This window comes from Arachis hypogaea, chromosome 3 (genome assembly GCF_003086295.3).
Source record: "Arachis hypogaea cultivar Tifrunner chromosome 3, arahy.Tifrunner.gnm2.J5K5, whole genome shotgun sequence".
In the NCBI taxonomy this organism is placed as follows: Eukaryota; Viridiplantae; Streptophyta; class Magnoliopsida; order Fabales; family Fabaceae; genus Arachis; species Arachis hypogaea.
In genome coordinates this window covers 138,802,723-138,946,163 of record NC_092038.1, presented here as the reverse complement: position 1 = coordinate 138,946,163, position 143,441 = coordinate 138,802,723, and the positions used below count along the sequence as shown (strand labels likewise).

Genomic DNA, 143,441 nt, shown 5'->3' with positions numbered 1-143,441 from the left:
TGAAGAAAGAGACCTTGCAAATAAAAAACATTTTCGTGTTAAAGAAACGCAACCCGCAAAATCGGAAACATGACAATTAAAGGACCAAATTTAGTAGAAATATAATTATGTGGAATCAGGAATCTTTGAACATTCAAAATAGTCAGCATGCAAGGGACATTTCCCTTTGTCCATTTCGAAGCATAATCCTAAAACATCAAGTAAAAATGAAAACATAATACAGATGATTTAAGGGAAAAAAGTTGTTTCATTGGACACTGAAGTTTTCTTGGTCGCAGTTAAAACAAGCTTCGTAGGCCCAGTTCAGAGTCTACAAGTTGTTAATGAGGCCATCATGTTGAGTTATTTTTGGTGTACTTATTGTTCGCACGCCTTCTTTCCTAAAGAGAATTTCACCTGCCTGGTCATAGCCACAAGTCATAACTGCCAATGAAGTGATGTACACTACTCTAAATAGCACAATCAGAAGTTATGCACATGCTTGAACACATTAAAAATTGAAAAGCAATGATTCCTCATACCTAAATAGCGCAATTGTTAGCCAATGCCCCTATGAGAAGAGGACCAGCAAATGGAAGTACCCATGTTGCAATAATCAAGATTCGAAAAAGCCAACCAGACAATGCAAACCAGGTGAAGAAAGTTGTCTGAAAGGGGGAACTGAGCAGTAAGATCAAAGTCGAGAAACTGAACTAAAGAATCACATGTATACTTGATGAGTTGGTGCACAATTAAGCATGATGCAAGGGGTTTTTTCTTCCTTTTTGTAAAATAAAAATAATAACTAAAGCTTACATATCTTCAAAGTAAGATCAGTGAATAGCCCCACTGTGCCCTTTGGAGAAAGTAAAGTTAATTAGATTCACAGGTTATAGCAGCATTAATGGAGAAAATGTTTACAATGAATTCTATGGGAGTCAATTTTTGGAACCTAATGTATGGTTTAATGCTCAAGTTAAATCTCGCATTTCACATGGTCTTTGTAAATAAATCTACATGAAACATTCCTAACTAGCATCTTAAACCAGAAATAAAGGATTCCACAACCTTAAACCATTAACTATACCATATTACAACACTTCATTACTACCGTACGAAGCATTCTCATCATATACCTAAAATATAAGCAATACAACATTATTAGTACTAGCTAATATGCAGCCATTAAAACTTTGTCATAACTCATTGGTAAAAATACTTACGAGTGAATCATCTTCAATGTTCACGTGATCATCCAAGTCATTATCAAATGTTTCAGTTCCACGGCCTTCTAACTACACAATGCCTCAACGAACATGATAAGTTGTTCGATTGTGGCCCTCCATGCCACATTGTCCACATCGATATTTTCTTTTATTGGACTGTGCAGCACTCCCTTTTGTCCTACATTTTCTTGGGTCCCTTGGCATGCTTGTCCCAGATCATTAGTTGCAAACCCAGCTCCAAAAGTATTCACTTTCACATCATCTCTTACACTATCTACATCATTAACCAACTCTTTTTGTGCAGCATCTTCCTCCTTAAATTGTTTCAACAAATTCATAGCCATTTTTCGTGTAAAGATAAATCTCTCAATATCTTGGCAACCAAAGTTAGCTAGTTACCTAAACCAATCCATCAAACAACCGTATTGACTTAGCATCAAAGAATCCCAATGAAATCTGAATGCATTTTGCAAACCTACTTTGGTAGTCTTGGTCCACCGAGGTAAGACTAATGACCTTGGCAGCTCATCTATATCTTCATGCACCAAGACGCAAACTATGTGTTCACAAGGTATGTCAAATGATTCCATTCTCATACATGAACAATTTGTAAATCATGTTGCTTGTATGCGAAGTTTGTATTCGTAGGTTTTGATGAATGACAAACCAACAAACGACATGAAAGACAAACCAACAAACAACTTGAATGAACAAGCATGTTGAAAGATCAACCAACATTCAACATTGAGGAATGAAGAGTTGAAAGCAACACAACAACAACAAGAAACTCAAGTCCACAACATTTGAAGACAAGTATAGTGTCTTAGGACTTAGGTAACTTCTTGTTAAGAACCAATTGCTAAAATCTCTCAACACACACTCACAAAATGTTTTGATGCACATCTTGCAATTCGATGCTAGCCAAATGGTTTAAAAACTTGTTTTCAAAGGTATAAAAGCATAGGAATTGACTCCAACAAGTTTGAGATCAATCCTAAGTATTTTGAAGTGATTTTAAGCCATTCTTTAAGGTTTGCATCGATGCACACTCATCTTGCATCGATGCAAAGCATGCAACGACTTTTTGCATCGATGCAAAGATGTTTGCATCGATGCAACCTAGCTGAAAATTCAAATTTCAGCTTCAAAGACACATTTGCATCGATGCAAAGTGTTATGCATCGATGCAAATGATTCAAAAACATAAAAAACGGCTAGTTTTATCAAAACGGCTTCATCCCATTAACTCCCAAACGTTTCTAAGGTTTGGGGAGTCTATAAATAGATGGATTGAAGCCTTATTTCATACAAGTGAGTATTTGCAAACTATCTTGTTCATATTCTTTCATTCTACACATTTTTAAGGTGTTATAATACACAATTTGAGAGAGCAATATCAATTGGTTCAATAGTGCTAAACTTGTAATCATACACTCTTCTAGAGAGTACTCATTTCATCTCAACAATTCTTTGAGAATTGTTTTCTTGTAACACTTTGTAAATTGGAGTGTGATCTCCAAGGTTGAGTCAAGAGTTATAAACACTATAGTCGGTGAGGATACCAAAGAAGTATACTAAGTACTCAAGGAAAATCTTAGAGAAGGAGTCTCTAAGTGGAGTGGGTTAGTATACGAGTGGTGATCATATACCGTGAGGTGTTAGAAACTAAGGACTCGGATTGTAAAAGGTTTTGCGCGAGCACCTTGAAGCTTGGCAATAGTGGAACTTCTCAATAGCGATTGAGAAAGAAAGTGGACGTAGGACAAGGATTGTGCCGAACCACTCTAAATAGCGTTTGCATCTCTCCAAACTCATCTCTTCTATATTATTGTCTTTTACCTTTGAGCAAATAAATTGTGATTGAAAAGTAGCTTCGTAAGTACTTAAGAAATAGCTTAAGTCCGATTGGTGAAAAGCTTGATCAATTTATTTGAGTTGGTGTCTATTGGAAAGTAAAAGCTCCTTATAAATGCTTAGCAATTGAGTTAAGCTCTTGGAAAAATACTAGTACAATAACACTTTTGTATATTGTCTTTAACTTTCGCAAAAAGATTCATTGTTGTTGCAATACTCAATTCACCCCCCCTCTTGAGTAATTGTGCATAGGTTCTACAAGTGGCATCAGAGCTTAACCCTTTGAAAGACTTAACCGTTTAAGGGAAAAGATCATGGCAAGCACAAGCTTTAACAACAACAACACTAGTGAAGGTAACTCAACCGCTAGACCTCCTCTTTTTAGCGGAACAAATTACTCTTATTGGAAAAATAAGATGAGAATTTGGATCCGTTCTCAAGATGTGAGAATTTGGAAAGTGATTGAGAATGGAAATCACATTCCAACAAAGACAACAAGCGCTAAAGAAGGAGAAGTCTCCGTCTTAAAGCAAGTACCGAAAGGAGAAAGTGAATATAATGACGATGATTGGAAGAAAGTGGCAATGAATGATAAAGCCATCAACTTCATTCATTGTGCACTTAACGAGCATGATTATATGAAGATCTCTACATGTGAAACCGCTAAATAGATTTGGGATAAACTCCAAATCACTTACGAAGGAACCGACCACGTTAAAGAATCAAAGGTATTTATGTTGGTTCATGAATGGGAAAATTTTAAAATGAAAGATGAAGAGAGCATTGAAGAAGCTCTTGAAAGACTCTCCAAGATCTTCAACAACCTAAGCATGCTTGGCACAAAATACAATGATAAACAAATTGTGACCAAGGTGCTTACAAGCCTTACACCAAAATGGAACTCCAAAGTAAACGCCATTGTGGAAGGAAGGCTCTATGATCAACTTACATTTGATCAACTACGAGGTAATCTTCTCACCTATGAGATGACTATGCTAAATAGACAAAAAGGTGAAGAAAGCAAGAAGAAAAGTCTCGCCCTTAAAACAACATCACTACAAGAAGAGAGTGATGATAATGAAGAAGAAGGAGATGAAGAATTTGCACTCTTATTAAAAAGATTCAATAAGTTTGCAATGAAGAAAAACTTCAAGAGCAAAACAAAGGTACCAAAATGCTATGAGTGTGGAGAAGTTGGACACATTAAACCCAATTGTCCAAAACTTCAAAAGGAGGACAAAAACAAGAAATTTAAGAAGAAGGAGAAAGCATACATATCATGGGAGAACGAGGATGAATCCGACTCCGATGACGACGAGGTTGCAAATCTTTGCTTAATGGCAAGCGAAGAAAAGGTTAGTAATGACAACTCCACTTCTTTTAATTTACAAGATGAATATGATGCCTTACTTGAGGTGTACACAAAACTTACCCAAGATTATTCTCTCCTAAAGAAAAAGAATATGGATCTTTTAAAACAAAATGAGATGTTGAAAAATGAGAATATCAACCTTGGAAAAGATAAGTGTAGCACAAGTAGTGATCCATACAAATCTTGTAAAATGCATGAAAATGAAATTACAAATCTTAAGAACACTTTAGCTAAGTTCAATGAATCTTCAAAGAACTTAGATAAAATGTTGAAAAATCAAAAGCATGTTCATAATAAGGAAGGTTTAGGTTTTGAAAAAGGAAAATTTAAAAATACTAAAACTCCTATTAGGCAACCGCAAGCCCAAAAGGCAAGCATGCCTAAAAGGAATGAAGCCTTTAAACATCCTCCTCAACATGCTTCATTTAGAAATTATAATCACAATGCATATAGATCAAAAGATGTTGCATTTAGGAAACAACCTAGGCAACCATTTAGAAACATGCATAGGATGCATAATCCAAATGTCATATGTCATTATTGCAATAAAGTAGGTCATATAGCACCCGTATGCTTTACAAGAATTAAACATATAAACTTTCGTAGTCAAGATACGAGATGGGCACCTTATGGGCATTATGCTCATACTAACCATCAAGGACCCAAATTCACTTGGGTACCTAAATCCCAATTTTAATTGTTTTGTAGGTACGTGTTGGAGCTAAGGATACAAATTGGTATGTTGATAGTGGATGCTCCAAACACATGACCGGCGATGAATCAAAGTTCACCGCAATTGAGCCTACAAACGGAGGAAACGTGATCTATGGAGACAACAACACCGGCAAAGTAATCGGCGTTGGAAAAGTTGGTAAACATTCTTCTACCTCCATAGATAATGTTATACTTGTCAAAGGTCTCAAACATAATCTCATTAGTGTTAGCCAACTTTGTGACAAAGGAAACTTAGTCACCTTTGATTCAAAATGTTGTTTGATAAAAAGGCAAGACACTAATGAAATTGTGCTAATTGGACACCGTGTTGACAATGTATACATGATTAATCTAGATGAAGTTTCCTCAAATGATGTGAAATGCCTTGTTAGTAAAAATGATGAAACTTGGTTATGGCATCGTAGAGTAGCTCATGCTAACATGGACCATCTTAGCAAGTTGGTCTCTAAAGAGTTAGTAATTGGCTTACCAAAGCTACGTTTTGAAAAAGACGTCCTTTGCGACGCATGTCAAAAGGGAAAACAAGTAAAGGCCTCTTTTAAATCCAAAAATATTGTTTCAACAACAAGGCCATTACAACTTTTGCACATGGATTTATTTGGTCCTTCTAGGACTATGAGCTTTGGTGGCAATTACTATGCTTTAGTTATTGTTGATGATTACTCTCGATTTACATGGACCTTGTTCCTAGCAAACAAGAGTGATGCATTTCGAGCATTCAAAAGATTAGCCAAAGTTATTCAAAATGAAAAGAATTTGCATATATCATCTATTAGAAGTGATCATGGTGGAGAATTTGAAAACAATCTTTTTGAAACTTTTTGTGAAGAAAATGGCATTGAGCATAATTTTTCCTCTCCTAGAACACCACAACAAAATGGTGTAGTTGAAAGGAAAAATCGTCATTTAGAAGAAATGGCGAGAACTATGCTCAATGAGGCTAATATTCCTAAGTACTTTTGGGCGGATGCGGTTAGTACCGCGTGTTATGTTATGAATAGGATTATCATTCGACCTATTCTTAAGAAAACACCGTACGAATTGTACAAAGGAAGAAAGCCAAATATTTCCCACCTTCACGTCTTTGGTTGTAAATGCTTTATTCTAAATAATGGAAAAGATAACTTAGGCAAATTTGATGCTAAGGCTGATGAAGGAATCTTCTTAGGCTACTCTTTAACTAGCAAAGCTTTTAGAGTATATAATAAACGCATCATGACTATGGAAGAAAGTATTCATGTCGCTTTTGATGAAACTAACCGTTGTTATGCTAGAAAAGATTTTTATGAAAATGTAGAAAACTTTGATTCACTAAATTTGAATGGTGAAGACAAAGAAAAAGATTTAAATAAAGCCTCTACAACAAAGGATAATGTTCAAGTTGAAGAAATTGCACCATCACAAGCACAAATAAATGCACTTCCAAAGGACTGGCGTACTTCAAAGGATCATCCTCTAGACAACGTCATTGGTAATGTTTCGAAAGGGGTAACAACTCGATCCTCTTTTAGAAATTTATTTACATATAGTGCTTTTGTTTCTCAAATTGAACCATCTACCATTGAGTCCGCAATTGATGATGAACATTGGGTTATGGCAATGCAAGAGGAGCTTAACCAATTCAAACGAAATGACGTTTGGGAATTGGTGCCTAAACCAAGTAATCAAACAATTGTCGGAACAAAATGGGTTTTTAGAAATAAACTCGATGAAAATGGTACAATTGTTAGAAACAAAGCTAGATTAGTAGCTAAAGGTTATAATCAAGAGGAAGGCATTGATTATGACGAAACTTATGCTCCCGTAGCTAGATTAGAAGCTATTAGGATGTTACTTGCTTTTGCATCCTCTTATAACTTCAAACTTTATCAAATGGATGTTAAGAGTGCCTTTCTTAATGGTTTCATTCAAGAAGAAGTATATGTTGAACAACCTCCCGGTTTTGAGGATTATGAAAATCCTAATCATGTTTTTAAACTCAAGAAAGCTCTTTATGGTCTTAAACAAGCTCCAAGAGCTTGGTATGAACGTTTGAGCAAGTTTTTAATAGAAAAGGGTTTTAGAAGAGGGAAGGTTGATACAACTTTATTTATCATGATTGAAAACAAAAATATCCTTTTGGTACAAGTTTACGTCGATGACATAATATTTGGTTCAACTAACGAATCACTTTGCAAGTTTTTCTCAAACCTCATGCAAAGTGAATTTGAAATGTCCATGATGGGCGAACTCAACTTCTTCCTTGGTCTTCAAATCAAACAAGGGAAAGAAGGAACTTTCGTTAGCCAAACCAAATATTGCAAGGAATTGCTCAAAAGATTTGGAATGGACAATACTAAGGCAATGGACACACCAATGAGCACTACTTGCTACCTTGACAAAGATGAACAAGCCATTGTTTTGTAGGTTTATGAGTTGATGAATGAGTGATTAATCTTGAGGTAGATTGAAGTATTTGAAGATTATAAACAATGGAGGATCAACAAATTGAAGATTTTTTTTACATCAAGTCACTTTTTATTGCTTTATGTTTATTTGATTATATGAATTGTTAAACTAACTCCTAGTAAGCTAAGGATTTCTATTATGGTTTAAATACTTTGATATTTCCTTCATAATTTTGTTTAATGATTAATGCTTGTATGCTTATTTGGTGAATAACTCAAAATAGGCTTGGTACCCCTATTTTAAGTTAATGTGCATGTCTTGATATATTTCACTTCTTTAGGGGGAATTATGCATGCTTGTTATATATAAAAAGAGGAAATCAAATTCTTTTTGAAAGGGGGAATATCTCATCCTTGAGATTAATAGAGATATTGAACTTAAAAAAAATTCATTGTTTTATGCATGCTTCTATGACACATTTCAAACTCCTTTCTTTTTGATAATGTCAAAAGGGGGAAGAGAAGTTTGAGGATATTTGAAATTTTGAACTTTTGAAAAAGAAAAAGTTTGAGGATTTGAAAAGAAGGAATAAGTTTGCGAAACAATGATTTCAAAAAGACTTCCGCTAAGCAAAAACTTTTGATATCTAAATCGTTTTCTTTGATAAACGCCCTTTAAGGGAACAAATGCACATATTTAGGGGGAACTCCTGCAAAATTTTTTTGTGTGAAGTCTTCTCCAAAGCTTTCTATAAAACAAAGTGCATTATTGTTGCTTTCAAAATCATTTATAAATGCATATCCTCAAAATTGGTTTGTCATTATCAAAAAGGGGGAAATTGTAAATCATGTTGCTTGTATGCGAAGTTTGTATTCGTAGGTTTTGATGAATGACAAACCAACAAACGACATGAAAGACAAACCAACAAACAACTTGAATGAACAAGCATGTTGAAAGATCAACCAACATTCAACATTGAGGAATGAAGAGTTGAAAGCAACACAACAACAACAAGAAACTCAAGTCCACAACATTTGAAGACAAGTATAGTGTCTTAGGACTTAGGTAACTTCTTGTTAAGAACCAATTGCTAAAATCTCTCAACACACACTCACAAAATGTTTTGATGCACATCTTGCAATTCGATGCTAGCCAAATGGTTTAAAAACTTGTTTTCAAAGGTATAAAAGCATAGGAATTGACTCCAACAAATTTGAGATCAATCCTAAGTATTTTGAAGTGATTTTAAGCCATTCTTTAAGGTTTGCATCGATGCACACTCATCTTGCATCGATGCAAAGCATGCAACGACTTTTTGCATCGATGCAAAGATGTTTGCATCGATGCAACCTAGCTGAAAATTCAAATTTCAGCTTCAAAGACACATTTGCATCGATGCAAAGTGTTATGCATCGATGCAAATGATTCAAAAACATAAAAAATGGCTAGTTTTATCAAAACGGCTTCATCCCATTAACTCCCAAACGTTTCTAAGGTTTGGGGAGTCTATAAATAGATGGATTGAAGCCTTATTTCATACAAGTGAGTATTTGCAAACTATCTTGTTCATATTCTTTCATTCTACACATTTTTAAGGTGTTATAATACACAATTTGAGAGAGCAATATCAATTGGTTCAATAGTGCTAAACTTGTAATCATACACTCTTCTAGAGAGTACTCATTTCATCTCAACAATTCTTTGAGAATTGTTTTCTTGTAACACTTTGTAAATTGGAGTGTGATCTCCAAGGTTGAGTCAAGAGTTATAAACACTATAGTCGGTGAGGATACCAAAGAAGTATACTAAGTACTCAAGGCAAATCTTAGAGAAGGAGTCTCTAAGTGGAGTGGGTTAGTATACGAGTGGTGATCATATACCGTGAGGTGTTAGAAACTAAGGACTCGGATTGTAAAAGGTTTTGCGCGAGCACCTTGAAGCTTGGCAATAGTGGAACTTCTCAATAGCGATTGAGAAAGAAAGTGGACGTAGGACAAGGATTGTGCCGAACCACTCTAAATAGCGTTTGCATCTCTCCAAACTCATCTCTTCTATATTATTGTCTTTTACCTTTGAGCAAATAAATTGTGATTGAAAAGTAGCTTCGTAAGTACTTAAGAAATAGCTTAAGTCCGATTGGTGAAAAGCTTGATCAATTTATTTGAGTTGGTGTCTATTGGAAAGTAAAAGCTCCTTATAAATGCTTAGCAATTGAGTTAAGCTCTTGGAAAAATACTAGTACAATAACACTTTTGTATATTGTCTTTAACTTTCGCAAAAAGATTCATTGTTGTTGCAATACTCAATTCACCCCCCCTCTTGAGTAATTGTGCATAGGTTCTACACAATTGAATGCCATCTCAATGTCAAAAAAGAATACACGTCACATCTCATTTGGCGTTCGGTCCAAACCGACAGAGTAAATCACATAAGAGCCAATTTACCTCATATTTATTACCTTCATTGATGCAGCTCGTACAAGGATTGGTTGGAACATATAAAATATTGATAGGGTGTAAACATTGGCAGCACTCCTCTCTAACTGTTGAAAACACGTTTGCATACTGGGTCTTCCATTCACAGATGCGAGGTCAGCCTGGACCTCTTTCTACCGAATATGGTCGACACATCGATTAAAGTGTTGAATGAACTCAACCAGATTGTACCTTGAATTGACATACTTTGCAATGATTGAGTTTAATCCCTCGCATTGAGAAGTAGTCCGAAAATCAGCAAAAAACTTCCCTCTTATATGTGCAGTTGACCATGAATGTCTCTTCTTATACATATCTAGGACCCAACTCTTGTTTTCGACACAAAATTCCTCAATCATTTCAAACCACTTTTGACAAAATACATCAATTTCATAGTCGCCTAGCATACACTTTTTAAACATGGAGGTAAACTGGGGCTTGCCAATATTACTTGTTGCATTGCAAATCAGATGCCATGCACATAATCTATGATGTGCATTAGGAAACTCTTTCTCAATGACGAACTTCATTGATAGATCACCATCCGTGATAACCGAAACAGGTGCTTTCCCATTCATTGCCACCTTCAATTGTTGTAGCAACCACCTACATGTGTCTTTTTTCTCGTTGTAAATTAAAGCAGCAGCAAAAATAATTGTTTGATTGTGATGATTGACACCAAAAAATACCACCAATGGACACATATTTATTCCTCTTATAGGTAGCATCAAAAGCCAGCACATCATCAAATAATGAGTAATCTGCCCTACTGAGACTATCGCACCAAAATAAATTGCGCAAAGTACCATCAGCATCCACGTGATGATTAAAATAGAGAGAAGGGTCATTTGTTGCTTGATCTTCTAGATACTTCAAATCTGCATACGCATCACTAGGTAACTGGTGCCTCTGCTTTGCTATTTTATTGTATATGTCCCTTTGTATGAAAAAGAGATACCCGTAGCCACGTGCCCAATTTGCTAATGCTCGATATATCTGCCCAACACTAATCTCACCCTTTTCCATGTTAATCATGTGGCAAATATCAGCCTCAGACATGAATCTATGCCCATGAAGCAATCCAATCAACCGAGGATCTAGAAGCGAATGACTGTGTTCATCAGAAAAATAAGAAATAAACCAACGACCACTAGGTGCATCTAGACGAATCTCCATCATTGCACTGCAGCCACACCTTGTCTCTGGTGTAGGTTTTTTCTTAAAATTTCCAATGCCATTATTATTTTGTGGTTTAAATCCTTCACGATGACATACAAAATTCTTCAACTTAAGTACGTCCGCACGACTCTTTCTAGTCCTGTTCTTCCGAGCACTAAAGCCTCTTGTCCTTACATATCTATTGTAGAACTCAAACGCAATGTTGACATCAGAAAAGTGAAAATGACATATATCTTCGTCCCTAATGTTCCAAAATTCAATCATCCCAATGTCTTCGAGTGAGTCAATGTTATACCCTTCATCGAAGCCATGATAATCGAACATTGGTTCCACATTTGTGTCATCCTCATCCATATAATCCTCGTTAACTTCATCATGTTTTTCTTCCTCCTGCTCATACTGATCATATGGTATATGCTCACTATTAACCCCTTCATGAGAAAATTTCTGACCCATTACTTTTTGAACACAAATACACAATTCAAAATAAAACTTAAGTTTGTACATAAATTGCCAAAAGTGATAAGAACAAATATTTTTAAAATAGAGACCAAATTCCTTATATATCATGCATATATTTATGCCAATTTGCCAATTTGAGCGATCAACATTAATACAAATTGGAACATTAATACAAATTTGAGCGATCAACATTTGAGCGATCATGCACATATTTATGCCAAATTCCTTATTGAAACTCTAAAACCAATGATCAACATTAATACAAATTGAGAATGCTTGTTGCATCAAAGTAGCGATAAAATAACTCATTTTTGTGTATTCACTTGAAACTCATCATAGCATAACATGTGGCTCCCACTACTCACTTCAAATTCATTCCCTCAACACATCGAATCATAGGATGGACTGTGATCCCATTTTAACTAGCCACCCACTATATCATCCTGTGATGATGGGGTGATGAGTCCCAAGCACATAAAAAAAGTACTGCACAAATATGTCTCTTCTCTATAGTTGGGGACTATTATGCTAGAGGCTTACACTTTCATGAATTAAAGTTCAGAGTTTGATAACTTATAATTACTTATCTGAAGTGAGGTCACGTAAGGAGTGGTCAACAGAAGCCTAATCATCCAAGAAAGAAGAAAGCAGTGGTAGAGCTTCGTAAACACAAACCCAAATCAACTAATATTAATTCTAAGATCAGATAACTGAAATACATAGCACAACCATGCTAATATAAACTTGAACTCAAGAAAGCAGAACTAAAAAGCAGGTTTATTTTGTCGTTTCTCAAACTCGTTAATCTAAATAATAATAATAATAATAATAATAATAATAATAATAATAATAATAATCCACATTTGCCAATTTGAGCAAATTATGCAAAACTAAAAAGCAGGTTTATTTTGTCGTTTCTCAAACTCGTTAATCTAAATAGTGGATAAGAAAAAGGGGATAATTAAAGAAATCATTCAAATGGTGACAACCAATAATAATAGTAATCATAATTTTAGCTTTATGGAGTTATGATTAGTTAGTTACTTGGATACAAATGCCGATTACACAGTCAATTCGGTAAATTTTCTGTTTCAGCTGCCAATTAAAAGAAAAAAAAAGAAAATAAAATAAAAAAAATCAAGAGTTGCTTAAACCAAATAAGAATTAGATTTCAAAACAAATGAAGAAAAGATAACATAAACATAGGATTGAGAGAAAAATCTGACAACGGACGACATTTAAAACAATTTCCATTGATGCAGCGGAACAAATAATAATTCAAAAAGTAGCCAGGCATAAGATATGGTCATAACTCTCAATCTTTAGTAGTAATTTAAACAACTAAGCACACTGCAAAGTCCATAATGATTTAGCATACTAGTAAAACATGTCTTCAAAAATGTAAAATTTCATTATTAAATCTTTTCTATGAGCTCACTGTCAATATTAAAATTTTCACAAATCTAAACCATTGTTTAAGTGCTCATCATATTTTTAAATCAGTTTCTCTCAGCGTGGTCTCACTACTCACTAGGTCTAAGATGGTATCAGCAATTCCCATCTAAATGAAGCAAAGGCAAACAAATCAACCAGATAAATATCATGTCCAGCATATGGCAGCAGCATCACTAAGACGGACGCAACAACAATTGATTACTTCATTCCAGAAACAATTAACTAAAATTACAAACAAATGAATAAAAGGGTAAAGGTTTCATATGGCCAAGCAATTAATTACTTCACTTCAACCATGTATTAAGATGCAGAATGAAAATATAATATATATCAACTGAGACCTCACAAACCCCAATGAATATAAAAAACTGTTAAGTTATAATGCTTGTCACAGTCCATTTTACGGTTGATAACAAGAAAGCACAAACAAAAAACTGTTAAGTTCTAGATATTACATTTTACCACTAATAATGGCTCTAATCTCATTCTTTCTGTTCTGTTTCCTGATCAAACAATTCAAAACAATTCAATGGCTTGCCCTTTGAATAGCCACATTCCCTTCTGGGGTGACAGTGATGGTCTGGGGTACTGCAGAAGCCAACTCACTTGGTAGATTCCTGATCAAACAATTCAAAATAACAGCTTTAACATACACATGTCTTACGAAGTCAATAAAATTTCAGATACATTGGGATTCCATTTGTACACGCGGGAATTATAGGATGTGTTTACTCATACAATATGAATATGAATGGAAAACTTAAAAAAAAAAAGGTGCAGACTTGAGAAATTCAGCATCTTACTCTTCTCCATCAGGTTTATTTATCAAGCGTAAGAAATCAGTAAATCAAATCAATGCATTAAACCAGAAAGTTAACATTCAGAAATTTAAACTATAAACGTCACAACTTTATGCTAATAGATTCAATATTGTGACTCCGAGTGCTTCCTAAGTATTAAGATTATCAATTCTACTCAGATGAGGAAGTCATTAAGAGAAGGGAAGACTTAAAAAGTGGTGAGAGAGGCATAAATCAATGGTCTCACCCGTACCAAGAGAATCAATCAGATATCTATTTCACCCGGAAGCGTGTTGAGGCGGCGGCGGCGGCGGCAGCGTGTAGCGCGGCGGGATCGGCAGCGTGTAGCGCGGCGGGATCGGCAGCGTGTTGCGCGGCGGCGGCGGCAGCAGGTTGCGCGGCGGCGGAAGCAGGTTGCGGCGTTGTCTGAGGCGTGTTGCAGCGGCAATGATAAGCGAACGAGAGATACAGCAGAAGAAGAGGATGAGAGGATGGCATTGATTGAAAGAGGAGACAAAACCCTAGCAGACCAAATACTTCTCTTCTCAGAATCTGAAATTTAAAGAAAAATAAAAAAATATAAAAAGCAAAAATTAGATAGATTAATATCTAATTATCAATTTTTCCCTATGATGCACGGACACTGACACGGACACGGGACACGACACGACACGGGACACGCCGACACGCAAATTTTAAAATCTTACATGACACGGGGATACGCATATATATAAAATATAAAGTATTTTTTAGATAAATTGTAATGATATTTTGATATTTTATTGATATTAAAATATAAATTAAAATTTTTAATTATTTTTAATGTCATATTTTAATTATATCAAGTATTTAAAATATTTTTTGTTTTAATAAATAATAATATATATTATATCTAAATTTATTTTAAGAATATATGTTAAGAATAAAATTGGACACGCAGACACGTGATGGTATTTAGGTGTATTCAGGCGTGTCCGGAGAAGAATTTTTTATTTTTTATTAAGACACGGTTGGACACAGCAGACACGCGTGTCGGACGAGTGTCGGTGAGTGTCGTGTCTGAAATGTGTCCGACACGTGGACACGATAACTCAGCGAAGTGTCCGTGTTTCATAGATTTTTCCAAAGAAAAAAAAATAAAATATATTTTATAATTATTTTGATGATGGTTAATTATACTCCTTAATAAAAGTAGGAGTAAGGAATCCATAGCCTCAATTTATATATGATTGATTATTTAGGACAGGCGTGCTACTAATTTTTATTTAGGATATCTGCCTAAAATTTAATTTTTAATTAATTTATTGATGTAAATTACCTTAAGATATATATTTAAAATATATAAACCATCATCACATATATATCCTGATATGCATAAAACATATTTCGTAATTAAGTGCGGCGTCCCGCTACCCTTTCCTCCTACCTCACGAATTATTTTTTTTTTAAAATATAATATAATATAACAGTATTTTTTTTAGGGTGTATTAAAGCTAATATTGCATGATTAAATGAAAACTTTGGAGTGCATCTGTATCCGTTTATTTCAAGCTGAAACCTTAAGGTAAAAATAGTAGGCGTATAAGAAGCTGTAGTATCTGAAAAAGATCACATAAAATTTCAATATTAATGAACTACTCATGAACATATACATACAGCTTACATGTATAATAAGCTTACTCTGCAGCTTCACCAAAATTGTTAGCAAATGACCATTGCAGTTTCCTAAAACAAAGTACTGCAGCACTCGCAAGTCAATGGATACTGCTATTTACAAATATGTTAGTATGTTACAACCTTTGTTGGCAACTACCTTACCTATTTACATCTTAGGAAGTCATACTTCATTAATCATTACCCAACAATTTCCATGCAATTAGCGAGCAAAGGGCAAAGGCAACACCTTAAGCAACAAGCAACCCCGACCACTCACCACAACACAAGTTGCCAACAAAGATGCAACAAAGAACCAATTCCGTCGGCGCATGGAGTCTGGATGTATTTGTAAGCAGAATGATGGCTATTTCCATTGCCTTTCAGCTTCTTTGAATTCAGCATAAGGTCGAACATTTATATCTGAAACTCTGGATAATAAATGCAAGCTCCCTGATGGTGAAATGACCTCCCTTCAGTCCTTGACCGTGGAATTATAAGTTTATAACCAAACCAACTGAGGACTGTGAGGTCCAACTCCAACAGCCATCTCCAATGCTATTAACCAGTCAAGACCTGACGTACGTATCACGGCAGGGATCAACTGTACAGAAAAGGAAGGATGAATTTGACCTCCTTACTGTCAACTATAAGCTCTTAAAGGTTTTAATATGTGGCGACGCAGTGGAATAGGAAGAAAGAAATGGTCTCCTTAGAAATGGATGTTCCAATAACTGAGCTGCAGTTGGCCGTTTACTTGGGTTAACTTGTAAGCACTCAAGGATAAAATCCCTGGCATCCTTCGACAATGTTTCAGGAATAGGCGGAGGTTCTCCTCTCCCAATTCGAAATAATGCTTGCATCTATCATTAATAAACAAATAAAGAAAATAAAATATTGATATAAGAAAAAATATATACTTAAAAACAAAAGAAAATACTGAGAAATGTTACATACTCCTTCCAAATCAGAGTAAGGAGGTTTCCTTATCAACATCTCCAAGACTGTACAACCTAAGCTCCATATATCAGCTGCTAGTCCATACCCATCATTTTTCAAGTTAACAACCTATAATGGAACAACTCAAGGTCAAACTCACTAACTCACAAAAAGCTCATATAGTACAATATAACTCATTCATCAGTTTATCCAAACATCTTCATTCTCCAATAAATTACAAATGAGCGGCAAACTACTTTTCTAAGATTTTTAATTTGAAACAAGAAAATCCATCCAAGAAGATGGTTTGTCCAGTCACCAGGAGAATAGCTTATCGAAACATCAACTTAATGTTTGTAGAGAAATGCTGAACACACAGGATATATACAATACAATATAAACTAGATAGCCATATCTCATTCTAGTTTATCCCTTTGAAGGATATTATTCCAACCAAATGACACAAGAACAAAGACAAACCTCTGGGGCCATCCAGTATGGGGATCCTTTGCTTGATTTAACATCATTAAATTTAGTTGCCTGCAAAGAAAAAGACCAAATCATTATAATTTAAGCAGCAGCATTTGGAATTCGCATCAGGGCAACAGCAAACAGGGAAACTCAGTATTATATTGTTGAAGAAGGTTACCTTTGCCAACCCAAAATCCGCAAGCTTGACTGACCCGCTTACATCAACCAGGATATTGGCACACTTGATATCCCTATAAAATTTAATATTAAAAGAAAAGAGATGCAATTAGTTGCAGACTGATGAAAAAGCGGCTTCTATCGTAGTTGTCGCATCAAATAGTACAACACAAAATACATCACATACATTTATACTCTGAAAAGTTGATCATGATAGAGGACACACTTAAGAAGCTAAAAAGAGGAAGTATAGTCATACGACTTAAAATGCCTTAGTCATACAGCTAGAAAGATATCCTCATAAGTCATATCCATTATCATCCAGCTTCTACCATGTAGAAAAATCTAGTTCAATGCACAAATGCACAATCACTCATAACCCGTACATTCTAACGTCACTAAACCATGAAGTCTTGTAACATAACTATGCCAGAAAATTCCATCACCCAAATATGACTGCTGTTATCATAGGCATAGTCAATAAACCGAATCACAAAAGGACAATCACTCATGATACCTGTGAACCACATTTTGATTGTGAAGATATTTCAAGCCATGCAAAATCTGCCTTGTGTATGCAGAAACGTGAGAATCATTTAAGCTATACTTCTGATAGAGACTTAACAATGACCCTTTAGGCACAAGTTCAAGGAAGATATAAAGTGAACTTTGGTCCTGGAGAAGACAAAATATAAGGCAATTAATTACTGCAGTCAATTAGTATTAAAATAGAAATGAAGGGAATAAATTAAGGCTTCCTTTAGGAGCATACTTGTGATTCTACCAAAAAGAAACAATTCAAATTTGCAATGCAGTTATTTTGGTTGCGTATTCAATTCCTAAAAGTGAAGTTGGTCTTCCTATAATATCATATTCTGGGAGCATATAAGAAACTGGTCTATTGCCACCTAGATCTTGCATACCTCTTGAGTGCCAAAATATCGAACTATATTCTCGTGTTGAAACCGACTCAAAAGAGATATTTCCTGAGACAAAGAGCACAAATAATTAATGGTGTCATTATCATATAAGATGGAATTGACAAATGAACATTGAACAATAAGTAATAAGCTCTAACAACAAGGCTAAAGAGTTCCTACCTGCCGAAGTTGGAATACGCTCTGTTTACCCTGGTTACTACCTTCATCCAGCAAAGATGCCTCCTTCACCGCAAAAAAGAATCCATCACTGCAAGAAAAGAAAATGTGCATGTGACTTAAGAAACAAGGAAACCACTTTGCAAATCAAAGCTCACTAATACTTTAGAGAGTTTAACGTTAGCAAATTTTCCCTCTTTTCATCATTAATACCTCTTAACTGTCCTTAATGCTAATTTCCCCTTTATTTATCAAAGTAAATCTCACATAAACATGGAAACACCACCAACTTAAATAATGTCCTTAAGTGTAACGACAAACAGATAACCAGGGTTTTCCCCAAACTACAAGTCAGCTCGAACAACAAACACAATCTCTTAATAGGTCAGGTTATAGAGCATGTGTAATGAATAGGCATGTTCGCAACTCTACTCATTAAAGTAACTAACCAACCAACTAACCAAATGAATAAATAAAAGTAATTAAATGAGGAAAAAGGAAACACTCACTCTGTAAAACCTTCATAGACGGTTCCAAACGACCCCTTTCCCAAAACGTCACCTTTTTGCCACGACGAGAAAGTTCGGTTAAACCACTCAATTAAGGAACCATCAACCGCGCCAGAACCAGAAGAAGAACAAGCTCTTTCCCCGCCAATATCACTATCATCATCATGGGATGTAGTAAAGGAACCTGAATCCGTAAAAAGCATGCTTCTTTCCCCATTTCTCACCCTACCAACAACGCCGATTTCACCAGAAGACGAAGGCGAATCACCAACAACTCCAATACCAACAAAATTATCTTGGAGACCAAAGGACCTCTTTAATTCCCAATTCGAACCAACCGCATCAACAACAATTGGCCTCAAGAGCGGAGGCCTGGCACCCTTGATCCCTCCCCCGCCAGCCCCATCTCCATTTTTACCACCCAAAACCTTCACATCTGAAGAAACACCAAACTTGGAGCCTCCCACTTCAACGGGTCTCGAAAAGTTGTCATTTTTAAGCTGGGAATCCGAATCAAGAAAAACCCCAGATTTCACTTCAGCTGAATTTCGATCCTCCTTGGGCTCAGCGGCAGCATTAGAAGTATGAGAAGCAAAGCGAACCTTCCTGGCTTCCCAATCTGCAGTTGGGATGGAAAAATCTTCGGGGCCAGAAAGGCCCAGGCTTTGGAAGATTAGGTCGAAATCGCCGTCGGTGACCCTAAAGCTAGTTTGGTGGTGGAGAGAAGAGGAAGAGGAGGAGGAAGAAGGTGGCGAATGAGGATTTGCGGGTGGATTGTAATTGATGTTCTTTCTGGCGTTGAGGCGCTCTAGCCTGGGCTTCCTGTTGCTGCTGGTCTTGCTTCTGATCTTCCAGATGGACTCCATTGATGATGGCGATTGCTCGAGGTTTTCTGTGCTTCTCTGAAGCTCCCTTATTTCTCTCTCTCTCTCTCTAGTGAGAGAGTGTTTCCCTCTGCACAGTTGGCTTCTGCGAAAGTACAGAGGAATGTGCTTGGCTGTTTCTCTTTGTTTTCCTTCTAATATTATTCTTTCATTAATTACTTCATTTAATTTCCTACTAATTTCTTAGCCAATGAGATTTTTTTGTTTTAACTATATTTCATTTGTTTTGTTTTGTTTAAATATAAATTTTATCTATTTTATTTACTATTATATAATATTTATATATTTAAAATTAATACATTTAAAAATTAATTATTTTAATTAATTATTTATACAATTAAAATTCTTCTTTTTATTTAAATTAATGGATTGCTAAGGAGGCCATTTTTATTTATCAATTCAACTTTTTTTTAGAAAAAGTTATAAACAAAGAAAAATAAAAAAGTTGTTAAATATAAACGTGAAAAAGATATAGTGAAAAAATAAAATAAAAGCTTTTTTATTTTCCAAAAATATTTTGATAAATTTATTGAGGTTTTTATGGTTTTATTATTTCTTATATTAGTTGTCTTCTGTAATCTTCATTCATCGCATTGATTGGTTGGTTTCGTCAGTATATTTATTAAAAAAGATTCCTTAAATAAGTGCAAGTCTTACCATTAGAATGAGATCATTTTATTGTAGCGAACACTTTTTCATTATTAATTTTGGAAAGTTATTTAATTGTTCAAGTAATTAATTTATTCGTTGAAACAAATATCATGATTTTAAATTTGGCTTTATTAATATAATAATTATTAATAATTTTTTAAAATAAAATTTAAATTTAAATGATAAATTAATTATCAAAAATTACCGTAAAAAAATGTAAAATATTAAATTAATTTCTTAGGTTTGGACTAATCCTGTTTTGGTTCATAAAAGTTAAAGTATTTTATTTGAAAAAAAAAATTCATTTAATTTCAATGTAGTCTCAACGTGATGTTAAAGTTAAATAAATAACGGAATGTCTTGGTACAAAAACAAGGTCAATAATGACTGTGTTTGTTTTTGATAACAGGACAAGACAAGACACTGAAAACAAGACATAATGGACAGAGATACAAAATTCTGTGTTCTTGTATTTTATTTGGTGATAAATTAGAACAAATTATAAAAATTTAATTTATTCTCATTTTTATTCATTCAAAAAAGTTGAGAAGAAAAATATAATTATAAAAATTAAAAAGAATAATAAAAGAAAAAATAAAAAATAAGTTGTGTCTCATATTAGTGTCTGTGTGTCCTTCTTATTAGGATGGATACAAAATCTACTAATTTAGTATCTCTGGACACAATATTTTTATTTATGTCTCATCTGTTAAACACGATTTTGTATCTCTGTGTTTCTTAAACAAATGCAGCATTGGAGAATAAGTACAAGTTTTAGAAGTACAAAATCAACAGTAAATACATCAATACATTTATTTATCATTCTTCTTATAATTTAAATAAATATTTTTTATAAAACTAAAGAAAATAATAAATAAGTATATTGATGTATTCGCTTTGTATTTATTTTTTAGATTATCAATTTTATTTTTGTATTACTGTTATATAGGATATTCTGTTAATTATTTTAATTTTGACCAAACTAAATAATTTTTTAAAAATTTAAATAAAATGTTTTAAACTTTAAAGATTAAAACAGAATTATGTCTAAATATATATAACTAATTTAATAGTTTGTTCATAAAAAAAATAATAATAATTAGGGTAATGGGGTTCACTCGTTTTGTAATTTACCTGTTGGATGGATTAGGAAGTGGAAAGATAAGGAGAAAGGAGATACCGCCACCCGGCATCAGGTTGGTAGGGCACAGCCACCAGGTAGCCATGATTATTATTTAATTTACTAATCCTGTGCTTTTGGACATCAACCATTCACTTACTACCTTATTCAGTGTAATTGTGTTTATATTTTCTACTACTTTTCCAAAGCAATAAAGCTTCTTTTTTTTTGTTGCGTGTAAAAGTGTAACGAAATTATTTTAGTATACTATTAAAAGTATTAATAGAATTATTAGTAATACCTAATTATTACATATATTATCTAGTATTCAAATTCTTTTAGATAAAAATAATAATGTCAGAAAAATTTCACTCTATAGTTGAGCTCACTCGGCCCCGCTAACAAAAGAAAATAAGTATGAGTGATGTTACTGGTTTCGAGGAATACAAATAACTTCTGATTTTTTTTTAGATTTGGCGAACATCTGGAATAACTAGTGAATTACAATTTTATTGTATCGCAATTGGTGCATTAGTATTTACAGTCTTAATATTTTTTGCTGGTTGGTTTCATTATCACAAAATTGCTCTAAAATTGGCATGGTTCCAATATGTAGAATCTATGTTGAATCACCATTTGGCAGGATTACTAGGACTTGGATCTCTTTTTTGGGCCGGGCATCAAGTACATGTATCTTTACCAATTAACTAATTTTTAAATGCTGGAGTAGATCCAAAGGAAATTCCACTTCCTCGTGAATTTATCTTGAGTCGGGATGATCATTTTTTCACAATGGCTCAAGTATTGAAGAAGAATATTATTTAATATAATTTGACAATCTTTTATCACATACGCTTATAAATAGAGGTTTTTGCCTCAAAGAAAGACACACAACAACAACTGAATATTATTCTCTCTCCCTTTATACACATAGCAATAATAAAAGCAAATGCTATTATCTCTCTCTTTACTTTTCATACTTCTTTCTATCTTTATATATATATTTATGTAATTCTATCTTTCTTTACTTTTTATACTCCTTTCTATATATATATATACATTACAACATATAATATTATTATATATCTATAAATTATTATTAAGCTAATTATTTTAATACTAGAGTCTTCTATTTATACATCTTTATCTTATATATATCTCTCATTTTACAACACGTTATCAGCACGAGACTCTGATCAAATTTTTAGGAAGACTCAGGTAACAAATTTTTCATTATGTCGAAACTCTCTCATCTTGAATTCAATGCTCTTGATATATCTGGAAACAATTATTTATCATGGATATTAGATGCTGAAATCCATCTTGATTCAATGGATCTTGGAGATACCATTAAGGCTGAAAATAATGCATCCCAGAAGGATAAAGCTAAAGCCATGATTTTTCTTCGTCGTCATCTTGACGAAGGATTGAAAAATGAATATCTTACATTAAAAGATCCTGCAGATCTTTGGAAAGACCTTGAAGAAAGGTATAATCATAAGAAAACGGTGATACTTCCTCAAGCCCGATATGAATGGACGCATTTGCGTTTACAAGATTTTAAATCTATAAATGAATATAATTCTGCAATGTTTCGAATCACCTCACGAATGAAATTGTGTGGGAAAAAAATAACTGATCATGATATGTTGGAGAAAACTTTCTCAACCTTCCATGCCTCGAATGTGCTCCTGCAGCAGCAGTATCGAGAGAAAGGGTTTAAAAAATATTATGAGTTAATTTCTTGCCTTCTTGTTGCTGAACGCAACAATGAGTTGTTATTGAAAAATCATGAAGCGCGCCCAACTGGCGCTGCCCCATTTCCTGAAGTAAATGTGGCAAATTATCCCAGAAGAGGTAAATGGCAAGGTTTTAATAATAAGAAAAATTATGGAAGGAAAAAGAATTATATTCAAAAGAGAGGATCTCACCAGAAGTGGGATAGAGAAAGGAATATCGGGCAGAATAAATCAACAGAGGATAAGTGTTTCCGTTGTGGTGGAAAGGGCCATTGGTCACGTACCTGTTGTACCCCAAGGCACCTAGTCAATCTTTACCAGGCATCTTTGAAAAAGGACGACAAAGGAAAGGAAACAAATTTTGTCTCAAATGATGCTGAGAACTCCACCACTCATTATGATGTATCTGATTTCTTTGAGGATCCTGAAGGAAATATTGGTCATTTGATCAATGATGGAATAGTTTAATATGTGGGACTGTGAAGTATATATGTAAATAAATAATGTAAAGAACTTATTGTTAAGTTTTATTTTCTATGTATTTAAGTTTCAAATGTGATGTACATAAATAATGAAATATTAATGTTTATAAATTTTGAAATTATTAAATGTGTCAAATTTTAAAAAAAAATTTAGTATATGACATTATTTTATGTACAGTGTTTCTTAGAAAAATAATTCTGATCAAGTATTCAATTTAACTGTGCATACTACTCATTTTATTATTATTTGTTTTTGAAGAGAATGGCAAGGATATGTAATGAAGATGTATGCCTTGCGGATAGTGCAAGCTCGCACACTATTCTCAAAAGTGATATATATTTTACCCATCTTGTGCCAAAAGAGGAATATGTTAATACTATTATTGGCTCAGGCAATGTGATAGAAGGCTCCGGAAGAGCTATAATTTTGTTTCCTGGAGGAACAAAATTTATAATAAATAATGCACTGTTGTCTACCAAGTCTCGAAGAAACTTGTTGAGCTTTAAAGATATTCGCCGAAATGGATATCATATTAAGACTATGAATGAGAAAAATCATGAGTACTTATGTATCACAACTCATGATTCAAATAAGAAAGTTATATTAGAAAAATTACCCTCACTTTCATCTGGGTTGTATTATACCAAGATTAGTGCAATTGAATCACATGCCATTGTAAACCAGAAGTTTACTAGCCCAAATGAATTCATAACTTGGCATGATAGATTGGGTCATCCGGGAACAACCATGATGAGGAGAATTATTGAAAACGCTCATGGACATTCACTAAAGAACCAGAAGATTCTTAAAACTAGTGAATTTTGTTGTGCTGCATGTTCTCAAGGAAAGTTAATTTTAAGGCCATCACGAGTAAAGATTGGATTTGAGTCCCCTGAATTCCTAGAAAGGATTCAAGGTGATATATGTGGACCTATTCATCTACCATGTGGATCTTTTAGATATTTTATGGTCCTGATAGACGCATCTTCGAGATGGTCACATGTGTGCTTATTATCTTTTCGCAACCTGGCGTTTGCGAGATTATTGGCTCAAATTATTCGATTAAAAGCACAATTTCCAGAAAATCCAATCAAAGCAATTCGTCTTGATAATGCTGGTGAATTTACTTCCCAAGCTTTTGATGCTTATTGAATGGCTAAGGAATAAGTGTTGAACATCCAGTAACTTATGTTCACACACAAAATGGGTTAGCAGAATCACTTATTAAACGCCTCCAATTAATTACTAGACCCTTGCTTATGAGAACAAATCTCCCAACCTCGGTTTGGGGGCATGCTATTTTACATGCCGCAGCACTTATTCGTTTGAGGACAACGAGTTACCATAAGTTCTCTCCTATGCAATTAGCTTTTGGCCAGCAGCCAAATGTCTCCCATTTAAGAATATTTGGGTGTGCGATATATGTTCCCATTGCACCACCTAATCGCACCAAAATGGGACCCCAAAGAAAATTGGGGATATATGTTGGATATGATTCTCCCTCTATAGTGAGGTATCTTGAGATACAAACTGGTGATGTGTTTAAAGCCCGGTTTGCGGATTGTCATTTTGATGAATCAAAATTTCCAACATTAGGGGGAGAGAATAAGCTTCCTGAAAAGGAACTTAATTGGAATGCATCATCGTTGATGCATTTAGATCCTCGATCAGGGTAATGTGAACTGGAAGTTCAAAAGATTATAAATTTGCAAAGAATAGCAAATGAATTGTCTGATACATTTTCCGATACAAAGAGGATAACTAAATCTTATATACTAGTGAAAAATGCCCCAATTCGAATTGATGTCCCAGTAGGACAAGTAGCCACTGAAGCAAATTCACGCCAGAAGCGTGGCAGGCCTGTCGGTTTCAAAGACAAAAATCTTCGAAAGAGAAAAGAGGTAAATAATATTCCTGTTGAAAAAGACATAGTAGAGACACCTGCAGTTGTCCAAAATTCTGATATAACGCCAGAAGACGTTCAGGTACCTGAAAATTGTGAAAATGACGAGATCTCGATAAATTATGTCTTTACAGGAGCGAAATGGAACCGAAATAAGACAATTGTCAATGAAATATTTGCATATAACGTGGCATTAGATATCATGCATGAAAGTAAGGATCTTGAGCCAAGATCAGTCGAAGAATGTCGACAAATGAATGATTGACCAAAATGGAAAGAAGCCATAAAGGCTGAATTAGACTCACTAGCAAAACGTGAAGTCTTTGGACCTGTAGTCCGTACACCTGAAGATGTAAAACCTGTTGGATATAAGTGGGTATTTGTGAGAAAACGAAATGAGAAAAATGAAGTTGTGCGCTACAAAGCCCGACTTGTGGCACAAGGTTTTTCACAAAGGCCCGGTATAGATTATGAAGAAACGTATTCCCCCGTAGTGGATGCGATAACATTACGTTATTTGGTCAGTTTATCTGCATATCATAAACTGCATATGCATTTAATGGATGTGGTAACAACCTATTTGTACGGCTCATTAGATCGGGATATCTATATGAAAGTCCCTGAAGGACTAAAGATATCTAAACCATCCAATGAATATTCGCAAGGGTTATACTCAGTCAAATTGCAAAGATCTTTATATGGTTTAAAGCAATCTGGACGAATGTGGTATAATCGTCTTACTGAGTATCTGGCCAAAAACGGATTTAAGAATGATGATATCTGCCCATGTGTTTTCATAAAGAAAACTACATCTGGGTTCATTATAATTGCTGTGTACGTTGATGATTTAAATATCATTGGGACTCTTGAAGAGATTCCAACAATTATAAAAACTCTAAAAGAAGAGTTTGAGATGAAAGATCTTGGAAAGACTAAATTTTGTCTCGGCCTGCAGATCGAGCATATAAAAGGTGGGATCTTTATTCATCAAACAATATACACAGAAAAGATCTTGAAAAGATTTTATATGGATAAGTCACATCCATTAAGTACCCCAATGATCGTAAGATCTTTGGATGTGAAAAAGGATTCATTCCGTCCTAAAGAAGAAAATGAAGATATCCTTTGTCATGAAGTACCATATCTTAGTGCCATTGAAGCACTAATGTATCTTGCTAATAATACGCGACCTGACATATCATTCGCGGTGAATTTACTAGCAAGGTATAGTTCCTCTCCAACCAGAAGACATTGGAGTGGAATCAAACAAATTTTTCGATATCTTCATGGAACGGTTGATATGGGATTGTTTTATCCCTATGGATCCAAGTCACAACTAGTTGGCTATGCAGATGCCGGATACCTGTCTGATCCACATAAAGGGAGATCTCAAACAGGATACCTATTCACATATGGTGGTACAGCTATATCATGGAGGTCCACAAAACAGACGATAGCAGCAACCTCCTCTAATCATGCTGAAATACTGACGCGATTCATGAAGCTAGTCGCGAGTGTTTTTGGCTGAGGAGTCTGATTCAATATATTCTGTCGTCATGTGGACTAATTGATCATAAGATAGCTCCAACTGTCCTGTTTGAAGATAATACAACATGCATTGCTCAACTTAAGGGTGGATACATCAAAGGTGATAGAACAAAGCATATTTCTCCCAAATTCTTCTTCACTCATGACCTTCAAAATCAAGGGACAATTGATGTCCAACAGATCCGTTCAAGTGACAATCTGGCAGATTTATTCACAAAGTCACTCCCAAAATCCTCCTTTGAAAGATTGGTACATGAGATTGGGATGCGCCGATTTCGAGACATCAACTGATGTCGACAAGAGGGGGAGACTGTACTCTTTTTCCCTTGGTCATGTTTTTTTTCCCATTGGGTTTTTCTTGACAAGGTTTTTAATGAGGCACTCCCATCACTAAAGGATATTGTATTCTTTTTCCTTCACTAAGGTTTTTTCCCACTGAGTTTTTTTTAAGTAAGGTTTTAACGAGGCAATAATCCTAAATGGTCATCCAAAGGGAGTGTTACGATAAGGAAGCCTAGGTAGATGACCATTTCCCCACAATGGCTCAAGTATTGAAGAAGAATATTATTTAATGTAATTTGACAATCTTCCATCATATACGCTTATAAATAGAGGCTTTTGCCTCAGAGAAAGACATACAACAACAACTGAATATTATCTCTCTCCCTGTATACACATAGTAATAATAAAAGTAAATGCTATTATCTCTCTCTTTACTTTTCATACTCCTTTCTATCTTTATATATATATTTATGCAATTCTCTCTCTCTTTACTTTTTATACTCCTTTCTATCTTTGTATATATATATACATTACAACATATAATATTATTATATATCTATAAATTATTATTGAGCTAATTATTTTAATACTAGAATCTTCTATTTATACATCTTTATCTTATATATATCTCTCATTTTACAACAAGTGATTTGTTTTGAATAATATCTTATAATCGGTCAATTAATGTTAAGAATCTAAATCACCAAGGTCCAACAAAAGAATCACAATTGTCAAACCACAGTTGAAAACATGCTGATGGTTCTTTTTTTCTCTGCATATTTTACGTATTCTTAATTAATTTGTTATGTACTGAAAGTGCCTTTTATCAACATTTTTAGCTGATTTTTTTCCATTCGGAAAATTTCATTCACATGTATTCGTTGTTGGTTTCTGCGTATATGTATTACACTTTCTTACGATATTTGAGTTGTAGCATTATATTAATATTTTTAGTAAAAAAGTTTGCTAATATTGACTTAAATATTGACCGATGCTAAGTAAAACTATTAGTTACTTAACCCTGTATTTGTTTATCGGTATAATACAGAAATATAAAATTGTATTTAATATATGAGATATAAATAAAAATATTATATTTAAAATTAATATATTTTATATTTATTTTAATAAAACGATATAAAATATTAATAAAATATATAATTTATTTTTTTATTTTTTTATTTTTTATTATTATATTTTTTTTAAATTTTTTAAATAAAAAATAAAATAAATTAAAATTTTATAATTTATTTTAATTTATCATTAAACAAAATATAAAAATACTAATTTTTATATTTTTATCATTTATATTTTATTTTCATTATCTTATCTTCTAGTTTAAGGAGCAAATGTAGTTTAAGAGTATATTTGGTTTGTAATTTTATTTTTGTTTCTAAAAATAAAAACAAAAGCCAAAGTTTGTTTTTTGGGTTTTGGATTGGGCCGGATAAGCCGACCCGATTCAGAAGGATCCAACAGGAGCCGACAGAACCCAACACATTTGAATCGACAATGTCTCCCACCTAAAACAATTCAACCTGTAATTACCCCCTTTTCCAGAGATGAAGAACGACATCGCTGATGGATGAGCTACTAACCAAGGTCGCCGGCGTTGATGGCTACTAATGCTGCCGTTTAGTTTCCGCCGCCTCTGATGCTCGCTCCTCTTCCCGCGGCGTTGCCGGCTGCAATGAGGCACTGTGGTTGAGGCTGGGCCCATTTTAGCCATTCCTTTTTTTGAGGCTGGGCCCAAACTTGATATTTATCTGTGCTAGACCCAACTAACAAATTAGGCTGTGCCCTGTGTTGATTTATCTTTCTATATTTTATTTTTTTGGTTTTAATAGCATAAATCGGTGAACTAGAAGTCTAAAACCTATGAAGTTTTTGGCTTCTCACACACACACATTTTGTACATGACATTTATTGATAATCGTTCGATACATATACCTAAAATAAATAAATATTTTAAATGTTTGATATAATTAAAATAAAATATTAAAAATAATTAAAAAATAATTTATATTTTAATATTAATAAAATATCAAATATTATTACGATTTATTTAAAAAATATTTTATATTTTATATGTATGCATGTTTCATGTCTTATAAAATTTTAAAATTTGTGTGTCGACATATCTCGTGTCTTGTCATGTCATGTTCTCTCTATATCAGTGTCTATGTATCATAGTTTAAAATTGAATTCATCCAAACATCCGAATCAGATAATAATGAATTTAAATCTTTTTTAAATAAAAAATAAAAAATATTTTTTATTAATATTAGTTAATATTTTAAATTAATATTTTAGTTTTATTATTATTAAAATTTTAAATTTTAAATTTTAAATTTAGTTAATATTATATTTGTTAGATATTGTGTATAAAAATATTTTTATTAACTCAATGTTAATTTAAAATAATAAAATTTATTAATTATATTAGATTTTTTTTACTTAAATTAATCTATTCATATTCAGAAATCAGAATAGACTTCCTCCCCATCAAAACACTTAATTTAATTGATAACATAACAACTTCACGCTAATACAGCAATACACTGTACCCGATTATTAGCTAGGCTTCCGGTTCCCCAAAAGCGACAAGTGAATTTCGAAATTCTTACATTGGGATCGGAGAGTATTAAATACTACTCTTTTTTAAGGCTTCGTCCATGTGATCTTTGATGTGGATGTGGTGGTTTTGCATCAATAATTAAAATGCCATCAGAATCTTCCAAGGGGATTAATTAGGGACGGAACAATATATTAATACCACCTATACATTTTTTATAGCTAGCTAGAAGCTGATTGACAGTTTGACACACATCAGAAGCCCTCCATAATAATGATATATCATCACAACTATTTTTTAGGGTAGAAATTATGTCAAATCATTAGAACTTTTACACTATGTTTAGTTTAAGGGAAAATAAGAGGAAAGAAAAATGGTGAAAGAAAAAGAGTGAAAATTTTTATTTTTTTTTGTTTGGATACAAAAGAAAATGGGAAGGAAAGAAAATTTTGGTGTGGTCCCATAAAAAAAATTTTCCATTCACTAAAAGCAAGAAAACTAGAAGAAAAATGTTATTTTTGATGTATTTATAATATTACCCCTAATTCTATTATTATTAATAATTATTAATATAAATTTAATTTTAATAGTTTTAATACATTATTATAATAAATATTTACATTTAAACATTATATATGTATTAGATAAATAATTTATAAGATTATAATATTTTATAATATTTATAAAATGCAATAAAGCATAAATAAATAAAAATATTTATAGTTTATTTTATTATAAGGATATTAATGTAATTTTATACCATTATGATTTTCTTTCTTCTCGCTTTTCTTCTCATCCAAACAAAAAAAAAATTTAATCACAAAAAAAAAAAACAAAAGAAATTTTTCTCTCTATTTTCTTTTCATTCATTTTCTCTTCATCCAAACAACACACAAATAACTCTACTTTTCTTTCTATTTTCTTTCCTCTTATTTTCTTTCCTTCTATTTTCTTTCCTATATCCAAACAAAGCCTTAGATACTATCAGTAATAATCGAAGGACGTTGTTAGGTAAATAATTATTTTTATAAATAATATAATAAATAAATTTTAAAATTAGTCTATAAAATAAAAATATATTATATTTTTAAATTATTCATCTCAATTTTAATATAAAGATAACTATCTGTATATCTAATAAATTAAATATCTAATTTATTTATTATTTATATTATTTAGTATTTTTATTGTCTATTTATACTTTTTTTTATAAAATAATATATAATAACAGTTTTCTTTTGTGTCCTAAACAGAAACAAAATCTTCAAGACAGTAAAAGGACAGTTAGCTAATTACAGCAGAATTACAAAGTAAAATTCTATTCAACTCGTATTTGACTGGAGCCAAATTAAAGGAAATAGTCCTTCATCCTCTTCGCTCCTTGTTTGGCCAACAAATTAATAGCGTGGTTTGCTTCTCTACACACTAAGACAAAGTGAATTTTTCAATCTCGGCTTGGCAAATTCTTAATCTTGAACAGAATATTTTGGTCATCCAACATGTGAGAGATAAAAATATTTGATAGAACAATAAAAATATCAAGAGAATATGTCTCACAAATAACTCTTTTATAACCAGTTTTCTAACATTAAAGCATCCCAAACTGCATAGTAGAACTATAATAACAATATATAGACTATCAGGATAAGGAATCAGAACAGCCAAGCACTCATTCACCAACATCATTTCTAAAAATACACCCAAAATCAGTCCATTGACTATCATGATAGATACTCGTATCGCAATTTAATTTGATTATACCAGCAGGAGGAGGTTCCCAAGTCGATTTACGGACAGAAGAGCGCAATAGAGATTGTCTACTCTTATTTCAAATTAGTTCATTGGCCAAATTCTTTGATAAAACAACAGTCTTTTTCTCTGATTCCTTAAACTGAACTCCTAACTAAGTATTTTATCAATAAAGTACTACTAATTGTGTCAAGAATTATATTAAGGACATGAAGATGAAGCCTCAATGGCTTTCGTTTTTATTATTCTTATACATTTGCCCGTTTTTATTATAAAAATTTCGACATTTATTTATTGAGAAATGCTAGGGTCAGTAATTTTTGTGATTTGTAGCCATCAAATAGTCATTAATGATAGTTTTAATGGTGTGAGATTGATTTGAAATTTCATCCAATAACTCACTTTTTTTTACTGTTTAAATACTGGCCAGAATTTAACAAAGTTGCTTGCCCCTAGACTTTTCTTTATTTATTTTTTAATTAATATCAGTTAACTTTGTCGTTTTCTTATTGATTGTTTACCCAAAAATTAATTTCTAAGTTGTGTTATGAAACCACTCATCCCAAAAGCTTAAGCTAATGGGAGAAGGCAACATTAATGGTTATATCTCTAACAAGTTGAACCCGTAGCTTTTAAGTTTTAAATCATATAAGAAGTTTCTATAAATTTTTTAAATTTAGATTGAAGAACCTCTCAACATCTCTTAACATATATGATATTGTCTTATATGTTCAATTTTAATAATTTAGTATCTTTTAAACGAAACGAATGCAGTAAAAAATACATATAATTATTTTTTTTTAGCTTAAATATAGTAGTGAATAATTATATTATTATATTTGCGGCTTGACATGTGAGAAAGTAATACAATTTATTTAAGTTATTGTTGTATTATTTAATTTATAGATTTTTACCAAAAGAAAAAGTGTCTAAAAATGACATGTTAAACTTGTATGAGTATTACTGTTTATATACCATACATATATAGCTTATGGTACCACGAGCATTTCCTTACACTATATATATTACATACATGTTTTACCATAAATAGACGAGTTAATTAGCTACACTGGTCAACTTGTTATACATCTACCGATCTACGTTATGATCGAAGTTTATAAGAAAAAAATGCAAATTTAGATCTATATGTACACTCTATATATGGTTGGTTCTGCATATAGTTGGAAATATGTCATAAAAATATAATTAAATGGAAGGCCGGGATGAGCAGGAAGCTAAAGCTGCGTTCAAATATATTTAAAAAGTGCACAATTAATGTGAACTCCACACTTGCATTAATGTAGCAGTGCAATTAGATCATGTCCATGCATGCTTAACTTTATTTTCTGCGGTGAACCCAGTTTCACCCTTAAGTTAATTTTTTGAAAAAAATAATGCAAAGAAATCGATAAAACTGACTTATATTCCTTAAATTTCAATTTGATTCCACGAGTTGATGTGTAAATTGTCTGATAAAAAATTATCAGAAATAAAGAAATTATATTTGCACCATATTTTATAAATATCCCTGTTATACATTTTTTTTATAAGTTAAATGATATATTTTTTTTGTCTTTTCTTAATTACTTCTTATTAATTATTTTTAATACAAAAATAAAAATATATATTAGTTGTAGAAACTAAGTGCTTCAGTTGTAGCGGTATTACAGTCCACACAGCAACGTTTGCTCGCACCAGTCAACAAAATAATCAAGGAAAACTTAGAAGAAAAACAAAGACTATAGTATTTATATTCCGAATGCATACTTAATGTATGCTTTAAAATATGCATAATACACATAATCATTTATCTAACTTTTAGGTCTGTAAAACCATGATTAAAGTAGATAGATATTACAAAACTGAACGAGTATATAAATACCTTTACCAAACCGAATAACTCTCATTTTTATTGATTGAATACATGCATGTATATATAAAATACTAATATAATGCTTAAGCCTTAAGAAGTTACTACATATATAGAATATATATAGCTAGTGTATATATATGGTTCAGTTTTTGACTCCAAAGAAAGAAAGAGTGGAAAATGAATGAAGTAAGCTTATGGATTAGCATCTTTAGAGAGAGAATTATGATTATTATCTAAGATCCAGTTGTTGGCAGTAGTCCTGCTGCTGCTGCTGCTATTAGCGGCAAAAGAAGTGGCTCCAATAGCATGATCTTTATTATTGTTATTGATGAATGATGTTATGGCCGCCGCAACAGCAACCCTAAACTTAGGATCTGACGCAATGGCCGACACCTTCACCATGTCATCTACTACTGCCTTGCTTTCTTCGCCATGCTCCATTATTATCCCTCTACTAGCAGCCGCCTTCTGATGATGAAAGCTACCTGCACCGCCATTATGATTATTGTTTTGCATCCAAGACATACCGGGAAAACGTAGTGATGATGATGCCTCATTGGCGATCAGGTCCAGAACAACTCCTTTATTATTAGGGTTTGGGTTTAGTAGTAATGGCTGGTGGTGGTTAACGTTGAAGCTGCCATGATCTGAGAAAGTGCTTGAGTCCAGCAACATGAAGGAAGCTGCGGCCGAAGAAGCCATGGCAGTTGCACCCACCGGAAGTGGATGGTTGTGCGTTCCTTCGTATGTTGTGATTAGTATTGACATGTCATCTATGCATCTCTGTACCTATATATACATCAAATCAAATAAGGTAGATTCACGTGCAGTTGTTTGATAAGGTGGAAACAATCCACTTCACGTAAAATTGATAGTTAAGAACTGTTAGGTAATTTGACTGATTTGATTAAATTTTCATCTAACAATTCTCAAGTATCAACTTCTATCACCTAAATATGACTGTACTTGAATTTCCAACATGGGATAATTTAACATATTTCTCTAACTCTAATTTTGTTTATACGAAATGTGAAGTAACAGTACCTGTTTCCTAACGGGGCAGCCAGGGGCTACAGTGCAACGATAGTAAGCTCGTGGACATGGATTTCCTTTAGCAATCTTCTGTCCGTATTTTCTCCATTGGCACCCATCATTCATCTAAATCCATCAATAATTCAAGATAATTAAGCATATATATGAAATTAAATGATGCATAGTTTTGGATATACTCACGTTGGCTGCCTCGCATCTTGCTCTAACCGAAACCCTAGCTTTTCTGTTAGGAGGCGACGCAGCGTGGAACGCATGATGTTGTGTCCGCTGCAATTTCGTAGCCGCTGACGATGATGCAAAATTTGCAGGTTGCGTCTTTTTCTCCTCCTCTTCTTCCTCTTCTTCTTCCTCTTCTTCTTCTTGCTTTTGATCTTCCTCGTCATCAATTTCCTTTTCCTTTTTTCTTGTGCTTGTCTCCAACCTTAGCGATAAGCCTAATTCACTCTCGCTTATTAAACTGTCACCGCAATCGGTGTTTGCAAGGGATGAGGCTTTTTCAATTTTGTTGTTAAACTTAAACATCTCATCTTGATAATGATGAATTCTCCGCGGCCCTTCTTCATCATTGAGCTTCCTTATCGTTGCATTCTCTTCTCGATGATGATGATCGTGAAGTGAGAGAGAAATTTCATGATCCTAACCACATGATGTACATTAATTAGACATATTATACAAATTAAATAAATTAGGGATCGTCAATTATTATTACCTTGCTTTTATCTTTATTATTGTTGTTTTCTTGGATGATTGAAAATTTGAGTTGCAGATCATAGTAGTCTTTCATAGTTTGTTCCACCACTTTCCTCAGCACTTTGTTTTCCTCTTTCATGCTCTCCATCTCCATTTGTAACACACTCAACTGATACATGATGCAAATTAAATTTTTCAAGCAACAATAATAAAAAGTTATATGTAGATATATCAGATTTGCGATTCATGAACTTACACTAATTAAATACTATGAAAGAGCATAGAAATAATTATAATTAACTTTAGTAATTGGCATTAATGAAAAAAGCTAGTGTGTATATATGTTAATAATTACTTAATTACCTCTCTTGCTTTTGTGTTATCCTGCGAAGGTAATTCATCTTCAATTTCGCCAGCTGCGGCTTCAGGAACCTCTTCTTTGTTAATATTAAGTGCCTTTATTTCTTCCTTCTTCTTGTTCTTGAGATCCTCTTTGACTGTTGCTACTACCTTTGGTGGTGTTGCTTCTCCGTCTTTATTATTTTCATGATGATCTATCTTCAAAGAGAGATCAATATCCATCATGTTTTGGGGTTCTTTTCCTTTGGAAGACATGGTTGAGCATAATACTGATGATTTGATTTCAAGAATCTCTTTCTTTAATTTCCTTTGTCTGCTCTTAGCTTCTCATAATATAAATGCTTCTTTTGAGGCACCAAAGTCAATTCCCTCCTCCCCAAGACTTTTCTTATCTTAGACACACAAGGACGCATCTAAGTTTTGACTTTATTTGGCTTCTTAATTAAGTCCCCCATTAAATTAATTAATTAATCACTATTTAAAACTATACTATACTACTACTACTGCTGGATTTGATAATTAGAGCTTTAATCTTCTATCTCCAGCACCCCAAGTCAAATATTCATTCTATTTGATAATTCATTACCCTTCATGTAATTAAGAGACACATCAAGGTTTTAATATATATATATATATGAGCCACAATGCATCAGATCTTTTAAGATTATTATTATTAGCAGAAATTAACATGGAGTAACTCTTTTTTATTATCCTTTTGGAGTACGTAATTAAGCTATCTAATAACAAGTTGTTTAATTATAGATGTAATCATATACTTTGCCCCCACACAGTAATAGCAATAATAATAATAAGAAGAAGAATAATGCAGAGTCTTTATGATAGGGGTGCACATGTGCCTAGGGTTGATTAATTTCCATATAATACATACATATCTGCATGCTTCTCATTTGCTCTCTCTCTCTCTCTCTATGACTCACATGAGCAATATGTTAGGAAATTAATTTAATTTCTTAATTTATTTATGAATAATATATATATTAACGAGAAAAAGTCTAGAGGCCAGTATTTTTATTAAAATTTGGTCGACACTTAACTAGTAAAATAAAAAATTTGAGTAATTCTATATCATTGGATATAATCTCACACCATTAAAAATATTAATAATAGCTAATCGATGGCTATTATAAATCACAAAACTTGTTGGCTCCTAGCACTCCTCGTATATTAATTATAATTATAAATTATGTTATTTTAAATTAAATGACTTATATAACGATAATTTCATTAATTATTATAAATGTTAAATTGAATAAGTCATAATTACTTTTGATTTGAAATTAAACGAAAACAAAACTAAATATTATCTTTATGGACTTTAGATACTATTTTTATTTGGATTTTAGAGAATTTAATGGATATTATGTTCAAATATAAATAGTAATTTTAGGTTAAAATTGTCTCAATAACTCTTTTTTCACCAGAAAAATTATAATTCAGCCGTTCTATTTCGAAGATTTTAATTAAAAAAATTGAGACAATTCTTTTATTAATTTTTAATTTCTAATTTTTATGAGTAAAAGTATATTTTTACTTTAAATATATAATTTTTAAAAATTTAATACGGATGATTTATGATTACAAAACAATTTAATTATTCCAATTTTCAACACAATATTATCATTTCACCGTGGAAAATAAGAAAGGAGGGAGCACCCGTACTATATATATCCGTGCCTGATGCTAATGGAGAAAAATTAGTGAATGAAGATTCATCTTAGTATTTTTGTAAGGTGGCTACTCCAATGAAGATTTAATGATTATCATCATGTGAAGATACATCATTTTGACCATTGGATGATAGATTGTAGGGCTTGATTTGATTTGAAGTAAAAGTGTTACTTTTATTTAAAATGTTGCTAAATAAATAAGTTACACTTTTTGAACAAGGATCATCATGAGAAGATGTTTTTGCCATCTTCATGGGAGTAGTTGCCTTTTTGTAATGAGCGGAAATTAATTAATGTATAGGATGAAGAAAATTTTCCAATGCTTAACATTGCAGTTGATTATAAATATTATGGGGTAATATATATTAATGTGACATCATGTATTACAAAGGAATATGAAGCCCATACGAAATCCCATATATACCTCTCCTTGCATTGGGATCAGATCTTGAATTTTTCAACTGGAAGACCACAATGGCCCATACATTTTTCAACTCCTACATTTTATATATAATTTAGTTAACACTAGCAATTTTATATATTATACTCTCTTGTTTGTTTGTTAAAACAACCCCCTTCCCCCAAACGTGCGTTTTAGTTCAAGAGTAACGCTTATATGCTCAACAAATATATTATTTTTTGTCGGTTTTTTATCAACAGTAATTTACACATATATTTATAAAAATTTTATATATAAAAAATATATAATTTACACTTATATTTATTACAATTTACGCATATAAATTAATACAATTTATATTTATATTTTAAAAAATTTATACACATAAATTAATAAAATTTATTTATTATAAATAATTTAATATTTATGTTAATCAAATCATGATAAAAAAATACTAAACATTAATGACTTTCAAAAATTTTTCTTAATTTAATACTATATAAAATGAACTTTAAGGAGGAAAGCATATAGTTTTGGAATAATCCAATAAACATGACACTACTGCTTTTATTTTTTGTTTCACAAATTTTCTTAGTTTAGAGAATTATATTCCAATAAATTAAGTTCTCTCAAGCTCTATTGGCTCCAAGTAATTATTGTGGACCTTCTTTTTAAAGAAAATGTTACTTTGAAGTACGAATACATGATTAAAGTTAAATGAGCCGAGCTAGGTAGAGGAGTAGTGATTGTAATTCTAAAATCTAAAACATAGCTCAGTAACAGTATAGAGCTATATATATGAATACATGGTATAATTATTTTAATATACTATTAGAGTTGAATAGATTTGATCCAGTTAAAAAAGTTTATTCCATGTGTGAGATCAAAGATATAATTAGTTTTCAATATATGAAACATCTAATACAATGGTAGTGTTCGGTAAGTCCATATGCATATTCTAATGACCTTGTATTGGGACCATAATGGGCTATAGTGGCCTCATCTCAAACTTTAACATTAGATAGAAAAAGAAAAAAGAAAACCACCATTATGGGGACCGCAATTATAGGTGGATCACCAATATATCAGCAATTATTGTATATATTTTGATTTAATTCTCTTGTTTATCTTTTCGGTTTTTCAATAAATTATTGCAAGTATAAGTAAAATTTAAATCTTTGATATTTATTTAAACAAATTAATAAACTAAGATCAATTAAAGTTGGTTCTTCTCTTGTTATTTTGATTCAGCATTTCAATGAAAATTTTAGCTTCTCCTATTGGTTCAAAAACGTTGGCCAATGCATAATCCATTTCAGATTCAACATTGACATGATTATACTATTATATATTACTAATTGAAAATAGTATTCGTAAATTAAAATCATTACTAATATATTTATATATAAATATATGTATAATTTAATTTATTTTTAATATATATTTATATTTTAATATATATTTTATATTAATAATTAATTTTATTAGTTATTTTTGATATACACATAACATAATTAACTATTAATTTTATAATTAAAATATAGTACATATCACTTTTTTTATTATAATTGAAATCAAAACTTTTTTTTTTAAATTTAAAATTTTTCTCCTCCTCTCTTTTACTTTTTTTTATCTCTCATTTCTTTATTCATTCTACCTTTTTATATAGCATTATTAATAACTAATTATAAATTTGATAATTAAAATATAGAACATAATATTTTTAAATTATAATTAAAATTAAATTAAAATTAAAATTTAAATATAACTATATTATATTATTAATTTAGCAAACAAAATATATCACATGACATTCTTTGATTAAAATTGAGATGAAATATTTTCTTTCAAAATTAATAAACTTTTTCCATCCTTTTATCTACACTCTATATATAATTTATAATATATATTTTATATTACTAATTTGACAAACTAAAATATTTAGTGAGATATTCTTTCATTATAATTAAAATAAAATCTTTTTCTTTTAAAAATTAACAAATTTTTTCTCTCTTTTTTTATTTTTCTCTCATTTTTTTCTCTCATTATTTATCTGTCTCTTTACATTTTTATTCTACCAAAACTAAAACTAATAAAATAATATAATTAACAATATCTCATAATATTATTCACATAAAAATATATTATTATTATTCTATGCATATTTTTTAGTTTTCTTATTTAATTTAAATTTTTACTACTTATTTTTTTAATCTATATTTTTACTTTTTTTTTCTTTCAAATATTTATTACATATAATTTAAAAAAATACTAATGTTATAATTAATAATCAGAATCAAGATTTAATTGTTTCAAAAAAATAATTTTGAGTTAATTTTATAACTATCAATATAATTTTTTTAGAATAATTACTCAAATCAGTCTCCAAGGATTTTAAAAGTGAACATTTTAGTCCCTAAAAAAAATTAATACACAGATCAATCTCTAGATTTATTCCGACAGATAAATCAATTTCCAGTCTATTTTCGGCAGAGTAATTATCCAAATCGGTCTCTACTAAGAATTTTAAAAGCAGATATTTTAGTCCTCAAGAAAAACTAATACCCAGATTAATCCCCAATGTTTTTCTCTGTCAGATATAATAGTCTCCCTTTTATTTTACTTTTACTATATGTCAATCTTTATTATTAGAGAAAATTATACTCCCCTCTTCTGAGAGATGCTAAAATGACACTCTCCTACATACCCTCTATTTATAAATGTACATTTTTCTCTCTTATAACTCTTAAAAACTTCTTCTTTAATCCATTTTAATTTTTTTGTGTTAACTAATGTTAACTTTATTCATTTTTTAATAAAAATTAATTATTTTTTACGAAAATACCCGTTAGCAAAAATTTTATTTTTTTTGTTATTAAATTTTACTTACCAAAATATCCTTTAATAAATTAGTTTTTTCTAAGATACCCTTCAATAATTTTTTAATTATTAAAGTGTGATTTTACCAAAATTTTTGTTAACAATTATTTTTATATTTTACTATTAATTTTTTGATATTAATATATATTACTTTTACATACAAATTAATAATTAAAGAATTATTGAAGGATATCTTAGAAAAAATAATTTAATTATTAAATTTTTTAAAAATATTTTGGTAAAAATATAATTTAATTAATAAAAAAATAATTTATTAAAGGATATTTTGGTAAGTAAAATTTAATAACAAAAAAATAAAATTTTTGCTAAAGGATATTTTTATAAAAAATTAATTATTTTTTCTTGAAAAATAAATAAAATTAACATTAGTTAACACAAAAAAATTAAAATGGATTAAAGAAGAGGTTTTTCAAAAAGTTATAAAAAAAGAAAATATATATTTTATATATAAAAAAAAAGAGTGTCATTTTAACATATTTTTAAAAAAGAGAGTATAATTTTTTCTAATGTATAATATCATGAAAAGTCAACATAGTTTCAATAAATTTATTTTCCCGTAATAATATTAGCATGGATAAAAACACTAATTATTCACTTATTTTAATTATTTGCCAGATTCTTGACCAAGCCTCATACGTTGAATTTTTTCCCTAAATGATCAGAAGATTGGATTCTCGATATGATTCCGTCGAGAGATAGAATACGGCAATATGCATGCTATATATATTGATCGTGTTCAAACATCAGTTCATGTATCACGAGTTAGCAAAGAGACAACAAAGACAACTATTTATAGTAGTGTCTTATCATTTTTTTTTTTTATATATTTCATAAACAGAAGTATGAAGAAAACTTTTGATTATTTTTAGTGTATGTAATTGATTTTTTATTAAAGTTAAGAGAAAAGGACAAATAAGTCCCTGATCTTTTGCCCTGCAGACATTTTCGTTCCTGACCATTGAAAAATACTTTTAAGTCCTCGATCTTTACAAAACTTGGACGGATCAGTCCCTGACTGAGGCATTTGGACGGAGGGACTGATCCGTCCAAATTTTGTGAAGGTCAGAGGCTTAAAAGTATTTTTCAATAGTCAAGGATAAAAATGTCTGCGAGACAAAAAGTCAGGACCTATTTATCCTTTTCTCTAAAGTTAATTTTGTAAATATAAGAGTTGAGATCACGATTTAGACCCTAAAAGCTCTATCCTCGCTCCTAGGATATGCCACATTATGAGATTTGCGAGTGATCCCTCCTCCCCCCTTCCTTTTTCCTCCAACAAAGAAAAAAAGGTGTTTAGATCCTCAATACTCGGGAGTCAAATAAATTTTAAAAAAAAAGTCTAGACTATAAACTATAAACTATAAAGTAAATATACTATTGAATTTGGATTCCTTCATCATTTTAAACCATGTCATTTTTTTAAATAAGAAAAAGAAAAGGATGAGATAGAAAATACTTTTTCTTTTAAATTGTAGACGATGTTGCGTACAATACTTAATAATTTAAAGATATATGTTTTTTGAGATTTAATTGATATTATATCTCACTTAATTGCTTATATTTGGTAAATATGAAACTAAATATTTGAACACAGACTAACTAGTTAGGTATTTCCTTTTTTTTTGTGAATCACTAATAAGTGTCTATGTAAGAGGTTTATAATGATATCCTATATATGCAATATATCATTGCCTAGTTAAGTTAATCTTGCAATATAATTAATCTTGATGCAAAAAAAAAAAGTCTAGGCCAAACAATTTTATTAAATTTTAATCAATATATAACTAACAAAAAAAATAAATAATTTCATATCATTAGATAAAATCTCACACTATTACTGATCCTAGCATTTCTCACAAAAAAAATATAAGAAATGGCTGCGGCGCCGGTTGCTGCTCTAATTAATTAAAATTAATAAATTATACTATTGGAAGGATGTCTTATAAGTCCACGCATGCACAAGCTTTCTGAGTTGTGCTGAAGGATTTTAAATGCCTTATATGTATACACACAAAATAAAAATAATAATAAACGCTTTACGCTCTCGATGGACACTCTTCATTAAATTCGTGGCAGTGGCTCATGAATTGTTTAGGGTTAGCTTCTTCATTACTTCTTTTAAAAGATTAATTATTGAATTTACACTTTCGTCGTTGGCATATAGATTGGATTTCTCCACTCCCAAACTCTTCATCTGGTTTACTTTTTTTTTTTTATTCAAAGATAGAAGATTCGAATCTCACAATTTTTTAATTGGATATAAAAAAATTATGCCATTTAAATTATAATTAATTGGCTTCATCTGATTTACTTACATTCATGCATAAATATAAATCATATTAGTATAATTTAATATTCGTACTTCCAACTTAGTGTAGTATAATATATTTAAATATTTAAATATATTGTGCTTTAATTTTATATATAGCAAGGTTGCGAAAATCAGACCGGTCAATAAACTGGTAAGATTATTGGTTCAATAATTCATTAGTCCGACCAGAATTAAACCGATTTAATAAAATATTAAATAAAATTATTAAAAAAATCTAAAAATAATTTTAAATATATAAATTCAATAATTTCTAACTTAATAAAATTTAAAATTTCACATAATAAATTATCCATAACTTAATATTAGAGGTTCACAAACAATAACTTCAAACATCAAAGTTTATTATTAGAGATTTACAAACAATTTCATAATTTTCTGCCTTATTTTTTTTTGTTTTCCTCCAAAAGCCTTTTGAATTGAAGTTCAACAACTTCAGTTACTTTGTTACAAACTTTAATTTGTCCAGGAATTTTCGCAAGATGATATTTCATTCTATATATCCCCCCTCCATTGTAAGTATTCAAGCAGAAAGTACATGTATATTGAGCCTTGTTATTTTTGTCATACTTCACTGTAAAATATTGCCAAGCTAGATCAGATTTATCTCTGGATGAACCAGTTTGAGAATCTTGAACAGCATTATCTTGTGGCTGTGGGTTACTTTGTGATTGTTCCATATGTAACAATCAGAAAATCAAAGACCAGAAAATAATTTCAGAAAACTATGTAATCCAGATAAACATGAAGCAGCAACCAAAATCATGAAGCAGCAACCAAAATCATGTAATCCAGCATGAACAAATAAATAATTCAGCAACCAAAATCATGAAACAGCAACTCATTTCATCATGAACAAATCATGAACAGATACCAAATCATGAACAGTAACTCAAACAGAATTTTTCTGATGACCTCATCATGAATCCAGATACCAAAACATGAACACATATAACAAATCATGAACAAAAAAATTATAAAATCAAGCACAGATAACAAATCATGAACAAATCGCAAGCTAATAAATCATAAAATCAAGCACAGAAAATCAGAAGGCAGCGAGGTGGAAAGAGGAAGCGACGATTAAACAGGAGGCGAGGTGGAAGGCGCAAACGAATAAGAATAGAGTATTACCGGCGGCGAATAACGGCGACGAAGGAGGAGGTATTTTTTTATTTTTGTCTTATGGTATTTTTTTTTTTATTCATCAAAGATCAAATTTTTTACCTTTTAAATATAAAATTCTGATAGCATGTCATAAAATCACTTATTTTAACAACTTAAATTAATAAAAAAAATAAAATTAATGATTATATCTCGACCAATAATGTATTGTATGCGCAGTGGTTAGGTACCATCCGATAATACAAGGGCAAACTCAACTACAATTGAGCTTTACCTCCTTTTAATCAGATTGCAAGCATCTCAAGAAAAGATAAGTTAGGCATATATCACAATCAAGAAACCAGGGTCATCCTCCAATAAGTTTCTTTCGGCGTTCAATACCAGCTTCACATACCCAAACTATTCCCTTGGCAAATCGAGTATTCTGAGATATAAAAACTTAGTGGGGATATATAAGTGCCTCCTTAGCTTCCTCTATGTTCAGTAAGGGTGAGCATCGGTAGCGGGTACTCGATTACCTGTCTAAATTCGAACCGAACCAATTAAATTGATTCTGGAATTAACGGGTAATCGAGTCCAATTCGAACTAAACCAATGACCTTTGTTAGTAATTGATTCGGGTATCGATTCTGGGGGTGCAGAACTCGAACCAACCTGTAAACCCGATCATATATTAATTAAATAAAAAAATAAAAATATATATGATTTTTAGTGGCTTTTAGTGAGATTATTCACTATTAATATATTTGGATCTTAATGAATTTAATTTTTAATATATTTGGTGTTTAACATGTTTAGATTATTTATATTGATGTTACATGTTTATTGTACTTGTTGAATTTTTAAGATAAAATTTATTTTTTTTATGAATTTCAAAGTCATTGGGTACTCAATTACCCGAACCGAACCAATCCGTTCTTAATCGGTTTGGTTTGGTTCGAGTACATACACAAAACAATACAAATCCAAACCAAACCGAACCAATTACATTTTAATCGGTTCGATTCTAATTTCACCTTGAATCCGAACCAAACTGACCTGTGCTCACCCCTAATGTCTAGGTCTACTTCTGATTTCACCTATCTCACAAAATAATTATATTTTAGTTTTTTTATAATATAAAATAAGAAAGTTTAGGGGACATTAATCATTAAAAAAAATGAGTAATCTTATACTATTAAATATCATCTCACACCATTAAAAATATTGATGATAACTAATTAATGACTACATATCACAAATTCTGTTGACCCTAGCATTCTCGTAAAAAATTACAAACATTAAAACTTTAATGTATGGAAAAAGTTAAAATAACCGTTATTTTGAAACCAATCACTTACACAATATTTTATTATATTGATATTAATTACTGCATTAATTTTGAATATATACGTTTAATTGAATTCCCCTGCCGGGGTGAGGGAAACCTTGTTTATTGGTATTATTCGAATTCCCCCTTGGTTATTTTTATATTGGATTAGTCTCTCATCTCTCAGGCTTAAAATATAGTTAAAAAAAAAATTAGATAAATTAACCTATTATTATATTCATGCATAATAATAGTGGTATTGTATTATAAAATTAAATAATGTGCATAAGTTTGCATGTGTATACATGCAATGCAAGTTTGTTTGCCCCTTATATAGTGCCATAGCAAACCCCACTCCCTCTTCTCTCTCTTCATCGCAGATAAGATTCAACTTCCAACGATGAATGAAAGATGTCGTTGAATTTGATGGGGAATTTCCAATCTGAAGTTGAAGACCGTACCTTCAGCTAGTTCCTTCTTGATTTGCTTGTAGATATATTCTTGTGCTTGATTCTTGAACTTTCTTAATTTGTGTGTATATGATAACGAAAAATAATAATGAATAATACCAGAGTATACGCCGGTAATATTAAAAAGCTATATTGTTTTCACTTTTACAATGCTTTTCAAATATCACCAAAATTATATATTCACTATATCTGCTACATACTATATAATAATAGCCAAACATGGACCTTATAAATATTTATTGCCATCTTACATAATTTTTCTTATTCTATGTACCGCTGAACATATTATTAATGAGTGCCGTGTCAGAGTTTTAATTATGGGCATTATCTCAAAGTCTCATATATCTAAGAATGAAAGTAAGAAAAGACTGAGAGTGAAAAATAATGTTGATCTTAATATAGAAAACAGTATATATCTTAGTATCCTACTACCATAACACCTCACACACGGATCTAAGAGCAGCTTTTAGGGGGTGGATATGGATCGGGTTTGGTTCAGATTCAAAGTAAAATTAGAATCGAATCGATCAAAATGTAATTGATTCGCTTTGATTCGAATTTGTATTTTTTTGTGTATGTAGCCGAACTAAACCAAACTGATTAAAAACGGATTGGTTTAGTTCGGATAATTGGATACCCGATAACTTTGAAATTCATAAAAAAAAATAAATTTTATCTTAAAAATTCAACAAGTACAATAAAAATATAACATCAATATAAATAATCTAAACATGTTAAACATTAAATACATTAAAAATTCAACTCATTAAAATCTAAACATATTAATAGTGAATAATCTCACTAAAAGCCACTAAAAATCATATATATTTTTTTATTTATTTATTTATTTAATATATGATCGGGTTCATGGATTGGTTTGGGTTCCGCACTCCGAATCGATACCGAACTAATTACTAACAAAGGCCATTAATTTGGTTCGAATTAGACCCAATTACTCGTTGACTCCAGAACCAATTTAATTGATTTAGTTCGAATTCGAACAGATAATTAAATACCCGCTATCCGTACTCACGCCTAGCGGCTTTCATTATTCTAAGATATTTGTGAAACATAGACGACATTAAAACTAATGAAATATCAAATATGTCACTTCCGGATAAAAAGTTTTGTTTCGTTCAATTCATGTTGTCACCCATATTATTAATGTGCCATGATTAAATGAAATACAGTAAAAATTATTATTATTTTAAAATACTCAAAAAAACTCCACCCTACCTCGTCTTATTTTCTTGAGAAAAATTAACATTTCAATTTTTCCAGTAATTTTAAATTTGGCAAAATAATGAAATATCGTGTATATAGACATGGCGACACGTAATATGTACGAGGCAAACATTATTCAGGTAAATTCAAATAAAATGATACGACATTCAAACAGAGTCATACATTGAAACAAAGAGATCAGGAAATATAGTTTATGAATGGTTGAAGAGATAAAAGGTTGACTAGATATTTTCCTCGTTTAAGTTGACATGTAATTGTTATTTCATTTGGCTGTGGATATACACTTGACACGTTTTGATGTTCAATAGTCAATAGTCAATGCATGAATGCATGATATATATACATTGTATCGGGTACCATCAATTACTTTCATATCATGGTTGATTTAAATATATAATCAATTAATAAATATATTCTTTATTTTACTAATAAAATATAATTAAATCAAGTTTAACATAGAAAGGTATGCTTAGTTTTGTTATAAGATCCAATCTTAAGTAAAAACCTAGCAAATCTTATAATAAATAAATATTATATAATAACATTTTAAAAATATCAATATTATAATTAAGAGTTAATGCACAACTTGGTCTTTAAAATTTAAATCATGCATCAATTAAATTCTTAACTTTTGTAAATGATCAACTACGTCTCTTAATTTGAGACACGTAAATTCACGTTCGTTCTTGAATGAACTATCGTGTTAATGGTGTTGATATGCATTGTTAAGTGCCAACTTGAAATTACAGTTGTACGCTAATGTGGACGAAAGTTGAATCTGGCTCAAATTGGTTCTCAAATTTATTTTCTAATATCCAAATTAGTCTATCTTAAATAAAATCCTAACCCTCCTTCATCTTTAATTTTCATCGTCATTTCTCTTTTGTTCTCTGTCCTCTTTTCTCCCATTCATCTTTTGAATGTCTCCCACCATCAACGACTTCCGCGTAAAAAAACACAAAGAAACCTTTTACTTATAAATGATATGTTTCTTTATGCATTTAGAATTGGTGAATAATTTGGGAATAATTGCGAAATCTGGGACGAAGAAATTCATGGAGACGCTGCAAGTCAGTGCTAATGTCAGCATGATTGAGCAGTTCAGTGTTGGATTTTACTCTACGTACTTGATTACCAAAAAAGTGATTGTGACAACCAAGCATAACGATGATGAGCAGTACATTTGGTAATCATAGGCTGGTGAATTATTTACTGTGACCAGTGCTACCAGGTGGGAGCAATTCGGAAGAGGAACCAAATGATCTCTTTTTCGCAAAGATCAGATAAAAAACAACATATTTATTTGTGTATAAATTTATTTAAAAACACAATGAGGTATGTACATCAATTTGAATAATTGTGCATGCTTAGTTTTTAGACTTTAAGAAAAACTTTTATAATATTTTAGGTAATTTTTTTAATTGAAAGTTGATTTAATTTGAGCTTGTAATAGAAGATTGTTGGAAGATTGAATTGGCATAATAGGACTTCATAGTAGTTGAAACTCTTTGCAAAAAAGGCCAAGATCAAGAGTATTGGCTTTGTTAACAAGGCTTATCTAAGAAAGAAAATTGTTGTTTTTCAAAACTGAATTGATTCAATTTCAAAATATCACACTATACAATGGAGCACCCACACACACACGCACACACGCACACACGCATCACTAGAGCAGAGGAGTGCTGCTGGGGTGTGAAACAGATCAGAAATCACAAATGTTGTAAAATAGAACTAACAGCCATCACAACCACCAGTAACTAACTAACTGACTATACAAAACTAACTTCTATGTGCATGCCTACTCTCAACACCCCCTCAAACTTAGGGAGGGATGAATCCATATCCTAAGTTTGTCCTTGAATCTGGTGAACAGGGTAACTGAGAGAGGTTTGGTTAATAAGTCTGTCACTTGGTTAAGAGCTGAGATATGCACCACATAAAACTGTTTAGAGTTAACCAAGTCCCTGATAAAGTGCAAATCCATCTCCAAGTACTTGCACCTGCTGTGCAGAACAGGATTGGCAGCAAGTAAACAGGTGCTATGATTGTCACAGTAGATTGTTGGAGATATTTGTTATGGGACTTCTAGTTCTCCCAATAGCTGCCGGATGCTCATGATCTCCGTTTGAGCTGATGCTATTGCCCTATATTCTGCTTCGGTGGTAGATCGGCTAACCTTTGACTGCTTGCCACTCTTTCAAGTTATCAAGATGCAGTAACCAGTAGTCGACCTTCGATCATCCAAGTCCGAAGCCCGGTCCGAATATGCAAATTAAATGAGAGAATGCGATAGTCAGTGCATTTGGAAAAAACTAACCCTTATTGAAGTGTACTTTGGAGATATCGAAGTATCCTCTTTATCGCCTTCCAATGTTGAATGGTTGGTGAATGCATAAATTGCGAGACTTTATTCATGGCAAATGCTAGATCTAGTCTTGTGATCGTGAGATATTGTAAGGCTCCTACTATGGACCTGTATCTCTTAGGGTCTTTAAAAGGGTCTGAGTCACCTTTACTCAGTTTCAAAGAAGTCATCATAAGTGTAGGCATCGGATTTGAATTTGTCATTCTAGCACGATATAACAAGTCCTTTGCATATTGTGTTTGAGTAAGCATCAACTTCTGGTCAGGTAAATAGTGTGCTTCAGGACCTAAAAAGAAATGAAACAAACCAAGATCCTTCAAAGAAAAGATACAATTCAATTGCTTAATTAGGCTGTCTATTGCAACAGAGTTGGATCCGGTGACAATAATATCATCTACATATATCAACATATAAGTGACATCAGAATTCGTTTTTCTGATGAACAATGCCACATCAGAAGTGGTATTCTGAAATTCAAGAGTTCTTAAAGTAGAGGCAAGAGTATGATACCAAGTCCTTAGGACTTATTTAAGACCATATATGGCTTTGTGCAGTTTACAGACTTTGAGAGGCTGCCTCTCATTATATCCAACTGGCTGCTGCATATAGACAATTTCTGATAATGCCCTGTTTAAAAATGCATTATCAAAATCAAACTGCCTTAGGCACCAATTATTTGTGAGTGCAATAGTGATAATGATTTGTACTGACACTAGCCTCACTATAGGGCTGAAAATTTCTTCAAAGTCAATCGCTTCCACTTGATAAAAATCTTTTGCAACTAATCTTGCCTTATACCTAAGAATTTTACCATCTGCATTCCTTTTAATGGCATATACCCATTTGCACCCAACAATAGTTGCATTAGGTGGGGGATCAACCAGGGACCATGTCCCACATTTTGCTAGAGCCGCATACTCATTGTCCATAGCCTACTTCCAATGAGGACAAGTGAGAGCCTGATTGGTATTTTTCGGTAATTGGTTGATTAGATCAGTAGTGTCAGCAACGGCCACCAGGTTTCTAGGCTTAACAATACCAGATTTTAGTCTAGTGGTCATAGGGTGAATATTGGAAGAAAGGGATGGAGCGGTGGTGGCAAGGGTGTATTGGTTGCAGCAGGTTGACCTAGGGTAGAGGAGCATGAACTATCATCTTGAGCTGATGTAGATTTAGTGGTTGTTATGGGAGAGGAAATAGTGGTATGTGTATGAAAATTTGGTGGACTATCAATGTATGATAAGTGTTTATTTTCTGAAGAAGTTGGCTGGTAGAGGCAGAAGTGGAATCAGGGTGACTAATCAAAGGTATGACTCCAGCCGGTGCATGATTAGTGGAGGGAGGTGGGGACAGTGCAGAGGGCCTGGAACTTTCCATTTCTAAAAAGGAAAAATAAGTTCATCAAAAAGTACATTTCTAGAGATAAAAATCTTGCCCTCCTGATTAAGACATTTATAGCCTTTATGATTTGAATCATAACCTAAGAATACTCACATTTCTGATTTATTGAACTTCCTTTTATTGTATGGTCGTAGTAAGGGATAACAAGCACAACCAAATATCCTTAGAGACATATAATCTGGTGGCTTGTGAAAGAGAGCTTCATAAGGGCTTCAAAAATTGAGTTTTGCTATAGATAATCTATTTATAAGAAAGCATGCAGTGGTAAAGGCAGCATCCCAGTATTCTAAGGGCATGGATGCAGTAGCTAAAAGGGATAAGCCAGTTTCAGTTATATGTCTATACTTCCTCTCTACACTCCCTTGTTGTTGGTGAGTGTAGGGGCATGATAGACGATGTGAAATACCATGCTCATGAAGAAATGATGTAAAGGATTTTGACAAAAACTCCATGCCATGATCACTTTGAATACTTTTTGATTTCATGTTGGTTTGGTTCTCCATGAGTGTTTTGTAATTTTGCAAAGCAATAAGTACCTATGATTTGTTAACAAGAAGAGAAATAGATGAGAATTTTGTACAAGCATCAACAAAACATATATGATATCTAAAACCAGATTTTGAAACAAAAAGAGCTGCCCCCAAATGTTAATGTAAACCAGTTCCAGGGGATAATTATAAATAGAATCAGAATCTTTAAAAGGTAATTGATGCATTTTTGTCATAGTGCAAAATTCACAGACTTGGTAGGATAAATCAGATTTGGAGAAAGAAAAATTGCATTGGGACATGACTTTTTTAACAGTTCCTAGATTGCTATGGCCAAATCTCTTGTGCCATAGTTTAGTAGGTAAAATAGGCCTAAATTGAGTATTGAGGACAGTAGGAATGTTATTGTAGTGCTGATTTCTAGATATCTCTATTGTATTGGTGGAATTACCATGAACTGAATGTGTGGTAGCAGTAGAATTTAGAGTACAACTTTTAATAACAGATGCATATTTATGAGAACAGTCATGTACTGTAGCATTAGAGACAATAGTATTAAGAGCACTAGGAAAGGAGTCATGCTTGTCACACACAGAATCAGACTTATTATTAGGAGAGTGAGTAAAATTGAGGAAAGAATTAGTGTCATTCTTATTCATCTTGATATCTTTATTGAGATCATTACAAGTTTGATTTTTACACACAGCAACAGAATTGAAAGGAGTAACAGATTGTTTTGAAACATCTGAATTAGCTAAGCCTTGTGAATTATTAGCAGGAAATGTAATCATTCTATTTCTAGGGACAACTAATTGATCAAAGCAATATATGCCTCCTTTAGCCATTCCTTGAAAGAGATGATCCCGAGTAACCTGATCACGAATTACACAAAAGTTAGGCTAGAATTCAAAGAATATATTACTGTCTTTTGAAATTAAGAAACACTTAATAAATTCTGAGAAATATTAGGAACATGTAGCAGGGTATTTAACTTAAAGCATATATTACGACATTTATCATATAGAAGAGATGAGCCATGGTGCAAAATGGGAATCCCATGGCCATTACCAATAAAGACTTGTTCTGGACAGTTTATAGTATCTGATGATTTGAGAAGGCTGGCATGGTCAGCAGTAAGATAATGGCTAGCTCCTGAATCAAGGTACCATGCCGTATTTGGAAGAGCTGAATTGGTAGAAAAACAAGCTCTAGGTTGGTGAAATGATGAGGAGGGTGGTGGTGGGAAAGAATTGCTATAAGGAACTTGGGTTGGAGGTGGTGTATTAGTTTGTGCAGAAGTAGGTAAATTCTGGTATTGAGGGGTGGAGGGTACAGAGTTGTTCGAATTCTGGAATTGAGGATCATATCTAAAGAAGCAATTCTGCACCATATGGCTAAGTTTGCCACATAATTGGCACTGTGGTCGCTGATTACCAAATCTTGCACCACGGCCAAAGCGACCTCTACGCCCTTTTCTTCCATCGGTCCCTCTGTTAAAATTGTACCAAGAAGTTGAAGGAGTTTGGGCTAAATTGGCCAGAACAATTCCCTGGTCAGGTTTCTTGTATCTTTCAAGTAAATCCTCATAGCCAAGTAAAAAAGACTCAGCTTCTTAAACTGTAAAGTTTGACATTCTTGACATTACAGATGTAACATATTCATGATATTCCTCTGTAAGGCCATCTAAGATAGCCTGTATATGATCATCCTCGGTAAGAGGATATCCAATGGCCAAAAGAGAATCCACCAGTTTTCGAATGATAGCCAAATATTCAGTCACACTCCCAGTTTTCTTGACAGATCGATGTTGTGTCTTGAGGCTTTGAATTCGGGTTCTTGATGATGTAGTGAAATAAGAATGAATTACATTCCATACCTGATAAAATTGTTTGCAGTTTACCACCTTATGTTTGAATGTTACTGACATAGAAGCCAGAATCCAGTTCATGAGAGCTTTATCATTCTGCCTCCATTCTTTAAATTTGCTTGATTCTTTCTTGGTTGAGGGAGTAGCTGGTGGTTTTGCAGGTGTGGCTTGTTTTGTTGAATCCAAAGCTGCCTTTTCTTCAACAGAATCTTGTGAGTTGAATTCAGGAGGAATGTTTGAAGGATCCAGATGATCTTCAAGTTCAAGGATTTCAAGGGTAAGAAGAACAACTTACTGTCATGTTGAAAAGTTATTTTCTTCTAGCTTGTCCTGAATTGGAACTAGGACATTTTTGACAGTAAAGGTTGAATTCGAGAGAAGAAATGCCATGGATCTTCACAACCTTGCTCTTGATACCATGTTGGAGGATTGAATTGGCACAATAGGACTTCACAGTAGTTGTAACTCTTTGCAAGAAAGGTCAAAATCGAGAGTATTGGCTTTTTGTTATCAGCGCTTATTTAAGAAAGAAAATTGTTGTTTTTCAGAACTGAATTGATTCAATTTCAAAATATCACACTATACAATGGAGCAGCTATAAGCTCACTAGAGCACAGGAGTGCTGCTGGAGTGTCAAACAGAATTATCAGAAATCACAGGTATTACAAAATAGAACTAACAACCATCACAACCACCAGTAACTAACTAACTGACTATACAAAACTAACTTCTATGTGCATGCCTACTCTCAACAAAGATAATGACTAAGTAATTGATATTACTTTTGGTTTTAACAGTCAAAGTACTTGGAGGAGAGAAGAATTAAGGATCTGTAAAGAAGCACTCAAAATTAATTCGGTATTCTATTTATCTTTAGATTGAGAAGATCATTGAAAAAGAGACCGGTGACAATGAAGATGATAAACCAAAGAAGAAGGAGGAAGGTGATGATGTTGAGAAAGTTGATGAAGAAAAAGAAAAGGACTCAAAGAAGATGAAGATCAATGAGGTTTCTTATACAACAGATAAATAAAAGATGAACAGGAGAAGAAAAAGACAAAGAACAGAAGAGAAGAGATGTTGAAAATTAAGGACAAAAGAAGGTTAGGGTTTTCTAATTTAAGATGGACTAATTTGAATATTAGAAAATAAATTTGGGGACCAATTTGAGTACATTAGCATACAACTGGAATGTCAAGTAGTTGGCACTTAACAGTACACATGAGTCTCATTAAGGTGGCAGTTTACTTAGAGATATGGGTGTTCATGAATCGGATCCAATCCGCATATCCGCGGTGTTTATCTGAATTCGATCTGAAAATTGCGGATATGGATCTGATCCGCAAGGCTATCGGATCGGATTGCAGATTTTGTGTGGGTATTTGCATATCCGATCTCCATATCCGCGTATTTGCAAAAATAAAGAAATAAATAAGTAAATATTCTTTTTATGTTTTATTTCAACTAATATTTATCATATATCTTGAATTATTTTAATTTATTATTTAAGAAAAGTATGTTTAATATTTTTTTTAGAGTAAACATATTTAAAAGATTAGAAAAATGAATTCTATTGATATTTTTTAATAAAAATAAGCTTTTAAAAATATTTTTGGGTTTTGCGGATATATCCGATATCCGATCCCTAAATGTGCGGATCAAATCGGATCGGATTCAAGCTTTAAAATTGCGGATATTAGATCTGATCCAATAATTTTAGTGTGGATCAAATCGAAATTTTGGCCATATCCGATCCGCGTTCACCCCTACTTAGAGACGAAATAGATTCACGTTTCTCAATTTAAAAAACATTGTTGGTCATTTACAAAAGTCAAAAATTTAATTGATCCACAATTAAATTTTGGAAACCAAATTAAGCATTTACTCTTATAATTAATAATAATAATGTGTATTCCAAAAGTATCTATCAATGTTGAAATATAAAAAATATATTAAATATACATAAAATAGTATATGTATTTATATTTAAATATATAATAACTGATTTAAAAATTAATTTTTTTTATTATACATAATATTTTTAGAAAATTAAATAGCTAAATATCGGCTTATAATTTCATAACAAAGTAATTAATTTTTCATTAAAAAAAAAAACAAAAAGCAGAATTGGTTATTTTTTTTAATTTTTCTTTAGACGAAACGTGAATTCAAATTATCTAAAATCAATGAAAAAGAAACGTTCAAAATTAAAAAAAAATCTAAAATTATAATAAAATGAAGATCCAAAACCTAATAAAAAAAATATCCAAAATCATTTAGAAAAAAATTCAAACTTATTAAAACAACACATACAAAAATATTAGAAAAAAACTTTCGGAAACTAAGAAAAGAAATTAAACATCCAAAATTATTAAAAAAATATGCAAAACCTAAACAAAGGAACCATCCAAAATATAAGAAAAAAAAACATTTAAAAGATATAAAAAATAGGGCAAAAAACAGAAATAAGCTAAGGGAGAAAATAATTTACGTGAATAAGCCAAAATGAAAATTGTTTCATGAATCTACCAACGCACGTTTATATGTAGTTCGAATCAGCTTGGTTCGAATTCTATTTCTACATAATTCGAATCAGCTTAGTTCGAATTATACACAAACACATGCGCACACATAATTCGAACCAGCTTGGTTCGAATTACACACAGTAATTCATGGTATAATTCGAATTATGCTGTTAAAAAATTAATAATTTATTAAAAAAATTTATTAAAAAATTTATTAAAAAAATTAATAATTTAAAAATTAAAAAAATATATTTTTATTTCATACGTTAAAAAAAAGCTAACAAAATATTTAATTACGAGACTTCTTTAAAATATTAATGAGCTATCAATTCGAATTCCATACAATACTTTTCTGTCTATTTTTAATAGTTCATGAATATTTTTTAATAAATTTTTTTAATAAATTTTTTTAAATTATACTACAAAAAATATTTTATCCTATGCAAAACAATTTAAAAAAAATGGCTTAAAAAATGTTAGGAGTACTATAAAAATTTGTAATGTTATAATAACTTAGGTAAATACATGCATGTACTCAAATTTTAAATAAAATATTCTACATAATCAATAATAATTTAGAAATGAAAGAAAATATTTTATTCCATACAAAATAATTAAAAAATATATTTTATTTTATACAAAATAATTTTAAAAAATGGCTTAAAAGATGTTATGAGTACTATAAAAGTTTGTAATATTCTAGTGATTTAGGTAAATACATGATAAAAATATTTTTTCTTTAATTTCTAAATTATTAGTGACTATGTGGAGTATTTCTTTAATGTCCTAAGTCATTAGGACATTACAAATTTTTATAGTACTTCTAACATCTTTTAAGCCATTTTTTAAATTATTTTGTATAGAATAAAATATTTTTTTGTGGTATAATTTAAATAAATTTATTAAAAAATATTCATGAGCTATCAAGAATGGGCAGAAGAGTATTATATAGAATTCGAATTGCTCACCATATAATTTGAATCAGAGTAATTCGAACTTCCCTATGCGTAATTCGAATCATGTAATATCTCACCATATAATTTAAATAATTTTATTAAAAAATTATCATGAATATTTTTTAATAAATTTATTTAAATTATACCATAAAAAAATATTTTATTCTATGCAAAATAATTTAAAAAATGGCTTAAAAGATGTTAGAAGTACTATAAAAATTTGTAATGTTCTAATGACTTAAGACATTAAAGAAATACTCCACGTAGTCACTAATAATTTAGAAATTAAAGAAAAAATATTTTTATCATATATTTACCTAAATCACTAGAATATTACAAACTTTTATAGTACTCATAACATCTTTTAAGCCATTTTTTAAAATTATTTTGTATAGAATAAAATATATTTTTTTAATTATTTTGTATGGAATAAAATATTTTCTTTCATTTCTAAATTATTATTGACTATGTAGATTATTTTATTTAAAATCTGAGTACATGCATGTATTTACCTAAGTTATTATAACATTACAAATTTTTATAGTACTCCTAACATTTTTTTAAGTCATTTTTTTAAATTGTTTTGCATAGGATAAAATATTTTTTGTAGTATAATTTAAAAAAATTTATTAAAAAATATTCATGAACTATTAAAAATGGACAGAAAAGTATTGAATGGAATTCGAATTGATAGCTCATTAATATTTTAAAGAAGTCTCGTAATTAAATATTTTGTTAGCTTTTTTTTAACGTATGAAATAAAATATATATTTTTTTAATTTTTAAATTATTAATTTTTTTAATAAATTTTTTAATAATTTTTTTTAATAAATTATTAATTTTTTAACAGCATCATTCGAATTATACCATGAATTATTGTGTGTAATTCGAACCAAGCTGGTTCAAATTAGTGTGTGCGTGTGTTTGTGTGTAATTCGAACCAAGCTGGTTCGAATTATGTAGAAATGGAATTCGAACCAAGCTGATTCGAACTACATATAAACGTGCATTGGTAGATTCATGAAGCAATTTTCGTTTTGCCTTATTCATGTAAATTATTTTTTTCCTTGGCTTATTTTTGTTTTCTACCTTAAAAAAACACATCCAAAATTTAAAAAAAATATATATACAAAACCTAGGAAGACTGTGTGTGGCGGCTGGTGTGCAGGTTATGGGCAGCGCAGTGAAAACAACGCACAATGGACTGGTGCGCAATGCTACGACAGGCGCGACATGCAGCGGACGGTGATAAAAAGAGAAAAAAATAATATTTAATAAATTTTAAATATTTTACTTTTATTTTATACTTTTTTTTTTCTTATAAAAACAAGTTAGACAATTTAAGCACAATAATAAAAGATACCATAAAATACACCATTTTACAATAATTGCTCAAGTAATTATTTGGTTTTATGTAAATTTTGTTTCTCCCTTCTGCAGTTGGGCTTGTTTAATCAACTGTTTCTGGTCCAAGCATATATATATTCTACAATAGTTGCTCAAGTAATTATTTGGTTTTATGTAATTTTTTTTCTCCCTTTTGCAGTTGGGCTTGTTTAATCAACTGTTTCTGGTCCAAGTCTATTCATATTCTAAAGAAAGCAAAACTGAACTATTCTGGAAAAGCAAAGAAAAAAGAACACACACTGAATGCTTACTTGTACCCCTCAATCTCAAAACCAGCCAACACCCCCCCCCCCCCCCTTTTTTTTTCTCTGTCGAAATTCTATATTAAAAATCCATAAAAATGCTACAGATCTTTCAAATTTGATATGTCTAGTTAATGGACCGTTTCTTTTCATAATCAAATAGAAAACCCTCAACATTCAAATCCTATTATGGCAAGCAAAACTTTTGGTCTAATGGGTCCATGTATGCCTTGTAACTAATACACCCGTAGTAGATAAAATCCTTAAGTATTGTGTGTGTGAATGTGGTGTGGGTGAATTTGTAATGTCTAAAATTAAGGAAACCTAATTAACTTAATTGGACTCAAGAGAAAGCCATCCAAATTTTGGTTCAGGATAATCTCACTTGTGATAAAAAGAAAAATAGCAAACATGATTCCTTAATCTAATGTATCAAATTCATTCATTCATAACTGGGCCTATTTTTAGGAAGAAAAGAAAAGGGAGATCTTGTACACTCATACTGAGTTCCAAATTTGAATAATTATTGGGACTTTATGAACCAATATGTAAGTAGAATCCAATTGAGTGAGTAATGTAATAACTAATAAGCATCCACTCTTTAGTGTTGAAAAATATTGGTATTATGTATACTATGTTTCTGCATTGCTTTCCTTGATACTGTATACTACACTTCTTGCTACATGCAGACTTTTGCGATTGTTTCACTGGTTATTAACAAAGGATCAGTGCTGCCTTGTAATTTGTGTTTGTATGTATTAATGTATGTAACCTATTCTTTATCTTTCATATAATACTCCAAAACCAACTCTATCAACCCACCTACTAAGGAAACAGAGTAAGTGAACTTCAATTGTCCCCCTGTCACTTTCATATTCCAAATCCTGGAATCATGCTCTAAATACTAAATGTATGTTTCATACTCAGCAAGATGATCTACAACCTTATGGAGCACCACCACTCAAGTGCCAATGGAATCCGGCTTTGACCCGCTCCTCAGAGAAATATTTGATGACGGTTGCAATTTCAAATACTGCAAGAGGAAACAATTTAATGGAGTGGTCATATGGATCAATTATCCAAAATATATATCAACTTCAAACAAAATAAAGCTAGAGCAAAATCAGCAGTTCCAAATGGATATTAACCTTCTCATAGAAGTCTTGTATCTCATCCTCAGTGAGGCCTTCATCCTCTCCAGCACTTTCCTCCCACCCTAGTGATCGTAAGAATGCAATCTCTTCATCTGGATGGAGAACTGGGTTGGTGCTATGCTGCTGTTCTCCATTGCTTGAAAATTTCAATGGTTTACTGGCAGCAGCAGCAGCAGCAGCAGCATTTTCAGTAATTACAGAGCTGCTCTCAGCCAAAGAGTTCACAGAAGAAGTGGCAGTGCTTTTGCCAACTTCAGACTTCTCCAAGGCACATGAAATTCCATTAGGGCAAACATCGGAACAAGAGTTTTTTGAGGAACTCTTCTTTGACAGATTCTTAAAGAAATCACTCCTGCTCTGGGTCTGAAAAGTTGGCCTCTTCTCTATTGTCATCCACGCAGAAGGGATTGAACTATCACCAGAACTGTTATAGGGATAAGAGATAGAAGTCGAAGCAGTTGCTCCAGTTGGGCAGATTACTCTACTGGAACTCAAGTTGTCCTTTGCAACCGAAGAGAAACCATTCAACTCTTGTGAAGTGCTGACATTACGGGAATTACTGGAAACAGTCTTCTGCACATCAGAGTTTCCAAAAGCACTCTGTGAAGAATGACTGGGCAAACGTGAATATGAGAAGGGATACTGCTGCTGCCCTGTCTTGACCTTAGATTTCTCTGAAGGGCTAGCTACCTACACGACAGAAAATTACAAATAACCAAACAAATTCCGAGGTAACTAACATATCATTATTGTTATAATATATTAACTGCTAGTTATTATAGCTAATTTTTTACCATGAAACTACTTATCCCAATAGCTTAAGCTAATAGGCAGAGGACACAAATGTTTCTATCTTATATGTTGAGCCTTGAATCATGCATTAGGGATTCAGCTAGTTTGAACTTTTGGTCATGTGCAGCACAGAGAAACAAAAATAAAATTCAAGAAAATTTGAAGGGATTGGATTAAGCACCCTAATTGAAGCACATGGTACTAAATGAACAAACTATTGGCAGGCCTACTTAGAAAAAAGGATAGTTTTTTTTATAAAAAATAATTATAAACAGTTTTTTAATTAGAATATTGATAACTTCGTATTATGGAAAACAAGTATATAGCAAAAGTCAATTCACGAGCAAAAATAAAATCAATCAAAAGTGAAAATTAGGTAAAATTAAAAAGAAATTTAGAGGAGAATACAATTTAAATGTGAGATGTTACTAATTTAGTGGATTATCATGAATTATGATGATTGATGCGTGAAATTATCCCGAGCATATAAAACAGTTAAGGTTTAGAAATAAGGAATTAATATAACTAAAGAGGGAAAATTTTTCATAACATCACATTGAGAAAGAAAGAACCACCCTTACCAAGGACCTTGGCGACAAGGGCATCATGGGTATTAATAGCCTAGATTGTTTAAGGGCCAACTCTTCAGGCTTTTGCATACCAATAGACAACTGTATTGCAAAACATACCACATGAGCACAGAAAACATTTAACAAAACACACGGCATACATCAGAAACACAGTACACAGTCAAACTCACTTGTGGAAGTGTCTCAGAATGAGATGGACCCTGAGCCAATGTCTCAGCCATGCTGAGGCTCATTGTGCCTGGAGCAATTGAAGTTGTTTTTGCAAGATCAGTGTGCTGACGCATCATTAAAGCCATGCTACTGCTTCCAACAGTCATTCGAACCTCATCTGATGTCGAGCTAAGGTCATTGCTGATAATCTCTGAAGAAGTGCTGGTTGGTGGAGTGCAATTACTTGAGCTAGAAGATAACACTCTTCCATCAGAACTACTGTGTTTGTCTTCTGCTCCAAGTAAAGGAAACTCCTCTTCAAACACAGATTTATCCTTTATGCCAATAACACCAGTAACCATATCATTACTCTCTGCATGGTTTCCTTGTGGATTGCTTCTGTCACCTGAAGTTCTACGGGAGCGAGTCTCTCTCCATTTCCCAGACCCAGAGTTCATAGACTGTGATCGTAACAACAAATCCTTCTCAAACCTATTGGACAATATACTATCCACACTGTCAGAATGGTTACGGTTATACTTGCGACGAAACAGCTTGTCCTTGTCAAAGACGTCATCAAAATCTTTCTCCCATTCTCTATCAGGCCAGCCTCTTACAGAACTATAGGACCTTGTGATGCCAGAACCTTTTCTAGTCCCTTCATAGCCATCATAGGTAATATGATCTGTAAAAAGGAGGATAGTTGACGTTATCAGAGATATTCATATTGCATAGTTGTTTATTCACATCACAGTATATATTGCACAACATTTTTTTTTTGTTCCCAGGCCTTGCATTCAGTGAATAAAAACATCATTTATGATAAATCGATGCACAGCATTCGCTTTGTGGGTAAATAGCATCACACTTTGAAATGGCATTAGATGGTATGTATTGTAGAAAAAGAAATAAATGTGCCAGAGACCAAAACTAATACTGAACAAAATGAGAGTGCAGTAAAGTTCCTTCCTAACCCTCAACAACTAACATGGTCCTGGAGAATGGACCTAATAGTCAATTAGACTTAAAGCTACTTAGCTACTTCTTATCCCATGCTATTTCTTTTCCTTTTAATCAAACTAACAAAAAAGATGGACTCGCAAAATTACCAGAGCTTGGAGGTGATGTGAGTTGGCTACCAGCCACCCTACTTCTTTTCAACCATTGTGGCACTAGTGAATGCTCATTTCCTTCCATTCCTCATATCAAATACATTAATCCAATCCTTATGTAGGAATAGAATTAATCGTAAATGAAGGATCCACTACCGCATTAATTTCAATGTATGTTAGAACCATTGCTCAAAAACTACCCTAATTGTCCAAGTATTCACAAAAATGAAAGTCTTCTCATACAGATTCTGAAATTCCCAATTTTTAGGTCACAAACTGAAGCTCAGCAAAATGAAAGCAAAACCTATTAACTCTGAAAACTGAAGTGCTTGGCACATGAAGCAATTGCTTTTATCAAAAAGGCAAACAAAAAAAGTTTATAAGGGCTAATGGAAATTTCTGGATTCAGATATAGATAATGCATATATACCAGGACAATAATCACTTAATCAGAAATCCAGTGTCTGGTTTTATTGGTCAGAAAAACTGAACCTATTCATTTAAACATGCAAACAAGCAATCGAGATGAAAGAAACCGTCTTAGAATGCGAAGCACAGCAAAAGGAGCAGCAAAGAGTCAAAGACTAGTCAACCATTCACAACTAGGAAGCACAAAGAAAACCAAGCACCAGCGAGTTCCTCAATTTGAGAAATTAGAGCAAAGAAGAAACAGGGGGTACATTTAAAAGAGCTTAATTTCACATGGTACAGTGTAAAAGGGATTTCTGTGCCTCCTAGTTTTCAGTTTTCAAACACAGAAAGCGATGAAAACAAAAAGAAGAAGAACGATTGCGTCGAAGAGGAGAAGTTGTTTGGTTGTGGGCCAACTTTGAACTTGAAAACGTTCTTCGCTTGCGGTTCAAGTATTTGCTTGCCTTGGTTAATTTAGGCCATTAAGAAATAATAATAATAATTGACTAAATCATATTAGTGTCAAATCAGAAGTTTCGAGTGACTAACATATTGTTTGGATTGTGGAAATTTGAAGGGGAAAAAAATGGGAGCAGAGAAAATAGGTGGAAAAGTAAGTTTTTTGTTGTTTGAATGAGAAGAGAAAATAAAAAGGAAAGAAAAAATTAATGTGGGATCTATTAAATTATTTTTTTTCCACAAATGAGATGAAAATGAAAAAAAATGTGGCAAATATGAATAAAATTATATATTTACTCTTTATTATTAATAAATTATAATTTACATATAATATAGATAAGGATATTAATATAATTTTATACTATTATAATTTTTTTTCTTCTCATTTTTCTTTTCATCCAAACAAAAGAAAATTTTTTTTCTATTTTCTTTCTATTTATTTTCTCTTCATCCAAACAACATGCAAATAATTCTAATTTTTCATTTTCTTTCCTATTCCCAAACAAAGGCTAAGGAAATAATAATACCACAAGTTTAATCAGAATAAAAACCATTTTAATCTTGTAGGAAGTGAATTAAATTGTTAAAAACGTTGACAAAAATAAAATATCAACGACAAATAAATTTCAATGGCCAAAAAATTTAAAAAATAAAAAAAATTAATTTGATATATATTTTTAAAAAGAATTTTAGATTTGGTTTAAACAATTTTTAATATATATATATATATATATATATATATATATATATTTGCATTTTTTAAGAATGGCAATTTCATGGAAGCAATTTTATTTTGAATATTTTTGTCAATGGCGGAAAATTTGTTTAAAAAATATAAAAATAGATCTATAATTGAATGTTATTATAATCCTTTCATGTATTCTTTAAATAATTGTCTAAATATTATTACAAATATTTGGATGAGATGTATAAATCATTTATCAATACAAAATTTATTTATTGTTTGCATAAAAAAGATATTTTTTCACTTTTTTAAATATTTTAAAAAATTATTTGTCATTTGTATTTTTTAAATTATCTTTTGTTAGTTTTCTAATTTTTTCGGTAATATTTTAATAATTTATTCTAATTATTGTTGATTGACAAAATGGAATTTTTTTAAAATAAATAATTTAAATATTTTATTTACGGATATAAGTAATTTGTAGCATATTTACTAATTTTTATTTCACTTACATATTTGGTTTACAATGTAAACGAGATATATATAATTTGAAAAAATACACATATTTGGTTTACCGTGTAAACGAAATATGTGTATTTGTAAATATAAAAATATAATTTTTAAAAATAATAAAAAATATTAATAATTTAATTTGGATCTATTTAAAAAATAAAAGTCGATATATTTTATTAGTATTTAGGTTGACTTTAATTAATTTATATCTCATTTATATTTTAAATTTTTAACTTTGTTTGTTTGCACTGGACTCTTAAAAATAGAATGTTTCAAAATAATAAAAAAGATGTACAATTTTAAATAATAGGAAAGATGGACATTTTTAGAATAATATGTGAGATAAACGGTTTTAACTACTAATTAGCGGGCGCCTTGATGTATCACCTAATTTAAAATTATTAACAAAAATAATTAACGAAATGTAGGAGTACAAGAATAAAGTCGATAATCTACAAAACAAGTATAAGCTCTAAAGGCGCAAAATCAACCGTGGTATATTTATTTATTATTCTCTTTAGTTATATAGAAAATATTTCCTTTAAATTGTAAGAAAAATGATAAATAAATGTATTGATGCATTCCGTCATTCACGGTTGATTTTGTGCTTTCAGAGCTTGTATTTGTTCTTCGACTTTGTTCTTGTATGGTAGGACTACATTGAAATTAAATGAAACCTCTTTTTAGATTCAAATAAGATCTTAAGGACCAAAATAAGCCCAAACGTAGAGGACCAATTTAATACTTTACTCTAATTTAAATGCGTTAGTTTCTAAAAAATAATGTACTAATTTTTAAATGGACTGTTTCAAATTACGCCGCCTATCCTTTGTCCATCTTCTCTATTATCTGAAAGTTCTATTTTTAAGAATTCACTACAAACAAACAAAATTATTAATTTAAAATTTAAAATATAAATAAAATATAAATTAATTAAAATTGATCTAAATAGTAACAAAATATATCAAGTTTTATTTTTTAAAATTATATTTTTATATTTACAAATACACATATCTCATTTGCACTATAAATGAAATATGTGTATTTTTTTTTCAAATTTCATATATCTTGTTTACAGTGTAAATGATATATAAGCAATATTAATTCGTTTACACGGTAAACAAAATAGAACTTTTTATTTTTAATATTGGAGTGATAGTTGTGTTTTTTTTTTAAATGTGGAATCGTTTAATTACAGAAGCAGAAATTAGACCGTCAAATTTATTAGATGTACAGAAATCGGACCGTCCGATTTGTGTTAAAAAAAATTAAAAAATTTGGAGTACAGAAATCGGACCCTCCGATTTGTGTACTTTCCACAATTTTAAAAAACATAAAAAATTACAATATTAAAATATATCACGACTTCTACTTCCATAACAACAAAAATTAGCCAAAAAAATATGTAAATAAAATAAAAATAGATAAATATACTACAAATTACCTATATCTATAAATAAAATATTTAAATTATTTATTAAAAAAATCCTTGACAAAATATATATATTTTACTACTATTCTCTTTTTTTTTCTTTTCTTTTTTTTTTCTTTCCTTTTCGTTCCGAAAGTATATTTTACTAATTTATATTTAATATGTTTAAATAAAATTTTGAGTTAACATTATTTTAGTGTCTAAAAAATTCAAGTACTTACAAAAAGTTACTAAATAATAAAATAATTTATAAATAATTTAAAAATATGACAAAAATAATTAATAAATATTATATTTTTTATAAATATTTTTTTAGTAATATTTGAATACATATTTAAAAAATACAAAAAAAAATATAGAACAAAATTTAATTTTTAAATTTTTTTATTTTTAAAAAATTAAGTCATTCAGAATAAAAAATTAATAAAAAATTACTCGTCATAAAATTACAAAATTTTTAAGAAAAAAATATTTTAATTTTTTAATAATATTTATAAAAAATTATATTATAATTTTTAAAATTTTTTTAGAATATATATTTAATATTTAATCTTTTTGTCGTATTTTTAAATTTTTTGAAAATTTATTTATTATTAATATCTTTGAAAATTTGTTTTTCTCATACCATTTTAATAGTTTGTTACTTTGTTATAAAATTTGTAATGAGAAGTTCCCCAATTTTTTTCACCTAACAAAAGTTGCAGAAAAAGTTAACGTTTTTTAGAAAAAAAAAAAAAAGAAAAAAGGGGGCGGGGGGGAAATCTTAAAAAGACGTAAAGAACCCAAGAAGGGTTTAGTTGGGTTCGAAAGAAAGAGAGAGCGTGTGAGATTGTCTGATTCATTGGAAAACCGATAAGTGCGGATGGGCAGCAGCGGCACTGCGGTGGAGAAGTCGGAGGAGCAGCTCCGCAGTGAGATCGATGAGCTTCTCCGCCAACAGCGCGAGGTCACTCACTACTCTCTTGCCAATTACCACACAACTCTACTTCCACTCTCTCCAATTCATTCATCGATTCTGTTTCTTTTTTGTTCAATTTTCTCAGATTACGGAGCGGCTTCGTGATCCTCGAGGCCTTCGAAGGGGTCCCTTCTCAGCTCCTCGCCGACAACCCTTTCCTCCCCATGTCAGTCTCACTCCCCCTCCCCCTTCTTTTCTAGAGCAGAAAATATTATCTTTCTTGTAATCTGAGTTTAGGGATTTGGTTAAAGAGTGTAATTTGACATACAGGGAGACAGGAATGAACCGGAAGGTCAACCTCCTGCTAAACGCCGGCTTTCTTCTGCTGTTGTCAGGGTAATAACATTATAATCTTCTCATTTTCATGTAATTTGGTTCTTTTTGCACATTAGAGGATTAGAATAGATCATAGGAGGAAGAATAAGATATAGTTTAAGTTGATTCTGGCTTATTAATTGATAAAGGTAGAGGAGGAGGGAGAATTGATTCAGGATGATCCTGCTCATGCACCGAAGAGTGTTAACACTAATGGGACCAGTGCTACTAATCAATCTAATTCTCAACACCAGACTGGGTGGTCTAGGAGAGACAGAAATTCCAACATGGTAATTCTCGGCGTATTTGTTTTTGTTGTGACGAACGAGTGTTGCTTCAGAATTTTATATTTCTAATGCTATTGATATGTGCTGTTATTTAGGACTCAGACACTCCTGCTGCAGAACCCGTTCCAAGGGTATTGCCAAAGAATGATGATCCTCGCTTGGTTAACAGGAACAAGAGAATGCTTGGTCAGCTTCTTGGAACTTTGGAGGTACCTTGCATCGGTTACCTAATTCTTTCAACAGAATTGTTGTATAATAAGCTCAACTTAGTGGAGCAAAACTGCTTCTTCTTACATAAGCAGTCATTGACTCATTGTTATTATTTCTCAATTTTTATACGTTTTATTTTATACTTTTTTACAGAAATTTAGAAAGGAAGACATGAAACTCTCAGGAACAGAGGCATACATGCGGAGATCTACTTCTTTGCAAAGGGTAAGTTTGTTTAATCCTGTAATTTATATGAAGTTTATCCCGACTAAGAACTGTTTTGTGAATATGCATACTTTTATAGACGACTCACTGAAGCATATTGAATTTAGGATTAATACATTATCTGGGTTCATACTTATGCACAAAAATCCATTTGGCATGTTCCTATACCTAGGTATTACTATACAATAGGTATAGATTTTAAATCAAGATTCAGGACTTCTTTTTTATTACTAGCTGATTGTAGGAGCATAAAAATACATTGCAATTTTCCTAATCCATCTTTTCAACTGATAGTTGTGCTCTTTCATTCCTAATATTTATAAAGTGGCAAAGTGCAGTTAGAGTAACATGAGATTTGTTTGGATGATATGATCACCTCGATTTCAAAAATTGAGAGTTTTTTTTTTTTATATTTTACTTCCTCTCTTTTTGTGTGATAACAGTTAAAATTCTTCCTAATAGTTTCAAATACTTTGAAATGTTTCCTAGGCTGAGCAAAGAGCACGTGAAGAAAGCGAAAGGCTAAGGAAAGAAGAGCGTGAACAAATTGCTGAAAAACGCAGGAGAGACTTGGTGGGCTTTCAAATGATACAATACTTTGCTCTTCATAATAGAGAACCAAAATTTCATATGATCTCACTTAACTTATACTTTTTCTATTTGTTTTCCAATTTTTCATCAGACACTTCGGGCACGTGTGGCTGCTAAAACTGAAGAAAAGAAGCTGGAATTGTTGTTTCTTAAGTGGAGTGAACATCATAAAAAACTTGGAAATTTTATAAGGTTTGTGTTCTTCAAATGTGAACTTGAAGAAGCATGATTCTATTCAAGACGATTTCCTTGCTTGTCACATCAACAACTAGGAATCTTTAGTTTCTAACGTCATGAAATGGTTTATTCCTGTGCAGGTTATTTTTAATTTTGGTCCAAAAGTGTCCATATTCACATTTTATTGAGACAAAGATAAGTTTCAGCTCATGTGCATTGTAGTGTTGAAGCAACTTGATGACTGGATGTGTTCTGCTAATTGCAGGATTTTAGGTAGAAATATGAAAGTTTTCCATTGATCTTATTGGACCCTTGTTTGATTGAATATGCTGTCCATTTTTCTTCCCCCAGGACTAAGACAGAGCCTCCCATATATTATTTACCTAAGAAGCCATTACATGAAGATGCTGCGATATTTGAGAAGCAGAAAGAAGAGGTTTGATTCTTGGAACCTGAAAACTAAAAGATGAGACTGCAGACTTGCCATTTGTTATACTAGACCACCATGGGCAGTCGTCCAGCATTAGCTGCCCTGGTCGATTCTCAAGCATTTCTCTATTCTCTTATGTTGCTTTATGGATAAATAAGAGTTCTTACTAGCAAATAGGGGAGCAATTGAGTCAAAGTAGTGACCCTTGTCAAATCTTATATATATATATACTTTTTTGGTCTCAAATATACAGAGGGCATACTTGCAAATAGGTGGAAATTTTGGCCAACCAGAGCTGAATTGTGGTCTTATCTTGTTTTTTCAATAGAATTTTATGATTATTACTTATTATAATTATCAAACTTCCGGTCAAGTTTTTTCAATTTTATAGCTTGCATAATGCAAACAAATTGGTTTGATATTGCCTTTAATATGTAGTACCTATGGTTTTGTTTGTATAAGAAATTTGTATTGTCAATTTGTAGGCTTTTCTAGAATGGAAGAATGCAAGGAGAGAGGAAGTGTCTGAGTATCAGAAACAAATTGGGGAGCAGTACCTTGCAAACGTTGAGAAAGATATGGAAAGATGGCAGAATGCAAGAAAAGCTCGGAAAGTAAATAACGACCAGGATTTACAGGAAACTATGGACAAAGAATTGGATACACATAGGCTTGAGCATGGTCCAAAGAAAAGGAAAATACCTGGTGGAAGCAACAATGAAGATGATGAAGATGTGGAAGACATCAATATTGGAGAGGAAGACTTGATGGAGGATGTTTTAGAGGATGATGCTGGTAGAAGAGTTGATGAAACAACCACAGCAGAAGCAAGTAACCCTAGTTATGATCCTGCAGTTGATTCTGATAATGTAGACCAGAAGTGATGGCCAACCAGGTCATGTAGTTTTCAATGATTTTTAATGTTTTGTTGCCTATTCCATGCTTTTTCTAGGCTACTATAGATAATTAGATATACTTTTCTTTTAAGCCTTCCATCTTATTACCTTGAGATTATAACATTAAAATGAACCCTTTTCACTTGTTCTTTTCTATATTATTGTCTTTTGAATAATCATAGTGATGCACGTGTTTGTTTGTGCCTTTAAGACTCACCAGCCAACCCAGTTTAGGGTCATTTTTAGTTTGCACATTTTGAACTTGCTTTAAGTTTTTGGCTAAGGAGTAAGAATTCCTCGAAAGTTCTGTTGGACGTACCTAGTCTCCTGCTCACGGTTAGCTTAGTTAAGGCGGCAGGGCATCTGGTTCTGCACCACATCAACACCACATGGTACCTGTTCAGGTAGCTTTTGTTCATTCACTTTGGAATCGGGCACTTGTCTCTACCAGTACTCTTCCAAAGTGGCAAAGTGACTGATAAATTCTATTAGTTTCTTAGGAGCCCCTCCCCCTCAACCCTTCCCCCCACCACCCCCCAAAAAACCTAAAAAAAAGGGCTAGATATCCAAATATCTGTCATCAAGACTTTAAACAAAAGCAGGAGGTTGTGTAGGAATCGTTTTTTATTATTATTGAAATGGGAGAGAGAAGGTTGAAGAGCAACACAGGAAGATATACATAGCATCTAGAAAGCAATTCAGATACGAGTGTTTTTTTTTTTTTTTCAGGAGTCAAGTCATGTATAAGAAAACCAGTTCCTTAATAAGCAAGGTATTTATTACTATATTAAAAAATAGCCCTTCTCCACATGCAATGACGAGATCAGCTAGAGCTATAGAAACACAACAGATTCCTCCCCCAAAAGAAAGTGGTGGCCAGTGTAGCTTTTAGAGCTCAGGAAGGAAAGGAAGCCTTTCCAACGAGATGACACAAAAGGGGAACTGAAAGGAAGCTTCCAACGGTGTGGTTTCAGATGAGCCAGCCCAGCCTGTAACACACTGTTTTTCTTTTCTTTTCAAGTGTCCAACTTCACTTTGTTTCGATCTTGAGTCATCATTTTATATACAACCATTAGTGACAGGCCTAATTCTGAATCTTGCCTAATCAACGATAGCTTTCCTAATCCCGAGGCAATTTATGGAAATCCGCTGCATTGTGACATTAGCATAATTATCAGATTGAAGTTGAAACAATAACAACAGAACATCTTGAGTCTTTTTAGACTTTAGTTACTTCCTCATTCACAAATCACAATGAACATTTCCTCACTGTCTGCATATCGAGTTATTGCATAATCTCCCATGTCCACATGTGAAAACCAGCCAGCAAATTAAAGCAGAATGACAGAATCTCCCTTTGTGTAAAGCAACAATACATACACACACGTTATTAAATCAATTATTAAATTCAACTAAACACTTGTTCCTTCTCTGAGAGTAAATTTATTAACTGGGAACTAACATGCATACTTTAGAAAGTCCCGTGTGTAATCTTTATCCATTTGAATATAACCAACAAGCCAGTCCGATCCATAATCATCAAATTAAAAAGCTATATTCCTTCTCACTCGCCACTCACTAATCACACTCCATTCAAAAATTCAAACCAAACATAACAACAACAGCATTTAGAGAGTAATAAAAAAGAACAAAAATAATGATGACAAGAGGAGTTAACCCACCATTTCAGCCAAACGGGGAGTACCAGATATCAAGGCTACCACCACCACCATCGCATTCCTACCGGCCTCAAAACCGCCAGCACTACGCCCCGCCGCCATCGCGGCCCCCCTCTTCGTCTTCGAAGTCGTCGTCGTGCAAGGCCTGCTGCTGCTGCATGTTCCTGCTGGTCTCCTTCTTGTCCCTCGTTCTCCTTGTAATCCTCTTGGCATTGGTTCTATCCATCAAACCCAAGAAGCCACAGGTGGACCTCATTCAAGTGGACGTACAGTACGTTTCCATCACCTCTAACGACCCCGCAACAACTGCAACTACTGCCACGCTGTCCCTCGCCATTCGGTTACTTTTCGCGGTGGTGAATCCCAACAGGGTTGGGATCAGGTACGGCGATTCCAGGTTCACAGTCATGTACCGCGGAATACCTTTAGCTAGGGTTCTGGTGCCTGGTTTCTACCAGGATCCGCACTGCGTGAAGGACGTCGTCACCGCCGTGGCCGTTGATCGTCTTAACTTGCTTCAGGCTGATGCCGCTGAGTTGATCAGTGACGCAGTCATCAATGACAGGGTCGAGTTTCGGGTTCTTGGTAACGTTGCTGCTAGGATTCGTGTCCTTCGTCTCTTTGATTCTCCTCGTGTTCAGGTTCCTCCATCTTCTTTCTTCCTTAGAGTAATAGTAGTTATCATTAACTCATTTTTAATCTCTAATCTTTTGCTTTGATCTGCACTGTGCAGGTCTCTGTGGATTGTGTTATAGTGATTAGTCCACGAAAGCAGTCTCTGAGTTACAAGCAGTGTGGAATCGATGCATTGAATGTTTAAAGGAAGGTGAAGACTGGGTAGTAGATAGTTGAGAATTGATTATTTGAAATATTTCACTGAATTATTATTTAACGGTTCATTATATTATCGTTTAACAATTTTTAACTATAAATTTTCCTTCAAGACAATGAAGACAACGTGAATTTTCACTTTAAAGATATTCATGTCATGAAATCATACCAGTTTGGAAGACTACTTCTCAAAAGAGACATCTAACTTATTAGTGATAATATATTATTCAACATTTTGTCAAAGGATATTTGTAGATTTTTTTTTCTCAAAATTATTTTTACTTTTCTAAATTGTTACTTCACTTGTAAGACAAATGTAAAGCAGAGAAAAAAATGAGTATCTTGCTTCATTTCTTGTGCTCCCTTCCCCAACTCTATCTCTTTTGAAAGTGTGTGGAAGTGAACTCAAACTTGTCTTCATTATTTTTTCCCCTCAAGAATGTTCTTTTTTAAAATATAAATATAATATTCGCAATTGGTAAAATTTAAAACATGATTGGCAAAGTAGAGAAATAGATGAACATTTTGAATTTTGGATAGGCTTCAAAAGAATAGAAGCACGTTTAAGTTTTAAAATCACATTTACAAGAAGCAACCATCTTTAATTTATTGCGTTTTACCACCAGACTTTTAGCCATCAACATTAAATCTTTATTTACCTTTTATCAATTTTATCTGTTATACATGTTTTTGTACTATAACAATGACTAATGTTAATGTACTTTAGAAAAAATAAAGTGATATTCTTTACACAGTAATTAGAATATAATAATTAGAAAATAGATATCGTCATTTTTATTTTGATAAGACCACTCATTTTTATAAATTCATGTAAATATATAATATAAAAAAAGTATATATAAAGTGACATTATCAAAAATAATAGTGATAATATCATTATTCTACTAGTTATTTTAAATTGAAATTATGATTATTTTAAAAAGATATATACTTCAAATTAATATTTAAACTCTATATCATGTTATACCATGATAAATTAGACAACCAAACAAATAAATTGTTTTTATAAATCTAAATTATCGATACAAGATATAGAAAATATATGCTCAATAAAAATATCATAAAAATAACATAATTAGACATATAATTTTTATAAAATGACCATTCATATCTTCACATATACACATGTATATGTTAGATATTAACCTTATTCTATATATATATATATATATATATATATATATATATATATATATATATATATATATATATATATATATATATATATATATATAGAGAGAGAGAGAGAGAGAGAGAGAGAGAGAGAGAGAGAGAGAGAGAGAGAGAGAGAGAGAGAGAGAGAGAGAGAGAGAGAGAGAGAGAGAGAGAGAGAGAGAGAGAGAGCCTTATTATAAGATTTAACTTAAGGAAACTAATAAATTAGGTTCTTTTTGGATATATCTTCTCTTTTCTTTTCAACAAAAAATGCCTGAAAATAAATTCTAAATGTCTTGAAAATTATTAACCGTGACCAAAAACTTAAACAGAAGACTAGTTTACAAGTAACCCGCATCATCGCCCAATTTAAAGTGTTGGCTACAAATTTTTGGCAAAGGCCCTAATAGCGAAAAAATTATATAAAAAAGCAATCTATTAATCACATGTAAGTATAAATTGGTTCTTTGAGGACCAAAGGGAATATGTTATTTTTGTGGTTATAATGATTTTCCTATACTAATTTTTAATATTATATAAATAGTCTCTAAATTGATAAAATTATATGAGTGAATTGAAAGATAGCCCAATTATATTAATAATTGTAAATACAAATTTAATATAAAAAAATATGAATTTGTTTGTAATAAATACGTATTTAATAAAATTAATTTATTATATATATATATAAGTAAATATCAATTCTAAATAAAAAAATCAGTTACCTCTTTATTTTTTATATTGATAAAAATAAAAAAATGGTATCAATTTTGTTTATTTTGTTTTAATGCTACCAAAAACATATATAATTAATTCATATCTTTTAACAAAAGTATCGTTGAAAGTAAATATCAAATTTGAAATTGTTATTTACAAATTATGTAATTAGTATATATTCAAACTCATTTGTAGATAAATATTGGTAACTACATACGTCATGAATAATACAATTATTAATAATACGATGATATTATTTAATTTATTATTCATATAATTCTATTAATTAAGTAAATATAGTAAATCTTTTAATTGTTTTTTTATATATTTAAAATAAAAAATTTCAATCTTTCTTTGATTTTAAATTAATATAGTAATTAAAGACAAAAAAGTTACACATATATTGATTACGGTCTGATTTTAATTCTTTCAAAATTAATAAAAAATAATATATTAGCAAAATCTACACTCTTAATTATAAACTTGTATTTTCGTAAAAATACACATACATATAATAAAAAATAAAGATTTAAATTTAAAATCTCCTCTTTTACATACAAATACGCAGTATCATCAAGTTAGTAATTTATTTTTTGTATAATTTAAATAAATTAAACAGTTAGTAATTTAATGTGTTAATCATAAATAAATAATATTTGATATTATAAAATATAAAAAAAATACCCTTTTACCCGTAAAATTGTTTAATTGTATTACAAATTAAAATTTGTTTTTTAATTTTAAAATATTGAAACTCCAAATTTATTTTTAAAAGGTAAATATTTTTTCACATTAAATATAAAAATATCAAAATATCCTGTATGTAATATTTTTAAAATTGGTTTTGTCTTTGGTAGAAAAAGTAGAGACTGAACCCTTATAAACTAATGTTTCGGATTCTATATTAGTGGCTTATATGAGTCCATACGATAACTATGGTGATTAAAAATTTGGCCTATATGTATGATGAATTTTAAGTAGATGGTGTTAGATTTAGTCTAATTTAATATCATAGATGAATGAAAATTTGTTTAAGTTAAAACGAGTTGAAAAAATTGTAAACAATGATCACTATAAATATTTTTATAAAATTTAAAATTTTTTACTATAAGAATTTTTTTTAACTATTGTACTTATTTGTATAAAGTTTAAAAAATTGTATTGTATTTATTATATTTTGCAATGGATACAACTAGAATAATAAATAAGATTGAAAATAAGTAACAAGTACAATAAAAATTTTTGAACTTTATAAACAAATTAAAAAATTTTAGTTATAATTATTATTTTAATTTTATTGATAATCAAGATTTTGTTGTGTATTTATAAATATTTTAGTTTTGTAAAAGATTCTAGGATTGTTATATTGAATAGTGAGAGGGGTTTCTCTGCTCAAAATATGAGAGCAGTTTGTGATGTTGGAAATTCAAGAAAGAAAGGATCTAATGCTGGTTACATAGGGAAGAAAGGCATTGGCTTCAAGTCTGTGTTCCTTTTGTCATCACAGACCCTTTCCCTAGATAGTTTATTTTGTACTTGAGATAGTGTGCGGTATTAATTTTTGTTGGCTTCACTGTAGGTGACAGATGCTCCAGAGATTCATGTTAAATTTGACATCAGCGAAGGACAGATTCAGTAGTACCTCCTTGTGATACTTGCCTGCTCACTAGAATGGCATCTACTGATACTGATTCATGTGATGATAAACATTGGAACACATGCATAGTGCTGCCATTGAAGTCTCATCTTCCAGAAGCTAACAAACTTGCTTAATGATACACTTATTGTTATGAAAAAGGAAATTTCAGAAGATGGTATCATCAAAGTGTCTCATGGGAAAGAGAAGAAGTTGCAGACGAAGTCTTTTCGCTTTGATGTGAAAACAACTGAAATCTCTATGGCATTTACGCTACAGGAATCAGGCGATGGATACAGTCCATGTCTAGATCAGCAGCCCGTTTTTGCGTATCTTCCTTTAAGAACATATGGCCTGAAATTTATTCTTCAAGGTGATTTTGTTCTTCCATCATCTAGGGAAGAAGTTGACGGAGATAGTCCATGGAATCAGTGGTTATTGTCAGAGTATCCTAGTTTATTTGTCGAATAAATGACTATTTGTATCCATAAAAAATGAAAATACTGACAAATGTACTCACATTAGATCGAAACTAAACTTGTACCCACGCAAGATGCTCTCCGTGTGACAAAAGTACGCTACGTGCACTCCAACCCTCGAAAGACAGGATACTTTGGATGGCATCTTGCGTGGGTACAAGTTTAGTTTTGATTTAGTGTGGATATATGTCAGCGTTTTCATCTTTTATGGGTACAAATGGTCATTAATTCTTTATTTGTCAGAGCACTCAGAGAGTTTTGCGTGCTTCTCTGTTTCAGGAATGAAGCAGGAAAGGGGTTGTCTGCTTTCAGGAGTTTTGTCCCTTTAGTTGGGGAAGTGCATGGTTTTTTCTCTAGTATTGAGAGGATGGAGATGGACAGATAATATACTTCTCCAACACCTTGGGCTTAGATACTTGGATAAAAATACAGTATTATCTGATACACTAGGCATTGAGGAGGAGTTTGGCCCAAACATTCTTATTAGAGTGCTCTTGTCTTTATGTCACACTAAGAGTGGGATGATATCAATGGGTATGAGTTGGTTGGCTTCTTGTCCAAACACACTCTATGTAACAATATTCAATTCATCTGGCTCAATGTCAGCGAGAAGATATTCTTCAATGTCTTCAAAAGCTTCCATTTATTCCACTTTCAGATGGTACATATAGTTCAGTGGATGAAGGCACCATATGGCTGCAGTCTAATACATCAAGCATAACCTGGAAGCTTTCCCTAATATATGTGCTAAACTAAGGACTCTCTTCTACCGATACTTCAAGCTTGAATGCAACTATCCTGGACAATGTTACACGGTTACTTCAAAGTATTGGTGTTCAACAGTTGTCTGTACATGACGTTGTGAAGCTTCATATTTTACCAGTTTTGATGGTGGAATATTTATGTTTCTTAATGCTGCACCTAAGACAAATGTCCAAATTGTATTCATTCGTTTGGAAGATTTGATGTCTGGACCTTTCATATTTGTCCCCTACTCATCTGTCTCTAGTGATGATGATGTTGTATGTGGAACATTTTTGTATCCAAATGAAGTATATTGGCATGATTCAACTGGCTCTGTTCAGGAAATGAAGGAGTTCCATCCTCAATGCAGTTCGTGGATTCTTTGTCGAGGAGTGTGGAGTACAAGAGTCACCTCCTCTACGAAGCTATATTCAAATTTACCATCACAAACAGCAGATAAGGTATGTTCTGAGCAATTCTTTTGCAAGAAACCTTTTTAACATCCCCCTTATATGTAGACTTTCCAAGTGGGCAGATGGATTAAAATCTGGTTTGCTGAGTCTCCAGGATGTCATATATTTGAGAGATTGTCTTTCCAAACTGGAATTCCCAGTGCAAGATAAGTGGGTTTCTATTTTGTTTCGTTCCTAAATTTTGTTTGATATTTTTGTTCTTGATTGTATCGGATTTATATTCTCTGTTGGTAGTTTAAAGTTAGATATTTCATTTTCTATTGCTTGACCAAGAGTTACAAATCATAATGGACATGGGCTTCCACTTTGTTGTCTGAGCATTTAGAATGTGTTCATGCATTAATATGGTAAAAAATGGCCCCTTTGGGTTGCCATTATTCAATATGCTAGGGATGAAAATCAAATTTAGTAATATACTAAATACAGTTTGTGAAATGACATGGTTTGCTTGGAGAAAGGAATTAAAATGGTTTGGTCATAAATTCACTTTTGTTTCATAACCAGATTTTTCAGATTAACTTTTAATTGGGTCCTAGAAAAGACCTTTCTGGCATAGTATCCCCTAGTTGGGAATTTTAAGAGCCCCAAGATCCCTATAAGAAATGCCTCAATATATACAGATCAAATTGATGAAACTCCCCTAAAATTAATGCATTGTTGAAGATAACCAAATTTTCTACTGCAACACCTACTAAAATAAGCACTTTCACCACTGATTGGATGCTCAAGTGAAATCCATGTTGAGGGCCACATTGTAAATCGATAGTGAAAATCAACCCAACATTTGACATACTTGATTTTCTAATTGAAACCGTAAAAAAGTCTTTATTTTATATCATAGTAAACAAATTTTTAATAATAATAATAATAACATTAGTAATAATAATACCAATATAACTGAAAAATAGATAAATAATAATAATAAAATATACCGATATAATAATAGATTAAGTTTTTCTATGGTACTGTTAGCATCTCGAGTCCTTTCAAGTCCTTCAAATACCTCTACTGCTGTTAACATCCTGAGCAAAATGGAGCAAACCACTTAGGATCTATAGGTGTGGATCTCGTAGACGCTCCCACAGATCCCAAACCAAAACCCTCGTCTAATTCGATTTTATCATCTTCACTGCACCATCCAATTTCAGATCCATAGAGCACAACTGACCACCCAACCATGTCTCTCAATCTCCGCCAGAAGCAAACCGGTAATAATTCCTCTTTCGCTCTCAATTCAAATGAATGATTACTCCATTTTCAATTCAATGCATTGTGTTTGATGTTGGTTGATTGAATCGGATCCAGAATGCATCGCCAGGATGCTGAACCTGAACCAGCCTATAAACGCGTCATCGACGACGGCGAACGAGGAGGTTTACAAGATCCTGATCTACGACAGGTTCTGCCAGAACATCCTCTCTCCATTGATCCACGTCAAGGACCTCCGCAAGCACGGCGTCACCCTCTACTTCCTCATCGACAAGGACCGCAACCCCGTCCACGACGTCCCTGCCGTCTATTTCGTCCAACCAACTCCCAACAACATCAACCGCATCCTCTCCGACGCTTCCCGCTCCCTCTACCACTCCTTCCACCTCAACTTCTCAACCTCCATCCCCCGCCCCCTCCTCGAAAACCTCGCATCCGGCACCCTTGCCTCCGATTCCATCCAGCGGATCTCCAAGGTCCACGATCAGTACTTGGAATTCATCACTCTTGAGGACAATTTGTTTTCCTTGGCAGATAAGTCTTGTTTTGTTCAGCTTAATGATCCTTCTGCTGGGGACAGGGAGATTGAGGGGATTGTGGAGAAGGTTGTTAATGGGCTCTTCTGTGTTCTTGCCACTTTGGCTATTGTGCCAATTATTAGGTGCCCTAGGGGTGGACCAGCTGAGATGGTTGCATCTGCATTGGATCAGAGGCTAAGGGATCATTTGCTGTCCAAGAACAATTTGTTTAGTGAGGCTGGGAATTTTGTTAGCTCGTTTCAGAGGCCAGTGTTGTGTATCTTCGATAGGAACTTTGAGTTGGCGGTAGCAATTCAGCATGATTTTAGGTACCGGCCACTGGTTCATGATGTGCTTGGGTTGAGGTTGAATAGGTTGAATGTCCAGGGGGAGAAGGGTGGGATGAGGTCTTATGAGTTGGATAGTTCTGACCCCTTTTGGGCTGCAAATGGGTCGCTGGAGTTTCCAGCGGTTGCGGAGGAGATTGAGACTCAGCTGAATAAGTATAAGAAGGATGTGGATGAGGTGAACAAGAGGACTGGTGGGACACATGGTGCGGAGTTCGATGGGACAGACTTGATTGGTAACACAAAGCATTTGATGAACGCAGTGAACTCGCTGCCTGAGCTGACAGAAAGGAAGCAGGTTATTGATAAGCATACCAACATTGCCACCACATTGTTGAGTGAGATTAAACAGAGAGCGCTCAATAATTATGTGAAGACAGAGAATGCAATGATGAGAGGGACCCTTGAATGGAAAGACCTTCTTGGCGTGCTTAAGGGACCGGGCACCAAGATGGATAAGCTTCGTTTTGCCATCTTGTATCTTATTTCCTCTGAAACCATTAATCAATCAGAAGTGGACACTGTGGAGGCAGCACTAAGAGAGTCAGAGGTTGATACTGCTGCTTTTCAGTATGTGAAAAAGATCAAGGCATTAAACGCGTCCTTTGCATCGGCAAACTCTGCCAGCAGAAGTAACATTGTTGACTGGGCTGAGAAGCTCTATGGACAGTCAATTAGTGCAGTCACAGCTGGTGTTAAAAATCTGTTATCTGGTGACAAGCAGCTTGCATTGGCAAGGGCAGTTGAAGCCTTGATTGAAGGAAGGCCAAATCCCGAAATAGATTCATATCTTATATTTGATCCACGTGCTCCTAAGTCCGGTTCAGGAACAAGTAGCAGCCATTTGAAGGGGCCCTTTAAGGAAGCAATTGTATTCATGATCGGTGGAGGTAATTATGTTGAATATTGCAGTCTGCAAGAGCTTTCACAACAACAGCAACCTCCTAAGCACATTATATATGGGGCAACAGAACTCCTGACTGGAGTGGACTTCGTAGAGCAACTTACAGTGTTGGGACAAAAGATGGGTTTGGGTAACGTTGCTTCTACCTCCTCAGCCCAGTAGTTCAGACATGACCGTATTCACATTTCGGTTTGCCAATTTATTCTTTGGTACACAAACATTGTAGTGAGATAGGGAAATTGAATATGCTTTTGATGATCAATGTCTAGAAAGGATAAAGAGTTTTGTGCTTATATATTGCCTCTTAGATTATAAATCAAAGGGAGCTGCTGATCTCTTATAATTTCCTGTAGTGTAGCCGTTTAAGTTTTTGTTCATTGTATTAAAAGGTTTTCATTTAAAAGCATGATATCTTGCCTATAACACAATCCTCAATGCTTTCATTTCCTGTGTAGTGATGATTGAAAAGGCTCGGTCATTGAATATTATTGATGTACAACTATTATGAGTTTCTGCAATTTGAATCTTATCATTCTTTTAAACGTTCTTGTTTAAATTTTTGTCAACAGATTTAGCGAGTCCTACCTCCTCAGTCATTTGTATCTAAACCAATCCTTCGGTTGTAGAGTTATTTATATTTATTAGGCTGGTTGTTTCTGTTGTGGCTCTTTCTTAATGTTTCTCTACACTAGCTAAGAAAAAGGTGATAAGTTTGTTGCTAACTGAGTCTGAGTAATACGTGGAATGGACATTGGACGATGAAATGGTTGTATTATAATTTATATGGCTGTCACTCCAACATTCCTGGCCTTATTAAGTAGCGGTAATTTGGGCGCTATACTCACAGCCTACAACACTTGGGGTGGGGATAAATAGATGGTAGTAAAAAGGGTTGATGTATAATGTATTAAATTTGAATTTGAATCCGGTTTTATCAATATAAGTTATTGATTCTTCCTTTCCATTTCTCTGTTAAACCAAAATGACCCACCAGTGAGGCAGTGACTCTTGGTGGTGGGGAGGTGAAAGTTCGCCTATTGTACATTTAACGTTAAATTTATTCAGAAATTTCTCCAATTACCCTCTAAATTGAATGCAAAAGTATGGTAAATTTGCCATCAAGCATTAACATAATGCAAATTTACATTAACAAAATCTGGTAACACGTTACATCTATCAAAATGAACAATCAGAGAATTTTTCATTTGACAAAGAAATTGTTGAGGTATGTTTAAGCCTAATATTAACATTGGTTCTCTATGAACATAAGGTACAAAATGGGTTCTTGAGGTCAATTTCCATCAGAGCTTGATGCTTTATTTTCAAACCAGATTCTACGTATTGCCTAGCTAGCTGCACACGAGATTTTTGAGAAGCTTAAATCTCTTGACAACTGCAAATTATTTGGTATAGTCATAACAAAACATGATAGTAACTGTTCAACTTTGCAAGGGAAGACTGCAGCTATTTCTGTTAATTATATAGGCATACTTTCCTACTGCCATTATTCATGACTTCAAATTAATTTGCCAGCGCCACATCCATTTGTAACCGTACTACACACATCCGAGTGCAGGCGGATGCCGGAAGCTGCCAGCTGCGAAGTAGACATGCAATCATGATGATATTTGCACATCAGTTTCATAATCACTGAGTTTCTGCTTAGCTCACAAAAGAAAATTTAAATGCAGTTGAAAAATCTTAACAATTTACCGATCTTCTGAGTTGAGACCAGTTATTGCTATTTTGGAAAATATATCTGCCAAAAGAAACGCAACATTATTTATGTGATCTATGAGAGCAGCATGTAAATGCTAGAATTTCACAGCTTAACCAAGAATCAAAGAAATACTATACAAACTTACCTCAGTTACCTCTGAAAATTTGCCAGAAGCCATGCTATTCGTCTTTCAAGTCAATCAAACTAATATTTAGATGAATATCTACTTTCCAGAGGCAGAGAAACTCGTTTATCCTGCCTTGCAATAATAACAATGTTTTTAAGTTGAATGTGATTATCTCTATCAGTAGCATGATTAAGAATCTACCCAACTATACCCTGTCTGCTTCTTGACATTATTTTTTTCCATCAACACTCTCACTCGCTCAGCATCATCCCATTGCCCTAAATTAGCATACATATTATATAACAACACATAAGGAGCTGAACTTTCTGGTTCAAGACGGATCAAAGCTTCAGCTGCTAGTTGTGCAAATTCTACCTTGTTATGCACTCTACAACCACCAAGTAATGCACCCCACACAGCCTTATCAGGTTTGAATGGCATGCTTTTTATCACATCCAGAGCTTCCTGAAGCTGCCCCTGCCGTGCCAAGATGTCCACGAGAGAGGCAAAGTGCTCAATTCTTGGCTTGATACCATAGTCCTTAATCATGGAACTGAATTGCCTCCTCCCCTCTTCAACTAATCCTGCATGAGCGCATGCATTCAAGACCGAAATAAAGGTTATATAGGTAGGGTGAATTTTAAGCCTCTGCATCACTTTAAAAAGTTCCAGAGCCTCAGAACCTAGGCCATGAAATGCATAGCCTCCAATCATGGCATTCCAAGTGATCACATCTTTATAAAGTTTCATCTCATTAAACACGATGCATGCATCAGCTATTGCCCCACATCTAGAGTACATAGTAATGAGGGAATTATTTATTGGCATGTCAGGAAGAACAATCTTTGTGATAAACTGATGGATCTGTTTACCAAGGTAGAGATCCACCAATCCAGCACACACACTGAGAACTGATGATAAAGTGTGTCTATCTGGCCTCTCTCCCTCAAGTTGCATCTGAGAAAAGAGCTCAATAGCACCATTATAATCTTCATTTTTTTCATAGCCAGCTATTACAGAGTTCCATGAAATCAGGTTTTTGTTGGGCATCCTCAAGAAGAAATCTTTTGCAAGTCCTAAATCACCATTTTGTGAATACCCGGATATTATTGAATTCCATGAAAGTGCATCAGGACTTGGCATTTCAATGAAAAGCTTCGAAGCTTCTTCCATATCTGACACCTGAACATAGCCACTGATCATGGTGTTCCAAGTACAAGTATCTCGCTCAGTCATCCTGTCAAAGAGCTCCCTAGCAGAAACAATGTCTCCTGTTTTCACATAGCACATCATCATTGAATTCCATGAGACCACATTTCTCCTGAATCTCCTTTCGCTCTTATTTCCATCTTCACCTTGATAATCTGGAATCTCATCGAAAAGGCACCGAGCTTCTTCCACCATACCTTTTTGGCCATATCCTGCGATCAAGGTGTTGTAAGCTGCAACCAAATCATCCTTCCCATCATCTCCCTCCCCACATTCATGCAAAATCTTAGCAGCAACATTCAACTCACCATTTCTCACAAGCCCTGATATAAGCGCATTGAAAGAAGCTGAATCGCGCACCGGAATCCTCCTAAAAGATTCAACAGCTGAATCCACATCGCCGTTCAACAAAAATCCAGTGATCAAAGCATTGGAGGACACCACATTTGGCTCAGGCATGGCATCAAATAGCTTCAAAGCCTCCTTCATCCTCCCATTCTTGGCATACCCACTGATAACTGTGTTCCAAGAAACACAATCACGTTCCTGCATTTCGTCAAACAGCTTCCTACCCTCCTCAATGTACCTACTTCCGCGGCATGAAAAGTAACCCGAAATGATGAGGTTCCAAGACACGATATCCCTTTGGGGCATTTCATCGAACAGTTGCCGTGCCTTGGCAATCTCTCTGCGATGCACATAACCACTCATCATCGAGTTCCAAGTAACGGTGTTTCGTTGGTTCATGGAATCAAAGAGTGCTCTCGCTTCGCTTAATCTACCGATTCGAATCAAATGTGAAATCTTCTTGTTTGCGTGGTATAGTAAAGGTGGCGTTTTGTGGGATTTGGTCACAGAAGCTAAGCTGCGACAGCATGAGATGCAAGGGAATTGGAGTATGTTTCTGCTTCTTAGTTTCCTTAGAGCACCGTACAACGGCGCCATTCTCGAAACGAGAAGGGAGGGGAGGCGGACTTATCGTTGACGGCGGTTACCGAAATTGTTATTTGGTTTCTGTTAGTTAACAAGTGAACGACAAAGTTAGAACCTTACAGTACGTGTGGGACGGAGGCGGAGGCAGTGGTACCCGCAACGGGAGAGGTACTGAGGTAACAACAACTTTACATATTGGACATGGGGATGCAGTGATCATGTTTGTACTTCCAATTTCAAGGGATGATCATGCATTAATGGATTCATCCGTTTTAAAATGAGACAGCATATCAAGTTTATCGTTTTGGCTTTGCTTTTGTATTAGTAGTGTGTCATGAGAAAGCTATTTATTGAAAAGAGCCGACTCCGACATATCGAACTCAAGCCAATTCCTTTCATTTTTAGTTTTGAAATTCCAAAGATTTGGATAATAATTTTTTTTTTTAATAACAGACATCATTTTTAGTTTTACAATTCAAAAGATTAGAATAATAATTTTGTTTTAAATAAATTTTCAACTAATTAACTCTAGTTGACTCACTCCTAATTGATTTCAATATCACCTCAATTTTTTGTAACAAATAAAAATGAAACACCATAATAATAATAATAATAATAATAATAATAAATTATTCATTTTTATTAACGAAAAGAATTAATAAAATATTAAATAATTAACAAGATTATAATGCTATATAAACAAATTCCATTAAATAAAATAAATATATACAAGATTACATTTAGTAACCAATTGTCTAATTTTCTTTTCATTCTCCTTGGCAAGTCATTTTAAGAATTGATCATCTATTTCATTAACAAGAAGATACTTATTTTAAACAAAAAAATAAATTAAATCAAATTACCCATAATTATTTTTGAAACTTTTTCAGAGCTTATAAAATAAACAAAAACTTCTCAAAATAAAGATAAAATAGAACAAATAATTCGAAATAATTTAATATTTTAATTATAAGCCATGCAAAACCGGAACTAATTCTGACAAAACTTAAAAAAAAAACTAGTGTTCCAAGTCAAGACATCACTGTAAAAAGTGCCCCATTTTTAGTATTTTAATTTTGGACTACCGATGTTCTGATAGATCATATAAATATAACAAACAGAAAAAATACTACAACAGCAACGAATCAGGCCTTCAAGCGACCGAAAAACTTCTGCTTCTCTTGAGTGGTCTGGAAACGCCCATGTCCAAACTTGGAAGAGGTGTCGATGAACTTGAGCTTGATGTCCTCAAGAGCCACACGAGAGGTCTGCTTCAATAGTGATTGACGAAGAGTCAGAACCCGCTTTTTAGGTCCAACACAGCATCCCCTGACCATAATGTAATCATCCTTTACCACACCATAATGAGGAAAACCACCCATGGGGGTAATCTCCTTCTCCGTCCTGTCAAATTCGGTGATGGCAGTATGTGATTCTTGACCTGACTTGCCAAGCTTGTAGATCTTTTTATTCAACTCAGTTCGGTGATGATATCCATTCTGCCCAGCCCTAGCAACTGTGAAAGAAACACGAGCAGGGTGCCAAGCACCAATACAAGCAACCTTCCTTAGACCCCTGTGTGTCTTGCGTGGAAGGCGAGTGACACCCCATCTAGTTACAACACCTTCATAACCTTTACCCTTGGTCACACCAATGATGTCTATCATCTCATCTTTTTGGAAAACAGCATCAACTGGGATTTGCTTCTCAAAGAAGCCATAAGCATAGTCCACTTTCTGTGCAATAGTCCCACCATTGACTTGGATCTCCATCAAATGTGCCTTCTTCTGCTTAAGACCCTTCAACTTCCTTATCTTCATTAAACCAAAAAATACATAAACACATAGCGTCAGAGCATAGAAGGAGAGGCTTGTAAATCATTTAAGATAAAAGAGAGATCCTTTAGATAACACAAACAAACCTGACATCATAAACAAATACTACTTATTTAATTAAGAAGAGTTATTCACCATATGGCAAAGACACCATCAAAAGTAAGCTACATAAGAAAGATGTATGGGTTACTGAGTCATGGTTGAATAGTGCCACAAAGGCATTGTATATGTATGACTCGCTCAGCTTTACTGGACACCTCTCACAAATTTCCCAAATGTATCAAACGTTTACATGAGAAGCTGCAAGAAATCAGAAAAATAGAATTAATTGACTTACCTGTGTATGAGCCAGAATGCGAATGACAGTTGCATATTTTTTCAATTTCTCAAGTTGGGATTCAATATCTTTCTTTCCCTCCTCAGTTTCATACTTTTTTGAATACTTGTTAAATGCTTTCTTTTTGGATTTGCACCAGTTCTTGTAAAATCGCCTCTTGACTTCCTCACTTAAATGCTGAGCCCAAACAGTATTCAAAGTGCGAAGACCGCGGGGTGTCTTCACATATCCTACAACTCCAACAACCACCAATGGAGGGGTCTCAATGATGGTAACAGCCTCACATGTCTCCTTCTTATGAAGCTCTGTAATTACATAGAATACGATCCATAATACAAAGAGAGAGAGAGAGAGATAAAGCACAGTTGGTAAACAAAATACTAGATCCACATAAAATGATCATATGGTGATAATTAAGAGTAGATTATAAAAGCAGGGATATCAAGATTATAAAAGGCATCCCAAATATTTTCCACACCAGATACAGATACCTAGTAATTAAACATAATCAAACAAGGCGATATTATTGAAATTTAATTCATGTTTACAAGTGCCAGCAAAGAAAACTAACATATTGTTCTAAAATGATATAGCTCACAAATAGTTGTTTATGGTATTTAAGTTCAAACAAATTATTTAAACAAAAAATAGTTTGTGGACTATATAAAGATTTTATATTGACTGAGAAAATTATGTTAAGTTACATAACTGCAAAATACCATAGCTAGTCAATATAGTTAACAAGAGCACTCGCTATAGTATCATGTTATCATAATTATTAACTAGAAGCTATCATGATACCACTTACAGCCATAAACAAAATAACATGCTTACTTGATCCAGGCTTTTCAACTTCTCTAACAATGTGTGTCATTCCAGCCTTGTAACCCAGGAAGGCAGTAAGTCTGCAAGGTTTAGTAGGATCATCTTTTGGGAAAGCCTTCACTGCAGTACCAAAAAGATAATTTGGTAAGGGGGATCGAATAAAACACATTGAAACCCAATCCACATCAACCAGGTGAAAAATTACATAGGATCAGTGCACTTCAGGAAAAACAACAGAAATTTCGGATATAAAACATTCAGACATTAAAAAATTACAGATATATATTTGAACTAAAAGTCCTCTCTGATTGCAAAGGAGGTTCATGTAAAGGTGAAACAAGAAAGAGACAAAATAAATATAGCCTGAAACACCTTTGCTCAAAAGAGTGAGGTGGAAGTACCATTAGTTACTTACCTTGGGCAAGAGAGCTAACAATCCATTGCAAGATGTTTTAAGTGAACAAGGTAATCAACATATTCTACAAATGCTTAAATATTAATTATAAATAATAACGTATAAAAATTGTTTAAAACCCTAGAAGCAGATATGAATCAGTCTTAGTAGAAAAAAATCATTTGATATTGACTCGTTTATATTAACTACTAAATGCTTTTTCAATAATAGGAGCAATCAAAATTTCTAATGCACACAAAGAACAAATATCACAGAACTTAAAGCCTGCAAAATATATTAGCATGGAGAATTAAATATCCATACATATCAAATGCCTGGAGAGAAGAAAAAAATGAATCCATACAGTTAAGTCCTGGAAATCTATACCAGCTCTTAAGGTTGGAATCTAAGTAATTCATTAAAAATGAATTTAGCTTGATGACCGATATAAAGTTCTTGGTTACTACTGTAACTATGTAACTATAAAAGCTTACTTTTAGCCAGCTCAAATATAAAGTTGGTCAAATATATTTGATATTCGCTACAAATGCATATAAATAAACATGAACTCACGGTAATGCAGCATATTCCCTCATATAAATATCAATATTAGAAATTAGAAAATCATATTTAATTTGAACATTGGAAAAAAATATATTTTAGAAATAAAAATAGAAAATATATATGTGCAAATGTATATAGTTCACAGGAGATATAACCTCAAATACGATAAAAGAAAGTGTTTCCAACTACACATTGCAACACAATAATCATATCAGCAACTCCATGCAATGACGAAGAAATGCTTCCATACCAAAGGCCTATGGCAAAATCTATGCCAATTCTCTGGCTCCTTTATGTGTTCCGTTCCAAAAAATCCCCACAGAGGAATTTGGATAGAAGGGCCGTTTCAAAGACTCCAGCCTTGATAAACTAATCAGTTCTTTCTGGAAGCAATTTCACTCATCAACATGAAATGGCAATTCAATGATTATGAATCAACAAATGCACATGCCATAAACCTTTTAACTTTTAAAACAAAAAATAGGAACCGTTCAAAAACATGTAACTGTAGAAGGTTATATCATTTCCTAACATCTCTTTCACACATATCGGTTAAATACTTCAGCTAATTTCACTAACTAGCTCAAACAGGAAAACCAAACACAAAGACGCATATAACCTTTTCCACGATGACGAGAAGCTCGCTTCCTTGGAAGAAAGCCAAGAGAACCGTGTCTCGGGTGCTCGAACTTCCTGTGAGACATCTTAACCTAACTCAACCATAGAAGACGAATTAATCCATAAACGCATATCTAACATGACATAACTGTAACAGATCCATCAAAGTAACAAGAAAGGCGACGTGAATTGTAATATCCTCCGTAGTAAATTAATTAAGATCCACAATGTCAAATGCACATAAATTTAATTGACGAAAATTGATAACGCACCTAAAGAGAGCGAGAAGGAGCAGATTTCAATGTGGAATGATTATTAGATGCGCAGCTCTCAGCAAAGTGAGGCAAGTTTCTCAGATGAGACACTGCGTTTATATATAGAGTGCTAGCGTGCTGTAGCGCCGCGCTTCCAACTGTGTTGTGCCCTAAAAATGAAACGGGCTTTCGGATCAAAACTTTTTCTAAGAGATCCAACTAATTAGGCCCCAAATAACAAAACCATGACCAACAGGCCCTAAAATCCATGAAAACTAATATCTACTATATGTCAATTGTATTTATCGATCTTTAATTAAAAAAAAATCAACTCTTCTATAAAATAAAAAATAAATTTTCCATAACCTAAAAAATATTAAATTCTATATAGTATTATGAATTTATGATGATGATGATATTATACCAAAAACAAAATCCATAACATTAAAACTAAAAATGTTAGCGCTTGCTTGGTTTGTTTTTTTTTTTAATATTTTTTTTTTAATTTTACAAAAAAAAATTAGTGAAAACAATGAAATTTTAGATTTTATTTTCATCTCGTATTTTCTCTTTCTTTTTTAACAAATTTCCAAAAATAAAAATACTAACCAACCACACCTTATTTTTTTTATATTTACTTTGTATTTAAATTAATACTAATCAACTTTTTTTTTCTCACTAGAAATACTAGCATCCTAATTCCTAACATTCTTCATTCATTATTTATGTTTTTATATTTATAGCCTGAAATGTTTGATAAAAAAAAATACTGCTCAAAGAAAAATGAAAATGCGACCATTATTCACGACCTAATTATTTATAAAACTCACTTTATGATTATTCAAATCTATTATCTATTATATATATCTAATTTTACGACTAAAATATGCCACGTATTATTTTTTATTATAATTAGAATCAAATCTTTTCATCCAAAATTTATAAATTCTCCTCTCCTCTTTACTAATTTACTATTCTATCTATCTATTCTACTGTATAAAAATCGAATTTTTGCACTTAATGATAAAATTAACGTGGCATACTTTTAAAAGTATTTCCTGATTTATTTCTTTTAACTCATTAAATACAATTGATTACGATAGATTAATTATATCAACTAATTGATTTGATTAGATATTTAAGTATCATACAATTTAATATTATGTATATCAATTAATTGAATATAATTATTATAGTATAATTAAGATCAATTAGCATTATTCAACATAAAACTTTTAGATACTTAAAAGTTGCGTGCGAAGAAAACTAAGATTCATAAGTATAATAAACAGAAAGTAGGAATAGAGGGTCAAAAGTACAAAATAACAAGCTCCTAACTCAGCCTGCGAATCTAAGGCTGGCCGGAGAATATTTAGATGCGTATATACATAACCCGAAGCCCAAAATACATAAATAAAACCCTAATTCTCCATAAACCCCTGAGAGGTACAAAAGTAAAATAAGTTGTCGGAGAGTTAAATACATGAGATTATATACAAATATACACCCAAATAACATCCCAAAAAATACTTCATTGCAGAACTCCAGACGCCTACCGAGAAGCCTCTCAATCTACATCTGAAAAATAACAACACAATATGAATTGAGAACCAGAGGTTCTCAGCATGGTAAAGGTGTCACACACATAAGATATAAGGTCCTGAGAATGCCAGAGGCAATCCTAGAATGCCGACACTCAGATTATAAAACTCAATGGATTTAAAGACGAAAGCCATGATCAGGGTGGTCCACTAAGGTTCTTGATCTTAACCAAATTCTAACTAAAACCATTAACCATTTCCCCTTCCTCCACAATCCTCCAAAATCACCAATAGAACAACACAGGCAAACAAGGCAGACATAGCAAGTACAAGTAAAGTACAAGTAATGCATGTAGCAAGGATAGCAGATAAGCATGATAATCACATAGGCAACCCCAATTATTTTACATTCAAACAAAGCACACATATGCATATGATGTATGTCTATTCTACTGGCCGTGAGCTCACGTGTCGGTTACTTTGCCAGAACCCGACACATTTGGTAGTAAACCCAGACATTGGTCTCTAGGTTGCGCATCTCCAGGAGGATCATAAACGAAGGAGAGTGCCTATCCACATAGAAGGAGTGTGCCTTTCCACCTTCTCCTGGAGGATATACGAAGGAGAGTGTCTTTTCACATCGAATGAGTGTGCCTTTTCACCTTGCAACCAGAGAAAAATGTGGGAGAAAAAATATGAAGGAGAATGCCTTTCCACTTTCCCCACATCTCCATCATGACAAGAGAGGGAACTTCCGTCCTCAACTTGCTATCCGAATATATTTTCAAGTTAACACCAAGCGAGATCGCACTCAGACCTTGCCATCTCAACCATTTTGGCCACACACACATCTCGACCATTTCGGCCACACACAGTCAACCCCAATCTCATCATTAACATCTTAATTCAGTTACTCTATACCTTCCTTTACTTCCAAGTAACCTTCCTTTCCATAGCTTAATCTCATTACTACACTTAAAACTAATTTTTAGGGGCTAAAAGAATGAAAATAGGGGTTTAGAGGTTTAAAATTATGTTTAAAACACAAAAATCCTATTTATTGAAAATAGAGGTCACGCGTACGCATTGCCCTTCTCGCGTACGCACGCGCACCAGGCAGAAACGACTGGTCGCGAATGAGGGATTTCGCGTACACAAAAACCCCAGGTCATGCGTACACGTGGGCGTACGTTTTATCAAAAATTTAATTAAGTCTGAAAAGCTACAGAATTTTAGTTTTGGAACCCAAACTTTCGACGCACATAATTTTTTCGTTTTAAATCATTTTTCTTTCGTTCTTCGAACAGCGTAAACTTCACGGACCCAATTTTCCTATAAAATAGATTTGAAGCAATTTGAGAGTCAAGAAGCTGAGTTATGTCTCGCCGAAATTCAGCCAAAAACTAACTTTATGCAAAAAGACTCAAACCTCAATTTTCATAAAAACCAAACTCAATTCCCACTTCCTTTACACATATCCAACACAATAATATACCAATTTAAAAGCCAAAACCTCCACAACCTACCTCAATCAATTGAACCTCAACATAAACTTCACAAGCTTGCCAACAATCATCAACATACCATCCTATATATACACCTTCATGATCACCAATTCATCAAACATCATTACATCATCATTTATCATTCTATTTCCAACATAATCAATAAACACTAACACATGCTCAAACCATATTATCATTCATTATCACAAACACTAAGCATTTAACACACTTAATCTTTTCAACCTATCCTATGGTCATCTAACCTAAATTTTCACAAGACATTATATATTAAATACGAGAAATCTAAACCATACCTTGACCAATTTCTCCCTAAGTTCAAACACCTCAATTCAAGCCTCCAAGGTTCCAAATCAAGAGCTATAGGTTCCAACCACCAAAAACTCTAATTCAAGTATACCGCTTCGCCAGTTTGACTTCACTTTCACATATATACATCCTAATGTCATATAATTCCATATACATACAAATCTTCAATACCCTAATATCATGAAATTGACAAATTAGAAAGAAAGTAATAATTTCTTACCTTATCCACGAATTAATTGGATAAAATCCAACAATTATCCACCGTTAGAGTACTCCTGAATCATCAAAATCTCCAAAATCACTCAATACTCACACTAAAACGCGAATTCAGAAAGGGGAAAAGAAATTGGGCACAATATGCAGAGTCTCTTATCATTTTGTTTGGATAAAAATGAAGAGGACTCTGAGACAAATACATGGCCACTGACGGCTCGTCAATCGGAACTCTGAATTGAAAGTTACGTGAAAATGAAATTAAATCAAGGGTTTGAGTGTTCTTGGCATGGAGCTCTCTCTTCCTCAATGTGTTTCCTTGAAATGAAAAGGAAAAAAGTTTGCTTTAGTGTTTTATATGCTAGGCCATAGGCTTAGTTTGGGCCTAATTCAATCGATTTGGTTTGTTTAACCAAATTTTGGATCAAAGTTTTTAAAATTATTGTTAAAATTTATATTTTAATTATTTATACACTTTTAACTTATCAAATTTAATTTTCTAATTTTTTTTAATAATAATTAATTTATTAGTTAATTATTTACTAACTATTCGGGGTTTATATTCACCGCTTATCTTTTTAATTTATATTTTCATTTTTCTTCTTTTAAATATTTATTACATATAATTTAGAGAGAATACTAATGTTATAATTAAAAGTTAGAATCAAGATTCAACTGTTTAAAAAAAATAATTTTGAGTTAATTTTATAACTATCAGTATAAATTTTTTATGCTAATATTAATTATATTTTTATATACATAGAGAGAAAAAATAATATTTTTAAATAGCAAGTATAAAAATTAATTATTTTTATTTGTGCAACAGACTTAACACTTAATTAAATGTAAAAGTATACATGTTAAGTTATTTTAAATTTTAGATAACGAATATTAAAATTAATTATTAATAAAAAAATTAGATTTTTTTATATAAAAATAATAACTAAAAATCTTATTATTTGATTTTTTATTTACAGATACATTGATCTTCTTAGCTAGAGACTTTTGTCAATCTATCACTTTTTTTTATAAAAGTAGTTTAATTTTATAAATTTTTTGTACCAAATATAATCTATACTGTCAGAATAAAATAAACTGTAATTTTAAAAAAATTATATTCTCGTAATATTATTACGAGAAAAAATGCTAATTTTAAATCAATAGCTAAGAAGTTACTTCTTCTCGCTCTTCTTATGTTCACATGATTGTAACGACAAATAAATCATGGCAAGATTATTCAGAAAAAGCTAATGTTTCAACACAGGAAGCAAGTTTATTGAGTGGCAAATAAGAGTAGTCTTCTTTCTTTCTGTACATATTCTTAAAAAGTCTATCGTTTAAGTATTCCATACATTGATGTCTTGATATAATTAAGTTGGAATATACATATCATTTTGCATTTTGTTATGTGTAAAGCTCTTTAACTAATGAATGAATATTTCGCATTAGCATTGAGAATCACGAGGACTTGCCCCCTATGAAAACAGTGTTGTTCCCTGTCTTTATCAAATATCCCGATCTGAACTTTTTCATTTCAAACAAACCTTAGGAATTAGAATGCAATTTCTGGCTTTCTGCCTAATTGTATAAGCTCTTTGTTACTGATTTATAATTGAAAGTTTGAACAAATGCTGATAGTGACAGACAGTTAGTCTAATGACATGGACCATGCATGCCATTATATGTGATGATTCTTCCCAACACCTCCCTTGCCAAGAAAAATGTGTGTTTTTTTTTTCTTTTTAGATATACAATAAAAGTTATTAATTCAATTATTTCGTATAAAATATATATTAAAATATAAAATATTTATTAAAAATATATATTGACTAATTTGCAATACAATTTAAAAAACAAAATAAATTTTTTTATGATTAGCAATTACATATATATTATTACGACCTTGTACAGACTTTAATATTATCGGGCTGATACTTGGATTTATTTAATATTTTGAGTTAAGATAAAGTTAGTCTAATTCTCAATATTTAGTAAGAAGGCTACGAACTTAGAAGAAAGAAAGCGAAAAAAACACTTTATTATTCAAATGTTTGTTATAAATAAGTCACACACCCATAACTTAAATTCTCACCTCTATTTATAGCCAATTAGCCATCCACCTCTTTAATAAAGGTTAAGATTAAATCTAATTAACGGTCTAGATCGAGTGTTCAGAATTTTTATTACAAATATCTAACCTATCATATTTTTTTAAATATTTTTAAATTATTATATACTACTCTTCATATTTTTAGATATATCTAATTATCTATATTCTTTTAAAATAGTATATTACCTTCTAGAGTCTTATAAAACTTTCTAAAATCTTTTAAGACTTTTTAAAATATTTTAAAACATTCTAAAATCATCTAAAATATTCTCAAATACTCTAAAATATTATACAAATATCCTTAAATATGACAATATGCTGATATGCACGCCAGTATTTAAAATTGGTTAAATTTCATGGCTCAATTTTTACGTTATGGAACCCATGAGTGTGATATGCGTGGATATGGAAACAGAGCGTACTACACCAAAAGGTGAGACAGCTTTATGTGATTTGCAGGGGTTAGAACTCGCACGGTCCGAGAGTTTTTTGTTGAAAAAATTTGGCCAACAAGTCGGAGGGTCCGATTTGGCAATTGCTGAAATTTGAATTTCACAGCATGCAAATCAGACCATGCGTTTTATATATATATATATATGTGTATGTATGAATTTTTGTTTAAATCTAAAAATGAAGTCGCACAGTCCGAGTAGTGTTTTTTAAATTTAATTTGAATCAGCACTCCTTAATCAGTGGGTCCAATTTAGGGATATTGTATATATAAAAGTGTGCATATCGTAGAAGAGTCTCAGATTTCGTCTTCTTCTTCATCTTGTTCGGCTTCTTCATTTGGTTTCCTTCATTTATTCCACCATGCAAACCAAGAACCAGCAGAAAGGAAGAAGAAGAAAAAGTGGGTGTTCTTTGGTGAAAAGATAAAAGTGAAAACAGATGGTGGGTGTTGACACAACATGAGGATAATATTAGGTATAAGGGCACCGTTGTGGAGAGACATCTGCGCGCGACACGTGGGCGGGAACTACAACACACACGGTCCGTTTTATCATCTACAACTCGAACTGTCCGAAAAGCTATGGGGCATAATCCAATTTGTGGTGTGCTGACACCACACACACATAGATCAAGCACCCCTTTTTCATAACCGCGTCCAACCCAAACTTTACTTCCATATTAAAATTAAAAAGCGAAATTTCATAGTTCATTGGGTTGTATTTCTTTGCAATAATTATTTGATAACTATAAATAATTTCAGATTTTGTTTTTTACTAAATTACGCTGTGTTATTTATGTTACTTGAAAACATTATGTGGAATTGTTCCACATATCCATTGATAAATGGACTTTTAACTAAGTTTAATAGGTGACGGATAATAAAATAACTAGCACTGTTTATTGTTATTTTTATTATTGTATAACATAGATACAGTATTAAACAACTGTTTTTTATTAAATATAATTTAATTTTGATATATAATATAAAATATTTAATATTTTTTTAAATGATATTTATATAATTAATATTAAAAATAATAATATAATATTATATTATTAGATACACATATAAAATTATTTTATAATAATAGTATATTCAAATTAAATTCTATTAAATAATACATAAGTTGTTATAAAACAAAATTAGTATTCTTGGCTCCCCAAACACCGTTCTTTTTTCTGTTAGGAGCTATGTTATTACACGGATATTTATATTGATATAAGATATATAAACACACGAATTTCAAATTTTATAAGATACAATAAGAATACGATATATATATATATATATAATATAAAATATTTTTTATATAAATTATAATAATATTTTAATATTTTATTGATATTAAAATATAAAATTTTTAATTATTTTAAATATTTTTATTTAATTATATAAAATATTTAAAATAATTTTTATTTTAATAATATATATTAATTAAAAATAAAGTTGAATAAGTTGATACATGATAATATTTATTGTGTTTAAATGTATCCAAAATTTTTTTTATTATTTATATATTTAGACATAAAAAGTACACATGTCGAACAAATATCGTATTTAAAATGTATTCGACATGTAAATACAATAACTCAATAAAATATCTATACTTCATATATTATTAGGAGAGATTTCATCATCGCAAAATTATTATTTTCTGAACTACAACAATATATATTCATCTTTTTATACCTTCTCATTTTTCAAATTATATTGTCATAATTAATTATCTAAAAAAAGTTACTTATTTTTTAACAATAATTTTTCTCCCACTATGCCATTACTATAAATTAGGTAAAAGAAAATGCACTATCAGAATTTCTTCGTAAATGTGATTATTCTCATTTAAAAATCCATAATAATGTTACATAGCCGATATAACTGGACTAAGAAAAAATATTGAAAATTAATCTTTTTGAATTAATAATAAGTAAAGTAATATTTTTTTTAAAAAATTCAAAGCTTTATGCAACATCTTAATTTTGTCTATAAAATTTGCAATGTCTTATTTTTATTATAAACATCTTGTTCCATCCTTTTTTTTTTTAAGTTACAATTTTTTTAATACAATATTTTTTATTTTATATCTCTTTTTAGTAACGACAATAAAATAATTGTGGTGGCCAATGAGTAATAGCTCAAATGGCATAATTTTCCCATACTCAATTAAGAGGTTGCGGGTTCGAGTCTCTTATCTTTGGTAAAAATAAATAAATAAATAAAATAATTGTGGTGACGTATTAGTTGCTATTGATATAATAATTTGAAAGAAAAAGTAACAGAAAAATTAAGGGGTAAAATGATATGAACAATACTAGGTAATTAATTTTTTTATTTTTAATCAATATTTAACCAACAAATTCTAATACTAAATTTTAAATTTTAATAATAAAAAAAAAAACTAATTTAAAATATTAACTGATATTGATAAAAAAATTAATTTTTTAATATTAGAAAAACTAATATACTAAAAAATATTTTTAATAAAATATCATTTTTTAACTAAAAAGTAATTAAATAAAATATTTTAAATAGTAAAAATAAAATTAGAATTGAATTGAGTACAAATATTAGAAACAACTAAAACAATAGTTTTACAATTTCTTGTATTGAGATTTTTATCTATTTATTGCTTTATAATAAACCTCTACATTCAAGTAATATCTCTAACCAAGTCCAACCAAATATTTTAAATTTACGTGCGCTTGTCGTCGTTTCTTCTTCTTCTTTTTCTTTTGTTATTGTCATCACCAACAACACTACTATCTCATCCTCTTTCTTTTCTCATTTGAATTTCTTCATCTTCTTCCTTTTTTTTCTCCTCCTCTATCATCATCATCATCATCATGATTATCATCGTTATCGTTATCATCATCTTCTTCTTATACATATTGTCGTTATTGTTATCGTTATTATTGTTATTGTTATTGTTAAATTTTTGCCAAGTTGATGATGTTATCAGTCCCAAAATTAATTTTCAATGTGTTTTTGTTTATGATTCAATCTTGTTTGTGTGATTTTTTCGATCAGAGTTAATTATGTCACAATTGTTATGTAATTTCAGCTCATTTTTTAGTTAATTGTGTAGCAATTCATTATGTAATCTCAGTTCATTTTTGAGTGAATTAAGGTGCATTTGGACTCGTTGTCATGCACAATTCAAAAATTATTTCTCCTCTTTCTCTTCATCTTCTACTGCTTCTTCATCTTCTTCTTTTTTTTTTTTTTATCTTTTTCTTCTTCATCTTCACCTTCTTATTTCATTTTCTCAAAATTCTTTTTGATTTAATCTCTTGAAATGAATAAAACCAAGAAAAATAGAAGAAAATATCAAACAAAAAAGAAAGAGAAACATATTAATGACGTTGCCTGATCCAAAATTGATTTTAGATGTGTTTTTGTTCATGATTCAGTCTTATTTGTGTGCTTATTTTTAAACTAAGTTTATGTGTCGCAATCATACAGTAAATTTCTGTTCATTTCTGAGTTAATTATATCGCAATTGTTATGTAATTTCAGTTCATTTATGAGTGAATTAAGGTGTATTTAAACTCATTGTCCTGCACAAATTAAAACTATTTCTCCTCTTCCTTCTCATCTTTTACTGCTTCTTATTCTTTTTCATCTTCTCCTTCTTATTTCGTTTTCTCAAAATTCTTCTAGATTTACTCAAATTTAACACAATTTATGAGTTTGTGTATTAAATTTGAGTTTAGCTCTTGGACAAAATTTTAGAAACCAATAAAATTAAATAGAAAAAATATATCACGAAATAATGAATATAATGAAACATCACAAACAGTTCTGATATGAATTATGAATTTAATATAAGATATCATGGATATATATATTACTTTTCTCTAAAAGGCCTTTTTTTTTTAAATCTTTTCCTCTTTTGTAGCTAAATTCTCGTGGAGTTGAACTTGAAATTCACATACAAAAATCTCTAAATTTATGTTGGAAATCTTTTATTATTAATATCCATTGCTTCTCAAACCTGCAGATTCTTTACCATTATTTTTTATTTCTCTTTCTTTTTGAGTTAATTGTGTCGCAATCATTATATAATTTCAATACGCTTCTGAGTGAATTAAAGTGCATTTGGACTCGTTGTCCTGCACAATTCAAAATTCTTTCTCCTTATTTTTTACTGTAATAACAACAATAATATCAGCAATAAAAGAACAATGGTGAGAAAAAAATACACGAAGGAGAAAGAGAAGGAGAAAGAGAAAGAACAAGAGGAAAATGAAGAGAAAGAATGCGAAGAAGAAGACGACGATAACGTAGCGCGTGAATGTAAATAACTTGGTTGAAAGAATGATATGTGCGCGTGTAATCACATTTTTTTAATGAGAATAATTTTTGTTAATATTAGATATACTTAATTGAACTTAGATGGCAATATTACTTAGATGTGTAACAGATATAATTATTTTATTGATTAACTATTAGTTAACCATCAAAATCAACTAAATTAAATCTTGACAAACAAAACCATTACATTTAGCATGTGAAGTACTTAAACTGTGTTTGTTTTCGAGAACAAAATAGTGAGATACAAATATAAAGGCATAAAACTATATTTGACAAATGTAATAACTAATATGAATAAAAATATTATATTTAAAAATATTAAATTAATATATTTTATATTTATTTCGATAAAAAAGATAAAAAATATTAATAAAAAATAATTTATTTAGTTATTATTATTTTTATTAATTTTTTATAATTATATTTTTTATTATTTTTTTTAATTTATAAAATAAAAAAATTAATTTTTAGTAAATTTTTTTAATTTATTATTAAATAAAATATAAAAGATTAAATTTTATATTTCTATTTTTTATATTTTGTTTTCATTTTGTTTATGTTCTATTCTCACAAACAAAATGGCCATACTTATTGAATGCCATGAACTCTTGCGCGCGACGATCATAAACTATTGCTTCTACGAAACAATAACACCCACCCCATTCGATTTTCTGTGCTCAAATTGGGATTTTGAAAAAGAAAAGTATAGGTAACTAACAAGATTTTTGAACAATGTATAAACAATATAAATTAATAAAATTAAAAGAGTAAATTTAATTAGTAACATTAAATTAAAATATAATGTATTTTCATTTAATTGGTAATTGTTCATGTTGTTCAAAATTTTTATTATTCCTCTATTACTCCTCTTTTGAAAACCCCAATTACCTTGTATTGTCCTAGAATCGCAACCCAAGTTGATTTCTCAAAATCAGACCTCAATTCCAAAGCCGCAGTGTTATTATTATTATATTCAATGAATAACTATAGCTACTTAGTGGAATCGATGCTTCGCTAGATCTTCATCATCTGCGAGGGAGAGAGATTCTATAGTTGGAATCTCCTTTAATTTTTAATTGTACTCGATCGATTTATAGTATACATATATTGAATATTGAATACTCTATGGTAATAAACGAGAAAATTCTAGAGGCTTCCAGAAACGAAAACATGAAACGATATTCCTATTCTGAATAGATAATAATAGTAACAGTAATATATACAAACTTTGATAGAAAGTTAGCTTATTATTGTTATTATTATTGTAACACTGCACATGTGAAGATGTTAATATTAATAACATGGAGTCATGGATTATCACTTTCTGCTCTTAATTGATGTCTTCTTCTTCTTGGATTTAACAATAGGAACTGTAACGCTGTACAAATCCTCAAGGAACCTGTACCTCTTGTTCTTCCTCGTCGGAAGCAACCTGCTTTCGTCTTCTTCTTCTTCTTCTTCTTCTTCATCCACCGCTGCGGCGGACGAAACAACATCGCAACCGCCGCTATTATTGGACCCCTGAACCACGCTGTAGCTGCAGCTGTTGTTGCTCACGCTTTGATGATGATGATCGTATTGTTGTTCTTCTTCGTCACCGCTGCTACTGAGTTGTATGAGTTGCTTCGCTGCTTCGATCTCCGATTTGGAGAAGAAGGGGGAAGCGGGTTTGCGGTTGATCTTGCTTTCGCATGCAGAAACCGCTGTTGCCATCATCGATAGATATCTCTCTCTGTGTTGTGTGATCAAGATTTTATTGATGCAGAGTAGAAGAGCATTCTTTTTTACTTTTTATACTCTTCCAAACAATAGGTCGGTTTCTTTTCTCCATTTTTTTTTTTACTTTCTTCATTTTTTTTCCTCTAAAAGTTAGACCTTCAATCTCATCTCTAACTAAAATATCTTTAATTTTTAAATATTATTTGTGTAAAAAAATGCATATATTCAATAGGTTTTGTTATTTAATTAGTAATAAGTTTAAAAATAATGAATAGACAAAAGTTAATGATATATGAAAGAGAAATTTAAAAAAAGAAAATAAATAAGAATCAATTATATATTGGTTCAAATAAATTGATTTTTTTTTCTCATATTCAATTGTGTATTAAAATTTTAGTGAAAAATAATAAAATATTTTTCACGTTTATTGTTTAAATGATATTCAAAAGAAATAATTTAATTAAATAAATAGTTAAAACATTTTACAATTTTATCGTGTCTAATTGTTGACATAACTTTATTCATATGAATTGAATGTTGATGTTTCCATGTTAATTATCATATTTTTATTAAGTTAATTAATTAATCATTAATGATGATAAAATAAATATGTAGATGGTATTTTGGAATTAAGTAATCTAACAAAAACACACACGCAAAAATATTTTTGGGAATAAAATTTTTGAAACATTTTTTTAACCAAAAAATAAATACCTATTAAATTATTAAATATAAAGAACAATAAATACTAAATTACTTTATGTTGTATTTCTGTACTCTTATTTTATAGATTGTATTATTGTTTTGCCTTATTTGTATTTTTCTTTTGAAGGTAGGTTAGTGGAGACGGAAGATTTCCATTTTTGGAAGATCAATATAAATTTTTGGTGATTTCAGCTACCTACACCTTTATATAAAGGATTTTTTATTTTTATAAATAAAATAATTATAATAATGACTGAAATAAATAATTTTAAAAATATTTACCGTAATAAATAACCTAATCTTATCTCGTTTACAGTATAAACAAGATGATTACGCACGTATCTCATTCACAGTATAAACGAGATAAGACACATTAGCCTAACACGTATATATCTTGTTTACATTGTAAACGAGATAAGGCATGTCGATGCCTATAAGTATATGTCGTTCACAGCGTGTTCTGGGCCCCACTTTGACCTTGTCAACCCACTTTCTCCTTTCTATTATCCCTTTCGGACCATATTATCGACTGATACTGCGATGGCGCGCCAGGCGGGGAACGACAGAGACATCAACATGCTGAACAAGACGTCGCATTACGTCGAGGCCCCGACTTTGAGGTTAGTTTTGTTCTATTTAATTCTCGTTTAATCCCGTATGGAAATTTTTTTTGTATGTGGCCATGGTTAGAATAGTTGTGAAGAACTAGAACATAGTTTGTAGTTTTAGCAGTAGGTCTCTAATAAAAATTTAGGATTCTTTTTTGCTTGTGGAAGATTGTTAGGACATAATTATTAGTTTAGAACTCTGTTTTACTTGTTCTAGGTTGTTACTACTTACATTGTTCTACTTAGGTTCCATTTAGTATGTAATGATGTAATTTAGGTTAGAAACATGGAAATATATTCTTAAGTCGAACTAGTTGTAAGTTAGAAAGGACTATTTTTTTTTAATTTAATGTTTTATATATCATGTTAAATTGATCTAATGAGTTACAAAAGTGTTTAAGAATTTAATAAACCAAAAATTTAAAATTATTTTTCTATAAGGCTGAATTTTTTTTTATTCTTCAGAGGCCTCGCCTTTTACTGCCCCGGCGAGTGAGTCATACCCTTCCTCCACTGGGCGCCATCGTCCCGTATCTGACTGAGGCTAGATTTGGCGACACGGTACCCCTCAGGAATTTCACTTTTGACAATTCCCTGATTTCAGCATTAGTGGAACGTTGGCGTCCGGAGACGCACACGTTTCATCTCCCGTGGGGTGAGGTCACGATCACCCTACAGGATGTGGTGTACCACCTAGGCCTACGCGCACACGGGGCCCCAGTTGGGGGTGCCTCCGTGACTTCACAATGAGTGACACGCATCTTCGGGATGCCTTCTCTATTCTTCTCAATGGCTGCCATGAGCCTCTGGGAGAAGCGGCATCCGGCCGCCATATGTGAATGCGCCTCCCTGCCCTTCGTCACGAACAACTTCTGAAGTCCTTCGTACGTGATGCGCACGATGGCGGAAATCGACAAGTATCGTGTCCCCTTCAGAACTGCATTCATGCACTCTGACAGATTTGTCATCATGTGACCAAACCGCCGCCCACTGTCGCAATGCTGCAGCCATATCTCCTTGTTGAAACGACCAGCCCAATCCGCCATCATCGGGGAAACTCCTCTCAATGCATCCATGTACCAGTCATACGCAACCTTGCTAGGACTATACGCAGCGTTTATAAGATATCTCTTGCCATCGGCTGACTTGAAACGAGCCATAAAATTCGCCGCCATGTGTCGGATACAATAAGCATGGAATGCTCTAGGAGGATGCCACCCACTATCATCAGAGCTGAGGGCGGCCTTTATGGTCTACGATCTGTCGGATATAACCAGCAGGCCGTCTTGTGGCATGACATGGCGTCTCAGATTAGTAAGGAAGAACGACCATGACTCCGTGCTCTTAGACTCGATGATGGAAAAAGCAATAGGTAGGATGTTGCTGTTGCCGTCCTGTGCCACCGCAATAAGCAACACTCCACCGTATCTCTCATACAGATGTGTGCCGTCGACGGAAACAAACAGCTTGCAATGCTTGAATGCCTTCACACATGAGGGAAAAGACCAGAAGACTTTGTCGAATATGCTGCAGTTGCAGACGAGAAGTGTCCATCGTAGTACGGGCTGGCCCGTAGGTCACAAATGGTTCCAAGGAAACAGCTCTGCAATGCCTGAAGCAGCTTCGCACTTTGTTGTATGACTCTTCCCAATCCCATAGATCTGTGCAATTGCCTTCTGCTTCGCCATCCACACCTTTCTGTAGGAGGGTTTGAAGTGATAGCTCGCCCGGACCGCACCTTGCAGCACCGGAATGCTGATGAAGGGATTGGTCTGTATCAATGGCAATATGACTCTGCAGATGAGACTGTTGTCTAACTGACGATGGTCTAGAGACTTCGTGGGTGCTAAACAACTGTGCACTCCACCAACCCTCCGAACCTCCCTAACACAACAAAATAGTATCGATTCATCCATATCTCAAACCTACTTAATATATTGCACAGAAGTACTTAAAAGCACAATTAAAGTTGAACTTACCAGTATCCGAGATTCTGCCGAAGGGCGACATGAAGGCTCTATTGACACCCATTTGCAGCTTGACGGCACTACACATGGTACTTTAATTGGTCCGATTCGATTACCCGGTACTCAGCATTCCTGCGAATACTGTAGTTTTTCACACCCTGTAGCACTGCATCTCGGCATTTGATCCTGTGGCCGACCCAACACTCTACCCACCGTCCAGGTTGTAATCCTCTTCTCCCGTGCCAGAAAATGGAGTCCTCTCATGCATGGCGTATAGATCTAAACTATGATAGTGACTTGGCACTGCCGAAAGCGCTGGAATTGGGTGAGGTGGAGGTAAGACATGGCGCATCACAGTCTGGGAGGGAGTCTCGGGTACAAACTCCTCCTCATTGCCCCCTTCGGAAGAATCACTGTCGGCATTATCCGCCACGTATTATTCGTCTGACTCCTTATCGCCTTCCTCCACCTCATCCACTGGAATGGCGACATGAATGGGTGGTGGTGCAACAGGTCGGTCGTCTTGGACATAGGTCGAGTGCACAGAACCACCACGACCAATATCTCCAACCTCGGTGGAAAGCTCTATCACCTGTTCCGCCATGATCTTCCTATGATGTCGAACATGAGTCGAACATGCTCGTCTCCCAGAAGTCGAAATAGTTGAAATCGGAAAACTCCATTACCCATGGGTGCTAGCAACCTATACCCCACCCTTCCGACCTTCCTCGCTTCTGTACCGCTGAACTTGCTCAATATCAAACTCTTCAACTCTGACAACATGTTCACACGCTGAGTGCGCAATAGTATCGGATTCTCACACTTAAATGTTATCCCGTTGTCGCCATTTCTCATACGACAATTGGGATAAACACACACAACTATGTATATGTTATTATTGGCCATTGTTGCCTTGTTTTTGTGAGGAAACCGAGACAAAAAGATATAAAATGTGTGGAGAATGACAAGGGTTATACATCTTTTTATAGCGGATGAAAATTTGTCTTCATGCATCTCGTTTGCCATGTAAACGAGATATACACGTGTCAGGCTGACATGTCTTATTTCGTTTATAGTGTAAACGAGATGTTATTTATACTGTAAACGAAATAAGACTGAATTATTTATTTTGATAAATATTTTTAAAATTATTTATTTTAATAATTATTATAATTATTTTATTTATAAGAATAAAAAATCCTTAAATAAAACCTCTGTATAATAATAATGTTGAACGCGTCAACTAACCATCAACATATTAGATATTCAAGGTTAAGGGTCTTCAAGTCATAATAATGTTTTTTTTTTTTAGTTACAAATGTCGTTGTTAAAATTACCAATTAAAAATTTTAAATAGAAAATTTATAAAATTCAAATTTTTAAAATATTTTATATATATTTATGAGGAATGCTAGGGCCAACAACTTTTGTGATTTGTAGCCATCAAATAGCTATCAATAATGGTTTTAATGGTGTGAGATTAATGTTTATTTTTTGGTATTATTTTATACTGCTAGGATAATTTTTATTGTATTTTATTTTGGACAAGGATAATGTTTTTGGATGTAATACCGACTAGGGTAGTTTTTAAATGGGCCCAAACGACAATTGTAAGCCAGCCCACAGACTTTAGTTAGCGTCGATCTAGACCAATAACCGCCTTTGGTTAGCGTCAATTGTAAGCCCACCTACGGCCTCGCTAAACATATAAAATTATAAATGGGCTACGTTATGCGAACTTTTTTAATCACTTTCGTTAATGACCCAAAAATGCATTTTGACTCTGTTGAGAGTTTCCTTTTTCTCTAGACTTGGTAATGCCATTGGTTCTTGGTCTTTCACAATTGGTGACGCGGTGCAGTTATGTAGTAACGCAAATGTTTTCTTCTAACCAAAGGTATGTTAGAATCTATGCTTTCTGGCTATGGGATTCATCAAAGTCTCAATTAGTCAATTTAATTTACGAGTTTGTTAGTTAGAGGATAAATTAGAAAACTTTTTTTTTTTTTTTATGGGGACGCATGGGGAGATGTTTAATTTTTTTTAGTTGTCCACCATAGTTCAATAAGTCAAAGATTAATCCATCCACATATGTTTAGTTCGACAAAACGACATCACTTAACGAATCTAAGTTGTTTTCGGCTGTTTAATTTAGAAACCATTTTCTGCTCCTAAGTCGTAACTAAGCCCTAAATCTTGGGCCCATTTAAGGGGGAACAAGGGGTTTTAAGTGGGTTTTGAAATTTTTAAGAAGAAAAAATAACTGTCCGGGAAAAGGCTCGGTCCGTAAAGTGTAAACTCAACTTCCATCTCCCTGCGACAATTCTCTCATCTCCGCCACATTTGCCCATTTTCTTCGCCGCAGCCAACCAAGACAAGTTGCGGCGGCGGCTGCTATTGGTGGTGGGTTCTGAGTGTAGGCACCTGTGCGCATTGGCAGGCTCGGAAAGACAGTTTGATGGCGGTGGACAAGGAAAAGCTACAAGAAGAATCCGTTATCCGCCGCTTCTACCAGATTGTTCTCAGCTGGGACTACTTTCGCCTCCTCAAGGATTTCAAGGCAAATGATTCTCCATTCATCTCTCTCTCTCTCTTTCTCTCCATCTATATATATTTTTTTCATTTTCAATATTTTGGTTTCTTTTTCAGCATTGTAGAAATTCTTACACTGTTCCGAATATGGGTCTGTTTTCAGAAGCAGAAAAACAGTGAGAAAGAAGGAGCTGCTGCTGCTGGATCCTTGTCCACTCTGGTCAAAGTGAAGACTCGATACAAAGATGTTGATGATTATATTTCCACTTACGAGCCTCTTATTTTTGAAGAAGCCAAGTCTCAGATTATTAAGGAGAAAGAAGATGAAGAGGGTATCTTTGCTTTTCATATTTTACACATTCCAATTTGAGGATTTTTTTTTTCTTCACTGCATTATTATCTCGGTATTGGCAATGCCTCAAGACTCAAGATTTTTCTATTTTAGATTTTCGTTGTTCTGCTTTTATATGCTTACAGAACAAGTTAAAAAGACTTTTTTTTTTTTGAAATTAAGAAATGTTTATTGTTTTAAATGCTTCAAATTGAATTGTGAGAAAAAAAAAAAAATCGTGCTGAAGAACTCTTGTGTGTAATGCAGTGACTGAATGGAAGCTGGGGGTGGTGAAGAGTTACACTGAGGGGGATGGCTTTCATTTTATAGAGTTTCCGTGTGAAATAAATGAGGGAGAATCGATATCACAGAATGATCTTTTACTGCTCTCCAAAGATAAGGTACTATAGTATACTGTTCCTACCATCCTGTTTTTTGCTTGGATGTTGCATTATTGATATATGAGTCTTGTTGCTGCAGTGTTTCCCAGTGGAAGAGCATTGCTTTTCTCCCAATCTTCATTATTGTAGAATTTTGCATAAAATTCGCTACTAATTACTGATCATATTGTGGATATATAGAGTATAGGCTGATAGAGTTACTGGAAGTAATTTTTAAATAGATTTTCGTTGTCTGTTACTTGAAGGGAAACAAATGTATGTTCCCTTAATTTTAGTCAGATCTTTACCTTGCATTGATTTTTAAGGAAAGCAGAAAACATTGTTGTTGATATGCTTCCTGCTCATTCAATCAGACCTAACCTGAAATATTTGAATTCTGTTGATCAATGTACTTGCTACCCTGCAGTTTGTGGACGGAAAAAAATTGCCCACTGTATATGCGTTTGCTTTGGTGGAGAATGTACGAAAATTTTCTGAAACAAGGCTTCTCCGTGCTAGACTCTACCTAGCTGGAGAGTTCTCTCATTATGATACAGATAGTGTAAAATCATGTCCAAGGCTATTTAACATGCGTTCTCATATATGCGAGTCAGAGAGACAATTGTATTTTATGAAGGTAACTTGTTGTATCATTTGTTTTATTCTTGCCTGAAGCATGAAAGTTTCCTTTATAGATTTTGTTCCTATGTGATAAATGAGATTGCCTCTCAATTATGAATTTGAATACTTATCAAAATTTACTTCCTTGGAATTTTTGTTAGTATATTTTTTATTCTTTATTATTTTATATCAGTAAAATGTTTTGTATCCCTTATCCCCGAATTTGTATTATCCTTTTCCTCATCGCAATGAAATTCTTATTTTATATTTTTAAAAATAATAATAGTAATAATAATAATAAATGTTATTTAACATACATATGTAAGATGGTTTGACATATGTATTGTTCAGGTCAGTCTTGGCTACCGTAGTACTACCTACAATGATATTTGATTTATTCTCTATCCATGGGTGCCTGTAGTTTCTCGTACTAAAATGGGTTTGTGAAAAATGATGTTTTTGGAAAGAAGGGGGGGGGGGTGTTGGGGAGAACATCTTGAGACTTTCATACATCCTTTTATTTTATTCTTGGCAGTTTGCTATGCTATGTCTGTGGCTTTTTTGGTTGCATGAAAATGTGAAAAATCATGCAGATGTGCAGTCTATCCACCATTGCTCGTGAATATTTGGCTGTACGAACAATTGGCTTCCTCCCTTACAAGGATTTGATATTAAATGCTGTTGGAGAGAATTCCAGTACAGAAGCTGAGCGTTGGAAAATCTCAATACCTCTGAAGGAATATGTTGAAAGTACTTTCAATCAATATCAGCGTGAGGCTATAATAGTAAGTTTCTCCTTTAGAAGTCAATGAAGTATTTAAAACCTCTATACAGCTGGGTTTCACCTTTGTTAATCTGTTAGATTTTACAGCTGAGTCAAGTTTGGGTTTGACATGGAATGTAAAATATTAACCATAAAATATGGGATGCACGACTGTGTTCATGGTTTTATGCATAAAACATCCATTAGAGTCTGTTTTCTTGCTTCATTGTTTTCAACTTTTCCATATAATATTTCATCATGTACCTTGTTTTTGCTTATTTTCTTTTCTCCCTTACATATTCAAATTTTCATTTTCTTATTCTCACTCATTTTGTCTTTTATCAAATGAGTTGCCTCAATGTATTGCTAGGAAGCTCACTTTTTCCTAGTTGTTAATAATCCGTTATCCTTTATGTATATTATTTTGATAAAAGAAGAATTTCATTATGATCAATAGAAAAATAATTCAAGGAGATGGCTATTTGGACTATATGGTTGGAGAGTAAAATATGCACCTTCACTGACAGTTTTTTGACAAGCATGTTTCATGGAATAGGATTAGATGCCTAGCTTTTATTTGGTGTAAAGCTCATAATCTTTATAGGGGACTTTCCCTCTTTAGACATGTGGAGAGAATGGAAAGCTATGCGTTATAGATAAATCTTTTTTGTTTTGTTTTGCTTTTGTATAGGGTAATCCCTATCTCCAATTTATTATCGTTAGCCTTTGTTCTTTGACATGCAACTCTTATATTACATTTCTTAGATGTGCAAGATTTTCTTTAGTCTCATGTAGCTTTTATTTATTTGTTAAACAATAAACTTGTATTTTCTGTTGCAGGCAGGTCTATCGCCAAAAGCATTTGTCCTTATACAGGTTTGTCTCTTTTTTTAATACTCTTGCAGGCTTGAAATTTCTTTATGTAATACATAATGTCCTCATTTATGTTGAATTGTATTGTGATAATGACTAATTTCTCATATATAGGACTTTGGAAAATTCTCTTGTAAAGCAGCTTTTTATCTATCTCTGGGTATAATATCTTGTTTTATAAAGATGAAAGAAAAACTAAAATCTGCCTGTGGATTTTCCTTATGACCTTATAGAAGCCTGAGCAGACAATCTTTTTAGTGCTCAAAGAAACAGATTTCCCTTGGATGCAATGTTAAGGTTGCTACTTTGTGACCAAGTCATGGGTTCAAATCCTTGCAAGCTTAGTGCAATGAGCTGTCCTTTTGTTCAAGAAACAGACTTGTACTCTGATCTTATGCACGATGTAAATCAATTGATCCTTTTATACTTTGTAATTCTTATCATTCAAACATGGGAAACAATTGTTGCGTCTGAATTTTTAATTTGATGTTGCTGGAATATAATTAATTAATATTAATATTAATATTAATATAATCATGTCACTGAGGTCCTTTATGGATCATCACCTTTTTATTTCCATTTGACATGAAGTCTCCCTCTCTAGCGTCTGTATCTGAGACATGGTTCAAGGTTTTTATTAATGTATTGCAGCTATGCCAGTTGTAAAATATCTTCTTGTCGAGTCTAACCAAACTCATTTCAGGGTCCCCCTGGGACTGGGAAAACTCAAACCATACTAGGGCTTCTAAGTACCATTTTGCATTCAAGTCCAACAAGGGTGCAATCGAAGTAAGTAAAATATTTTTTATATGCCTTTTTAGGTTTTATATTATTATCCGGGAAGACTTCTATATAAGATTGTGCTTAGTAGAGCTGTAGAGCTGAAGGCTCGAGACAGTCTTTTGCTTCTACCAAACATGCCTTAGAATTTTATGCTCACATTTTTTGCCTTACATTATTCTTTATTCGTACATGTACTAATTCAGATTTGCTTAATAGGAATGGGATGTTCGAGCTAAAGCGAGAGGTGCAGTTACCAATTGAGGAAAAGTATGCTTTTCTTTGTGAATATATCTGAGCTTTACATGCTCAAGAAAACTTAATGATATGGAAAAAATATAGTATTGTGATTTGAATTGACATGATATTCTCTTATAAATTTCATGTTGTGGAAACTTGTAGATTTATATTTTCTCATTCTTGATTTCTCCATTCTTGTGGTCTGCATTTTAGTTTTATGGCAGTGTGTATCTTCCGTAGTTCATATTTAATTTATTTAATCAAGTTAGAAGTGTTCAATACTGATATTTTGTCATGTATACCCACTTTGTTCCATAGATCACTTCGTCAGCTTGTGTTATGCCAATATAGTCTTTAGTTTTATTAATTTTATAATCCATTTGGGAAGGTAACTATCTCTTTGCCAAGACTAGCTAAATAGAACTACATTCCTGTTATAGTAACTTTGTCTGTAGATTGTATTCTCATATTTTACCCATCTAGATGTTTCATTGTGCTTTCTATTGCGTTTCAGACGCAAACACTGGTCATTGGCCTCTCCATGGTTGAATAGTGTTAATCCAAGGGATAGTTTGATGCCAAAAGATGGCGATGATGGATTTTTCCCAACTACTGGAAATGAATTAGTAAGTACTACTAATTTGTTAGTTCATTTTACTTACAAATAATATATTCTAACCATGTATTCTATCAGAAACCTGAAGCTGTAACTTCAAGCCGTAAGTATCGAGTACGAATTCTAGTATGCGCTCCATCAAACTCTGCCCTAGATGAGATTGTGTTGCGGGTTCTTAATGGAGGTATGAAGTTTCTCTTGCCTTATCTCCTAACCTCATGCATATTACTTGGAGTCTCTTACTAGTAGACCAGTTTTAATGGCTTAAAGCTGAAACAGCAAAAGATCCAGGGAGGCTGGATTTGATTCCAGGGATTTGTTTGCCTTCTTATGTTGCTTCTTATATGTGAAGCAACAAATGGAATAGTTATCTTAGTTTCATTTGTGTTAGGTAACAAGAATCATAATGCATTCAAGGTAACCAGTACCAAGAACTACTTGTCCTATTATCGGCGTTATTTGGTAATTTTTCAACTGATAGAAATTCTGGAATAAAGTATAATCCTAAAACTATTTGAGAAATGTTCTATGAAGAGTTTGGCATATTGAATGCATTATGATTGTTGTTTTTATGCTTTTGTTTGGTTTTTCTTTTTATTGCTATGATGGATATTATCTTGGGTGGGGTTTAGGTGTTTTTCTGGGATGTCCTGACTCCTAAGCACATACTGTGAAGAAGAAGTTGCAATTGCCATAATGATCGTGGGGTCAGTTCTTAGTCTGTGTAATTAGCTATTTTATATTACAAGCAGACTATTTGTACTTTGATATTCTGAACTTTTTTTTTCTTTGCTTTACATTGTTTATTTGTTTGCTTGTTTGTTTTTCTAAGGGTTTCTGATATCTCTACTGTTTTTACCATGATTATTATTTTTTTTTCCTTTCCTGGGCCACTATTTATTGTTCTTGGATGTCTCAGGTGTACATGATGAATGTGATCGACCTTACACACCTAACGTTGTTCGGATTGGTCTCAAAGCACATCATTCAATCAAGCAAGTCGCCTTGGATGAACTTGTATGTAGGCAACAAGGAGATTAGAATGTCTTTTAAATGGCTGCCACTGTTTTTATTTAGTCTTCCGTATCATTAGTCCCATGTAATTCGGTTATAATGATCTGAAGATATGGGAATGACCTTTTGTTATTTGCAGGTGAAAGGAAAACGTGTCAGTGCCAACAAATCATCTACTGATAAGCAGAGCAATGGTCCTGGGGGAAATAATGAGGACAGTATCCGGGCTGCACTTCTGGATGAAGCCACAATAGTATATATTTCATAATTTAATCTGAATTAAAAATAAGAAAATATTAGCATTGTGGTCTTCAAAGAATTATCTTTGTGCATGGCAGGTTTTCTCAACTCTCAGTTTTAGTGGTTCGCATATCTTCAGTAAACTGAATCGCAGCTTTGATGTTGTGATTATAGATGAAGCAGCTCAAGCTGTAAGTATGAAATCTTTTTCAGTGTTAGATTGCTTGTGGTATAATCAATTTGGCTAAGCGGCCTAACCAGTTTAGTAGTATATGCTGGTGGAACTCATGATAAGCATAATTGATAATCAGATAATTTTTTTTTATTTAATTTTCATGTTAACTCAGTGCAAACTTTTCTTTATAAAGATAGAATCATATATTCTTAGAAATCATCTTTTTTTTGGTAAAAAAAATTTGCGGCCTTTTACTTGGGAGTACATTACATGCTTACATGTTCCTTTTATGTCTTGCTCTTAATTGTGGCTTAAGTAGAATAACAGTCTCACTGTTGTCTGTGTGCTTGTGTTTTTTAATGTCTAATATACTTCTCTCTGCAAGTCAGCATATGCAATAGCCATATTATATTGTCAATTTTAGTCAGCATAATGAATTCGCTATGGTGTCTCAGTTGTTATATTTGTTCCCTAAGTAAGTTGTTAGTTGTGTTGTTAGCTTGTTATTAATTGCAATAAGTAGATTAATGATTGTCAATATGCAACGATTTTCATTTTTCAATGTAAAAAACCAATGTTGCTAATTTTATTTCATCTTTTTGTACGACATGCTACCCATGAACAGGTGGAACCTGCGACCCTTGTGCCATTAGCCAATCAATGCAAAAAAGTATTTCTGGTATTGTTCACCACCCCACTGTCGTCAAAGGATCCTGGACTGTTTGTATTTTACAATATGTAGTTGCAAGTATGTCTTAAAATGCCCAGTTTGCAGGTTATAACTCAACTAACTGATTATATATGTAATACAAGTTTCAAGCAAGATAGATACATTGAGACAGCATCTTTAAAGAAAGCAAGTTCTTTATTTGTTGTAACTCCTAACCCAAAGGACTTGGCATGATATTTAGAAATGAGATTTCTAGTAATATGAATTTACTGATATTTTATATAGGGCCTGGCAAAATGGATGTGTTGTTGTGCATCAGTTATTGAACTTGTTTAAATATTCTGGACTAAGCACTGTTGGGGTCATATTTGGTATAGCGTTATCACCACTGCTACTTTAATTTTTGGCATTTGTGTTTTAAGGTTGGTGATCCTGCACAGCTTCCAGCAACTGTAATTTCAGATGTTGCTAAGAATCATGGGTAAACAATTCTTTTGATGATAAGCATATCTTCTAACTAAATAAAACTATTCTTCTGCTTAATACCCTACTTTTGTGCTGTTTTCTGTTTCATGCTTTAAGATATGGCACAAGCTTATTTGAAAGATTGATGCAAGCTGGCTATCCAGTTAAAATGTTGAAGACCCAATACCGAATGCATCCTGAGGTTGGTTCATATTTTACTGGGAAAGTTAGTTTGTTATTTATTTCTGTTCATACTATGGTCATGCTTCACATTTGGGATTCCTTTATTCCCTAGGCAGCTCAGATTGAATTGCATAACACAACCAATAATAGTAACTTATCGGTTTTGTTGTTTTGCCTTGAAGCGCCCCCCCCCCAAAAATAGAATTATATTATACTCATTACTTATCAGGGTTTGGATATTTAGTGTCATGAGACTTCATCTGTTTTGGGGAATAAGGTTCATCCTTGTGTTTCTGTCTACTATCAAATCTTGTGTTCTTTTGATCTATTAAAATATCCTATCACTTTTTCTAAGTGAATTTATCATATGTAATCAAATAGATAAGAAGCTTCCCCTCTAGCGAATTTTATGAAGGTGCATTGGTTGATGGGGATGATGTCAAAATGCGGACACAACGTGACTGGCATCAGTATCGCTGCTTTGGTCCATTCTGTTTCTTCGATGTACATGAGGGAAAAGAGACTCGGCCATCAGGGAGTGGGTCATGGATAAATGCTGAGGAAGTTGATTTTGTCCTATTCTTGTATCAAAAACTGATAACACGATATCCCACGTTGAAGTCGGGTAACCAAGTTGCAATCATATCACCCTATAGACAACAAGTCAAGCTCTTCCAAAAACGTTTTGAAGAGACTTTTGGAGTGTCATCCCAGGAAATAGTGGATATATGTACCGTTGATGGGTGCCAGGTAAACTAGCTATAATGTTCAGTTATGGTACCAGTCATTTTTTCTTTCCTAAATGGTATCGATGAAATTTCCAATAACCGTGGGGTGCCCAGGACTACCAGTGCCACAGATCACACGTTTTGCATAGATTAAAGTACTAAACAATGCTCTCTTTTTTCTTTCTTTTAGGGACGTGAGAAGGATGTTGCAATATTTTCATGTGTGAGGGCAAGCGAAGATAAAGGTATAGGGTTTGTGGAGGACATCCGGCGAATGAATGTTGGGATCACAAGAGCAAAGTCTGCAGTTTTGGTACTGTATCATTCGGGTTAAAGCGAGGTTTTCAATGAATTGATTTGGGGCACATGCTTTACTGTGATCAATTTTCGTTTTTCTATTACAGGTTGTTGGATCTGCCTCAACATTGAGGAGGAGCGAACAATGGAACAAGCTAGTGGAAAGTGCTGAGAAGAGGGATTGTTTCTTCCAAGTAAATGCTCTGAAAGTTATTTATATGCATACCAGTAGCATTGAAGTGGAATTTATTAATTAAAACCGAGGTTTTTAATTATTTAATGTTATTGTTTCTAAGCTGAAGACTAACCCAAGAATTTACGTCTTCAGGTTTCGAAACCCTACTCCTCATTCTTCAGCGACGAAAATCTTACATCCATGAAAGCAAAGATAGGGGAACAATCTCAGAATGCTGAAATGCAGGATGTCGAAATGCCGCATGAAAATGCTGTAGCAGATGCCGATCAAGCACCAGCTGAGGACTATGGAGATGGAGATGGCGATGCTGACATGGATGATCCAGGTGACGATGATTAGAGTTAATAAATAGTTACATAGCTGTATAGTTGAGTATATTCCAAATATTTGCAACCTGCATTTGTCTGGATAGTTAGTAATTTTCATCACCAAAAAGCAAGAAAGTCCATCCGCGACTATTGGTTTGTTATACTTGTTAGAGTATAATTATGATCAATTAGCATTATTTAATATATCTGAATATTTACTTATAGGATATTACGTCTTTATTATTTTGATTTTCTTAACACCTATAAATACCCTTATATATTGTATCATTCTATACAACTTGAATACTCACAAACCTTTTTCCTATTGCTCCCTGTCCCCTTTCTAACAATACTAACTTGTATTCTATGATGATAATTGATATTAGGGCAGCTTCTAATTATTTTCATACAAGTAATACGAAATCAATATAATATTTGAGATGAAAGAAAAATTAATGTTGGAAAAAGAAAGAAACGAAGGAATATCAGCATGATCGATGACCAGGTGAATTTATGTGAGTTAAGCTCTATTTTGGTCCTATTTATGTGAGTTGCACCGATTTCGTCCTTGACTTTTCAACTACTACTATTTGGTCTCCTCGCTTCAAAAAGGTATACCAATATAGTCCTTCGTTTATTTTCCGTCACCGGAACTCAATGTTGTTAGTGATGTAACTCAAGTTTTGTCACGCTAGACATATTAAAACGACGTCGTACGCGTTTTGACGCTAAAGAAGGTATTAAACGACGTCGTTTGAGGGTTATGACAAGATTGTTCAAACCCTCAAACGACCTAGTTTAATGCATTTTTTAGCATCAAAATGCGTACAATGTCGTTTTAATATGTCTAGCGAGGCAATGCTTGAGTCACGTCACTAATAGCGTTTGAGTTCCGGTGATAGGAAATACACGAAGGACTATATTAATGTACTTTTTTTTAATTTGGAAGACCAAATTGTAGTAATTAAGAAATCAGGGACTAAAGGTAGTGGATCCTCTCCAGTAAAAAGAAAAAAACTGGATAATGTTCGGTGTTTAATCTTACCTTTTATTGTTCTCTCTCTTCTATTTATTTTTGGTCTCACTTATAGAATTAAAGGTGGGAGATCACACTTTATTCTCTCAAGTGTTAAAAAACTGGAGAGAATTCATTTCCAAATTAGTGTAACTTGTTAATCTCAGAGACTAAAATGAGGCTTAACTCGAATTATGTACTACTTTTAAATTAAAACGTTTTATTTTTGCTCAAACGTTCTATTCTACCTCATTTGTCTTATGGTAAAAAAATTTTCTTTTCAAAAATACTATTTTTTCAACTATTATCTTTTTTGATTTATTGTTTTATCAATTCTACTATTAAATCTATAATTATCATTATGGCTATTGTTAGGATTGTTATCATTATTTAGAAAAAGATGATAATAGAGAAAAAAAAGTATTTTTAAAAGGAATTTTTTTATTAAAAAACTAAAATAAGAAATAATATATTTAAGACAAAAATAAAATATTTTAAATAATAAAAAAATTAAATTTAATTTAAATATTAGAGACTAAATTAATTTTAATGACCGATGTATTCACCTTTCTATAATATTCATTTCTATTATAGTTATTTTGGTTGTCCATTCACTTCTATTCTATTATAAACTCCTAAATTAGCTTACCTTTAGCCATTTTGTTATACTCTTTTATCGTATTCACTATTCAATTAGTAAATAATAACTAGTATTTAACCCTTGAAATATTGTCTGCCTATTTAATCAACTAAGAGCCAACTCTCCAGCAATGTTAAGTGCATTTTAAATATTATTAATAGTATCATGCATAAATAGTTATTTATTATATAATTGCATTAAATATTTAGTTTCATACACTAACTATATAAAATAAATAAAATACTACGATAATTGAGTATGTACGTAAAATATCTTCATGGTAAATTGTTAATAACTTAATAGAGTGTACTATAAGTAGTTAAGTATGTATTTAAGGGGTAGATCCCGAATTCCAATGTGAAAGTGAAGTAAAGCCAAAGGGTGGTTGCGTAGGGTAGGGTAGGGCGAAGCAACTGAGCTGTGAAGAGTACGATGATGACATAATATTCGTTCCCAAATTGGCCAATCGCAATGCTTCCTTACTCACTCACTCCCAAACCCTTTTTATAGTGGCAAATCCGTCCATCCAAGTATCCAATCAAAGAAAAAGAAAAGGAAAATAAGAAAAAAACAAACACTACTATTATAACAGAAAAAAGAGAAAGAGAGAGCTAGAAACGCGGCATGGCGTCGTCGAAGATTGTCACGACGAATACGGATCTGCCACGCGACTCTTCTTCTTCTTCTTCTTCTTCCTCTTCTTCTTCTGCTGCTGCTGCTTCTTCTAATTATTATTCCCTTCTTCACAATCAAAATCTGCATTATTATTCAAACTCGTCCATGGTAATGGACGATCTTCTAAACTCCATCTACACCACCACAACAACCACCACCTCTCACCCCTCAAATCCTTCTTCATCCCCTCCTCCTCCACCCAAAACCGTCGATGATGTCTGGAAAGACATGATCCTAACCCACTCTCACAGAGACTCAACTCACCATAATCACCACCCGTTCGAGGAAATGACCCTTGAGGCTTTCCTCTCAAAAAACGCTGCCGTCACTGCTGATGACGTCACCGCTGTTGCTTCTCTTCATAATCATCATCCTGTTCCTCATCAGTTCCCGCAGGTGCCCGCCGTTGAAGGCTCATCCTCCTCCGCAGCTGAGCCTTTTGCCAATGGGATTGATGCTGCGGTGGCAAGTGGAGTCCCAGCACCCTCGTCATCATCAGGAGGAGGCGGCGGTGGTGGAGGAGGAGGGGCAGCTGCGGTGGCAAAGGGAAAGAGAAGGGCGGTGGAGGAACCAGTGGACAAGGCCACTCTTCAAAAGCAGAGACGCATGATCAAGAATCGTGAGTCTGCTGCTAGGTCCAGGGAACGCAAGCAGGTACTTACCCCCTTTTTCTATTATTTTTTAATAAAGTTTTATTTTTTATATATTTTTATTTGATGTTTGGAAAATGGAGATTCTTATGTGGTAAGTGAGGTTCACTGTTAGGGAATCTCACTATTGGGGGGCTTTAATAGTTGAGTTGGAAGGAACAGGAACTGAATTAAAGTTGAGGTTTTTCTTTTCTTTTATTTTATTTTATGCTTAGCCTTTGTCTGGTTTTGTGACCACTTACTCTCTAATGGGAAATAGTCTTTGATGCTCTTCTTCCTTTAACAGGCTTACACAACTGACCTTGAGTCTAATGTTCAACAGCTGGAGATAGAGAATGCCCGGTTATTGAGTGAAGAGGTGCCCATTATTATATATATATATTATTACATGTTATTGCTTGACACTTATACATGTCCATTTCTTTCTTTGTTTGGCTAGATTGAAAAAGCCAATGGTGGAGGTCTTGACAGTGATGTTATTTTAGCTGTTTTAGACTTCAGTCTTAAGATTCTAGCACATGGTTTTGTTGGAGTAGGCATCAATAATACTGTAACATACCCATCCAACACTTAGGATAGAGATTCTTCTTTTGGTTTTTTTCTTAGGCCATCACACTATTCATCCTTCTTCTATCCAATTGTGCCTTTGGTGGCCTTTTATTGCGAATACAAACTTAAACTTTATGCTTTGTATTTAATGTGTCTCACATATTGTGTTTCAACCTTTTTCTTTTTACTCACCTGGTTTATTCTTCTTGAGAATCTTTACATTTTTTGCCTAAAATCTGATTTATTGATTAAGTTGGCTGACTGCAGGCTGAAAAGAAAAAGAAGAGATTGAAGGAGGTATGTAATGTATCTCACTTTCTGTTAACTCAATTTGCGTATTCTTGTGTATTTGATCTTATGTGATTGAAACTGTCATGTGAAGATATGTATCTATTAAAGAATTCACATTCTATTCTGGACAAAACAGACTCGTTAATCCTTTATAGTTGTGGCTTCAATGGCAGACTGAAGCTTTGGCTTGAGTGTTAAAAATGAAAAATGTAGGAAGTTCCAGCTAAACATTGTTTAGAAATATGGAAAAATGATCGCCTGATTGTGTATAGACATAGCCAGAGATGTGCAACTTGACTATTACAGCTCTCTGTGAAGAGCTAATTCTTAAATGCTTAAATTTACCTCTGCTCTTCATTACATTAGCAATCTTCCAATGAACCTCATTCTACATGACTTTCATTGTTTAGTACAGAGCATAGATGTTGTTAGAAACAGAACATGGTTAAGAACTTGTTTGTGAGAAACTAAACTTTATATATTACACTAATAGTAGTTACATATACAAAAACAATAGCAGGAAGGTATAATATCATTTACTATAAATGAAATTGTAATCCTCTGTGAAAACTATTTCCTAGGATTTTAGTTTCCAATACCATGTATAATGATGCTTTGGTCAAACATAAAACTACTTTAACAGCTGTATGCAACCTAAATTGTCATGGCTACCCTTCTTGTTTAGTTATGCAGGCTTGCTTGAGCTAGGCTTCTGTATACTCTTCAATTAAGTTCATAAGTGCCAGTTTATTTGAAACTGCAGGCTATCATATATTTAAAAATCTTGAGGGTGTTTTGTGGAATTGGCAAATCGACAGTTATATCCATTGATAAAATGGTCTCTTGTTTTCATTCTCCTATTGCACTAGCAGCATAGTTGTTTCTACTTGCCAGTATTAGTTGCAAACTTGTTTGTTATAGTTTGGATCTTTCTCATTCATTTTGGTATATGCATAGGGTAAAAAAAAGGTCACCAGCCAACTTCAAACAACTCACTACTTTCAATGATTTGTTGTCAAACTTGTCTCTATAACTTTAAATTACTTGTTGCAGCTTCTTGAGTTTGTCATCCCAGTTGTGGAGAAGCGTAAACCAAAAAAGCTTCTAAGAACGAATTCAGTTCAGTCATTGTGATCAGTTTATGGCATGATGTAGATACAAGGGGAAACTTTACAAGAGGGAGCAAAGGTTACAGGGTGTTAATATACCTTAGCTGGTTCCCGGAGTCACATTGTATACAGAAAATAGCTGCAACAAAATAATTCAAGTAATTTGATTCAACTTCAACGTACATTGTTGGTCCATTGCTTGCGGAAGATCCATGGTGCTGGGTGGACTTTGCCAGGGTAGTCCTTGTTAGGAAAAAGTTGAAATAAGATTGCATTGTTTTATGTTAACTGATGCAATCTGATTGAATACTATGCTTGATTTCATTCATGGCAATGGGGGAAGGGAGGGGTGGTGAGAGGAATTAATAAAAGGTGCATGCTCACATACAGGTCGCAAGGTTTACAGTTGTTACAATGTTGCTATTGTTGTGGTATGGACTATGGAGGCAGCCACATGTAACTGGAGGCTATAATTATTTCATTTTTCTCTGCTTCTTGTCTAGTAGAGAACAGGTTCATGATAAAAATTGAAATATATAAATAAATTTCGACCATCATGATATCATATGATGGTTAGGATTCATTCTTCTAATATTTCCATGATAAATTTGTCTGATATTATAGACTTAGAGTAGCACTATGCTTTTTGCTTGGGCTCTGCTTTCTCAAAACACTATAAATATTTGGCAACTATTCAAATAAAGATGGCAAAAACATCTTCATGAGAAGATGTTTCGTTTAAAAGTGTGATTTATTTATTTAGCTACGTTTTAAACAAAGACAATACTTTTATATCATATCAAAATCTAATTATACAATCCATCATCCAAGGATCAAAAGAAAAAATTATCACATGAAGACAATTATAAAATCTTCATTGTAGTATCCACCTAAATATTTTATTCCTGTCGTAGGTGCTGCGCTCTCATTGTCGTAAGCAATAGTAGGAACAATAACACAAGAATCATTCACCAAAAGTATTCTAGATTTCAAGTGCACAAAGATACTTGCCCAATGCTCATCAATCGAGAAAATTAAAAATTGAAGCCAATCCATGATACCGCATACAGGAAACTGATAAAATGACATGCGAAAGTTTATATCTCTCACAAAAAAAAATTAAAAGATGCTTAAGATAAATAAATTTACAAAAGATTATTGCTTCAAATTATTGTAAATAACCACATTTTTCTGAAAAATAAATAAAAAATTATTGCTTCAAATTTTTCGTATAGTTTCTAAAGATTTATTCAAATATTGTCACAAAAATTAAGATGAAATGGATAAATCCTTTGCTAAATACAAAAGTTTTTTTGTCGCTTACAAAAAATATATTTATTTGTTATTTTTGTCGCATTTTTAAATCATTCAAGCTGTTTGTTTGTCGATGACATCTTTTAAAGATTTTTTTGTCAACTAAATCTTTCGAGTACTAAATTGGTAGTTAACTATTTATATAACTGAAAAAAAACTGATTGACCAGATAATACAATTTAGTTTTAGAATTAATTTATTTGAGTTAATGTCTTAATGATCAAATTAGTCTTTGAAAAATAAGTCGTTCAGTTTTACCCATAAAAAAACAATTTTCGTCCAACGTTAATTAACAGCATACATAATATTTAGCATGTTCAAATTAGACATTGATCAAATATGTTTATAAAAATCTATCAATTTAGTTCTTAGTATAAACCCTAATTCTACTATAATCTAAAAACTAAATTAATAAATTTTCATAAAAAATTCTGTTTAACATTTAATTTGATATACTAAATATTGTATATATTGTTAGTTAATGTTTAACCTCGTCAAAGGCTAATTTAATTATTAACCCTAATTTATATGCACTAACAACGCAAAATAGTTTTACTTTATGCTACCATCAGATATCAAAATGCAAGATTGTGTCATATCAATTGTTTTAATTTTTTATCTTAAAAGAAAATCTCAATTTTTTTATTTTTTTGAAAATTTAAATTAATTTAATTTTTGAGGTCTTTACTAATAAATTAATAATAGTAGAAAATAGGGTGCACAACTCTGCACATGGTTTGGTTTGGGTCAAAATTGGCCCGACTTAATAGTGATCCGGCTAAAGTCAAAGTTCGGGTCATTTCACCAGGCCGGGTTGAACCCAATTCCTATGTTAGGGGTTTAGGGCAGTGCAGAGTGCACACACCGAACCCGTGCTTCAACGTGGTTGCTTCCCCTTCTTCTTCATGCTTCAGCCACCTGCCACGGCCACCACCGCGTAGGCGCACGCCAGCCAAGCAGCCACAGCCTTCTTCCCTTTCTTCCTCACCAGCCAGCCAGCCTCAACCACCAATCCACCAAGATTCGCGGCTTTCCTCGCACCGACCACGCTGTTGTCTTTGATCGTCGCTGCCCCAACCACCAGCTCGTCGTCGTTCAAACCAGTAGGTAGCAGCCTATTATTGCTAAAATTTGATTGTTTATTATGTTGATTCTGTTATACTGTGCATATGTTATATAAAAATATATAGTATCAGTGTTACATAAATAATATGGGATTGTGTTCTTTGTGAGACTTGATGAGTTCCTCAGTAGCTTGCCTATTCTCAATGTTGTGGCTGACCATAAGGCTAAGGGTAATTAGTTTTGTAGATGCATGTTTTTCTTGTTTCTTTATTTGGAGAATGTAGATGGCACTTTTATATTTGCACTTGTGAATTAATGTTATTGTTAAATTATATAATAATTTGCAGCAGAACTCCTTTACTTTTGTTTTCAACTATTTGAGGACAATTGCTTAATGTAGATTGTGATCAAAGTACTACGTCTTAAGGAATGATCTTTTGACAATGCTGATTGATTGTGAGAATCAAAATGGTTGGAATGAAGCTGAGATTTTCTCAGATCCTTTGTATTGGTGTTGCCTATGTGTAGTATTCTGATCTTATGATTGCATCCTTGGTGCTGAGTGTTGATCAAGGCTTACAAAACATGTGACAAAAGCAAATTTTGTGTGTGAAGATAACTCTTTGGTCGTTGAGACTCTTAGCTTCTCATTTAGCGTAATGCCATTGATGATTTGCAAGAGAAACAAACTTTTATAATGTTTTTCTAGTTGACTAAAAACTCTCATACTGCTCTGACTTGCTATATATATCACTATTGCCACTTCTTGAGAAGCATTCTTTGATTCTGTGTCTGTTGAGAATTCTCTGGTGTATGTGCAGTGTATAGTTTCTTTACCTGGTCTACTGTTTCATTGTGGCCTAGAAGTTGTGAGATTTCATCAGGTTTAGGGTTGAGCAAGGGTCTCAAAAACAGACCCGGTCAATATTTAGGATCGGTCCTGGGCCAAGACAAACCTGGTATCATCCGGCCCATGTGCACCCTAGAAACTTGTTCATAAATTTATTTTATTTTATTTATTTTTTATTTTTGGACGTGAATGATATTCTTGATGAGTGTTGCCTTAGTCTTAAACAGGCCAATAATAAGCCCATTTTGATAACTGAAATTATTTACTGCAAAAACAAGTTCAATGTGTTTACATTCGATTATGATTTGAAGCAAGGGGCCTAATTAGCAATTACCGTTACTTTTTCCCCCAATTCTGCAGCAGCCACCGAGAGCCACCAACAGCCACTGTCGCGCACCTGCTTCCCCAGAAGCTCCTCCGTGTCACTGCAACATGTCTTCCCTCAGGAATGCCATTCCCAGGCGTGCCCACAAAGAACGCGCTCAACCGTAAGTCCCCAAAACCCCATCTTTTCTCCTACCCAACTTCAATTACCTCTATAGAAATCAGGGTTCTGCTTCAATTTTTGAGCATGCTTTTGTTTCCATTAGGTCCTCGAGGAAAAAATTTGGCTTGCTTGAGAAGCACAAAGACTATGTTGAGCGTGCAAAAGCATTCCACAAGAAAGAGGACACCATACGGGTACGTACAGTTTCACTTGTTTACTCTCTTGCTTTTCCAAGTTTTGATGTTGCAGTTCTTATAGATTTTGTTGCCTGTGCTGCTTTATTTTTGCAGAGGCTTAGGGAAAAAGCGGCAAACAGAAACGAAGATGAATTTTACTTTAAGATGATCAAGACAAAAGTCGTTGATGGAGTTCATAAACCAGAGTATGAATTTTCTGTGCTTTTTTATTTTTCTATTGCTGGTTCAGTGATTGTTTCTTTGCTTCCTTTTTGGATTGAGCTCTTGATGCGTTTACTTCTTTGTGTAGGAGTGATGCAAACAAGTATACCCAAGAAGAACTTCTGCTGATGAAAACACAGGATATAGGATATATTCTTCAAAAGCTTCAGAGTGAGAGAAAGGTGAAAGAATGCTTTGAATTTTGATAAATATATATGGAGATCTGTGCAAAAATTATATTTAGGTTTACTGGTGAATATTTCATGTTTCTTGCAGAAAATTGAGAAGCTGAATGCCACTCTGCACTGTACTGATAATCGGCGGCCAAATAAGCATGTCTTCTTTGCTGAGGACAGGTTTGCGCTCTTGAAGCTGTCATTCTATAACTAGCATGAGTTGGTTCTTTTTTATGGAGATATTATGTCTGTTAGTGCACTCACTTCTGTATGTGTTGCAACCTTTTCTCTTTTTAGTTTTAGTTTTACCTTTATGCTACAAATAGAAGAGTCCAATGCTTAGCCGATGAACTTGATTACCCTTTTGATGCAATCAGCCAATAACAAGAGCATCACAGTAGAAGTTACAGAACTAATAAAAAGGCGCAGAACAATAACAATTATTAACATATATAATGGGCTCAGTCACATGGACCAAATGACACAATAGCATAACTGTCTGTAATCATGTCTAAAAAATGAGAAGCATTTTTTTATTAAATGAATATGTTGAAGACATATTGAATTGATTGTGAGAATTTTGAATCAAGACAAGAATATTTTAGATCACATAGGTGTTTCCTGCATCATCGATTGAGTCTCTTTATGACAAGACTGTTATTCTCCCATCAAATGAACTAAGTATTGTTGCTCGATCATGCTGTTCTTAGAAGCTGTAACCTGGCTTTTCTTTTCTTTAGAGTGATAGTATCATATTCATCATATATCAAGTCTATGGTTACTACTTGTCTGTGATATGTAAAATGGATGATAAATAATGTTGAATATGGCGTTAGGCTCTGAAAAATTAAGTTTCGGTTCGCAATTCAAGTTTCAACTGGTTTCTTGTGCAATTAATGGTATATTTTCATAAAAAAGAAAATTATATATTTATATTCGTTTAGGCTTCACAGATTGTGTAGCATGTCAATGGTGTTAGAGATGTACTCATGTTATAAGGTCCTTCATTTAGTAAGGATGCTTTTCCCTCATTTTTCACCTATGGATTGATGTTAGTTTATTCCTCTGACTTGGTTACCACTATCCCCTTTTCGAGATCTATTCTGTGAACCGTGTGCATCATTACAGAATTTTTGCCATTCCTTAAATATATTCCGAAGGCATGGCTTTATTGATCTGTTGGCCATTTATGTGCAGGGAAGAGGCAAAAGAGTTACAATCACAAAATCTAAGAAGAGAAGTTCATCTTCCTCTTACTTCCGATGATCTACCTACGAACATTAAGAGGTACACCTTACACTTGGCTTCAAAGACACTGATTTTGTTCTCGTTATGCTTAATACCCTATCCTTTGAAATCAAACATTTTGTTACATTTCCCTGCTGAAGCTTGTTATGGATTTGTTGTACCAAATATTTTATCTGTTCTCTTTGATGCCCTCAAAATCATTAATTTTAGTAAGTATCTCAATTGTAGTAAACACCGTGCTGATATTTTAGCATGTTGAATTGTAAACTAGATATATATTTTTTTCATACACAGAAAGATTGCCAAATCCTATAAAGAGCTGGAAGCGAGGAAGACTAGACTCAGCCAGCTAGAGAAAATCTACTTGGACATGTCAATGCAGAAAGAGTTGCAGGTATTGACATATTATGTGCCTTATTGCAAGTCCATTTAGATATTTAGGATGCTAAGAAGCTATTTTCCATATCTCGCCAGAAAAAGGGTAAGAAGCGCAAACTACGAGAAGACGAGCTTGTCACTCCAGCCTCTAAATCGGTATACAAGTGGCATGCTGAAAGAAAGCGCTGAATGGGATAAAATAGAGTATCTGACCTCTTAGCGTAAGGATAATTCATTTCCTTGATTGTGTGTTTCTACTGGAGATGGAAGCACAGAGCATATGTATTCTAGGGCTACTGGTTTCGGTGTTGATAGCAGAGTAGCCAGCTTTCTTGCTGGGAATTCCTTGATCATCAAGTAATAGTCGAATATCTTTTCAATACTATAGATTTTGTGAAATGCATGGTGTTTTCATATAGATCCTAAATGGAATGTAACAGTTGAATTTCTATTTCCAATACTAAAGATTTTGTGCAACTTATCATGGGTAGCTGGAAATGCCGCCTATTTTTATATAGAACCTAAAATGGCATGAACCTGTCTCTACTTAATTATTGTTGGTTGCAAAGACTTTCTGATCAAATACAGAGTAACATAATGTTAACAAAGCAAGCAAAGTTGTTTATCAGGGGACAATTCATATAGATTAAGGGATTTTAATTTTACTAAGTGGGACTCAAAAGATAAGAAAAAAATTACATCTCTTTCATTTTATTTATATAGGGTAATTTTGTATAGACAAATCTTTGAATAATGTGTAATAGTTAGCATAAATAGCTTGTAAACTCATTCTGTTCTAATGTTTGGCACTTATTACAAAGTAAACTGGAATTTAAATGTAAATACTAAATAGTAGTTCATTAGTTGGTGCCAAGGGGCCGTTCCCCACGTCCCCTATAAATAAAATATACCACCATCTGTATTAACCCCAACGTAAAACCCACCACGTTTGGTATCTGCACATAACATAACCAATGAATCATAATCATTACTATTATTATTTATTTAATAACATATTATGAAGCTATAAATCGCTAGCTATACTTACGGTAATCCATATGTCCTTGACAAAAATACCGTAACAAAACCACATTATGGCACTAACTGTGAGAATGGTTGACAAATGGATGGGCATAAACTCTACGCTCTTTGTACGTATAACCTTTACCTGCAATTTAGATTAAATACATGCATGGCAAGAATATAATTATTATTAATTAATTAAAAGCGCTGAATAATAATGCTTAGTTATTGCACATAATTCCAATTTGAATTCCACTGACCAAAATGCTTAGGGGTGCTACAAAGACACACGTTGAAATTACTACACATATGACTCCAACAACTTTGACGCGAACCAAACCATGTAGCATAAAATACGTCGGCAGAATGATCGTAGGCAAGCACGCCACATTCATAACCACAGATTGTGCTATGCAAAAATTCTGCAAAGACTCGGTCGTCCAAAGACTAATCCGTCATGCATGTGATACTTATTTAAGAGGAAGAGTGAGCTGACCACTCAAGCAACTAACATGGTTAGATCAAATATTATTATTAAAAATATATAAATATAAATATATTACCCTGGCACGCTTGTCTGCATATTTTATGTAGATTAAAATGTAAATAATCTCTATGGCACATCCAACTGAGTTAATGGTAACGAGAAGAAAAACGTTGGTTTTGAGTGTGGCATAGTATAACCATAGAATGCAGCTGAATAATGCAACAACGTAAGGCAATGATTGGAAACCTTCCGTCGATTTCCTTTTCCATATTCGCTTAAATGTTACCCTACCATGCATTTTTTTAAAACAAAAATAATATTAATCACATAATATATATTCAAAATATATGCCTATTGTTATTGTCATTCAAGAGAATTGAAACTAGAAAACATGTCCTTAATTACTAAATACTCACACGGGTGTTAAAAACGCCGCCAAGGAAATCACGTTGCCTAGCCAGGACATAAGAAAATTACATGAATAATAATTAATAACAATAACAAATAACAAAACAAATTGAAGGGAATTTTGTGTATACATGTTACCTAGTATCCCAAAAATAAATGCCGCACGAGGGTGGTCCATTGTAACAGCCATGAAACTTCTTCAATTCCTCTCTCTTTAGGTTTGTTGAGCAAGTTAATTAATTATAATAAGCACAAGGAGAGGGTTTCTACTTTCTACTTGCTTAGAGAAATCTTAATCTCATGCAAATGCAGCCACTGAAGTTGGTGAGGATGGATGATTATTCATATTATCATGTCCAATACCATATATATAACAGAAGATAGATAAGTGATGATGAGCAATTGAAATCATCAAGGTAGAAACTGATATTTTTATTAGAAATATTTTCGCATGCTTATGTATCTTGCACATTAAATTTAAGCACATTTTGTATGGAGGATTCGAATCCCACCTTGTGCGTGCAGCAATTCATAAATCTTTGAATAGAGTTCAGTATTACGATAAATTAATCTTTATTATTGAATTGACAGATACCGTAAAAAATAAAAAATTTAAACACACTTGATAAAAATTAATCCTACATTAATTCATGACATGTATTAGTATTCACTTATTATTTTTTGGCCCCCACACATTTTTATCTACAAGTGTGCCTAATATATAATAAAATGTACCCTTTCGTTAGTCTTAAAAAAAGTATATAATATATATAATCATGTCCATTAGAAAAGGTCCAGCAGGACAGTCACTCGAATCTTAATATTACGGGGATCCATTTACATGAATTATTTACTAATTAAAAGTAGCACTATTAATTAAATACATAAAGTACTAAATTGGTCTTTTTATGTTTAAGCATAATTTTATTTTGGTCTTTAAAATTTAAAATGTTTTACTTAAATTTAAAAATTTTTATTTAATTTTAATATAATTCTACTGTAAAGTTAAAGTTAAATAATGAACGAAATGTCTTACGTGACAGCAGTACAAGAACAAGGTCGATAATCTGAAGAATAAGTACAAGTTTCAAAGACACAAAATCAACCATAGGAGCATCAATATATTTATTTATTATTTTTCTTACAATTTAAATAAAATATTTTTTTAGAACAAAGAAGAATGATAAATAAATGTATTGATTGATTCACAGTTAATTTTGTGTCTTTAGAACTTATATTTATTCTCTAAATTATTGACCTTGTTCTTGTATTGCTGTTATGTAGGACATTTTATTAATTATTTAGGTGAAACTATATTAAAGTTAAATAAAACTTTTTTGAATTCAAATAGAATGTTTTAAACTTTAAACAACGAAACAAAATTATAATCATACACGTAAGAACCAATTTAATACTTTATCCATATTAAATTGGTATCTCTCATCCAACCGAACATTACACTTGACAATTATATGTACCAGAGTAGTGAAAAAAGTGACAAAGGAGGTAGCAACAACATGCATTCACATATTTCTCTTTTGATATGTATTATTTTTGTTAGTATGAACCACTATAAATGAGGGTTACCGTTAGTTAAAAGAAATAAGGATAATACAAAAATTTGTATAAAATTAGAGAATAAAATAATAATTAAAAATTAAATATAATTTATTAAAATTATTTTAAAATATTATTTATTTATTAATTTATTAATTAATTTTAAAGAAATATTTTAATTTAAAATTAAAGATAATTTAATTATTTATTTTAGTTCATAAAATTAAACTACAAATTTTAATTTTTAAATTAAATTATCAAATCTTCATTATTTATTAATTATTAAAATTTATATGAATTCAAAATAATTTTAAATTCAAAGTATGATCAATTTGACTCAAATACTTTTAGTGAAATAATTTTTTAATATAAAATTTTAAATAAATATAATAAATTATAAATAACACATTATTTTAATTTTTAAAAATTCGGGATCTTACCTTTAGTATTTTGAAACAAAATTTCTTATTAATTACAAAAAATCACTACAAAAAAAATGTTGAATACCATCGGATTTATCATCAGATTCTTCAAATATATCCGACGGTAAATTGATTACTGCTAAAAAATATCAGCCGGTATAAATCTTGCTGGTAAACAGTTACTGTCAGATTTATTGCGTCTGACAGTAATTTTTTTTATGGAATATAGTAAAAACAAAAATGGATTCTTTGTCGATGTTACCGTCGCGCCACTTTGTACGATTTTTCGCCATATTACCGGAAGATTTATCCAACGCTAATACCAACGGAGATGTTATTTGAACTTTTTTTAAAAAATAATGGTACTGTCAAAATATTTTTTCTTAAGTTTAAATTATTTTTTCATGTCTTTCTAGTGTACCATGATAATTAACAATTAAAATAGTACTTTAAATCTGATGTGAAGTATGAAAAATTTAAATTATAAATACTGAATGATAGTAACTGTAATATCTGAAACAAAGCTAACTATATTACATTCACAGAACTATGTTTACATTCACTAAAATATATATTACAAATACACAAAGTTTCTTAAAGAAATACATATCACAAAACTATGTTTACATTTACTCTAATTAGATTCATCATCTTCTTCCTCTAGTTCACCATCCTCGTCTTCCGATGTAATTTTTTTTATTATTATCGAACTCGTCTTCCTTTTCTTCGTTGCCATCAATCCCGTCTTCTTCTTGAAGATCGTCGTCCTGTTGTAAGTGCGTCGGCATCTAGTCCAATGTCAATGATGTCATCATCCATAACAGTAGATCGAAGGGAGATCGACTAACCGGTATTAATCACCATTTTCGATTGCAATATTTATGAAGACTTATAAAATGCACATAAGGTAGGGTAAAACTTGGTCATAGTTAAGCAACACATGCGGATGTGTGGTATCGATCTCCTTCTGCTCTAACTAGTATTCACTGCACGTACCTATTGCGGCTCCTTCTGACAAAAAGATTGGGTATGTTATTCTACTTGACGAGGATTCTCCCTTCTCTTCATTCTTTGCAACCCTTGTTATGCGTGACTCAACATGAGACTGAAAATAGAAATAGCGAAATGCGAAATTTTTCTTAGCCAGAAATGCTTTACAGATGCTGTCCTCAATCTGAGCTCAGTTCTTCATGATGCGCTTAAATGAACTAATCATCCTCTCAAACGGGTACATCCATCAAAATTGGACTAGCCCACATAGTATTGCTTCGTATGGTAGGTGGACTGCTAAATGTTCTATGACGTCAAAAAAAGATGGAGGGAATATCCTCTCTAACTTACAAAGTATGATGGAAATTTTCTTGTCCGTCACTGTAAGGTCATTCATGCTCAGTTTCGTAGCACATAACTCCCTAAAGAACTTACTTATTTCTATAAGGGATTTCCAGATCTTGGTTAGAAGTTATCTGAACGTGACCGAAAGCAAAGACTCTATGAATACATGACAATCATGACTCTTCAACCCAACAAGCCTACTTTGTGACACGTTTGCACACCTGACCAAGTTAGAGGCGTAACCACCAGGAAACCTTAATTCTCTAATCCACTTACAAACGTTTTGCCTCTGCTCTTTCGTTAGAGAGAACACCGCCTTTGGTTTAGCCCATCGCCTGTTCTCAAGTCTTTTTAAGTTCAGATTTGGCCGCCTTCAAATATCTATCAAGTCAAATATAGCCTTATCGTTGTCCTTTGTTCACTCATCATCTATTAATGTGTGCATGACGTTATCAAACACGTTTTTTCAATGTGCATCACAACAAAACAATGTCGAACCAAGTTGTCTTTTCAATAAGGCAACTCCTAAAATATATTTTGTTTAGTTCAATTATGCTCCCTGCCATATCTCGGATGTCTCACCCCTACCCCGTTATCGACAATTTTTAGGATTCTTCTGACACACATGGGTGTTCATAAATCAGATTCGATTCGCATATCCGTGCAATTTATCCGAATCCGATTCAAAAATTGTAGATATAGTTCTATCCGCAAGGCTATCAGATTGGATCGGATCCGTACACTAATAAGATCGGATTGCAGATTTTGTGCAGGTATTCACATATCCGATCTGCATATCCGCGTATCCACAAAAATAAAGAAATAAATAAGTAAATGTTCTTTTATGTTTTATTTCAACTAATAATTATCATATATGTTGTATTATTTTAATTTATTATTTAAGAAAAGTATGTTCAATATTATTTTAGGAGTAAACATACTAAAAAAAATAGAAAAAATGAATTTTATTGATTTTTTATAATAAAAATAAACTTTTAAAAATATTTTTGTGTTTTGCAGATATATCCGATATCTGATCTGTTCCGCAAATGTGCGGATCGGATCAGATCAGATCCAAGATTAAGAACTGCAGATATTGGATCTGATCCGATGATTTTAATGTAGATCGAATCGAAATTTTGCCCATATCCGATCCGATCCTCGTTCATCCCTAGACACACTGCCAAACTTGCCTACCACCAAACCTCTCGGGTGCCTCTTTGTGTTCAACCTTACTCTTTTTAAATGAGTCCTCATTGCGCCAAAAAGGATGATCCATGTCGAGAAATCTTCGATGGCAATCAAACCATGAATTCTTACCACCATCTGTCAACCAAAATGCGTTTGTATCCTCCATACAAATGGGACATGCCATTCTGCTCTGCGTGAACCAACTGAACAACATGCTGTATGCAGGAAAGTCATTAAAGGACCACATTAACGTAGCCTGTAGTTGGAAGTTTGTCTTTGTCGAAATATCATACGTTTGTATACCATGGATCCATAACTCTTGGAACTCATCCACTAAAGGCTGCAAGAAGATATCTATTTTGGCTTTTGGATTGCTGGGACCAGATATAATGCAAGTTAGAAACATGTATGAGTCTTTCGTGCACATTTTGAGACTCATGTTATAAGATGTTACGACTACAGGCCAACAAGAGGGCATGTTAACGAAATTGGAATTGGGTGTGAACCCGTCAGAGCACAAAGCTAGTCTAACATTTCTGGTCTCGCTCGCAAATGTAGGATAGATCCGGTCAAAGTGCTTCCAAGCTAATCTGTGTGATGGATGCATCATGATCCCATTATCTCTCTTGTTGCTACTATGACATTTCATGTGAGGGGCCGAACTTATTGAGGCATACAATCGTTTCAACTTCGGAATTAAGGGCAAGTAGTGCATCTGTTTCACAGAAATTCTCTTTAACCAATGTTTAGCAATATGTTCTCTCTCGACTTAAAACATTGGTGATCTACAAAATCTGCATTCATTAAGGTCTGCATCCATCTTGTAGTACATCATACAACCATTTAAACAACAATCAATTTTCATAGACCCAATTTTGAAACTAGCTTCTTTACTTCATAGTGGTTTCAGGGGAAGCTAGATGACCCTATAGGTACCAGTTCACTGTAAAGGGTGGCCCACTTATCAAAAGACTCTTGGATATGATTTGACTCGGACTTAATACTCATCATATGCAGACAACTCCGAATGAACGGACCCATCGTACAAATGTTTCGCAAAAGCTTCTAACAGATAATAAAACCTTTTTGCTTCTGGGTTAGACTCTTCCAATTCATTAACACCTGTTGCATTACACACCATCTTGTTGTATTTCTCTTGGTTAGTCTCCCAAGTCATTTCATTCATATTTAGGTCTCTCACCATCCAAATCCTCGTTGTTTGACAACCGAACCTATTCAAATTAAAGGTAAACCAGTTTATTCCCTGCTTGTCCACTTCTTTTTGTTCTGTCCACATCTAATACCCATTCTTGAACCCGTTACGGTAGAGGTGAAGCATTATGTCTGCAGGTCCTAACCATTTAGTCAAAAGCCGACACTTTTGATACGGACATCTATAAACCTCTTTGGACATAAATGGTTCTACATGTTGAAAACATGCGTGACAAACGTGTCAACACCCTCAAAGAATTCGTGTTTTACACCCTCCTGGCCATCGTTATCCTTCTCAGACATCCGTAGATGATGGCTTGGAATCATATCGAGACATACACACTAAAATTCAATGAATAACAGTAGTTATTTAAGTTTCTAGAGAAATCAGTAGAGTAATCCCTGTAATTAGAAGCTCCCGCCGCATACAATAATTATTTTCTGACAAACCAAACATGTTTTAAACAATTTAAATGATAATTCGGCAAAACTTCTGTTTAATTCAACGACATCCATGAAATAAATACAACGGTTTTCATCATATAGGAAACAATTGCAGGCATAAATCATTAATATACAGGCATTCAATAAAACATTAAATCCTAACTGTTGAGTTAAGAAATTATCTAATATAATTAATGATGACAAACATTAGATTATTGGGCTAATTGCTCAATTAGTTGTTAATCATTTTGGTTGAGTGATGCAGGCCAAAACCAATATACAACAGCAGCCCAATTGGATAAAATTAAAACAAGGCTGGTGGGCTACAAATAAATAAGAAGCCCAAAGAAAATCAAAGCAAGGAATCAGACGGGCCAAGCAAATCAAGACCCGATCCAAGCCCGATAGCAAGTAATTCCATCTCATATGCTTTCACCAAAAGCAACGTTAACTTTTTTCCTCTTGGTCAGAAATCACATAAGTGAGAAAGAGTGCTTAGCTCCTAAACTATTCAAAGAAGAAGAAAGAAAGAGAAGGTTAAGCAAGAAAGGCTGAGGTCAAATAAACAAAACCAAACCAAATCAAGCTAAGGCAAAGGTCAAAGGTAACACATTTCCTATTGCATGCTTAGTGCTTTCTTCTCCTCTTCCCAACTCTCTGCCAGTCCGAAATAGGATACATGGAAAAGATAATTTCTATTCTTCACTGCGGTGCATCTACGGCCACAAGAGTGTCTTGGGGACCAAGTAGTTGTTCAATGGCCAAGATCTGGGCTTACCATTAAAAAAATATTTGTTTGCTGTCCTGTGGCTTTGGGTCAACAAGAGAAGGTTAGAACCAAAGTTTCTCTTTTGAGAATTAATGGGAAAAAGTGAGAAGCTGTGTGGGTGAAGCACAAAGCTCGAGAGTTGACCTATGGAGAGCAACTCAGCAACATGCAAGGAGATACAAAAGAAGTTTGTTCACCATTTAGAAGCAAAGGAGAGATAACCAGTGTTCTTGAGGTGTATGTTCTGAGAAGAGCTCTCTGAAGAAGTTCATCTACTTGGACAGTGCTTCCTAGTCAAAGGAGCATTCCGCCAAAATGAAGAACTGAATCAGAGGCTTGCAAATCTGGTTTATCACATAGCATAGAGGCTGTTGAAGAGTCAATCTCCTTCATGTTTTATAGATTGTAATTTTCTTTTTAATATTTATCTTTCTGTAATTTCTTGAGGTAAAAGGCTGAAATAAGAGAGTCATTGAAAAAGCCTAAGAGAGAAAAAGCAGGGAGATACACATGAGTGAAAAGCCTAGAGTTGTTTCAGATTTCTTTAGGTAAGTCTGTGTCTTGTATCTTTTACTTGTGAGGTACCCCTTTCTTAGTTGGGTTAGCACTAAGAGGAAGAGTTATGTATTAGCATAACCAAGTCAAGTTAGGTTAAAACTTGAGTGTGAAAGGGTTGTGTCAATCCTGTGGAATTGGTGTATGTAATACTTTAACTATAGTGAAAATTTCACCACTGTTGTGGTGGAGACTAGACGTAGGTTGTATTACACAAGGCAACCGAACCAGGATACATGATGGTGTCAGCTTCTCTCTTCCCTACTCTGTTCTGTTTTCTGATATTTATGAGAAAAAATAAAATTGTCTCATAAATTTTTCGCTGCTGAGTTCAAACAGATTCAGATTGCAAGTTAGTTTTAAAAGAGTGATTTCAGTAACTTAAAACAAGGTCATAGATTCAATCCCCCCTTCTCTAAGCCTTCTACAATCTTCACTAACTGTTCTAAAGCGCAACCCCTTATAACTCCACAAATTTTCAACAAACAAGGGTTTTGAGAAGGCGCCATCACGCGGCCTTCTCCCACTTTTGTCCTAAAAGTCTATCATAGGAAAAGTAAGTCCAACATAAAATTTAAACAATTCATCATATTCAGAAATAGAAAATCAACCTCAAATAGCATAGACAATAAAAGAAGGAAGCTCCAATTGAGCTTAGAGAAAATAACACTATCCTAATAAAAAAGATTACTTATTAAATTCACAAACTGAACCTAATTCGAAACTAACTTAAAAGAATAGGTAAAACTCATTACTCTAATTAATTAAATTATAATTCTTAATTCAACCAACCAAACAAGAGGTATCATAAATTTAATTTTTACTTATATTAAAGTAACACAACAATTCCTAATAGCATATTTCATTAAGCAAATTTAACCACTGATTAAGCAACAACTTTAACAAAATGTTAAACTCACAAGAAAAACTAATTTAAAAGAATAAGTAAAACCCATTACTCTAATTAATTAAAACTTAATTCTTAATTCAACCAAACTAACAAGATTTAATAACAACTCTAACAAAATATTGAACTCACAAAATAATATGACCAAACCAACAAACGAATTTGATGATAGTAGTAGTGGCTTGTGGTGACAGAGGCGGCGGTAATGACGACGTGAACAGAAATTGCAGCGGAAGATGCAACGGCGGCAGCAGCAGATTCGACGAGCACGTGCAGCGATGGTGACAGCGGATGCTCCAGGCACGGTGGTGACGTCGGCGGGAAGTTCCGGCGGCAGCTACGGTGACTGTGGCCGTCAGAGGAGTGACCAAACGTGGAGAGAGACAAAGAGCAGCAAGGAGAGAGAGAGAATGGCGTCGGATTTGTGAGGGGGGAAGGGCTTCGTGTTTGAATTTAGCCCAATTTTACCGTTGGATCCATCTGACGGTAACGACTTTGCATGCCCAAAACACCGTGTTTCACTAAATAACGGTACCATCGGATTACTCCGACTCTAAATTCGACGGTACTGAGCGCACCAAATTTTTTTTTTCCTCAAAATATTACCATCGTTGTCACTGTCGGAATTTGTGTTCTGGCAGTTATATTTTAGGGTTACGAATTTATTGTCTAATCTGACGGTAAATCCGACAAAATTCCACCACTATCTTCCGACGGTAACTTCAACGGTACTCAACGTTTTTTTTTATAGTACATTTCTGAATTTTATGACAAATAAATAACTTGTTATAAAAATATTGTATTTTATGAAAAAATAATTTTTTGTTACAAAATATTTTAAATTCTTACAACAATATAATCTTTTGTTATAAAATATTATAACATTTTGCAACAAAACAACAGTATAAAAGTCAATATAATTTATAATAATTTTTTTTATTGTACAAAATATTCTTATTCTGTAATAATAACTAATTATTGTTAAAAAAATTATAATTTATAATAATTTTAAATTTGATACAATTTTTTTGTTACAATTTTTTCATTTTCTTGTAGTGACGACCAGATATCAACTTCAATTTTTACCATAGTTATCAAATTCAGTCCAACTTAATCGGTAAATCCAATCATCAATTTAGATTGGGTCATTATTAGAACCAGTCAAATAATTAATCTGGTAAAATTTAATTAAACACAATAAAAATTTTGTCAAACTTAATTAAAACCGGTTAAAATTGATTCGGTCAAACTCGATCAAATTAAAAAATATTATTTTTTATACATGATACTTTTTATTGAATATATTACATAAATAAAATTAATTATATTTATAAATTTTTAAAAATAATATTTTATTAATTATAATATATTTTCTATTTTTATAATTATTATTTTATTATAAATATTCTAAGAGTATAATAAATATAAATTTTATCAATACTTGAAAAATATAATAAATATAAACTAGCTAATTGATAAATTATTAAAATTTAAAAATAATAATTAATTTAATATAAAATAAAATAAAATAAAATTTTATAAAATTATATATTTAATTATCACTAAATCAATCAATTTAACTTATAACTCTAGTTAAATCAATAACTCAATAAGCTAATAATTTAACCAGTTTAATTCTAATAACTGTGACTCTTATCACTCAACCATCAGATCAGTAGTATATCTAATGCAGCCACTACTTAATAATAACAATAATAATTAGAGATAAAGTATTTGTTATTATTATTATGAAATATATTATGATTTTTCATTAGGATGACTTTTATGATATCAATTTAAATTTTATATTATTATTTAATATTTTATTAGTATAAATTTATTAATGTTATTTTTTTACAGTAATATTATTCATAACATATATTTTTATATTTAGTATATTTTTTTATTAATTTAAATTTTCCATTATCGTTTAATATTTTATTATTATAAATTTATGATTTTTTTTTACAAGAATACTATTCATAAATTATCTTTTTATGTTTTGTTTTATTTTCACTTGATAAAATTTGATGCGTAAGGTTCCTAATTATTTGTATATAAATTATGTGGTAGGGTGTTAAGTGTTTACTTTTCTGTACATAAATCATGGAAGATTAGTAGTGTATTTTATATATGTACAATTTTAAAAGCTCATCACTACGAGGGTTAGGATTATATGTTAATGAACAATATTAAATTTTGAGTAAATCATGATAAGGGTATTATAACTCTCGACACTTATTTAAGCGAATTAGTGAAATAACCACTAGATCAACCTAATTTATTTATGATTTTATGTATTTGATTTAGGTTAAAAAGCCTAAAACTATAACAAGATAGATAAGAGGAGAGAAATTGAAAATCTAATTATTATTAAATTATAGCAAGAAAGTCGCATACTACAAGCAAGGATGATAAACACCAAGAAATCATCACTGGCCTTAGGAGAATTAGTATGTAAATAAACCCATGGCCTTGGACACTTGCTCCATGAAAACAATAATCACTCACCACATACTTTCATCCATCATCACACTATGGTTTCGATGTCACGCACATTTTTCTCATCATCATCTTCATGATTATTATTATTATTGTTATTCTTTTTCATGACTCTATGATCCTTTGTAATTGGTGATGGAATTGGAACTATAATCTCATTAGTCCCCTTTGGGCTCAATTCTATAACAACGTTTGTGACCAAATCTAATGCTTTATGCTCCTTCTTAGTATATCCCTTATTGTTACCACCATTATTATTATTCCTGTAAATTCCATATAACACCATCTGTACTACTCCCAGCGCAAAACCCACCACATTTGGTATCTGCACAAATTACATACATTAATTAACCAATAATAATAATAATAATAATAATAATAATAATAATAATAATAATAATAAAGCTAGCATTATTCATTATTGAAACATATATTTATTTATCTAATACACGCACTCAAATCATCATTATATGAAAAAAAAAAAAATCTTAAATTCTTATTGTAAGAATATATAATTAATCCACACACTACGTACACATTATGTTGTCATTTTTTGGTCAAAAAGACTTTAATTAATATATTATGTTAATATATGTGTATAAGTTGGCGGGTTCATAATAATAAATCAAACCTATATATATAAATCTAGGAATTTTTATATATATAATACACGCTACGATACTTGTTATTATGAAGATTATAATGATTATATAATTTTAATAATATTTTTTTTAAAAGATAGAAAGACTCCGTGACCTCTTAATGAGTATAGAAAAATTATATCATTTGAGATATAATTTTAATAATATTTAAAAATTATTGTTAAAATTAAAATAATATTTTTTTATTATTAACAGTGTTATTTAATTTAAAAAATAAAAATAAAAATACTACTAAAACATAAAAAAGAATATGATCTTAATTTTAAATATTGTTAAAATTGTATAATTTTATATAATCATTATAATCATAATTAAAAAATAATTTAAATATAATTAATTAATAACAATCATATTTCTTTATTAAGAGTAATCATATTTTTAATAATTTAAAACAAAAATTTTGCCAATGAGTTATAGCTCAAATGGCATAGTCTTCCCATACTCAATTAAAAGGTTGCGGGTTCGAGTCTCCTATCTTTGGTAAAAAAAAAAAAAATAGTTTTATTGAACAAGAGGATGTTAATAGATACTTACAGCAATGCATATGTCCTTAATAAATGCGCCATAACCAAACCACATAATAGCACTAAGTGTTAGGAACAATGAGAGATTGAAGGGCATAAACTCCACACTCTTTGTACGAATAACTTGTGCCTGCATATATATATATAGCAAGGAATTTAATTATATATATTAATATATATAGAAAACGAAGTAATTAGTTAATTAAACAAAGGAATGATTATATATTGTAATTTGGACTCACCATAATGCTTAGGGGTGCTGCAAATACAGACACTGAAATAGATACACATATCCATCCAAGCACTTTGACACGAAGGGAACCGTGTAGTGCAAAGTTGGTAACACAAAATATCAATGCAAACAAGCCCACATTCATTGCCATAAATAGTTTTATGGTCAACCACTGCAATCAGTAATCAACTTAATTAATTGGTGCTCTTTTCATAATTGATCAATAATTATTAGAAACTATATATATATATATATATATATATATATATATGAATATATATTACCCTAGCATCCTTGTTTGCATAGATTATGTACATTAAAATGTAAATAATCTCTATGCCACATCCAAATGAGTTAATGGTGATGAGAAGAATAACATCCTTTTTAAGTGAGGCATAGTATAGCCATAAAACACAGCTGAATAATGCCACAAGGTAAGGCAGTGATTGGAACTCTTCCGTGGATTTCTTTTTGAATATTCTGTAAAATGTTGGCCTGAAATTTTCCCGAGAAAAAAAAAAACTTAATTTTCGTTAATAATAACAATGTATGTGTATATACGATTGAAAAAATATAGGTAGATCATGAAAATACTAAATAATGTGAATAATAGATATATTGAATATTCAATTCATTAGGTGTGCAGATGGTTATTCTAATATTAAGATTTAGAATTTATTATTCATATTGTTCACAAAAATTATTGTCTACCTAACAAAGTCCTATATGATTTTGCCACTTTCTAATTATTAACATTACTAATTTATTATATATTATTTTCAAATTAATAATGTTATATTATTAATAAATATTATATTTTCGACCAACGTTTAACGTTTAGTTAACAATAATTTACATACATATATTTTGGATCAGTATTTGATTAGTAATAATTTATAGTTTACACTTACATTATATTAATAAGGGTTTTTTTCGGTGATATAATTTTTTTGGTGACTATATTAATAAAGATTTACACATATTTATTAAAATTTATACATATAAATTAATAAAATTTATTTATTAAAAATAATTTAGTATTTGTGTTCGCTCAATTCTAACCAAAATTCTTAAAAGTTGATGGCCGCAAGATTTGATGGTCTCAAAATACTTTTAATAAAGATAATTTAATGAAAAGTAAAATAACAAAAATAAAAAATAATTTAAAAATCACACAAAAAAAAAAATAAGTGTCATTAATTATGAGAGGCAAAATCATTATCGTTTGTATATATGTTTAAAAGAGATGTCGAATTTATTGATATGTAGAAGAAGATAATAGATAGGTATATACTTACAGGGGTGCCAAAAACACCATGAAGGAAATTACGTTACCTAGCATCATCAAAATAACAAAGGAGGAAATGTTAATTCCTTTAATTTGCTTAATTAGCTTTATTATAGCCAATAAAAAGGGGGTAAATATATTTACCTAGTATGCCAAAAATAAGAGCCAAATTATCGTGGGTGGACACAGAAGAAGCCATGCTCTTATCTCTCTCTTTGAGAAAATTTTATAAACAAGGTGAGGGGTTGCTACAATAATAATTGCTAATAAGAAAACTTGAACGAGTAGTTTGGTTAGTACTTAGTAGCTAACTTCAATTCCTACTACTCAACCCCTCAACTAATGTATGTAGCCACTACTAATTAAAGCTGGTGAGAATTATTGAGCAAACCATGCCCTATATATACCCAAAGAAAATAGAGAGAATAATAATAATAACACTAACAAAGAAGAAGGAGCGATAAAGTGTTTGTTATTATTAAAATATATATTATTAATGATTAATGATGTAAGATGAGGATTGCATATAATGTGTAATGAGAAGTCATACATGTTTCATGAGGGGGTTGATAGATATGATCCTTTTAGTAGGTGGCGTCGCAGAAAAAGAGAACCATTTAATTCGCATAATATTGCCACCTTAGGAAATGTCCACGTGTGCCGCCTTATAGTATATATTAAGCAATACGTAATGCATTTAATTAATTTGCTAATAACAAGGCAAGAAAGCACTCAAATTGGTGTGATGATTTTTGTTACAAGGAACCAGACACGCGGCTAGAGTGAAAAACGTGACACAAGTAGCAACAGTCACGATTTCAATCATAGATATTTATTTGGAGCTTTTTTTACGTTACTTAAACATAGGGAAGGTGTCGTCTATTGCTTA

General features: G+C 32.4%; 14 protein-coding genes, 1 long non-coding RNA gene and 1 pseudogene across 22 annotated transcripts; 7 read left to right on the top strand and 9 right to left on the bottom strand.

Annotated features, from left to right (window-relative positions):
* Positions 1 to 10,162: 10,162 nt before the first annotated feature.
* LOC140183655 (protein FAR1-RELATED SEQUENCE 5-like) lies at positions 10,163 to 11,663 on the bottom strand. The gene is made up of 2 exons (XM_072232121.1): positions 10,731 to 11,663; positions 10,163 to 10,612 (listed from the first exon to the last, which is right to left on the bottom strand). The coding sequence occupies exons 1-2, from the start codon at positions 11,661 to 11,663 to the stop codon at positions 10,163 to 10,165; spliced, it is 1,383 nt and encodes a 460-aa protein (XP_072088222.1).
* Positions 11,664 to 13,424: 1,761 nt separating this feature from the next.
* LOC112734507 (uncharacterized) lies at positions 13,425 to 14,527 on the bottom strand. Its single transcript, XR_003168381.3, has 2 exons — positions 14,172 to 14,527; positions 13,425 to 13,741 (listed from the first exon to the last, which is right to left on the bottom strand). It is a non-coding gene; the product is annotated as an uncharacterized lncRNA (long non-coding RNA).
* A 992-nt stretch (positions 14,528 to 15,519) lies between these two features.
* LOC112734506 (mitogen-activated protein kinase kinase kinase 1) lies at positions 15,520 to 19,802 on the bottom strand. The gene is made up of 8 exons (XM_025783858.3): positions 18,771 to 19,802; positions 18,265 to 18,352; positions 18,088 to 18,150; positions 17,682 to 17,839; positions 17,166 to 17,238; positions 16,997 to 17,056; positions 16,535 to 16,645; positions 15,520 to 16,440 (listed from the first exon to the last, which is right to left on the bottom strand). The coding sequence occupies exons 1-8, from the start codon at positions 19,634 to 19,636 to the stop codon at positions 16,225 to 16,227; spliced, it is 1,635 nt and encodes a 544-aa protein (XP_025639643.1). The 5' UTR covers positions 19,637 to 19,802; the 3' UTR covers positions 15,520 to 16,224.
* Positions 19,803 to 33,428: 13,626 nt separating this feature from the next.
* On the bottom strand, positions 33,429 to 36,095 carry LOC112734505 (uncharacterized). Its single transcript, XM_025783857.3, has 5 exons — positions 35,684 to 36,095; positions 35,340 to 35,489; positions 34,811 to 35,266; positions 34,622 to 34,735; positions 33,429 to 34,366 (listed from the first exon to the last, which is right to left on the bottom strand). Exons 1-5 carry the CDS (start codon positions 35,933 to 35,935, stop codon positions 33,770 to 33,772), a joined length of 1,569 nt encoding a protein of 522 aa, XP_025639642.1. The 5' UTR covers positions 35,936 to 36,095; the 3' UTR covers positions 33,429 to 33,769.
* Positions 36,096 to 47,227: 11,132 nt separating this feature from the next.
* On the top strand, positions 47,228 to 54,301 carry LOC112735618 (heat shock protein 83-like; annotated as a pseudogene).
* Positions 54,302 to 58,998: 4,697 nt separating this feature from the next.
* Positions 58,999 to 63,125, bottom strand: LOC112734504 (uncharacterized). Of its 4 annotated transcripts, none has more exons than XM_025783852.3 (5): positions 62,194 to 63,125; positions 61,105 to 61,769; positions 60,926 to 61,015; positions 59,547 to 60,242; positions 58,999 to 59,431 (listed from the first exon to the last, which is right to left on the bottom strand). In XM_025783852.3, the coding sequence occupies exons 1-5, from the start codon at positions 62,279 to 62,281 to the stop codon at positions 59,360 to 59,362; spliced, it is 1,611 nt and encodes a 536-aa protein (XP_025639637.1). In that variant the 5' UTR covers positions 62,282 to 63,125; the 3' UTR covers positions 58,999 to 59,359. The 4 variants fall into 4 exon arrangements, with proteins under 4 accessions (XP_025639637.1, XP_072089784.1, XP_072089782.1 ...); XM_072233683.1 differs by having other exon boundaries at positions 62,689 to 63,057; XM_072233681.1 differs by having other exon boundaries at positions 62,627 to 63,050.
* A 3,230-nt stretch (positions 63,126 to 66,355) lies between these two features.
* LOC112734501 (uncharacterized) lies at positions 66,356 to 69,941 on the top strand. Its single transcript, XM_025783850.3, has 10 exons — positions 66,356 to 66,642; positions 66,740 to 66,820; positions 66,925 to 66,990; positions 67,119 to 67,259; positions 67,352 to 67,465; positions 67,620 to 67,691; positions 68,181 to 68,264; positions 68,374 to 68,474; positions 68,811 to 68,895; positions 69,375 to 69,941. The coding sequence occupies exons 1-10, from the start codon at positions 66,559 to 66,561 to the stop codon at positions 69,771 to 69,773; spliced, it is 1,227 nt and encodes a 408-aa protein (XP_025639635.1). The 5' UTR covers positions 66,356 to 66,558; the 3' UTR covers positions 69,774 to 69,941.
* A 1,366-nt stretch (positions 69,942 to 71,307) lies between these two features.
* Positions 71,308 to 72,411, top strand: LOC112734502 (uncharacterized). Its single transcript, XM_025783851.3, has 2 exons — positions 71,308 to 72,105; positions 72,198 to 72,411. The coding sequence occupies exons 1-2, from the start codon at positions 71,443 to 71,445 to the stop codon at positions 72,282 to 72,284; spliced, it is 750 nt and encodes a 249-aa protein (XP_025639636.1). The 5' UTR covers positions 71,308 to 71,442; the 3' UTR covers positions 72,285 to 72,411.
* A 4,350-nt stretch (positions 72,412 to 76,761) lies between these two features.
* LOC112734500 (SEC1 family transport protein SLY1) lies at positions 76,762 to 81,040 on the top strand. The gene is made up of 2 exons (XM_025783849.3): positions 76,762 to 78,728; positions 78,826 to 81,040. Exons 1-2 carry the CDS (start codon positions 78,698 to 78,700, stop codon positions 80,658 to 80,660), a joined length of 1,866 nt encoding a protein of 621 aa, XP_025639634.1. The 5' UTR covers positions 76,762 to 78,697; the 3' UTR covers positions 80,661 to 81,040.
* A 560-nt stretch (positions 81,041 to 81,600) lies between these two features.
* On the bottom strand, positions 81,601 to 84,860 carry LOC112734499 (pentatricopeptide repeat-containing protein At1g62260, mitochondrial). The gene is made up of 3 exons (XM_025783848.3): positions 82,364 to 84,860; positions 82,212 to 82,257; positions 81,601 to 82,095 (listed from the first exon to the last, which is right to left on the bottom strand). Exon 1 carries the CDS (start codon positions 84,497 to 84,499, stop codon positions 82,535 to 82,537), a length of 1,965 nt encoding a protein of 654 aa, XP_025639633.1. The 5' UTR covers positions 84,500 to 84,860; the 3' UTR covers positions 81,601 to 82,095; positions 82,212 to 82,257; positions 82,364 to 82,534.
* A 571-nt stretch (positions 84,861 to 85,431) lies between these two features.
* Positions 85,432 to 89,584, bottom strand: LOC112734498 (large ribosomal subunit protein uL3). Of its 2 annotated transcripts, none has more exons than XM_025783846.3 (5): positions 89,333 to 89,584; positions 89,062 to 89,152; positions 87,494 to 87,604; positions 86,660 to 86,964; positions 85,432 to 86,301 (listed from the first exon to the last, which is right to left on the bottom strand). In XM_025783846.3, exons 2-5 carry the CDS (start codon positions 89,144 to 89,146, stop codon positions 85,633 to 85,635), a joined length of 1,170 nt encoding a protein of 389 aa, XP_025639631.1. In that variant the 5' UTR covers positions 89,147 to 89,152; positions 89,333 to 89,584; the 3' UTR covers positions 85,432 to 85,632. The 2 variants fall into 2 exon arrangements, with proteins under 2 accessions (XP_025639631.1, XP_025639632.1); XM_025783847.3 differs by having other exon boundaries at positions 88,693 to 89,152; positions 89,333 to 89,405.
* A 16,944-nt stretch (positions 89,585 to 106,528) lies between these two features.
* Positions 106,529 to 116,503, top strand: LOC112734497 (probable helicase MAGATAMA 3). The gene is made up of 21 exons (XM_025783842.2): positions 106,529 to 106,674; positions 107,143 to 107,337; positions 107,473 to 107,641; positions 107,908 to 108,041; positions 108,448 to 108,657; positions 109,235 to 109,426; positions 110,245 to 110,280; positions 110,981 to 111,066; positions 111,277 to 111,327; positions 111,812 to 111,923; positions 111,992 to 112,097; positions 112,833 to 112,930; positions 113,067 to 113,180; positions 113,266 to 113,358; positions 113,968 to 114,021; positions 114,435 to 114,493; positions 114,595 to 114,679; positions 115,042 to 115,410; positions 115,579 to 115,701; positions 115,793 to 115,879; positions 116,014 to 116,503. The coding sequence occupies exons 2-21, from the start codon at positions 107,236 to 107,238 to the stop codon at positions 116,218 to 116,220; spliced, it is 2,487 nt and encodes an 828-aa protein (XP_025639627.1). The 5' UTR covers positions 106,529 to 106,674; positions 107,143 to 107,235; the 3' UTR covers positions 116,221 to 116,503.
* Positions 116,504 to 118,102: 1,599 nt separating this feature from the next.
* LOC112734494 (G-box-binding factor 4) lies at positions 118,103 to 121,710 on the top strand. The gene is made up of 4 exons (XM_025783834.3): positions 118,103 to 119,173; positions 119,456 to 119,527; positions 119,986 to 120,015; positions 121,063 to 121,710. The coding sequence occupies exons 1-4, from the start codon at positions 118,469 to 118,471 to the stop codon at positions 121,141 to 121,143; spliced, it is 888 nt and encodes a 295-aa protein (XP_025639619.1). The 5' UTR covers positions 118,103 to 118,468; the 3' UTR covers positions 121,144 to 121,710.
* Positions 121,711 to 123,160: 1,450 nt separating this feature from the next.
* Positions 123,161 to 127,585, top strand: LOC112734495 (probable U3 small nucleolar RNA-associated protein 11). Of its 4 annotated transcripts, none has more exons than XM_025783838.3 (9): positions 123,161 to 123,535; positions 124,708 to 124,835; positions 124,938 to 125,028; positions 125,125 to 125,216; positions 125,321 to 125,414; positions 125,509 to 125,588; positions 126,606 to 126,695; positions 126,951 to 127,050; positions 127,131 to 127,585. In XM_025783838.3, exons 2-9 carry the CDS (start codon positions 124,780 to 124,782, stop codon positions 127,221 to 127,223), a joined length of 696 nt encoding a protein of 231 aa, XP_025639623.1. In that variant the 5' UTR covers positions 123,161 to 123,535; positions 124,708 to 124,779; the 3' UTR covers positions 127,224 to 127,585. The 4 variants fall into 4 exon arrangements, with proteins under 4 accessions (XP_025639623.1, XP_025639622.1, XP_025639625.1 ...); XM_025783837.3 differs by having other exon boundaries at positions 123,172 to 123,539; XM_025783840.3 differs by having other exon boundaries at positions 123,253 to 123,535; positions 124,711 to 124,835.
* A 194-nt stretch (positions 127,586 to 127,779) lies between these two features.
* Positions 127,780 to 129,467, bottom strand: LOC112734496 (bidirectional sugar transporter N3-like). Its single transcript, XM_025783841.3, has 6 exons — positions 129,091 to 129,467; positions 128,961 to 128,997; positions 128,621 to 128,831; positions 128,318 to 128,479; positions 128,083 to 128,202; positions 127,780 to 127,990 (listed from the first exon to the last, which is right to left on the bottom strand). Exons 1-6 carry the CDS (start codon positions 129,140 to 129,142, stop codon positions 127,895 to 127,897), a joined length of 678 nt encoding a protein of 225 aa, XP_025639626.1. The 5' UTR covers positions 129,143 to 129,467; the 3' UTR covers positions 127,780 to 127,894.
* Positions 129,468 to 139,699: 10,232 nt separating this feature from the next.
* LOC112734493 (bidirectional sugar transporter N3) lies at positions 139,700 to 142,978 on the bottom strand. Its single transcript, XM_025783833.3, has 6 exons — positions 142,697 to 142,978; positions 142,563 to 142,599; positions 141,549 to 141,759; positions 141,275 to 141,436; positions 141,043 to 141,162; positions 139,700 to 140,171 (listed from the first exon to the last, which is right to left on the bottom strand). Exons 1-6 carry the CDS (start codon positions 142,749 to 142,751, stop codon positions 139,875 to 139,877), a joined length of 882 nt encoding a protein of 293 aa, XP_025639618.1. The 5' UTR covers positions 142,752 to 142,978; the 3' UTR covers positions 139,700 to 139,874.
* Between the last annotated feature and the right edge of the window lie 463 nt (positions 142,979 to 143,441).

Coding starts and splice junctions, on each gene's coding strand:
- LOC140183655 (XM_072232121.1), bottom strand. CDS start 11,663: ATGGGTCAGAAATTTTCTCATGAAGGGGTTAATAGTGAGCATATACCA. Junction 10,613..10,730: donor CCTATAAGAGGAATAAATAT/GTGTCCATTGGT, acceptor CAACAATTGAAG/GTGGCAATGAATGGGAAAGC.
- LOC112734506 (XM_025783858.3), bottom strand. CDS start 19,636: ATGGAGTCCATCTGGAAGATCAGAAGCAAGACCAGCAGCAACAGGAAG. Junction 18,151..18,264: donor GCGTATTCCAACTTCGGCAG/GTAGGAACTCTT, acceptor TCTTTGTCTCAG/GAAATATCTCTTTTGAGTCG. Junction 16,646..16,996: donor CATACTGGATGGCCCCAGAG/GTTTGTCTTTGT, acceptor GTTCCATTATAG/GTTGTTAACTTGAAAAATGA.
- LOC112734505 (XM_025783857.3), bottom strand. CDS start 35,935: ATGTCTTCCAAAGGAAAAGAACCCCAAAACATGATGGATATTGATCTC. Junction 35,490..35,683: donor ATAACACAAAAGCAAGAGAG/GTAATTAAGTAA, acceptor ATCATGTATCAG/TTGAGTGTGTTACAAATGGA. Junction 34,367..34,621: donor GCTGCCCCGTTAGGAAACAG/GTACTGTTACTT, acceptor ATGTATATATAG/GTACAGAGATGCATAGATGA.
- LOC112734504 (XM_025783852.3), bottom strand. CDS start 62,281: ATGGAAGGAAATGAGCATTCACTAGTGCCACAATGGTTGAAAAGAAGT. Junction 61,770..62,193: donor CACATCACCTCCAAGCTCTG/GTAATTTTGCGA, acceptor TCCTTTTTACAG/ATCATATTACCTATGATGGC. Junction 59,432..59,546: donor TACAAGACTTCTATGAGAAG/GTTAATATCCAT, acceptor TTCCTCTTGCAG/TATTTGAAATTGCAACCGTC.
- LOC112734501 (XM_025783850.3), top strand. CDS start 66,559: ATGGGCAGCAGCGGCACTGCGGTGGAGAAGTCGGAGGAGCAGCTCCGC. Junction 68,265..68,373: donor AAAAACGCAGGAGAGACTTG/GTGGGCTTTCAA, acceptor ATTTTTCATCAG/ACACTTCGGGCACGTGTGGC. Junction 68,475..68,810: donor AAACTTGGAAATTTTATAAG/GTTTGTGTTCTT, acceptor TTCTTCCCCCAG/GACTAAGACAGAGCCTCCCA.
- LOC112734502 (XM_025783851.3), top strand. CDS start 71,443: ATGATGACAAGAGGAGTTAACCCACCATTTCAGCCAAACGGGGAGTAC. Junction 72,106..72,197: donor TTGATTCTCCTCGTGTTCAG/GTTCCTCCATCT, acceptor TGCACTGTGCAG/GTCTCTGTGGATTGTGTTAT.
- LOC112734500 (XM_025783849.3), top strand. CDS start 78,698: ATGTCTCTCAATCTCCGCCAGAAGCAAACCG. Junction 78,729..78,825: donor TCTCCGCCAGAAGCAAACCG/GTAATAATTCCT, acceptor AATCGGATCCAG/AATGCATCGCCAGGATGCTG.
- LOC112734499 (XM_025783848.3), bottom strand. CDS start 84,499: ATGGCGCCGTTGTACGGTGCTCTAAGGAAACTAAGAAGCAGAAACATA.
- LOC112734498 (XM_025783846.3), bottom strand. CDS start 89,146: ATGTCTCACAGGAAGTTCGAGCACCCGAGACACGGTTCTCTTGGCTTT. Junction 86,965..87,493: donor AGTTGAAAAGCCTGGATCAA/GTAAGCATGTTA, acceptor ATGTAATTACAG/AGCTTCATAAGAAGGAGACA. Junction 86,302..86,659: donor GCATTCTGGCTCATACACAG/GTAAGTCAATTA, acceptor GGTTTAATGAAG/ATAAGGAAGTTGAAGGGTCT.
- LOC112734497 (XM_025783842.2), top strand. CDS start 107,236: ATGGCGGTGGACAAGGAAAAGCTACAAGAAGAATCCGTTATCCGCCGC. Junction 111,067..111,276: donor CCAACAAGGGTGCAATCGAA/GTAAGTAAAATA, acceptor TTTGCTTAATAG/GAATGGGATGTTCGAGCTAA. Junction 114,494..114,594: donor GATGTTGCTAAGAATCATGG/GTAAACAATTCT, acceptor TCATGCTTTAAG/ATATGGCACAAGCTTATTTG.
- LOC112734494 (XM_025783834.3), top strand. CDS start 118,469: ATGGCGTCGTCGAAGATTGTCACGACGAATACGGATCTGCCACGCGAC. Junction 119,528..119,985: donor CCCGGTTATTGAGTGAAGAG/GTGCCCATTATT, acceptor GGCTGACTGCAG/GCTGAAAAGAAAAAGAAGAG. Junction 120,016..121,062: donor AAAAGAAGAGATTGAAGGAG/GTATGTAATGTA, acceptor TACTTGTTGCAG/CTTCTTGAGTTTGTCATCCC.
- LOC112734495 (XM_025783838.3), top strand. CDS start 124,780: ATGTCTTCCCTCAGGAATGCCATTCCCAGGCGTGCCCACAAAGAACGC. Junction 125,415..125,508: donor AGCTTCAGAGTGAGAGAAAG/GTGAAAGAATGC, acceptor TGTTTCTTGCAG/AAAATTGAGAAGCTGAATGC. Junction 126,696..126,950: donor CTACCTACGAACATTAAGAG/GTACACCTTACA, acceptor TTTCATACACAG/AAAGATTGCCAAATCCTATA.
- LOC112734496 (XM_025783841.3), bottom strand. CDS start 129,142: ATGGCTGTTACAATGGACCACCCTCGTGCGGCATTTATTTTTGGGATA. Junction 128,832..128,960: donor GCGGCGTTTTTAACACCCGT/GTGAGTATTTAG, acceptor AATGCATGGTAG/GGTAACATTTAAGCGAATAT. Junction 128,203..128,317: donor TAGCACCCCTAAGCATTTTG/GTCAGTGGAATT, acceptor TCTAAATTGCAG/GTAAAGGTTATACGTACAAA.
- LOC112734493 (XM_025783833.3), bottom strand. CDS start 142,751: ATGGCTTCTTCTGTGTCCACCCACGATAATTTGGCTCTTATTTTTGGC. Junction 142,600..142,696: donor TCTTATTTTTGGCATACTAG/GTAAATATATTT, acceptor TGATGATGCTAG/GTAACGTAATTTCCTTCATG. Junction 140,172..141,042: donor TTAAGGACATATGCATTGCT/GTAAGTATCTAT, acceptor TAATTTGTGCAG/ATACCAAATGTGGTGGGTTT.